The sequence below is a fragment of the Mesoplodon bidens genome (assembly GCF_964165515.1).
Source record: "Mesoplodon bidens genome assembly, chromosome: 5".
NCBI classification, from domain to species: Eukaryota; Metazoa; Chordata; class Mammalia; order Artiodactyla; family Ziphiidae; genus Mesoplodon; species Mesoplodon bidens.
The window spans coordinates 86,907,519-87,031,238 of record NC_138161.1 but is presented as its reverse complement, the minus strand read 5'-3'; the positions used below and the strand labels follow the sequence as shown (position 1 = coordinate 87,031,238).

At 38.8% G+C, this 123,720-nt stretch overlaps 1 protein-coding gene across 2 annotated transcripts; it reads right to left on the bottom strand.

Annotated features, from left to right (window-relative positions):
• Positions 1-21,721: 21,721 nt before the first annotated feature.
• PRKCI (protein kinase C iota) lies at positions 21,722-109,221 on the bottom strand. Of its 2 annotated transcripts, XM_081234549.1 has the most exons (18): positions 108,867-109,221; positions 94,160-94,281; positions 64,776-64,865; positions 62,798-62,848; positions 59,134-59,219; positions 57,730-57,870; positions 55,053-55,107; positions 53,921-53,979; positions 43,973-44,149; positions 41,249-41,346; positions 40,194-40,280; positions 39,251-39,386; positions 33,717-33,804; positions 32,578-32,703; positions 31,342-31,421; positions 29,479-29,568; positions 28,985-29,100; positions 21,722-24,370 (listed from the first exon to the last, which is right to left on the bottom strand). In XM_081234549.1, the coding sequence occupies exons 1-18, from the start codon at positions 108,968-108,970 to the stop codon at positions 24,283-24,285; spliced, it is 1,794 nt and encodes a 597-aa protein (XP_081090675.1). In that variant the 5' UTR covers positions 108,971-109,221; the 3' UTR covers positions 21,722-24,282. The 2 variants fall into 2 exon arrangements, with proteins under 2 accessions (XP_081090675.1, XP_081090676.1); XM_081234550.1 differs by lacking the exons at positions 94,160-94,281; positions 108,867-109,221 and adding an exon at positions 65,523-65,541.
• Positions 109,222-123,720: the final 14,499 nt, after the last annotated feature.

Genomic DNA, 123,720 nt, shown 5'->3' with positions numbered 1-123,720 from the left:
GCCTCACTAGCAGCAGTCAAGCCACCCTAACCTTTTCTTGAAGTAAAAAAACATTCTAGAGATAGGAATATTTCCCAAAATAACATTAAAAATCTTTCATAAGCAGTTTCACAGAAAAAAAAAAAGGAAGAGAACAAGGTTGTGAGACTCAACCATGTTTGTGAGCTGATTACAGAAGCGAAACTTTTCTTTCTTACATGTTTACACACATGAAAAGAGGGAGAATTATATTCTTGGTGTTTAGTAAGTGAAATACTAAGAGACCAAGAGAAATATAATGGTCAAAATTTAGCAAGATAGGTAGCAAAATTAAAATTTTTTATACCATTTGACCCTTGACAGTTACTCTTCTGGAAATTCATCCTAACAACTTTAGTGGACAAATGCAAAAAGATGTATAACAAGGTCGTGTATCAGTGTTGTTAACAATGCAGAAAGACTGGAAAATTCTAATGTGAAATACATCAATCATGATGCATGCAACTCCTCCATCCTCTTATACCAGAACCCACCCTGCTCACAATCCCTTGCTGTGAGCTTAGACTTTTCCTTGAACAAAGGGTGATCACTGAGTGGGTCAGGAGTGGGGATCCGAACCACAGGCTGGCCAACAACCTAGACTTTGACCCAAAAAACCCAGCCCAGAGAAGTTCATATGAATTAATTAGGCCAATTAGACTTTCTCCTTGTACAATTTAACAGAAAAATATAGAATTAGCCAATTGGAATTGACATATACATTTTTCTTTATAAATAAATTATTAACTTATATATTAAAACCTCAGGCAGTAAAATGATTATTTGCAAATATGCCTAATATAAGTATAAAAGTTATTTTCCTAAGAAAAATGTTAACAACTCTATTGTTTTATCCATTAATATCTCGATCATTTACTAGTTAAATTAGTTACAGTAGGTGGTCAACATATTCTTTCAACTGACAGCATGGGAAATGTGTTGATAATAAAGTCTTATATTCATAAAGTTAAATATCTTGAATGTTAAAGCTCACTAGAATTGGCCTCTATGGGATATGAATATTGGCTCCGTTACCAAAATCAGGGACTGGGTTTCTAATGAATAGGTTTTCTTTACACAGATAATATAGATTTTAAAGAAACCACATGGGCTCATTAAAGGTTAATATAAATGTGAAATTACTACCCCAAAGTTCCATTAGCCACTTTGTTGATTTTTAAATAAATCAGCATGTCAAAAAAAGCTCTCTATAATATTTTTCTCATGTGCTTTAGTCACTTTCTCCTGGATGGACAAGTGCCAAGTATTCAGTATGTTTTACACATTTAAAAATAGATAAGACATTGCCTTAGCATAATTGTAAGAAAATGGAGAACAACTTGCCAATAAATGTTACCGAATTATTTAGTTGTAAGCAATCATCCACACTGATGTAGACTCCTAAGGCCCTCCATAAAGTATACACTGCAGAGATCATGGTCGGCCAAAAAGGAAATGAGTCCAGTCTCTCACAGGCCTCTATGTCCTCACTAGCAGCCCCACACCTGTTCAGATATTCAGTTGAGACTTCTACCTAAACTGGAAGATCTTCTGGTTTCTCCTCTCCAAGTTTGGCCCCTTGCTTCCAGAAAATGATGCCTACTATGACACCTGCGCTGTTGATTTTCCACATATCAAAATGTCAGAAATATGCATCTGGTGTTATCAGCTGTATCCAATTTCTTCCCTTCAGGATATAACCTCTCTGCCCTTTAATTCTTACCAAAACACAGTTGTGAGGAATGCTGTTCATCAAAGATTACCGAGTACTGGAAGGCCATCCACTCTTCTTAGGCATGTTATGTTTTCTCCCCCTTAGATTTTTTTTTCCTTGGATCAAATCAACCATCCAAAATGTTCATACTTAAAACAAGGAGAGTTCCCCTCCTTTGTAGGATTTTTCTAAGAGCCACCTGTCATCTGTTGGTTGAGAATGGGTATTCCCTTTATGAGGACCCATGAGAGAAACTTCTGTTTAGCCTCAACTGTTTTGCTTCTATCTCGCAAATACTAAAAATGTTGTTATTAACCATGATACCCCCAGAAGCTCAGAAGCAAATTTCTAGACTGAATCCAGCTACAGTTCTGTGTTCACTCTACACTTAGTTTGATTTTATTTCCCTTTAATTTCTCATTGCTCTCCTTTCATCCATGAGACAAGAAATGAAGGAGGGTGGGAAAGAAGTTGGAGGTGAAACAAAGAGAAACCGGAAGTTCTGGCTAACATGCCATTTGTCACATCCTCTTGCATACAAATGTAAGGTCAATGTCCACCTTATAATTACTAAGGTGATTTTCAGGGCATTTGTACCGAGACAGTCTCAGAGCGAAGAGAGAAAAAAAAAAACAAAAAACTGTTACTATTTCCATTCATCTTGCTCATAGATTTTAATCAGATAATTTGGTTAAGGAACAGTTTTCCATTCCATTTACTTCAAGTCACTTAGAGGTGGAGGATTATAAGGACACCTGTTATTGGACCCAGAGAGCCCTCGGCTCCAAGGGAGCCTGGTACCACCTTCTTTCCTTCATAACTTTGACTTACCCATGGCATCTTTTCACTTGAGCTCTTTCATGTTTCTACATTTAAATTATCAAAAAGAAGACTCTCATGGGCTCAGAATGTCCTTCTAAGCCAGGCTGTACTAGTCAGGTCACACCTGGGAGTGACAGTCCTGGGTCAGGAAACCACCTCTTGCCTAACCTGCTGGAATAGTTGGCTGTGGGCATTAAAGCATGAGTGCCTGCAAGAGCCTTTGGGCAAGGCAGTTTCTTTGAGGGAATGCAGACATTCAGGCCCTGGCAATATCTGGTATACCATGACAGAATTAGATGGGATTAAAGCTCTCTCTCCCTTTAACACCTACTGAAATTCAGGCCACCCTTCAAAGCTTTCAGTCCCCATATATTTTGTGAAGCTTTGCATGTCCATCTCTGCCTTTCCTAATTTCATAGTCATTTACATTTACCACATTATGTCTTATAGTGTAATTTTTTTTTTAGTGTAATTTTATGATCTCAGATTTTCAACTGTAGTGTAAGATCTGGCAGGGCAGGAACTGTGTCTTACTCATGCCTGTATCCACCACAGGGTTTGGTATGGTTCCTTTTCATCGTATTCTCAAGAAGTGTTTGTTCTTGACAGTGCAGCAGTTGCTAGAGTCAGCCTTCCTGCTAACCCACCAAATAAATGAATAATCCTTTCAGCAAGATCCTGAAACACACCAAAAAAATTCCATTTTTTAATAAATAATCTCTACCGCATTCTGATATTTCTCTACTATTTAGGAAGAATCTCAGAATTATTATTATTGTGTGTTTTTTTTTGTTTTTTGGGTTTTTTTGCGGTACTCGGGCCTCTCACTGTCGTGGCCTCTCCCGTTGCGGAGCACAGGCTCCGGACGCGCAGGCTCAGCGGCCATGGCTCACGGGCTCAGCCGCTCCGCGGCACGTGGGATCTTCCCGGACCGGGGCACGAATCCGTGTCCCCTGCATCGGCAGGCGGACTCTCAACCACTGCGCCACCAGGGAAGCCCCAGAATTATTTTTAAATTGAATAAGAATCAATCGATCACAGGGAGAAAAGAAGAAGTCGATTTCCTGCCTCTTTCTTAGGGCCCTTAATCCCCTTCCCTATACTCCCTTTCAGTGCCCCAGGAAAGTCTCCGGTGACCGCAAAGTCTAGATACGCCCTTTGCCTGTGTGTATAACGATGCCCTTTGGAGCCAATCAATGTGGCCACAGCCTGTCAGTCCAACTGGGGCACTTCTGACTCTCCACCAGGATGGATTTCCTGTCTGGCTGACACCCTTGGTGTACAGATTCTTGTCATTAAATCAACACAGACAGGCTCCTCAAGGGACTGCCTTTTTCCTGGTAGCACATTTCCTACCAGTTCTTGCTTTGTCAGTTTGATAAGCATAACACTCTCTAATCCACTGTGAGTAGGCACTAGAGTTCTGTACTGACTGTCACAGAGATGGATAGGGCCAAGAGTTGTACTTCCAAAAAAGTCTACATTCAGCTCAAGTATAGGTTTAGGTCTGCTGCAGGGATCACCAATTTGGCTAAAGGTTATAGCCTGGATCCACGCTCTTTGGCCTCCGATGTTGGTTCATCCTCTCTCTCTCTCTCTCTCTCTCTCTCCCTCCCTCCCTCTAGCATTGCATTTGAATGTCTTCAGTGTGCTCTCCAATTTACCACAGCCCTCACCACTCCTTATTGTTGGGCCCGGCACACATTCTCAGCAATTACTGAGCAATTACAATTACTCAGCAATTACTACCACTCACAGTGGCCAGCTCCCTTGGCTCTTCCTTGAAGACCTAGGCTGACGCCAAGGGCTCACACAGAGCAAGCTCTGTTACAAGCCAGAGAGGGCCTGAGCATCTACACTAGCCTTTCTGACTGTTGTAAAGAGAACCAACCCGATGGGATAAGAGTTTGTGGGACAAGGAAGGCAGGCAATAGGAGACTCTTTACTTTGGTGTGTATCTCTAAACAACAAGAAGTTTTTAAAAAATAATCACAATACCAGAGACATACCTTAAATGATTAACAATGATCCCTTAATATCATCAAATATCCAGTCAGGGTTCACATGTCCCTGGTTGTCTCATAAAGTTTTGCTTGTTTGATTGTTTTTATGGTTGGTAGGTTTGAATCAAGAACCACATACCATGCTTGGTATGGGTTCCTTGAGTCTCTTAATCCACAGGTACTCCTTTTTCCTTGCCATTTATTTGTGGAAGAAACTGTGTCATTTGTCCTATAGGAGTTTCCTGTATTCTGATTTTTGATGATTTTGTTGACTGCCTCCCTATAATGTCAATTTATCATCTTCCCACTCCCTCTGTTTTCTGTTACAGTGGTAGTAAAATCTAGAGACAATCAGATTGTGTGTAATTTGTTGGCAAGAATATTTTATTGGCAGTGCTGTGTACTTCCTGTTTACATCGCATGAGGCACATACTGTCTCCTTTTCTCTCTTTTTTGTAATATTAAGATTGATCAGTGTTTCCAGATGTTGTCAGCCTGATCCATCTATTATAAAGTTCTCCACTGGGGAATTCCCTGCCGGTCCAGTGGTTAGGACTCTGTGCTTCCACTGCAGGGGGCACGGGTTTGATCCCTGATCAGGGAACTAAGATCCTGCATGACGCACAGTGTGGCATAAATAGATAGATAGATAGATAGATAGATAGATAGATAGATAAAGTTCCCCATCAGTTTTCAGAAAATGGTTTCAGTAACCATTGATGATCATTGCCTGGATCCATTATTTCAATAGGGTTTGCACTTATTTACTCTTTCCTCATTTATTAGCTGGAGTTTTTTGTTGTTTTTTTTAAAGAAGAGCTCTCCGTTGTCATCTATTTGTTAACCTGAAGTACAGTTTTTTGGTTTTTTTTTTTTTTCAGGAAAGGCAGGATGTTTGATTCTTTCCTTTTATTTACCAGTTCTCAGAATAATGAGCATCCTCCAAAGATGACCAAGGAGTCTTTTGGGTTTTAATTTCTTGTGTCCTTATGAACTCATGGATTTTAGCACATTTGATGTATCTCAATGCATTACACTTTAGTTTTGCTCAGTGTCCCACTTTTGGCCATAGGAGCTGCTTTGGTTCTGAGAGATAAATGAACCACAGTCATTGAAGCATTTATTTTCCCATATGACTAAGAGCTACTTTCCAGAACTTACAGAATGATGCTATGAGTTATACAATGTGGTTTTTGTAGCCCCAATTAGTGAGTTACTAGAGTTTAAGAGGGCTCTACACTTGACTCTGCAGTATGTCATGCAGATGGTTGGAGTCAGCTCCAGCTGGAGAAGGAGCTTTTCTTCAGTGTGTCACTGGTGCTGCATCAATGCATGGACTTCGTTTTCAGGTGCTGCTGTTTCTGTGAGGCTGCTATGACGTTTACGCTACAAGACGGAGACTGGGAAATGTCACATTCCTACTACTACCTGATAAGCAGCACTCCTGAAAAAAAAAATAACATCTGCATCTTCTTGAACCCTCATTAAAAGTAAAGTAAATGGGGACTTCTCAGGGGGCGCAGTGGTTAAGAATCTGCCTGCCAATGCAGAGGACACGGGTTCGAGGCCCAGTCCAGAAAGATCCCACATGCCGCAGAGCAACTAAGTCCGTGTGCCACAACTACTGAGCCCACGTGCCACAACTACTGAAGCCCGCGTGCCTAGAGCCTGTGCTCTGCAACAAGAGAAGCCACCACAAATGAGAAGCCCACGCAACGAAGTGTAGCCCCTGCTCGCTACAACTAGAGAAAGCCCGTGCACAGCAACGAAGACCCAACGCAGCCAAAAAATTTTTTAAAAAATTTTTAAGTGAAGTAAATGAATAAAGTAAGCATAAACCCACAAGAACAACAACAACAACAACAACAAATTCAAGAAATGAGGGCAAAGGGAAATGTGAGACTGATGGTGAAAGGAAGCCCCAGGATGACAAGCATGTTCCAGTCCAGATTAATGCAGGAAAGTGAGAAATGACAGAAAAATGACACACTTCCTAATGTTTGAACACATCGACAGAGCCTTACTGTGTAGTGAGAAAATTCGAGAATGAATGAGTGGTTCATAGGTTCATAAAAAACCAAATAAAATTTTAAGGTACTCATTAACCTTAGAAAAAAAGGAAAAATTTTTCAAGAAAGGAAATTACAATACATTACCTGGCTCTGCTGTGAATAAAATTGGCACAGTCATAGTAACGTAAATACTCTATTAATAACCAAAATTACAAAATTGTGATATAACTATATTGAGAGGACAGAGGGGAGGCAAAGTGTGTGTGTGTGTGTGTTGTGTGTGTTGTGTGTGTGTGTGTGTGAACTTTCATCTTCTATAGTGAGAAGTTCTTAGGCAATATATAAAACTCAAAAACTTCAGAAATAGTAAGAATACTTATTTAGAATTATGGAGGTAAGCGTGAGAAGAAATAGCTAAAAAAGTTGAAGGTGGCTCTTCCCAGGAAGTGGGAATCTGGAGTGTGGAGGTAGGACAAGGGACTTTTCATTTCATTTCTATTTCACATTTAAAAAAATTTTTTACTGGAGTATAGTTGATTTATAATGTGTTAGTTTCAGGGGTACAGCAAAGTGAATCAGGTATACATATACTCTATTTCACATTTTAAACTATGTAACTATGTACATTTAATAATTATGATATTTTTCATTAAAAACGTGTCACATTTCTATGTATCTTTAATTCAAATAATTCTGCTGCCAGGAAATTAATCTCAGTCATGATTTGGGCTTCTTCCCATCCTTAAGGTCATCCAGGAGTCCCAGATGGTCTCGTGTATTGTAGAATATATGGGGCAGGTCCTCTGGTCTCTAGCACACATAAGGCCTCATGCCTCACCCAAGCCCATAATCTCTTTGGTTCTTGGGCCAAACTTGGGCACAGGAGTCTTTCTCTGCTGCCCTCAAATCTTAGCATCTCCCAACGCTGCTTAGAAAGATCTTGTCACTTTGTGCGGTCCTACATGGAGTGGGACTCCACACCTCCACACCCCTGCTCATAGGACCTGAAAACATAGGCACCGGCTCTTTCTCCACTCCCTTCCTCCCTGGCACTTTCCTTTCCCCCTCTTCTTAGTGAATTTTTAAAACCCAGGATCTGCCCCTCTTTTCCATATGAGAGCGTTTAGAGAAGAAGCTACCAAGCAACACCTAGGGTATGCCTTAGTCCCTCCTCCATAACTTTGATTCAGACAGTTGACATCTTCCAATCTTCTGTAAAGATCTACAAAGAGGGACCTTCTGACTAGATCTCATGGCCTCTCACTTGGCCACCCCCCACTCAACAATTCTGCAGCTGCAACTGAGGGGAGCCTACTGTTTGCATTTTTTTCTTACTCATGTTGTTACATTTATAATATTTTACTTTGGTTGTACTTGTGCAATCTGTGTATTGTTACAATTTTATTGTAATTTTGTTTCTCTCCAATTATAATCACCCATTTCCCCTACTCCCCAAAGGAGTGTGGGAGTCCTTTACCTCATCAAGGGTCCTTTCTAAGGTAGCAATTTCCAAAGGGCCTGTGCACACCCTAGGGGTATACTTGTGATCATCAGAGTGTGAGAAGAAGATATCAAGACTTCTATCCATCTGTTTGCTTTCTGCTTTTGTATGTCTCTAATGTTTATAAAGTATACTTATAAATTAAAAATTTATATATTCGGGGATGCATTTTCAAAATTGTTTTTCACTGATGAAGTACATGATCTAAGATATTTGAGAGTTATGTTCCAAGTCCAAGACAATACTGCCTCATAGAAACGTAATGTGGAGGGACTTCCCTGGCAGTGGAAGCGTGGGTTCCAGCCCTGTAACTGTCTTCCTCAGCCACAATTTTTAAAAGTGAAAAGAGGTAGAGTTAATTTTCATATATTTTATTTAACCCGATATGTCCAAAATATTCTCATTTTAGAACTACCATATGACCCAGCAATCCCACTCCTGGGCATATACCCTGAGAAAACCATAATTCAAAAAGAGTCATGTACCAAAATGTTCACTGCAGCTCTATTTACAATAGCCAGGAGATGGAAACAACCTAAGTGTCCATCATCGGATGAATGGATAAAGAAGATGTGGCACATATATACAATGGAATATTACTCAGACATAAAAAGAAACGAAATTGAGCTATTTGTAATGAGGTGGATGGACCTAGAGTCTGTCATACAGAGTGAAGTAAGTCAGAAAGAGAAAGACAAATACTGTATGCTGACACATATATATGGAATTTAAGGAAAAAAAATGTCATGAAGAACCTAGGGGTAAGACAGGAATAAAGACACAGACCTACCAGAGAATGGACTTGAAGATATGGGGAGGGGGAAGGGTAAGCTGTGACAAAGCGAAAGAGCGGCATGGACGTATATACACTACCAAACGTAAGGTAGATAGCTAGTGGGAAGCAGCCGCATAGCACAGGGAGATCAGCTCGGTGCTTTGTGACCGCCTGGAGGGGTGATAGGGAGGGTGGGAGGGAGACGCAAAAGGGAGGGGATATGGGAACATATGTATATGTATAACTGATTAAATTTGTTATAAAGCAAAAAAAAAACATATAATAAATATTAAAATTATGGATAAAATATTTTACATTCTTTTTCTTTTACTAAGTCTTCAAAATCTGTCTTGTAGTCTACAGTGAGAGCTCATCTCTTGGACTAGCCACATTGCAGGGGCTCGGTAGCACATGTCCACTCACCATTGTGTAATGCTGTTACCTGTTGAGACTGCTTTCATAGAACAGGGGAGGGAAGTCTGCAGTCAGACCCCAGGACAGTCATGATGCCCTCCCACACCTCCTGAAAGAATGAAAAATGCAGATTATACCCCAGGCCATTTTCCTTCCCTCTTAGACTCTCCAACTGTGCGCTGTCAGATTTCTTAGCATGATACTTTCCTGGTTGGGGTTCCTTTATGTGAAGTCAATCTGCAGTAGATTAATTAAATACTGTATCGATTTCCTATTCTCTCGGGTACTTCTAAATGGATTATATTCTTGAAGCCCCTTCTCTGAGCTAGTAGAACAATTCCCTTTGCAAGTGTGATACTTAGAATTTTATCACAGCCCTCCCACCCAGACATCACCCCACCACCACCATCACCTGGCATAAAATCTAAAAGACCGTCATGGCAAGAAAGGGGGAGGGAGTCTTGCTGGTTTCCAGGTCATGCTGATTTAACACTTCATGATTTATGCATCCTGGCTGTCTTTCTTGTAAATTTTCATTTTTGCATCCTGCTAAATACCTTGCAGGGGTGTTGTTCCTCTTAATTAGTCAATGTTTGTAAAGCACGTTACAGATGAAAGCTCTGTGTCAGTGCTAAATATGAACACTCGGGTACCCTTGAGCCGTGCTTTGTCTGTACAGAGGTTTTCAGTGTAGCACAAATCGTGAGAGATCTGCCTTTGGGAAAAGGCTTGGGTACTCTCCCCTGAACTGTAGATTATTAAAATATACATACTTGGGAATTAAGAGTGGCAATAAACATAGAGCATTTTGCATTCGCACGGTTTTCTGATGTAATGGTGTTTTCCCTGCTTAGTCAAAGTGCTATGATGATGGGGAGTGAGAAGAGAACCTTTCCTGTGAATTGTGCTGCCTTAGTGGTAGACCCTTCCCCTTCCTGATATGTAGCAAGTAATGTCTTTTGTTGTTGTTGTTGTTCAGTGAGTTGGCGACTGAAACAATTTAGCAGCATTTCCAGTGTGTCTGAGTAGAAAAAAAGAGTCATTTAAAATTACAGCATATTGGGACTTCCCTGGTGGTGCAGTGGTTAAGCATCTGCCTGCCAATGAAGGGGACACGGGTTCGATCCCTGGTCCGGGAAGATCCCACATGCCACGGAGCAACTAAGCCCATGCACCACAACTACTGAGTCTGCACTCTAGAGCCTGCACCACAACTACTGAGAGTGTGCGCCATAACTACTGAAGCCCACATACTCTAGGGCCCGTGTGCTGCAACTACTGAGCCCGCATGCGGCAACTACTGAAGCCCGTGTACCTAGAGCCTGTGCTCTGCAACAAGAGAAGCCCCTGCTCGCCGCAACTAGAGAAAGCCTGCACACAGCAACGAAGACCCCGCACACAGCAACGAAGACCCAACACAGCGAAAAATACATAAATAAAATAAAATAAAATTACAGCATATTAAATTGTGTTGAGTAATATTTCACTAGTAAAAATTTTTAAATGCCAGTTTCACTTACTTTTTTAACAGATTCACTAAGCCTGAGTTTATCAAATTTCTAAATGTGTAAAGAAACGTGTTAAGCATCTTTATTAAGGTATTAGTTTCAATGGCTCATCTATTAACACAAACAAAAATGTTTTCTTTTAGAAGATTGAGTGGCTTACCATTCTTGATTGTTTTCTAATCCTCAGCTTTTAAGCTAGGTTTATATTTTAGAATAAAAGAACTGGTTGAAATGGAGCAGAGAAAGTTGCAGTCTTCTCTTTTAATAGCATGGGTTTATGAAAAACATGACTTTTTTGGTACCTTTCATTATTTTTCACAAACAAAAAATAAAAATATAAACATGCAGCCTAAAACACACTTTATACTTCCTCTCCAATCCACAAAATGGTTGTTACCAGCAAGTAATTTATAGTAATAAATGATACACGTGCAATGACATGTAATTATATGTAATACAATGAATAAGCAGTAAGAAATAAAAACGTTAATAAATGTTGTTTCCTTGCTATTCTAAGACTATAGCAAATTATCCTTCATCTTGTAATTGCTTTTCAATGTAAGAAACTCCTAGGTTTATTTTTATTAATCAAAATTCCTAAAGGCTCCAACAGGATCCTCAGTGATTGTAAATTTATATAATTCATCTTTTTCCACTCAACTTGTTTTCTATAATTAGTGCAGCTGTCACCAGGGAGTCACGTTCTGGTGGGCAGGTAGCTATGGGTACAGCAGGCAGGCTTCAGTCAAACATTTCCTTTTAAACCATCCATCAGTTTTCTCCCCCATTTCAAATGAGTTGGATTCTATAAAGAAGAATTTGTTTTTGACCTAGCAGACCTCCCTTTTCAAATCTGGACTACCATTCCATAACTTACAACTCCTTCTCCAGGTCCGCTGAGCCAAACAATATAAATGAATCTCTAAAGAATTTCTTGGTCAAGCCAACTTTTAGGCTGCATACATGATATTTCTCTTTATAGCTTCCATATTTTTATCGAGACAGGTCCTCATTTCAAAATGTAGTTATAATGCTGTTTAAAAAATTTCAAATGTAGTTATAATGCTGTTAAAAACACAGCTAGACCACACTATAAGTACAATGACAAAGCACACTTCAGAATGGTATAGTAAATATCTAGCTTTACTTCTTTCTAGTCTTTAAACGACCTTTCTCTTTAGTTTTTTAATATACTCTTCCTCAGTAGAGCTATATGTTCAGCCTTTTCTATGATTCCTTCATTTGTAATACTTATTTTGAGGGCTGAGTAGCAATGTTTTAAATCACCTAACTCTGCACTATAATCCCTTAAAATAATAAATGGATGGAGGAAAAGCTAGTATTAATAGTATTTAGTGAGTACTTAGTATATGCTAAGTGCTGTGGAGTAAACAAAGTATATATGTGCCACAATACTTAGGACATAACAAGAAATTCATTAAATATAAACCAAGGGTTTCCAACTTAGATGGGGAAGGAGGTGACAGATCACCTACATAAAAAACTCCACCATTGCAAAGCTGTTGACATCTGCTAAGTGACAAGTGAAGGATTCTTACTGAGTTTTTTTTATGTCTATACGTCTTCTGAATTGCCTGGGTCACAGGTGATTTCTAGCAAGGGAGCTCCAGGCAGGAGAAGAAGGCACCTAACACAGATGCAGTCTGGAGTTTGGGGGGAGAAAAAGCTGAGTGTCTTCAAGTGTGAAAGGCACAGCTTCCCAAACCAGCAGTCAGCCAGGAGGGGGGTCTGGAGGAGGTAAGGGAAACAAAGAGGAGACCGAATGTGCCAAAGCCAAGGGGAGGCCATAAAGGGCAGTAGCCTGGGATGGGGCATCAGTACGAGAGCCCAGAGCCCCGGTGCTGTTGTCCACTTTAGGAGGAACAGTAGGGGACTTACAGGACATTTGAGCTGAAAGCCAGGGAGTCCAGTGTATAAGGGACCAGGAAACTCCTTGGTGGATCCCAGTAGCAAGGAGAGACTGGGAGCCTGAGGCCACACTTCCTGGGAGCAGGCCCAGGAGGAGAGCAAAGGAAGGAGGTGGAAGTCCAGCTGAGCCAGGGATTGAAGCAGGAAGTCAAAGTGGGACACAGCAGCTGCAGCCACCAGAAACAGGGCTGTGCTGGTGACCCTCTGAGTATCAGTGCAGGACTTCCTACCCCTTCCTTCTCAGTCTGAATCATAGGCTGATGCCCCTCCAAGGGTCAATTCAGGGTCTCTCATCTGATGCAGTTCAGCCTGGAACTCAGCCTCAGCACAGAGAAAACAGCTGGCAGGCCTTCTAAATCTATCCACCTCTTCTTCCTGGGTGCACAGCTGGCTGACATTCCTCAGCCTCCCTTGCTTTAGGAAAGGCCATAGGACTGAGTTCTGGCCAAAGCCATGTGAGCCAACGTGAGGCAAGTCACTTCCAAGCCAGGGCTGTAACACCTCCCACGAATGTGCCTCCTAGATCTTTCCTTCCCTAAGGCACCTAAGACCTGGTGCCCTGAATGTCAATGAGAAACAGCCTCATCTTCCCAGCTCCAGACCCAGAGCATCTTCCCTGGACTGTTAGGAGAGGAAGAAACAAACTTCCATCACCTTATGGGTCTATTTGTTAGAGCAGTGTAGTTTACCCTAAGTAATACTCAGTGAGGCCAGGGATTCCCCAAGGTCCCAAAAGGAGTGTCATAGACAGAATGTCCCAGGGCACCGCCTTTATATGTGTTATGTGTATGACCACCCATACATGCACGGAGGGACTGTTTCCATGGTAATACAAGGTCCACTAGTTTGTTTGTCTGTTCTTTGTTTGGAACATAGAAGATCTTTTCCCATATAGGCAGTGTTAGAAATGGCACTTAGATCCTCACTCCTACCCCTGCCCAACCTACAATATCAAAAGCAGTAGTTCAGTACAGTCCACCATCATTTATAACATCTCTTTGCCTGATGTCAGAGAGTGAAAGAGATAGGAAATTGGGAAGGGGAAGTCAGACATGCTTTCTGTCAAGTCAGCATTAATAGAAGGGAACTTTGTAAGGTTACCCCAGGTTTTAAAAGGAGACAGATAACTCTTCTAAGCCCCAAAGACCCAAGAATCGTGCTGGCAGGGAGAGTTATGAATCTTAAACCTAGACCTGGAGAAGTAGCCATAGGATATTAATCCTCACAATGCAAGATGTCTGATTTTTTTAAAGAAATTTAAAAGTGATCAAATTAAAACCAAATCAACAAACAAACAGAAAACAGAAGCAAGGCAATTGCAGTTCTTCCCTCCCCTTCTCCAACCCGTGTTTCCCCTACCCATCTTAGCAGCAGAGATGGGCGTGGGTTACTCTGTGGTAAAGGAGGTGGATGGGGGAGGGTGGGGAGAGGAAAGGGGATTCCAGGTGGGACATTCTCTGCTATCTTTAGAGGGCACCCTCGTGAGGACTCTCACGGTCTGTGGTTGAGACCCTGTAGTTGTGTGAGCTTCTAGGGATAGGATTCTAAATGAGAGGTGCAGTCTCTCTTTTCATCCTCATCCCCCCCTCATCCCCCAAGAAATCCCATCACAAGGATCCTGGAGTACAGAACTAATTGAATATTCTTCTGGGTCTGTGAACACTGACCTGGACGAGCTTCTGAACTAGATCCTCTGCTCGCCTGGCCCAGGGCAAGCACCTGAGATACATCCAGGGAGATCAATGAAGAGACAAAAGCCACAGCTTTGGGGATTCATTGCGCTAGGAAAAATAACTTCTCTAGGTCATCATTTCTTCTCTCCTGAGAAGAACTGAAGTTCCTCTGTGGCCAAAGAGAAGGGATAATATGTCCTGTTTACCTCTAGAAATCATCTTCAGAGTATGAAACATGCTGCCATTGAGGAGTTTCAATAGGATTATTCACCTGGTTAAGGCAACAAAGGAAATCTATAAACTGAAATTCTCCCTCCAAAATGCCTCATACAAAACAGAAAACTTATTACAAACTAAAATTAGTCTACACCTTTCAGTCTCTACTACAACCTTTCAGGAGTCCCTTTTCCCTTGATTTCCATTTATTACCTGAGTAATTGAGGGCCTTCTCTAAATGCTTCTGTTTACATCAGTGTTAGGGAATACCACAAAAGCCCAGAATGACTCACCTTCCCGACTATAGCAAGAAGTTCTCTAGCCTAGGTCAGCATTTAGTGTGTGGGTGAAGGCCCTTCCCTGGTTCTGTTTTCCAGACTTTATTAAAGCATAAAAATGATCTGTGTGGTCTATAAAAAAATACTGGTTCCTGGGCTTCTCTGGTGGCGCAGTGGTTGAGAGTCCGCCTGCTGATGCAGGGGACACGGGTTCGTGCCCCGGTCTGGGAAGATCCCACATGCCACGGAGCGGCTGGGCCCGTGAGCCATGGCCGCTGAGCCTGCGCGTCTGGAGCCTGTGCTCCACAACGGGAGAGACCACAACAGTGAGAGGCCCGCGTATCGCAAAAACACAAACAAAAACAAAAACACAAACACAAACAAAAAACTGGTTCCTTAGTCCCAACTCTGCTGGATCAGTGAAAGTTTCCCTGCCAACCTCTATTCATGGTGAAACCACAAGCCAGTGGGAGCTCTCTCTTTCCAAAGTACACGGCTAACGTTTGTTCATTCACTCATTTATTTATTCATTTAATAAATGTTTCTGGAGGGTCTATGCGCCAAACATTGTTCTAGGTGCTGGGACTGCAACAGTAAATGAAATTGACGTGGCCCCTGCCCTCATGGAACATACAGATTGGTGGAGGTGACGGATGTTGGTAAAATAAATCAGCAACATACAATTACACATTGTGAGAGATGCTGTCAAGAAAACAAAGTGCAATGAGAGAGAATAGTGGAGGGGGCTAAGTAAGGTGGCCCTAGGTTGTCCTCTCAGGGGAAGAGAAACACATGCCTGAAGGATATAAGGTGCCCACCTGAGAAAGGGCAAAAGGAGAGGAGGCATTGGGACAGCATGTGTTAAGATCCTTAGGTGGAAACAAGTGTGGTAGGAAAAAGACTGATAAGAAAGAAAGGATGGGGTTTCCCTGGTGGCGCAGTGGTTAAGAATCCGCCTGCCAGTGCAGGGGACACGGGTTCGATCCCGGGTCCGGGAAGATCCCACATGCCGTGGAGCAGCTAAGCCCGTGCGCCACAACTACTGAGCCTGCGCTCTAGAGCCCGCGAGCCACAACTACTGAGCCTGCGAGCTGCAACTACTGAAGCCCGCGTGCCTAGAGCCCGTGGTCTGCAACAAGAGAAGCCACCTCAATAAGAAGCCCGCACACCGCAACAAAGAGTAGACCCCGCTAGCCGCAACTAGAGAAAGCCCGTACACAGCAACGAAGACCCAACACAGCAAAAAAAAAAAAAAAAGAAAGAAAGAAAGGATGGGATTTGGAGTTTGATTGGTTGTTGGATCCCTGGTCCATTGAGACACTGGTTGCTACAGATGGCTGGCCTTAGGGTAGAGCAGTGAGCCAGGTACCACATCTTCCTCAAATGAAATGGAATGAGCAGGAGGATGTTGTATGATAAAGGGGCTGAGCCACATAGCACAGACCCTGAAGGAGCAGGGTTTTTACACAAAGGTGGAGGAGTAATAGATGCAGTAGCTTTAAGGGAGCAGAAGAAGGCTGAATCCTGGGAACCATTAGAATGAGCAGCCTCCCCTTGAGAGGGCGGCAGGAAAAGCAACGTTCTCGTTCAGAAGGGGAAGGAGAGTGCAACGAATGGGCTGAGAACCTTGATGTCAATTTATCCAGGAAGGAGGGTCCCAGTGGGCACAGAGAACAGTTAGGAGGGAAAGGAAGAAGGAAGGTTGAGTTTGGGAAGGGCGAGAACAGAGAAGAATGGGGATGAGAGTACAGGGCAGGTTATCTTGCTGGAGTCACATCTTGAAGCATCACCACAAATAACAAGCATATGGGTATAACTAAGTCCAAGATGTCTAAAAGAACAAACCTTTGCAGTCACCTAGTGGATTAGAGGTGTGTGTGTGTGTGTGTGTGTGTGTGTGTTTCAGGGGGTACCCTGGTTTCCCAGAAATCAGCAGCGTCCTGGACGTCTTGATCTGAGGAAGTCGTGGTTGGGTGAGGCCAGCCACAGAGTATTTCACCGGGCAGGCTCACACCAAATGTTGGATGTAGGAGCAGTTTCTGATGGGCTACCACACAGTTCTGAGTGCTTGAAAGAAAGGAGTCCTGGGCCAGTCAAGAAAGTGTACTTCATATATCTGTGAAGTGGGAGGCTCAGAGCATGGAAAGATGGAGTGCAACATCACTGGAAAAGGCTGGCAGGGTTGAGCCAACATGGAGGGTTGCAGAGAAGGGGCCAGACCCACAGAGATGGCCATGAAGGAGTTAGCCAGAGAGTTTGAAGAACAGGGCATTAATTAGCTGTGTGTAATTTCTCAGGAGACAGAATTTGGAGCAAATGTTATATAACTGTCTTGAGAGGCAATAGGCACTGGAATCATACGGACCTTGATTGAGCAAGTTACTTAACCTCCCTAAAACTCCATTTTTTCCCCCACCAGTTGAATGGTAATAATAGAACATATTAATAAGGCTAGTGGATTAAATTCTCTGAATTTAACTTGAGATCACCTGAGGTGCTAGTCTCTGGTCTTGCCTACACGGACTTCAGTTCATTAGCTCCGGGATGGGAGACAGTCATGGGATTGTTAGGATTAAATGAGACGTCTGTGAAATGTTTGGCACATGCCTGGCCCATGTCAGCTATTAAAATCCATAAATACCACTTCTATTTGCATGGACCCAACAGTGAGGAGCAACTTTCTTTGGGAAACTTAACCTCCTTTGGCATCACTGAAAATCAGATAGAAATCAAAATCACGAGGCCTCATCGTAAGTACAATCTTTCACCTCTGTTTTGAGATACAAAAAGGAATTTTTTTTTCTCTTTCCTTTATTTCTATCACTATAGAAATTTGTAAAAATATATTTACCTATTCCCCATTCTTTGGTAAAATGTTTTAAAATCTTTTTTGAAGTATAGTTGTACAATATAAGTTATAGATGTACAGTATAAGTTATAGATGTACAATACAATGATTCACAATTTTTAAAGGTTATAGTCTACTTATAGTTATTATAAAATATTGGCTATATTCCCCACGTTGTACAATATACCCTTGTAGCTTACTTTGTACCTAATAGTTTGTATCTCTTAATCTCCTACCCTGATATTGCCCCTTCCCCCTTCCCTCTTCCCACCGGTAACCACTAGTTTGTTCACGTTATACTGCATGATATCACTTGTATTTGGAATCTAAAAAGTACAACTAGTGAATATAACAAAAAAGAAGCAGGCTCACAAAAAGGAACTCTTATACTTTTAAGAATACTTTGTAAGTGGACAGATTTCATACTTCCTAGTTGCTCTTACTATCAAGTTACAATGTGCAGCTTATAAAATGGTGTCAATAACACAACAAATCTAAAAATTTCTTGATGAAAAATCTGTGAAGGAGAAGGTGTGAGGTTGTTTAGTGCAACTCACAGCACACTGTAGAGTTATTTTGGGCAATGAAGTAAATAACTGCCTGGAACTGAAGCATGCTGGAAATGAATGTTCAACGGAATTAGCAGGAAAATGTCTTTCCTTGGCAAACTGATGCTTTCAACTATTTACTTCCAGTATAAAAGTGTTTAGTGTTTGTGAAATAGCAACATAGTCAAAACTTTCCTGAAATCATGTTTTTAATGGATACTCTGAGGGTCTACAAACATTCATGGGTTAAACCTGTGATGCCATGCAATAATTGATATAGAAAGTTCCACAACTAAAGAATGTGGGCAATTTCTTGCATTTTGTTTTAATTGAATTCTTCTATATTTAAATGACCAAAATCAGCCCTGGTTTTATTTTCAGCTAAAGGTATCCTTCACAGATGGAAGACTGCCCAGACTGCATGAAATATGACATGACTAGACTCTTGCTTGATATATCCCCAGTGCCCAGCACATAGTAGGTCCTAATTTGTTTTGAATTAATATGGAAGGTCTAACACCCTGAAGAGTTAAAGAAGGCAAAGCAGTTCTATGACAATTTGCCAGACTCCCAGATAACTGTAAATTCGAAACACACATGATAAGCACTGATGAAATCCTGGAACCTCTTGGTAACCAGCTTGTAGAGAATATACTGCCTTCTCCAGAGGGCGAAAGTGCTGGTAAGTCTGACCTTCATTACAGCAATAGACTGGCCCCTGGTGGTGATGAAGTGGATGGAATCACCATTCTGAGACAGAACCACATAGGCTGCTATCTCCCATTTCCACGTTTTTCAGACCTCACTACTTGGGGGAGAATGTTAATTTTTATTTTAATCATAGGAAATATTCCCTACCTCAAAGGATAACACACACACCGACTTTTTTTCTTTTAAACCTAAGCCAACTTTTCCGGAATGAATTTATTCCTTGTATCATAAAAAAATTCCTTACAATAAAACTTTTCCAAATCCTGTAGGATCAGCATAGTACTAGACACATTACATAGCCTTCAATAAACGTATATAATAAAAATTTAAACTTAAAGAAGGGAATAATAATGTAGCAAAGTATCCTCATTAACATAGATTCAGATTTCTTCATTAAAATATTGTTTCAAATTGAGTAAACTTTCAAATGATGCACAAGTGCACATACTTTCATGATCTTTAAATTTAAAAATCTAACTTTTAAATAAAAATCAAGAGTGCCTAGAAAAAAATTTTACTTAGAAATTTACCTTAGAAAAAAATTTTACTTGAAAAAAATTTTTCTGGTAAGACCATAAAATGTGAGTTAGAACTAGGTTTCTGTACTTAACTATCTTTACATGATATTTTCCCCTAAATATACTATGAATAACGTAAAAAGTCACTAAGTATAACCACCCACGTTGTAGACAGTTTACAACATGGAAGGTTTAAATCTGGTTACGTGGCACTGCTTCTAGAAAATTTTACTTAGAAATTTACCTTAGAAAAAAATTTTGCTTGAATAAAATTTTCCTGGTAAAAGAGCCCTGCCTCTACCCGCAAAGGGTCCTTTCTTACACAATGAGAATTTGCTTCTGACCTGTTAACTGTCAATAAAAACTTGAGGTAAAGCTCTCTCAAGTCTAGTGAACACATCTGGCATGGAGTTGAACTTTCAGATAGCCTGTAAAAGATCACACGAAACAGCCACTTAGTCCTTAGAAGAACTGTAATTCCATTTTCTTCAGTAAAAATGTTAAAAACAGTAATTGGAGTAAAAATACAGTGTTAATGCCAGTAAGGCACAAATTGCTGCATAAAGGTGAACTGCACTGCCACATTTCAAGCCAAAAATCACTCTCAAATTCTGAGCTGGGTTCCTCTTAATTATAAATTTCAGAGATGAACTTTACAAAATCTAATCTAAGCAGGAGCATCTGATAATTTTCTCTCCCATGTCCATGTAAATTCCAATTCATATTTCTGAGCAGAAAAGCCAAAAACAATCTTATATATTAATCTTATATATAGTATATCTAGTACAGTATATATTGTGTATGTGTGTGTATATAGAAATATCTAAGATTTTATTATGTATATATGAATTCTTCAAGCTTTTTGCAATCTACCATAAATCTAAAAAAAAGTATAGCATGGATCAATTGTATATGAATATCAAGTAAAATTCATACAAGTTTCACTGGTAAACCTGTAACCTAACATGACCACATAATGTATATTTTTCTGCATTTATTTGGCTCTTATCACTGGACTATTTCCTGTGGAGACAATCATCTTTCTGAGTATGTCTGTTCTCTATCTTGAATATCAAGGGCAGAGATTCTCTTTTTATTAGGCTTATTTAGCACCATGAACATTCTGGGACAATAAACTTTGGATACAAACTACTCAGACTATCTGGGTCTTAACTGATTCCTTAAGTCCTAGTGGAGAGGAGGGTAAATCCATGAAGGGAGACCATCATATATACCAAATGACTTGCTGTTGGGTGTTATCCAGAAACCAACCTGTTGGATTTTAAAGATTGGAGATTGACTTTCTCTCTCAGGGAGAAACTGGTTGCCCTATTGAATGCAAAATTTCCCTAAAGCTTCAAACTCCTCTTTGGATTCTGTTTCGGGATTTTATTAACACAAAGAAAACAACCAAATTTATGATCTGGTACAGGGGATATTAGGATAAAATAATAGAGAAGACACAGGAGATCAGTCTTTGGTGGTTTTAATATACAGGCTCTAGCTCTCCAACAAGTCAATTAAGAAAAAAGTAAAAGCACTTAAGATTTCGTTCGCCTTGGAAAGGAAAGGAAAGGCTTAAGTAATGGTAAAGAGGTTTGTAAGTGTGGGATACCAGGCTCATACCTGTTTATATATGGACACTAGCTACAATTAAGAAAGAAGTTCTGGAACTCTAGAATACATCACTGTAGAACATGCTGTTCTGAATCTGTTTAAATTTGGTTCAGTTTTAAAACTAGTTAAAATGCTCTCTCTTCAGCTGATTTTTTACTAATTTGTTTTCCAACATAAGAGATATAGAGGGGTGAGTTTAAAAATATACTGAACAGGGCTTCCCTGGTGGCGCAGTGGTTGAGAATCCGCCTGCCAATGCAGGGGACACGGGTTCGTGCCCCGGTCCAGGAAGATCCCACATGCCGCGGAGCGGCTGGGCCCGTGAGCCATGGCCGCTGAGCCTGCGCGTCCGGAGCCTGTGCTCCGCAACGGGAGAGGCCACAACAGTGAGAGGCCCGCGTACCGCAAAAAAAATAAATAAATAAAAAGACAAAAATATACTGAACAGTATTTTATGAGTAGATGTCTACAATATGGCATCAGAACTACCAATGCTGCTTTAAGTACAGCAAAATTCCAAACTCTAAAATCTTCATTTTTCTTCTTGAACAAATTTTGATATGCCTTTGTTCTTTTACAAAACTCTGGTATGCTACATATTAAACATGTCCCAATCTTGATGAGTATTAAACATTTTATTTAAAGATTTGAAAGTAAAAAAAAAAGGTACACAAATACAGATCACATTATACCAAGGTAGTATTCTACATGACAAAAATCAAAACAAAACAAAATTTTAAAAGTAAATGTACAGGTACTAAACAAGCATAATACCTGATATGCATTTCAGGTTGCATACACATAGAGTGATCTGACCACATACATGCTTATACAAAATAAATTTTTTCTTAGAACACCAAAATTCCAACCATTCTGTCAACTGCCTTAGTCCCCTGGTGAGCAATTTGAAACAACTTCTATGTAATACAAAAAGAATTGGCATGGCACATAAGGACTACAAAAATCAGAATACAAGTTAAAACATATTTGTAATTTAATTCTGTATAAAATATACACAGTAAATCTTATTAGTTTAAAAAAAATATTTTAAAAAAAGGCCACCCTGAATAATGGTTAAAACCTCATCAAAGAAAAATGTTTCATCATTTGTAATATTGATAGAAAACTGATGGATTGTTTTTTAGAAGATATCTAACTTGAAGAAGTCATTTACTCAAAACTTATTTAAAACTGTAGATAAGATAGTACTGTCCACCCCTTCTCAAAATGTTTTATCATGAATACTCTCTCTAATATGTAACTAAGGACAAACTAAAAGAAAAACTCAAAAAAAATGTTTCTCAAAATGAGGTCCAAAGACCCAACAGAATTCTAAGGCAGGCCCAGTAATGTGCATATTAAACACACTTACTACGTGATTATTCCACATTCTAAAACTTGAGAACGAATGCCCTAAGGGAAACAGTACCACTTAAAAGCAAGATGATAAACATATTTCTGATATGTCAAAAATTTCTATAAATTTATGATTTGAAGTGAATATTCCTTTTGTTTTAAAACAAGTTTCAGGTCTTAAGAGAAACATACGTACCTCTTAAATAAACATGTAAATTATATAAACATTTCCTTGGAGGTTTTCATTGCTTTCAGACATAGCTATTCAAAGAAAAGAGAGTACATGGCCAGAAACTTTGGAAAAATTACATTTCAAATGAAATGCAGCATCCCCGTGCCCCCAAAAAAGAGATAATTTATTAAACGCCTACATATTTTAAATCATTCTAAATTTAAGACTAGATAGCTTTCCTAAAAGTTACATTTTACTAAGACTGGACAATTATAAGTAATTTAAATGATCATGGTTATTTTTTAAGTCCCTTTTCATAAAAAAAAATTAAAAATAAACAACAGAAGGATGCTATCATTGGCATCACTTTAAATAATAAATTGTTAAACACTAATATTAATAAAAAATAATCTGAAGAACTCTGCCCCTGAAATGTATTCTACTCTGATTACATGTGTTACCTACTTAACAAAAACTCACTTAAGGAGCTGGAACTGTGATGAGTGTGAGTGTACGTGCATATCCTGAAAATTTATTCATGTTTACTTTATTATTTTTTCTTGAGTTTCATTGAAGACTCCACAAACAGGATCCGAAAGTATGGATAATGTGGTTTGGGGAAGAAACAAGCATGGTTCAGACACTATTTGGAAGATAAATTATTTTCCTGTATACTGAATTATAAGGAAAAAATAGTATACATTCTGTGTCCACTGGATAATGGAATGCTTTTACATTTGGTAGCAAGTGAGTGCTTCCTTATTATTTAAGTCAAATCACAAAAAGCGACTGTGAGATTTACTGTCCAATAAGAAATAAATATTACCATTGCACTTTTCTGTATCTATTTTAAGTTTCTATTTTTTCCTTTTTATATACTGAGAAGTGTTCCATTTAACTGCATCCTGGGTTCTTTGAACTACATTTATTAACACTCCAGTTAAAGTTCCCACTACAGGGACAAGCTCAGACACTAACCCCTTAACATACTAAAGAAATCACTTAAATCAGTTTTTCAAAAACAGCTAATGATTTGGAATCTGATTCTTAATAAAATGTGCCTATTTTCTTCCTCAAGGAGAATCTGTATTCCCTCATTCTAAGCAAGCAACATCTTTTATTACCAATTTATAATTGTTGCCTTAAAAATCAATAATTTAATTTGCTAAGGCAATGATAAAATTGACAGCTGAATTTTTAAACACACAGAACTCAGAAAGTAGTAGGTAATACAAGTTGTATTTTGCGTTACTCTTTCATTCCAAAATTAAACACTTAAATGACTTCATGAGTATGACAAAAATCAGGGGAGGCTTATGATGTAATCCCACCATGTGCCTTAATGCAACAGATACTCTTTTTAGTCAGTACTTCCTTTAAACAAAATAGACAACTTTGTTATTCATCAGTAGGTTGCTGGATTACCAGTGTAACTAAATTTTGACATGATTGTCTGCAAACTAGTTTCATTTTTTTTCCATAGTTAAACTTAGATGTAATAATTGACTCTTACAGCCAACAATAGAATATACTGAGTGCTTTTTTTGCAGGTGAAAAATATAAAATGGTTCTTTGTATCCAGGCTGGTAACAAGTTTATCCATGCACTAAATGGCAACACAAGCAAAATGCATAGTTGAGAAAGGAGGATCAGACACATTCTTCTGCAGACATCAAAAGAGGATTAATGTACTCAAAACCTTCAAATTCAGACTGATCGATCTTCCTCACAATGTCACTGTTGAAAGAAAAATAATTTTCATCATCAAGATTTCTTTGATTTTTTACTTAAATGGAAAAATAAGATTAAAAAATTAAAAATAAGGCTAATTTATATAAGATATGGGGGGAAAATCTACAAGTTTTTAGATTAACCCCAAAACATTTTCTAGAAGAATCAGGAATGTTGAAAATCAAAAAAGACTAATAATCCCACGAGCAAGTTTAGAACCAAAAAGTAGTCCAAAACTGAAGACTGGGAATAAACAAGGTACAAATTATCATAATCCTGGGTAATCTTAACTTTTGACCTGAACGACATTCATAATTTAACATCCATGTCTGTATTAGTATGCAATTTAGTAGTCACCCCAACAGCCAGATGGAAGATGGTGAAGAGAAGGCCCAGAAGAAGTTAACCAAAATGAAAAGACAACAGGAAGAAGAACACTGAAAGACCTGGAGTGAGGAAGGGTCACCACAGGGAGACAGTGGGTCACAGGGAGCAGAGAGGCTGGCATTCTGCTACACTGGGCTCCTAGTTTAATTCACAAGAGTATTTCCATCAAATACTTTACTACTTAAATGTTCGTACTGGGGCTTCCCTGGTGGCGCAGTGGTTGAGAGTCTGCCTGCCAAGGCAGGGGACACGGGTTCTAGCCCTGGTCTGGGAGTATCCCACATGCCGCAGAGCGGCTGGGCCCGTGAGCCACAACTACTGAGCCTGCGCGTCTGGAGCCTGTGCTCCGCAACAAGAGAGGCCGCGATAGTGAGAGGCCCGCGCACCACGATGAACAGTGGCCCCCGCCTGCCGCAACTAGAGAAAGCCCTCGCACAGAAACGAAGACCCAACACAGCAAAAATAAATAAATAAAATGACGGAGGAATTATGTTTAAAAGAAAAAAAAATGTTCGTACCATACTGCAGAGCACCATGTTACACACAGACATAGTCTCTTCCTTCAAGAAGAGAAGATAGGTACTTCACATAACAGAGAGCAGTACCTGCTAAGTTTCCTACACGACAAGCTAAGTTGTACTCTAACCACAGTTCTAAAGAAAAAGGCGACTTCTACTTGGAGAAATCAAGAAAGGCAGCATCATTCCACAAACACTTACTGAATGGAATTATGAAAGATTATGTTAGGTCTGGGGAATGCCAGTAGTTTGTTAGAGTTAGAGCACAGGAACAGAAGGGTGTTAAGTGGCAGAGGACGTTGGAAGAAAGGTAATGGCTAGCTCAAAGACGCCAGTGATGTTTACACTACGTAGGTCCACCTTGATCCATCAAAGGTCTGGTTACATCCGAGGTAGCTCTGAAAGATGGAGAAGATTTCAATAGGTGAAAAGGAAGGAGGAATAGAGAGGAAGTGTTAACAGCATGCTATCAGGGAATGGTGAGTAACTGAGCCTGATGAGAACACAGTGTTTGTGTTAGAGTATAGTGAGAGATATGGCTAGAAAGTCAGGCTGAAGTAGATGGTGGGAGGCCTTAGTTACTAACCAAGGGGACAGACTTTTTCTGCTAGGCAATGTAGCAGTTACTGAAGGTTTCTGATGAAAGGAGTTAAAGAACTGGAGTGGTACTTCCTGAGTGTACCGCATAGGCTGCAAAGTAAAGAAGGAGTCAGTTAGGATGGCATGATATTCTATGTATGATGTGAGAGAGCTGAGCTGGGCTTATGGCAGTGGGAATGGAAACGACACAAGTGATGAAGTAAAGCAAAAAGAGACGAGGACTTGGCTGCTGAAGGTATTATATAGTTTGGTAAGGAAAAGTTAGAGTCAACAACCACTGACTCAGCACTTGAATCCAAATGCAGGACTGCACGGTGGTACAACAAGCAGAAAAGGGTAAATAAAAACAAGGACCCGAGTGAGAACAATTTAGACTTCATATGTCTGAGGTGCATATCTGACAAACTAGAAGAGATGTTTAAACTAGTAGAGGGAAATGCAGCTCAGGAGAGATATCAGGGCAGGGGCTAGGAGCTTTAGAAACCACCGCTCATTTACTCTTCACAGCACCTTGGGAGGTAGGCAATACGAGAAGACACAGGCTCAGAGAAGTTATGCAATTCACACCCAGGGTACCCAGCTGGTAAGAGGTGGCGTCGGGATTCAAATTCCTATCTTTTGGTTAAATCCAGTGCTCTTTCTAATACACAATGCTGCAAGAAATAATGATTTGGGTACACCTCTCCCTCCTCTAGTAGCCAGTAAGCTTTCTGAGAGACTGGCCTATGCCTTGATCATCTTTGAATGTGCAGTACTTAGCATAGTGCCTTTTGCTCAAGAATTGTTTGCCAATTTAGCTGGGAGTCATTTAATAGCTGGTATCCATGCTACGGGGGTGGCTGAAATCTCCAAGGTACAAACTGCATATAGCAAAGAGAAGGCAGTCATGAACAGAACCATGGAGCATCCTAATCTCAAGGGGACAGGGAAAATAAGATGACAAGTGGTTAAAGAGATGACGCAGAAAGAGGGTAGGCAGTGCCAACTAAAGCAGGCCATGAGTGCCAGACGCTTTACTGACATCAGAGGAGATGGGGGCAGATCAAAAAATGCTTTAGGGCTTCCATGGTGGCGCAGTGGTTGAGAATCCGCCTGCCAATGCAGGGACACGGGTTCGGGCCCTGGTCTGGGAAGATACCACATGCCGCAGAACAACTAAGCCTGTGAGTCACAACTACTGAGCCTGCGTGTCTGGACCCTTGTGCTCCACAACAAGAGAGGCCGCGACAGTGAGAGGCCCACACACCGCGATGAAGAGTGGCCCCCGCTTGCCACAACTAGAGAAAGCCCTCGCACAGAAACGAAGACCCAACGCAGCCAAAAATAAATAAATAAATAAATAAAAATTTAAAAAACTAAAAAAATGCTTTAAAATTTAGAAATTAAGAAGTCAATTCAACCTTCAACAGGTGAAAAAGCAGGTTAAATTGTAAGAGGTTAAAGTGTTGGCAGCAAGAAAGTGTAAGATAATCAATGTTGACTACTCCGAAGGAATTTAATAGAGATTGTGCTTATTTATTTTTCTTTTACCATAAGCATCTATTAACTATTTTTGAAAAAGCTCAAAGATGAAAGGAAAATGAGAAAAAAATGTGGTGGTTCAAAGAAGTGGAGGGCTTCCCTGGTGGTGCAGTGGTTGAGAGTCCGCCTGCCGACGCGGGGGACACGGGTTCGTGCCCCAGTCCGGGAAGATCCCACGTGCCGCGGAGCGGCTGGGCCCGTGAGCCATGGCCTCTGAGCCTGCGCGTCCGGAGCCTGTGCTCCGCAACAGGAGAGGCCACAACAGTGAGAGGCCCGCATACCGCAAAAAAAAAAAAAAAAAAAAAAAAAGCAGAAAAGAAGTGGAAAAAATTAGGATATTTGAACATGTTTATAAGTAGAGGGCAAGAAGCTGGTAAAGAGAAGTAAAGGAAAGTAGAGTAGTGGAGATAACTGACAAAAATGAACCCTGGAGGAAAAGGGGAGAGTACCCGTTGCCTTCCAAGAACTGGGAAGAAGCAAAAGTTTGGGAAGAGTTAGAGAGCAATTCTGAGATGCAAGGTGGTCTGGTGACAGCTGGAAAGGGAGTAAGCTCACAGCAGAGAGGTCTCAATCCTGGCAGTCAACTCAAGGCAAGGTTAATCCATTTAGATTGATGAAGGCAGGCGTAGGATTGAAGGCTTCTGAAATGTAGAGATAGTTTAGAACAGCTGCAGTGAGGAACGTGACAAGAACTAAAAAGATGTAAAAGTAAAATGACTGCCAAGCCGAAAGGGCTTTATGAGATGAGAGAATGAATCTGTAATGACAGGTGAAGGGTCAAATATCCCCAAGTTATTCTAAACTTTAAAAGATACAACATAAACACAAAAAGTATGTCAGATCACTGCTGCCTGGACTTGATATGTTGATGTAATCTTTTTAAAAAGTAATTTGGCAATACATATCAAGAGCTTTAAAAATTTCGCACCCTCTGACATAATTCCCTGTCTAGGAATCTATCTTAAGGTAATACTCAGGAACTCAGACAAAGATGGTCATCATCAAAATGGGAAACAGCGCAGTGGAGTGGAAAGAGCACAGGCCTTAGTCAGACTTGGGTTTGAATCCTGGCTCTGCCACCTCATAGCTGCATAACTTTGCTTAACCTCTCTGAGCCTTGGTTTCCTCATCTGTAGAACAAAGATGATGACCACTAGGTTTACAAGGTTGTTGTGAGAATTAGAGATAATACACATAAAGCAAAGAAGAAAATGACAATTACTGTTTTGATAACTGTATAATTCAAACATCCCATAACTGAATGTTAGATAAAATACAGCATAGAGGCTTCCCTGGTGGCACAGTGGTTGAGGGTCTGCCTGCCGATGCAGGGGACACAGGTTCGTGCCCCGGTCTGGGAAGATCCCACATGCCGCGGAGCGGCTGGGCCCGTGAGCCATGGCCACTGAGCCTGCGAGTCCGGAGCCTGTGCTCCGCAACCGGAGAGGCCACAACAGTGAGAGGCCCAGGTACCGCAAAAAAAAAAAAAAAAAAAAAAAACCCCAGCATAATCGGATAATGAAACACTGTGTAGCCATTAAAAATGGGACTTTCAAAGAACTTTAAAAATATTTCAGTCTATAGAATTACTTACTCATCATCTGGAGTGAGTTGGACAGGTTCATTAGTAAACTGAGAATCAAAGTTGTCCAAACCAAATTCCCCAGAAATATTTGGTTTAAAGGGAGGTACCACCTGCTTTTGCTCCATCTAGAAAAGACATAGTGGATGACAGCTCAAGCCTGCATTCTTAGAAATATTCCACCTCTACATTTCTCCTCTGTCCTCAGATATTTCCCAGTCTTATTAAAATGAGTCCCTAGGCATTGTTCTACAATATTCACAATGATGGAAATAATTTGCAAATCTGAACATTGATGCAGGCCTCAATAATATTACAACCTGCTCCATTAAATTAATGTTCTAAACTTTTACTGTTTCAAAAGCTTTTTTAAAAGCACTGAAGAGAGTGGTTTTAAATTATTTAAGCTGTGATATACTAGTTTTTCAATATTCTTTTAAGTTAATAAATTTTGGCCCATGAAAATAATGAAACCTAATATATAAAACAGTCCACAATTTACATACCATATCCCAATCAACATTTCGGAAGAATGGGTGTCCCTGAATATCAGCAAATCCTGTTTGAGGATGACAACCCAATCGTTCCTTTGGGTCCTATGGTGGAAAGAAATGTTTCAAGAACTGGGTGAATATCCTGCTTTAGAATAAATCATCTTTGTGACCTGTGTTTTGTGTCTATTATATGATACCTTTATGTGTGAACTCAGAATGGTCTACCTTTCTTTTCTAGAAAGTGCAACACTAGATACTCAAATGAGTATCTGAAGCTTGTGACAAGTAAGATTTCCTCATGGCTCTCTCTCCAGCTATCCTTGTAATTCAAGTGGAGAGATGTCGCCACACCTTGCTAAAGAAAAATGGGAGGAAAAAGAGCAGCAGAATCAACTAGGCAGCATCCAGCTCTTTCTTTGACATGGGTTAGAGCGATAGTCAAAATATACAACCCCCCAAAATTTACAAGTTTGTTTTTTAGCTCAATTTAAAAGTCCTATGCCCAATTACAACAACCATAATCTGTGTATAGCGCAACGATACAACCATTATCTGAATCACTGGACTGAGAAGGGGCCTGCAACTTATAAAATTATCATGAATGAGAACATGTTCCCATTTTTCTTTGCAGTAAAAGGCATTTTGTTTTGCATACTGACACTTCTCACCTTCACTTTTCACTGTGTTAAAGCTTAGGTTTCCAGTTTAAATCTTTCCTCACATAAAATACTCATTTAAAACAAGCTTGAATTTCTTATTTTACTAAAATTCATCATTATCTTATCTATTTATCTTAGAAAATAAATGCAGGGATTCCCTGGTGGCGCAGTGGTTACGAATCCGCCTGCCAATGCAGGGGACAGTGGTTTAAGCCCTGGTCCAGGAAGATTCCACATGCCGCAGAGCAACTAAGCCCGTGTGCCACAACTACTGAGCCCGCGCTCTAGAGCCCGTGTGCCACAACTACTGAGCCTGCGTGCCACAACTACTGAAGCCTGCACACCTAGAGCCTGTGCTCTGCAACAAGAGAAGCCACTGCAATGAGAAGCCCACACACTGCAACAAAGAGTAGCCCCTGTTCGCTGCAACCAGGGAAAGCCCACACAGCCAAAAATTAAAAAATAAATAAAATTTATTAAAAAAGAGAAGTAGATTGGTGTTAGAGAGAGGGCTCTTTAAATAAATAAACAAATAAATAAATAAATGCACATCAGCCTACTTTCTAACCTACCATTTATTTAAAATAAGATTTTAACGTAAGAATTGGAAAATTGGTTGGTGTGGAAAAAACCTACACATTTGGTGTTAGAAGTGTTATGAGTAAAGATAGTTCAGAATCATAATCTTAGATAGATCCTAAAACTCTTCTAGCCTACCAACTGCAACAAACAACAGAATTTTCAGATGTTCAGATTTTTTAAAGCGCCGATGATAGCATTTCATTTCCTCTGAATATTATCTAATTATAGGGTTGTGATATGAGAATTTGTAGGGAACACTACTGCACTAAGTGCTCAATAAGTTAAGACATTCTACGAATAATTATCTAAAGAAAACTGAAAAACAGAGCTGAAAGTACAATTGAGGCTATCCCCAGAGATGCAATTTTTCCCTGAGTACATGGTATTTTTCACTTACATTAAAAACACCATATGTAATATAAAGCTGGGGATAAATTATATTGGCAAAATGGAAAGAACACCTCATCTCGGGATCTAATTCTGTCAACCTACTCTTTGCTGAAGAGACAAGTTCCAGATCTAACTGAAAAATTACATACTCTGATGTTTTGGAATTTTACGTTGCCTGAACCTCTCCTTACCAGCTTCATTTGTATAGAGATAAATCACTAAAGATTTTATACACAATTTATACCTTGTTGAGGAAGCTCTTCAGGACACTTGCAGCTTTTACAGACAAAGAACGTGGTATGCGAATTTGTTTTTCCAAAATAACTAGAAAGATAAAATTTACGGCATTATATTTAACTTTTACAGGGCTTTAATCTTTATATTTTTATTATGAGGTATTTAAGGCATTCTAGCAGAAAAAAACAAAGACATTACATACACTACCTAAGCGTCTTGTGTACTTTCCCAGTCCCATTCCTCTCCTTCCTTCTCAGAGACAGCCTCTATCTACTCTGAACAGTTTTTATTATTATATGCATATGTTTTATTCTTTGACTACCTTACCTTAGTTTCCTCATCTGTAAAATTGGAATAAAAATAATACTTGATTCATTGGGGTGTTATGAGGTTTAAATGAGTTAGTATCTGTAAAATGTGTGGCACATTACTATATTCAACTTTATTAGACGTTGCCAAATTATTCTCCAAAGCTGTTGTGTCCATTTTCACTCCTGCCACCAGAGTTCCAGTTGCTCCATATCCTCACCAGCACTAGTATTATCAGACTTTAAAGTTTTTGCCAAATGTGTAGGTATAAAATGGCAGCTCATTAATGTTTTAATGTGCACACCCCTAATTAGTAGTGAGGTTGAACGTCTTTCCATATATTCCACAGCCAGCTGTATTTCCTATTACATGAAATATCCATTCATTTCCTGTGATGGCCTTAATTATGAAATGTAGAATTTTATGGCAGTCTTCGCACTTCTTTGGACTGTGTGTTGGTAGGGGAGGGGTCCTTGTGCTTGTCTGCTTGTTTCCGTTCTGTTTAATTCTTTGTATTTCCAATTGTGCGGCTTTTTTCTTCACCTTTTGATCCCTCTTATCTTCTTGGTACTCTGCTTTTTCCCCATATTGCTGTTGGACTTATGCATTCAGCCTCGTGGTCCAGGTGAAAAGACTGTCCTCTCCAGCTACACAATTCTTTCCTCCAATCTCTGTCACATACAATCTGAAGGAAACTCTTTGTTATGTTTTTGAGTATGAGAAGGTAACTGGCAAATGTGAACAGACTAAGAGGTAGGAAGGATAGATGAAAACAACAACAACAACAAAAACAAACTCAAAGCCTCACATGTTAAGGACTATATTGTCCACATTATTCTCCTCTTTCTTACTCAAAGTAATAACTTGAGCCATCCTCATTCATGTTCTAGAATAGATTATTCACAGTGAATCTCTGTAAAACACTGCAAATTACCTTGAAAAAGATAATCCTCTGTGTTTTGATCAGGGTTATCTGAGCTCCCAACAATATCAAATGGAGACCTTCCTGCCATCATCTCAAACATTAGTACTCCAAGAGCCCACCAGTCGACGCTGAAACCTTCAAAAAGAAATTTTAAAGCAACAAATTATCCATTCTGCATTCTAAAAAGTCAGTAATTTGAGATTCATTTTATTACATAATAAAAAAATAAACATAATGAAAAAGTAAACTTGAAATGCATTACAACTATCATGGTAGGCATCGAGGATTATAGGAATATTTCACTTATCAAAAAGGGGAGGTACCTAAAAGATAACTTTAAAAATAAAATATGGAAAATGGAACATAAGTTTTGCTTCCCAAATATGCCTGTAATTTCAGACTCATAGCCTGTATCTAATATTTTGTTTTGAGGATATAATGAAATTGTATTTGAGAATAACCTTCCTTGATCTGAAACGTGATCTTCTGCTAGCTGACTAAAGATCCCTGAAGGACTTTGGAACTGGATTATGAGCAGCTATCATAAATACCCATCCTCCTTTACAACTGCTGGAATCAAAGGGCCAGAATCCAAAGGGTCAAATGTTTTCTTGAGATAAGCATATCCTCTGGTTCTTGAAAAGCAGACAATCTTTCCTCCATCTTTCAGATTCCTGGGGGAAATACTGCAGGAAATCTGAACAATCTTCCAGAGGTTTATGACTCTGGAGTCACATGGCTGATTAAATCCCAACTCTGCCACTTTCTAGCTACATGACCTTGGGCAAGTTATTTAACCTTTCTGTATATCAGTTTCCTTGTTTGTAAAATGTGAATTAACAGTGCTTACCTCATAGGATTATTAAGAGGATCAACTTAGTTAACATATGCAAACTGCTTAGAATAGTGCCTAGTACTCTTAAGTGCTTGCTACTAATAAAATATTATTTAAATTTGCACCCCCAAATACTGCCAAGGTCCCACCGTCTCTGATTTCAGAATTTGGGGGTTTTATGTAGGTTTTAAGAAGATCAAGAAAGTTTATGTTAATAAGCTCAGTATTGAAATACTATAGTGTACTATAATGCAATTGGTACCACATTTAACCACCCTTCTAGCACATAGCCAAAATACCACCAATTTATTACCATAATCTTCTCCTCTTAAAATTTCAGGAGCAATGTAATTAGGAGTACCACAGAAAGTGCTGGTTGTATCTCCTGGCCGTAATCCTTCCTTTTATTAAAAAAAAAAAAGAAAAAAAATAATAAGATGCAAAATCTGTTTTAAATTCACCTCTTTTATTTCATCTATCACATAAGGTCAGCATCTATAGGTAATAATATATTGAGCTTAAATAAAATATCACTAGCACAGTTGCCTTTATTATTAAAATCATGGGTTTTTACTAAATACCTTAAAAAAAACCTGTCCTCACTAGAGGTAGGTAAAGAGTCAGTTCAATTAAGATAAAAATTGCACTTAAAATAATTTATACTCAAGTAAAATTGTAATAGAAAAACTTAAATTACATGAGTAAAAGGAATCATATTGTATGAAGAAAAGAAGCTCTTTAAATCCCACCTCCTAACACAACCACTGCTGGCATTATGATGTTTCCCTTCTGGTCATTTCTCCTAAGGCACACGTTTTTTGGTTTTGTATTTTAATAGCTACAGGATGGAGGAAATTAAGGTAAAACACACTAATATGTATAAATAGAGAAACTACAAAATAACAAATGGAAAAATCACCAAGAAGTTAAAACAAACTTGTATGTAGCTAAAAACACAGCCTCAAAATACAACTAGTAAAAATGGACAAAATTATTAAGAGTATTTCACAATCCCTGCTATTGTCTGAATGTTTACGTGCCCCTAATATTCTTATGCTGAAGCCCTAATGTGATAGCATTGGGAGGGGGGGCCTTTGGGGAGGTAATTAGATCATGAGGTTTGAGCCCCATGATGGGATTCATGTTCTTATAAGAAGAGAAAGAGAGCTAGCCTCTTTCTCTCTCCCCACTATTTGAGGATACAATGGGAAGACAGCCATCTGCAAACCACGAAGAATGCCTTTACTCTTCTGCAAACCAGGAGGGGTGCCTTCAGACACCAAATCTGCCAGCACCTTCATCTTGGACTTCCCAGACTCCAGAACCATGAGAAATAAGTGTTTGTTGCTTAAGCCACCTAATCTGTAGTACCTTGTTATAGCAGCCTGGACTGATAGTACAATCCCCAATCATGACAGGTAATTTTAACACATCTATATAAAAAAATGGAAGGTCATACCAACAAAAAAATTAGTAAGCAGAGAAAGATTTGGACAAAAGCTAGAGTTAAAAATATGTATAGTTTACATACATATAGAATACATATATATCTATGTGTATGTGTGGAGAAACGGAAAAGGAGGGAGAGACTCTTTGAATGCAAAATAGATTACATACCCTTTTTAAAGTACTTTTGGGATACTGACCAAATACTAAGGCATAAAAGAAACCTCAATATATTTCAAAGGACTAATATCATTCAGATCATTCTTGGGCCACAGGCAAATAAGAAAGAGCCAAAACAATCTTGAGAAAGAAAAGAGTTGGAGGAATCAAGCTCTCTGACTTCAGACTATACTACAAAGCTACAGTAATGAAAACAGTGTGGTACTGGCACAAAAAACAGACACATAGGTCAATGGAACAGAAATAGAGAGTCCATAAATAAGCCCATTCACTTGTCATTAATTGGTCTATGACAAAGGAAGCAAAAGTATACAATGGAGAAAAGATAGTCTCTTCAATTAGTGGTGCTGGAAAAACAGGACATCCACATGTAAAAGAATGAAATTAGAATATTTTCGCACACCATATGCAAAAATAAACTCAAAATGGATTGAAGACCTAAATATAAGACCAGAAACCACAAAACTCCTAAAAGAAAACATAGGCAGAATACTCTTTGACATATACTGTACCAATATATATATTTTTTGATCTATCTTCTAAGGCAAAGGAAACAAAAGCCAAAATAAACAAATGGGACCTAATTAAACTTAAAAGTTTTTGCACAGCAAAGGAAACCACTGACAAAATACTACTGGAATACTACTCAGCCACAAAAACGAATGAGATTTTGCCATTAACAACAACATATATAGACTTGGAGGGTTATTATGCTATTGAAATAAGTCAGACAGAGACAGACAAATACTGTATGCTATCACTTATATGTGGAATTCAAAAAATAAAACAAACAAATGAATATAGTAACAACAACAAAAACAGACTCACAGATATAGAGAATAAACTAGTGGCTACCAGTGGGGAGAGGGAGAGGGAGAAGGAAGGCACAAAATAGAGGTAGGAGATTGAGGCACAAACTACTATGTATAAAATAAATAAGCTACAAGGGTATATTGTACAGCACAGGGAATATAGTCCAATTTTATAATAACTATAAATGGACTACAATCTTTAAAAAACGTAAATCACTATGTTGTACATCTGAAACTTACATAATACTATAAATCAATCATACCTCAATTAAAACTAAAAATAATAAAGAGATAGTCTAAATACAAGCTGAATAATATTAAATATACAATTAAGCATCTGCTTTTTTTACTTTATAGCTATGTAATTTCCCACGTAATTACAGACTTCCTATTATTAATAACTACAAATCCAACTCAACATATGTACCTAGAATCTAACCATTTCCCTATTGTTAAATTACATGGCACAAAATTCCAAACAAAAAGGTTGGGGGGGAAGATATACACTAAAAATCAAGCCTTCCTCCCATTCTTGTCCCTGACGCATCCAGTTCCAGCTCCCTAGGGACAACCACTGTCATGAGGTTCTTATGTGTTCCTACAGAGATATTCTGGGCGTGATGTATGTATTTGTCTTCAAATTTTACACTATTATATATAACACTAACACAAACATCTAGAAGAAATACTTAGTAATATATGTTGTGACTCCAAGGATTTTTTAAAGATCTCTAACAGGGATATATATGTTATTTTTGTATACAGGCATACATGGAGATACTGCAGTTTGCTTTCAAACCCCCATTTATGACATCACAATAAATTGAGTCACGTGAATATTTTTGGTTTCCCAGTGCATATAAAAATTATGTTTACACTACACTGTAATCTATTAAGTGTGCAAAAGCATTATGTCTAAAAAACAAAGTGAATACCTTAAATAAAAAATACTTTAAACACAACATTGTAAATCAACTATATTTCAATAAAAGTTAAAAAAAAAACTTTATTGCTAAAAAGTGCTAACAAGGACTTCCCCTGGTGGTCCAGTAGTTAAGAATCTGCCTTCCAACGCAGGGGATGCGGGTTCGATTCCTGGTCGGGGAACTAAGATCCCACATGCTGCAGGGCAACTAAGCCTGCACGCTGCAACTACTGAGCCCGCATGCTCTGGAGCCCATGCGCCACAACTAGAGAGAAGCCTGCGCGCTGCAGCAAAAGATTCTGTGTGCTGCAACTAAGATCCAATGCAGCCAAAAATAAATAAATAATAAATAAATAAATATTTTTTAAAAATGCTAACCATCATCTGACAACACAGGGTTGCCACAAAACATCAACTTGTAGAAAACGCAATTATCTGTGAAGCACAGTAAAACGAGGTATGCCTGTACAAGAAATAGGAATGTGATTTAAGTTGTTTTGTATAATGGGCAATGGCTCGACATACAGTCTTATGGTGAGTGACATGCACTTTCAGGGTAAGACTCAGAGGCAAGGGATGCAGTCTGTTAACTTGTAAAAGAACTATACTAAATCATTCACCTTTTGACTGGATATCTGAACATAGGCCCATCAGCTAAATTATTTACAGCATAACATAGATATTATTATAACACACCTGGCTGATAAAAAATAGTTAAAGGCACATCAATTCACAAAATAGCTGGTTTTTCAGTCAATTAAAAAAATCAATGTTCATAAAATATTCCAAACATAACTCTGAAGATGTTAATTGCAGTTTTCATATGCCTCCAGTCATCACTATTCTCTGCATTCTTTTTAAACTTTTTTAATACATTTTTTAAAGTCTTTATTGAATTTGTTACAATATTGCTTCTGTTTTATGTTTTGGTATTTTGGCCACAAGGCATGTGGGATCTTAGCTCCCCGATCAGGGATCAAACCTACACCCCCTGCATTGGAAAGCGAAGTCTTAACCACTGGAATGCCAGGGAAATCCCCCCCTTTTTTAAAAAAAATATTTATTTATTTAGGCGACGCAGGATCTTCATTGCCGAGTGCGTGATCTTTAGTTGTGGCATGCGGGATCTAGTTCCCTGACCAGGGATCAAACCCGGATGCCCTCCACTGGGAGAGTGGAGTCTTAACCGCTGGACCACCAGGGAAGTCCCTGCATTCTTTATATAAAAGTATCTAGTGAGAAACTAAAGAAATTAAATTAATTAAACTAAAGAAAGTATTTCTGGAGAAATTATGAAAAAAAATTTAAATGATTTAGATTTACCAAAGAATAATTATAAGGAAAAGAAATTTATCCAATATGTGCCCAAGGTCAGACATTAGGTAAGTTTAAATACTGATGTTAAGTCATAAGATAAGAACATTCAAATTTCCAGGGGATTTATTTCCCATAAGGTTTAACATCGGGCGTAAATATGTTAGTTGGAAAAGAGACAAAGTACTGTTGGTTAAGTCTCTGAACACAAGTTCCAATCCTGGTGTCATTTGCTACTAATAACACCAAATAGCTCCTGGAGAAGGAGGCAGAAAAGGAGGTAAGCAAGACAACCAATTTAAAGAACTACTGAATAAAACCTCTCAGATTTATCAAAGATCGTGATTAACTTGATTGAGGACCTCTGGAAAGAATGGGAATATATAACAAACTACTATTATTTTTCATTAAGAGTAACAAAAAGATCAAGTGATTTTTCTCTAATAATATCTTCCAGGCAAAACAGGATGCCCAAATTTCTTTGAATAAAAAGAACCAGGCTCTGGAGGCACTTCCCTCAGGTGAATGGGGAAAGGCAATTAACACATTCACATGCTTGTTGCCAAATTCACTGTCTGAAGATAATTCGGTCCCAGCTATTTTGACAAGGAGAGTAGCCCCCTACACATTTCCTGGAAAAAGATTGGACCCGTAAATGAAACATTGTTACAAAAAGAATAAAACACCAAGAAATAAAGGACATGTCCTGAGAGTAAATAAAATTCTTGTTTTGCTTTACTGAATTTTGTCAGATATTTAAATTTAAATATATAAAAAATGTTAGATTTCCTAAGAAAATCTTGAGTGCATCAGTAAGAGTCACAATTAAATGGCAAAAACTGGAAGGTGATATGCAAGCAGTTGTTTTAAAGTTGTGGGTTTGTAGACAGTTATTACCTCCAAATTTTCTTCAATAGTGTCACAACTTTGAAGACAAAAAATTACAGACAATAAAAAGAACTTGACTCTAATAGCACATATAACACTCACAGAAAATATGGAATTTTGTAAATGGCTAGGAAATCAGTACATTTGTCTTTGTTTAGGATACTTTTTGGAATTCTAGCACAAAGTAGCACTTAGTTCCCCATCATTAAATACAAAGTTATTTGACTGAAACAATTTCCTGAGCTGCTGAGATCTTCTGAACAACTAGAAATTTCCCCTCACCTTACACATGCCATAGTCAGTGAGTTTAATGTGTCCTTCAGAGTCCAGCAACACGTTGTCCAATTTCAAATCTCTATAAATTATCCCCCGTTCATGAAGATAATTTAATGCTAGACTGATTTCTGCGGAGTAAAATCTAAAATAAAACGAAAAATTATTCATTTGATTCAAATTTTTAAATTGTGGTAAGTGCCTACAGAAAGGTATTTAAACCCTACTCATTTTGGCATTACTCTTGTGAAGTGCAAAAGGGTAGAATTACTGCTAATTATGAGTAAAAAACAAAACAAAACATGGCACTCATGGATTAAACTTCTTATCCAAGGCCATGATCCTTCCCCACCTAAGTCCTCCAACAACTTACAATCCTGTATAAGAATATCAAATTAAGGGCACTAAACAAATAAATGATATTTAATACTCTTTTCTTTTATTAATCAACATGTATGGGATCAGAGTGGGGGAAGCCAAAGGCAGAACAATTCAGAAATTATAATTATGGAAGAACAGTCGATTACCTAATAGGTTAAGAGGAATTGTTTTATTACTCTCAAGTATATATGAATAATAATCCTCTAATGAAAAACTGTCAGTGATCACTGCAAACTTGATAAGATTAAGAAGTGTTTATAAATTCATTAATTATCTTAGTGGCTGATACTGAATAGATAAAATATTTGAAAATAATTGAGTTTCATAGACTAAAGGTTTCTGTTTTAACATTGTTTGTACTTCTCAATTGCTTATAATTATATTATATATGTAATATATATCACATTATAATATAATTTAACTTTTAGCTCAGTCTTTACATGACTTATAAAGAATTAGCTCGTATCAAAATAAATGATTTATCTACTGTTTTCAACCACTGGCATATAAAAAGTCCCACAGCTCCTCCCACCAAACTTCAACACAAGCAAACAATAAACAAAAAACTTACCTGGCATGTTCTTCAGGAAGTTTTCTTTGTCGCTGCATATGAAACATTAGATCTCCTCCATTAACATACTCTATGACAAAGAACAATCTAAAAAACAGGAGAGAACACATGAAACCAAGATCCAAAATAAGGTGGTGTAACTTTGCATTTTAAAACTATAGAGACCAGTCACAGCATAGAGAGCATTCTACATGATTCACCCTTAACAAAAATTACAGGAATTTGGTGGAAACAAAGGGTGACTGGAGTAGAAAGCTGTTTAATCACAGAAGATACAAGAAAGTAAATCAGAAAGATAATTTGTAACCTGCTACTTCTGTTCTAAAGTATTGGGTTAGCCAAAAAGTTCATTTGGGTTTTTCCATAAGATCGTAACGAAAAACCTGAATGAACTTTGTGGCCCAGCCAATAGTATCATTTGCAATCCAGAGCTCTCACTCCCACCCCAATTTTAGAATGTGCAATGTGTAAGTCATTTTCAACCGTCACTTAAGGCAAAAGAAGTTAGAATCTATCCCCCTAATTAAACTCTAGGAACATTTAAGTTCTAAAACTAGAATCTTGGTGATATTTAAAAGGTTGGATTTCAACTGCCATAATTATGACCTGGCTTTTTTTTTTTTTTTTTTTTTTTGTGGTACGCAGGCCTCTCACCGTTGTGGCCTCTCCCGTTGCGGAGCACAGGCTCCGGACGCACAGGCTCAGCGGCCATGGCTCACGGGCCCAGCTGCTCCGCGGCATGTGGGATCTTCCCGGACCGGGGCACGAACCCGTGTCCCATGCATCGGCAGGCAGACTCTCAACCACTGCATCACCAGGGAAGCCCTGGCTATTCTTTTTTTTTTTGCCCAAAGCAGGTAATTTCCTAATGCTGATTCAATGTCAAATTGATATCACTGGTTGGAGTATAAGTAGCAGGAAATTACAAGCATAATACTGTTGTGTCTGTCTCCATGTGACTTCCACTTTAGGAATTACTGCAGAAAGGGTTCTTATTGTGTAATATACCAAAATGTGTAAAACCCAGGTATCATTCCATTATCTTTCTATCTTACCTGCTTTCTGTCTGGAAGCAAGAATGCAGCCCAACAAGAAAAGGGTGATTAGATGCCTGCTCAAAAACATGCTTCTCTGTCTGTACCCAGTCAATATCCTATTTTAAAATACAAAAGAAATCTATGTCAAACTGAAATGATATCATCAAAACTATGATAAGTTTGTTCTAGTAATTCTATTACCATAAATGCAATTATTAACTAGGCTAAATATCAAAAGCATTGATAATCATGAAATAGTAATTTATATACAAAGAGAAAATACTACCAGTAAATCTTCTGATATTATGCAACAGTCTAGAAAATTTTACAAAGCTCAAGTACTTGCCCTTGATAATAATATGGTTTGATTTTTTTTTTTTTTTTTTTTTTTTTTTTTTGCTGTACGTGGGCCTCTCACTGTTGTGGCCTCTCCCGTTGCGGAGCACAGGCTCCGGATGCGCAGGCTCAACGGTCATGGCTCACGGGCCCAACCGCTCCGCGGCATGTGGGATCTTCCCAGACCGGGGCACGAACCCGTGTCCCCTGCATCGGCAGGCGGACTCTCAACCACTGCGCCACCAGGGAAGCCCCTGGTTTGATTTTTATTTTTAAAAAATCTAATAATCATCAGATAACTTTATTTATTTATTTATCTGGCTATGTTGGGTCTTCGTTGCTGCACGCAGCCTTTCTCGAGTTGTGGTGAGCAGGGGCTACTCTTTGTTGTGGTGCACGGGCTTCTCATTGTTGTGGCTTCTCTTGTTGCAGAGCACGGGCTCTAGGCATGCAGGCTTCAGGAGTTGTGGCGCATGGGCTCAGTAGCTGTGGCTCAGTAATAGTCCATTGTATATATGTACCACATCTTCTTTATCCATTCATCTGTTGATGGACATTTAGGTTGTTTCCATGTCTTGACTATTGTGAATAGTGCTGCAATGAACATTGGGGTGCATGTGTCTTTTTGAGTTATGGTTTTCTCTGGGTACATGCCCAGTAGTGGGATTGCTGGGTCATATGGTAGTTCTATTTTTAGTTTTTTAAGGAATCTCCATACTGTTCTCCATAGTGGCTATATCAATTTACATTCCCACCAACAATGCAAGAGGACTCCCTTTTCTTCACATCCTCTCCAGCATTTGTTGTTTGTAGATTTTCTGATGATGCCCAGTCTAACTGGTGTGAGGTGATACTTTATTGTAGTTTTGATTTGCATTTCTCTAATAATTAGTGATGGTGAACAGGTTTTCATGTGCCTCTTGGCCATCTGTATGTCTTCTTTGGAGAAATGTCTATTTAGGTCTTCTGCCCATTTTTGGATTGAGTTGCTTGTTTTTTTAATATTGAGCTGCATGAGCTGTATATGTATTTTGGAGATTAATCCGTTGTCCATTGATTCATTTGCAAATATTTTCTCCCATTCTGAGGGTTGTCTTTTCATCTTGTTTATAGTTTCCTTTGCTGTGCAAAAGCTTTTAAGTTTCATTAGGTTCCATTTGTTTATTTTTGTTTTTATTTCCATTACTCTAGGAGATGTGTCAAAAAAGATCTTGCTGTGATTTATGTCAAAGAGTGTTCTCCCTATGTTTTCCTCTCTGAAACAACCATTATTAACCTTAACTTCTACAAACTTACAATTAGTTATATTGAAAATAAATGTGGGGCTTCCCTGGTGGCGCAGTGGTCGAGAGTCTGCCTGCCGTTGCAGGGGATGTGGGTTCATGCCCCGCTCTGGGAGGATCACACATGCCACGGAGCGGCTGGGCCCGTGAGCCATGGCCGCTGAGCCTGCGCGTCCGGAGCCTGTGCTCCGCAACGGGAGATGCCACAACAGTGAGAGGCCCGCGTACCGCAAAAACAAAAACAAACAAACAAAAAGAAAATAAATGTGATACTCAAAACTAATTATTTTATTACATGTAACTGTTATCTATGCTCTTGAGGTTATTTACAACTGTTACATCTGTACATAGTTGTGGCTCGCAGGCTCTAGAGTGCAGGCTCAGTAGTTGTGGTGCATGGGCTTAGTTGCTCCACAGGATATGGGATCTTCTCAGACCAGGGATCGAACCCATGTCCCCTGCACTGCAGGCGAATTCTTAACCACTGCGCCACCAGGGAAGTCCCCATCAGGTAACTTTAAATATACCTTAAATAATCTGTTTGAAGCATGTATTTAGAAAAGTAGGCTGAAATAATAAGGCATAAACATTGAGGTTTTTTGTGGGAAACAGTCAGCCTTGAGAGCAGGCTGCGGACATGCCAGACATGCCACCACTGCTCGAAGGGACTGTGCCTACTTGTTCTCCTCCTTGTTCCATTCCATGGGAGATAAATCACCAGGGCCCAGAGATCAGAAAGAATGTAAAATGAGACAAGCAAAGCTGTCTCTCCCCTGCACATGCAGGTTAGTTTTGATGATTCTGGGTTTATGGGTTTTCTCCCAGGGAAATTAAACTTGAGCCGAGACAGTCTGTAGATAATGTAAACCACCATCTGGCAACCTTCCTTTTTCTAGTCTATATAATCTGCAACTGTAGCGCAATAAAATTTGCCTTGCAACCATCAGTTGTCTTGGTCCTTCTGACCCCATTCGTTGGTGCTACTTCAGTTCCTTACCCCTTCCCTTCTGACCCTGGGCGGTGAAATCCTCTTTCTCCGGCTGGTTCATGGCAGTTTTTTTCTGAAATAGTACACTTAAGCCAACTTAACAGTTTAGAGGTAATAAAACATCATTGTGCTTACCTCATCATCATTGACAAGCTCTTTTTTCACAACTTTCATTGCATAAATACGATCTGTTTTTTTTAATCGCACCAATAGTACTTTGGCATAACTTCCTCTTCCTATTACACGGAGCAAATCAAAATCCTGAAGACCTAAACTGGATGAAGCTTTGCCACTTTCCCTGGTGTTCATTGCCTGTTGAGAACATTTATAGCAAACAGTTATACCTGAAGTATTTTGCATAACACAATATACTTCTAACACCTAGTTATACCTATAAGATTTTAAAATATTTTCTAATTTAAGTTCTTAATTAGTTTCTTATATCATTCTAAATGATATAATCTAACTACTCAAGAGGTAGGATGAATTCATGAGTTGAGGTCAGAGGGGTGGTGTTAGGAAAGGAGAAGGAGTTGAAATCTGAGAAACATTGAAGGATGTCTTAAATCTGATAACTTTTGGGTATGGAGGCAGTGGAGACACATGAATAAAAAAATGACACTAACTTTGGTGACTGGGAGACTGGAGGTGGCACTGATAGAAAAATAAAGTGTGAGCACACGGTAAGATTGACAGAGTTGATGAGATAATGAGCTCAGTTTTTCATACTGAAGTTAGAAGTTACAATGGGACATCAAGATGAAAGAGTCTGCCAGAAGCTTAATGTATGAAATCTGAGTTAAGCTACAGGCAGAAAACAAGCATGAGGCAGTTCAGCTAATGTAAAACATTCTTTTCTACACAATACCAAGACTCCTGTGGAATGACAAAGTCAGCCCTGTAATTCATTCACAAGTGGAAACCTAGGCTTCTGGAAATTTATAAAGAAGACTAAAGATAATCTTTTATTAGATGCCTGCAAAATTCCCAGCATACAACCAACAGATATACCCATGAGAATTAAGTATGAATTTTCTGAAGTGAAGAGTATCAGCGAAGCAAGGAGCAAATTTTCAGAAAGATAAGCTAGTAAGCACAAAACAGGAAAAAAAAAAGTATTATGAAAATTGAAGGAGGATGATTATCCAAAAGAAAATTTAGAAATAATAATCTGACTTGATAACAAGAATAAATAAAAAGGAGAGAAAGAAACCAGATTAGGGCACATTAAGAAAGCAGAAAATGGTAAAAAGATAAAGCAATGTATAGACTTTAAATATGGTTAACTGGAAGCTATAAAAGAGAATCAAATGGAATGAAAGCACAGTTCCTTCACATAAACAATAATAAGGCTGAATGAAATGACAGAAGCCAGAAAACAGTGGAATGTCACCTTTTAAATGGCTTACCCCCCTCTCCCCCTTGCTTATCTACAATCCTACAGCGGGTAAAAATAGCCTTCAAAATGAAAATGAAATAAATACATTTTCAGACAAACAAAAACTAAGGAAATCCGTCACTAGTTGGTTCTCACTCAAGGAAATATTGAGTTCTTCAAGAAGAAGAAAGATGATCTCATATGGAAGGCAGACACACAGGAACAAAAGCAGAACAAAAAGAATAAAATGTGGATAAACCTAAATAAGGATTGACTGTTTAAAAACACTAACACAAACATACAGAATTTTAAAATATGACAAAAATAGCAGTAAAGACAGGAAGGGAGCATGAGTGAATTTAAAGTGTTCTAAGGTCCTTGCATATCCTGGAAAATGGTAAAAAGTATTATTAATAATTTGAATTAAATTTAAATAAGTTAAGGGTATAAGATGCAATCTGTAGAACAACCAGTAATAAAAAAGCAAAAGAATGTGAAACAAGCTAAAAGAGGTGAGAAAAAAAAAATTAACCCAAAAGAAGGCTAGAAAAGTAACATAAATAGATGATACAGAAAACATAGTAAACTGGTAGATTTAAATACAAATAAGTTGTTAGTTTAAATATACTTATATTAAATGTAACAATACATAAATATTAAAACACACTAACTACTACAGCTAAGGACTATCAAACCAGAGGGGGAAGTCCAATTCTATCATGTTAATAAGATATATATGTGTACAGAAAGGTTCAAAGTAAAAGGGTAAGAAACTATATACCACGTAATCACTAACCAAAAAAGAGCTGTAGCTAAAGTAACATGAGACAAAGTAGCTGTAGCCAACTGTGGTAGGCTGACTTCTATGAGGACCCCAGTGATCCCCACCTCCTAGTATTCATGCCCTTGTGTAATCCCCTCGAGTATAGGCTGGACCTAATGACTTGCTTCTGATGAAAAAAAATATGGCAAAAATGAAGGGATGGCACTTCGGAGACTAGGGTACAAAAGACTGTGAGGTCTGCTTTGCTGGCATTCAATCTCTGGATCTTATTGCTTGCTTGCTCTGATGAAGCAAACTACCTTGCTGTGAGCTGCCCTATGGAGAGGCCACATGGCAAGGAACTGAATCCTGCCAACAAGGAGGTGAGTAAGTATGGAAGCAGCTTCTTCCTCAGTTGAGCCTTGAGACGACAGCAGTCTTTGCCAGTACACTGACTGCAGCCTCTAAGGGACTCTGAGACAAGAACCTGGATTCCTGACCCACAGAAATTATGACATAATAAATTTTGTCGTTTTAAGCCACTATATTTTAAGGTAATTTGTTACACAGCAATTACTGAACATAAGGACTTCAGGCAAGGAAGCATTACTACAAATAGAGAGGGGTATTTCTTTATGAAAAAGCATTAATCCAATGTAAGATATTATGATTCTAAATCTACATGTACTCAATAACATAGCCTCAAAATATGTAAAGCAAAAACTAACAAAACGAAAAGGGACAGGTAAATTCTAAATGAAACCTGTTTGTAGAGAAAGAACATGCAGTCAGTGAGGTAACAGAAGACTGAATAACACTGTTACTACTCTTGACTTAATTGATCTGTATAGAATACTGCACCCAACAACTACAGAATATATTATATCCAAAAATACATATGGAACATTCACCAATGCCTGTGTGCTTGGTCTTCAAGCAAGTTTCAAAAAAGTTCAAAAGACTGAAATCACAGAGAATAGAATACATTCTCTGACCTGCAGCAGAATTAAGCTATTCAATACAATAATAAAAAAAATTCCCACGTATTTGAAAATTAATTAGTATAACAATACTTTTAAATAATACATGGATCAAAGAAGAAATCATAATACAGATTAAGATATATTTAAAAGTGAATGACACAGATGGCCAGTAGGCAAATGAAAAGATGCTCAACATCACTAATTATTAGAGAGATGCAAATCAAAACCACAATGAAATACCACCTCACACCAGTCAGAATGGCCATCATTAAAAAGTCTACAAATAGGGCTTCCCTGGTGGCGCAGTGGTTGAGAGTCCGCCTGCCGATGCAGGGGACACGGGTTCATGCCCCGGTCCGGGAAGATCCCACATGCCGCGGAGCGGCTGGGCCCGTGAGCCATGGCCACTGAGCCTGCGCGTCCGGAGCCTGTGCTCTGCAACAGGAGAGGCCACAACAGTGACAGGCCCGCATACCGCAAAAAAAAAAAAAAAAAAAAAAAAGTCTACAAATAACAAATGCTGGAGAGGGTGTGGAGAAAAGGGAACCATCCTACACTGTTGGTGGGAATGTAAGTTGGTACAGCCACTAAGAAAACTATATGGAAGTTCCTCAGAAAACTAAAAATAGAATTACCATATAATCTAGCAATCCCACTCCTAGGAATATACCAAAACTATAATTCAAAAAGACAAAACTGGACAAAACTATAATTCAAAAAGATACATGCATCACTATGTTCATAGCAGCACTGTTCACAATAGCCAAAACATGGAAACAACCTAAATGTCCATCAACAGGTGAATGAATAAAGAAGATGTGGTACATATATACCATGGAATACTACCCAGCCATAAAAAAAAGAGAATGAAATAATGCCATTTGCAGCAACATGGATGCAACTAGAGATTATCATACTAAGTAAGTCAGAAAGAGAAAGACAAATTCCATATGATATCACTTGTATGTGGAATCTAAAATATGGCATAAATGAACCTATCTACAAAACAGAAACAGACTCATAGACATAGAGAACAGATTTGTGGTTGCTGGGGGCAGGAGTGGGGGTGGGGGAGGGATGAACTGGGAATTTGGGATTAGCAGATGCAAACTATTACATTTAGAATGGATAAACAACAAGGTCCTAATGTATAGCACAGGGAACTATATTCAATATCCTGTGATAAACCATAATGGAAAAGAATATTAAAACAAGAATGTATTAAAAAAAAGTGAATGACAAAAAAGCATAAGGAAATAATGAGAAGAGAAATCAATGCAATAGAATAGGATATAAGAATTCAACAAAGAGCCAAAAGTTAGTTTTTTGAAAAGACTAATAAATTGACATCCCCTTGGCAAAACTGCTGAAGAAAAAGGGAACGCACAGTAACTTTTTATCAGGAGTAAAAAAGGATATCATTTCATATTCTCAGCAATTAACAACTTTGTGTCAATAAATTTGAAAATTTAGGTTAGACAAATTCCAAGGAATAACACAAGAGGAAACAGAGAAGCTAAATTGCCCTAGATCTATTCAGAAATAGAACGAAGAATGAAATCCTTCCCACGAAACAAACAAACAAACAAAACAAAACAAACAAACCCTCCAGGCCCAGAGTGCTTTTCTGGTGAATTCTTCCAAAAATGTAAGAAAGAAATAACGTCAATCTTATAAGAATTCTCCTTGGGAATAGGAAAAATTCCAAAATCATTTTATGAGCCCAGTATTATTTTGATACCAAAACTTCACAATCCAATACAAAAAGGGAAAATTACAGGTCAATGATTCTTGTTAATTTTTTCAAAAACCTAAATTAAATATTGGCAAATCAGATCTACCAATATACAAAGAGAATTATACATCATGACACAGGGAGTTTATTCCAGAAACGAAAAACAGGCTTAACATTTGAAATTTACTGAAATTGGGCTTCCCTGGTGGCGCAGTGGTTAAGAATCCACCTGCCAACGCAGGAGATATGGGCTCGAGCCCTGGTCGGGGAAGAACCCACATGCCGCGGAGCAACTAAGCCCGTGTACCACAACTACTGAAGCCCACGCACCTAGAGTCCATGCTCTGCAATAAGAGAAGCCACTGCAATGAGAAGCCTGTGCACAGCAATGAAGAGTAGCCCCTGCCTGCCGCAACCAGAGAAAGCCCACACGCAGCAACGAAGACCCAACACAGCCAAAATAAATAAATAAATAAATTTAATTTAAAAAAAAAAAGAAAGAAATTTACACATGATCAACTCCACAAATGCCATAATATGTTGTTGATGAAGTTCAACATCTTGGGCTTCTCTGGTGGCGCAGTGGTTGAGAGTCTGCCTGCCGATGCAGGGGACACGGGTTCATGCCCCGGTCCGGGAAGATACCACATGCCGTGGACCGGCTGGGCCCGTGAGCCATGGCTGCTGAGCCTGCATGTCCGGAGCCTGTGCTCCGCAATGGGAGAGGCCACAAGAGTGAGAGGCCCGCGTACCGCAAAAAAAAAAAAAAAAAATTCAACATCTTTTCAAGATGAAAACAAAAATCTTAGCAAACTAGGAATAGAGACAAAGTCCCTCATTCTGATAAGGGTATTTACAGAATAAAAACCTATAGCAAACATCAAACTTAATGATAAGATATTGGAAGATTTCCCTCTGAGATGCGGAACAAGACAATAATATCTGATTGTCACTTCTTTTCAACATTATTTTGGCCATTTATAGAGGTCCTTGCTAACTCAATAAGGTAAGAAAACTGAAAAAAATCTATAAGATTGGAAAAGGAAGAAATGAAACTATTATTCATGATAAGATGATCATATATTTAGAAAATCTAAGAGTATCTTTAGATAGCTATTAGAATTAATAAGTGAATTTAGCAAGGTCTCAGGATACAAGGCAATTTAGGAAAAAAACCTTATTTCCATATAACAATATTAAATAGACAATTAAATTTTAAAAGAATACCATTTACCTCCAATACCTCTAGTGGAAGAACTTTGAAAACTATAAAACACTGAGAGAAATGAAAGAAGACCTAAGTCAATGGAAGAACATGTCATGTTCATGGATGAGGACTTAATATTGTAGATATCACTTTTCCTGAAATTGATCAACAGGTTTGGTTTATTTCCTTGATTCTATGGAAACTAGTGAGCTAATTCTAAAATTTACATGGAAACTCAAAAAGCTAGTATGAGTAGCCAAGATAATTCCCAGAACAAAGTAGAACTTTACTAGATATAAAAGACTTATTATAAACCTATAATAATAATGACAGGGCTTCCCTGGTGGCGCAGTGGTTGAGAGTCCGCCTGCCGATGCAGGGGATACGGGTTCGTGCCCCGGTCCGGGAAGATCCCACATGCCGCGGAGCGGCTAGGCCCGTGAGCCATGGCCGCTGAGCCTGCGCGTCCGGAGCCTTTGCTCCGCAACGGGAGAGGCCACAACACTGAGAGGCCCGTGAACGGCAAAAAAAAAAAAATAATAATAATGACAGCATGATATCAGCATAAGAATAAATAAATGATGGAAAATAAAAAAGAATCCAGAAATAGACCATGTAATGGGCATATAATTGATGAAAAGATACCTCTGCAGAATAATGGAGGAAAGTATAGTCTTTTCAATGTCTTCAATAATCTTCGAAAAGACAAAGATTTCTTAAACAGGCCCCAAAATCTCTACCCAAAAAAGAACAGACAGATGTACACAGCCCTCAGAATGGGAGAAAATATTTTCAAATGAAGCAACTGACAAAGGATTAATCTCCAAAATATACAAGCAGTTCATGCAGCTCAATATCAAATAAACAAACAACCCAATCCAAAAATGGGCAGAAGACCTAAACAGACATTTCTCCAAAGAAGATATACAGATTGCCAACAAACACATGAAAGGATGCTCAACATCACTAATAATTAGAGAAATGCAAATCAAAACTACAATGAGGTATCACCTCACACCGGTCAGAATGGCCATCATCAAAAAATCTGCAAACAATAAATGTTGGAGAGGGTGTGGAGAAAAGGGAACCCTCTTGCACTGCTGGTGGGAATGTAAACTGATACAGCCACTATGGAGAACCGTATGGAGGTTCCTTAAAAAACTAAAAATAGAACTACCATATGACCCAGCAATCCCACTACTGGGCATATACCCTGAGAAAACCATAATTCAAAAAGAGTCATGCTCCACAATGTTCACTGCAGCACTCTTTACAATAGCCAGGACATGGAAGCAACCTAAGCGTCCATCAACAGATGAATGGATAAAGAAGATGTGGCACATATATACAATGGAATATTATTCAGCCATAAAAAGAAATGAAATTGAGTTATTTGTAGTGAGGTGGATGGACCTAGAGTCTGTCATACAGAGTAAAGTAAGTCAGAAAGAGAAAAACAAATACCATATGCTAACACATATATATGGAATCTAAAAAAAAAAGTGGTTCTGATGAACCTAGGGGCAGGACAGGAATAAAGACACAGACGTAGACAATGGACTTGAGGACACGGGGAGGAGGAAGGGTAAGCTGGGACGAAGTGAGAGAGTGGCATGGACATATATACACTATCAAACGTAAAATAGATAGCTAGTGGGAAGCAGCTGCATAGCACAGGGAGATCAGCTCGGTGCTTTGTGACCACCTAGAGGGGTGAGATAGGGAGGGTGGGAGGGAGTCGCAAGAGGGAGGGGATATGGGGATATATGTATACATATAGCTGAATCATTTTGTTACACAGCAGAAACTAACACAACATTGTAAAGCAATTATACTCCAATGCAGATGTTAAAAAGAAAAAAATCAAGAACATCTGTTCATCAATGATACCATTAACACAGTGAAAATACAAGCTATTGAGTGGCAGAATCTATTTGCAATATATAACTGATAAAAGCTTAATGCTGAGAATATACCAAAAACTCCCACAAATCGTTACAACAAGGGCAGACCACTCACTTTTTTTAAAGAGATATAAACAGACACTTAACTAAAGATTATATCCAAATGGTCATTAAATATATGAAAAGGTACGCAGCAGGGAAATGCACATAAAAACTACAACATTCAACAGGTTGGCTAAAATTTAAAAGACATACTACACAACGTGTTGATGAGGATGTGGAGCAAATCAAACCCTCACACATTGTTGGTGAAAGTATAAATTGATACAAGTACTTTGGGAAACTGCTTGGCATTATTTACTAATGTACACAAGACTCAGGAATTCCACTCCTAGTTATGTACCTAACAGAAATGCTTAAATATGTGCACCAAACTACATTTACAAGAATGTTCATAGCAGCATATCATAATAATCCCAGTCCAGTGGGGGGAAGTCAACAGAATAGATAAATTGAAACAACAGTGAAAATAAATGATATACTGCTATATAAAACATGGCTGAACCTCACAAACACAATATTGAACAAAAGAAGCCAGAAACAAAACATACTGTGTGACTCCATTTATAAAAAGCTTGGGGAAAAGAGCAGAACTAATCTGTGGTGTTAAGACTGTGGTTACTTGAAGGGAGGAGGGAATGTCAGAGGAGGGAATGGGGAAGGCACAAGATGGGCCCCTGGGATGTGTAGTAGGTCCTATTTATTCATCTGTGTGGTCATTATGTAGTGTCCACTCTGTGAAAATTGACCCAGGTATATACCCATGATTTGTGCACTTTGCTCTATATTATTCTTCTATTTTTAAATGTATTAAAAGTCTTGAAAATAAAACCAAATGAGTCTTTGGTAAACAACCAAACCAATAAATAATATTTAAGGCAATGAGAAATTCCAAAAAGAACAAAAAGCTATAAAATAACATCAAGGATCAAACAAAAGGAAACTTTACCAACTCATGGTGCCAGAAGAACAGAGAATTTGTTCCTTATTATTAAGAATTTCCTCCTTTGGATGACTCATTGTCAACCAATGAACAAAATATGAAAGATGTGGTTACACTTGCAGGACAGATTATGAAGGTTAATAACCTTGGCAGCATAAAAGTAAATATGTAGCTAAAAGAGGAAAGCTGGAAGAAAGAGAAAGGATGGCTAAAGGAGAGTCAAGGTATTGACTAAATTGATGGAATAATAAACTGAGATAGATTAAATAGGTAACCAACAGATGTGCTTCAAAACAGTACAGGAGTGAGGCAAGCTGGTAGACAAAACATGTACGGACAATTGTTTTAACTGGGTAATGGACACAGGAGCTTGGAATAGTATTATTTACTTTTATTGATGTTTGAAATTTTCTGTAATAAAAAGGTTACCCAGAGTAAAACATGATACACCTATCAAACATTGGAAAGAGAAGAGAAAAGCGGGGGGGAGCCGGGGGGCGGGGTATTGTACTAGTTTAAACCTTTCATGGTTAGAAATATATAAAGCTGAAAAATTGAAAAAGAGAGGTATAAACATTGTGGACACAACTAGAAATGCCTAAAAGGGGTTGCCTCTCAGAAGTCAAAGTGGAAGTGGAAGGTGTGAGGCACGATAAATCTTTTTTACTATAAGCTTTTTTCAAGAAATTGGTTATCATTTTAATTAAACTGTTTTAAAAGCTGATAAAATGTTTAATAGTCAGAAAAAAGATGGGCAGTTAAGATGCTTAATGATTTATATTTTAAATAAACAATTTGCCCATAAAATGGAAGAATCTATATTTTAAACAATACTACCAAGTATTCTAAATGCCATTCTTAAATACATTATAATTTTTAGATTATGCTATCTTAAATGAATATAAGTTATCCCACCAGATTATTCCTTAATTTAAATTATTTTAGCAATTTAATTATTGAATTAACTCAGAATAAAACCCTAGAATCACTAAAAATCATCCCTACAAAATTATGATCTAAACTTTAAGCAAGTCAATTTGCCATATTTTTAAACTGTCACATTAAAAAGCTGATGACATAATGTACCATAAGACTAATTAATTATCTTACCTCCTTTTCTTCACCAACTTGGTCCAAACTCTCATGACTTGAAGGATTATATGGAATTACTAAAAAAAAATCCCAAACATTAAAAACAAAAGAGAAAAACATAGTATACATTAACTGAGTTACACTTAAAATTTTCTCGATTTGATTTTTCTTAGTTTTTATTTCTGAATAAGTGTTCATCATTTAAAATTGAGTATCTGTCCTACTAATAACAAATTATACATAAATACCAGTTAAATTCTAATCTTTAATGAGGGTAAAGAGAGGAGGAACCAATCAATAGCCAAGTACTGATTTTAACAAATACTTTTGCTGTTTAAAAAAAATTTCTCTTCTTTACAAATTAATCAATTCCTTCCAAAAGGGTGACTCTATAAACCCTACTTAATTATATTAGTATGACTGAGGCATAGTGATAGAGGGTCTCTAGTTTGGACTCAACTGGACTCCAGGCTTCTATTCCTTAAAGCTACTTGGGTCAAAAAGAAAAAGAAAAAAAAAAAAAAAAAAAAGGCCTACATTTCATACAACCAGCTTCTTCCATGAAGAAGATACTAAATTCTGTCCTTCCAGAAAAACTCCCTTGTTTTCTTTTTCTTGATTCATCCCAGATCAGGCTGCTCTGTCCCATTTAATTGCTCTCCAAATTTCCCAGAGACATATTTAAGGTTTTGTATCTACTAGACATTTGGTTTTTTTTTAGACATTTGAACTCACACGATCTTTTTTGAATTGTCTATACAGCATCTCTGTATCTTTTAACGTCATTTCTTCATCTCATAATAGAGTTTTTAATAAAAACAGGTCACTTGAATATAGTCAATACGGTCTACAAAATCAGTATGTTTTCATTATTGAAAAAAGGTAGGTTTGCTGAATATAAAGGGGTCTCAAAAGAAATTTATCTGAATTAAAGAAAATAACCATTTGTTGTAGTTTACATAGTTGTCTTTTTAAAATGCCAAACATATGTTAACTACTGCGACTGATGTTAACACCACAAAATATGGTTACCTAGCTTTTATTTGGGAAGAATATAAATGTCTTTAAATTTAGGTATAAGATTCACACAAAGAAGTCTTTAAATGACACTTTGTTAATGAGCAATGGTTAGTGCCAGTGTCATTCTTACCTGTCTGTGCATGGTCTGAGTGCATGGATGACTGGTCCATGGGCATCATTGGTTCCTACAAATCATTTCCAAAGATACAGTAACTTAGTGAATTCTTTTGAAACCCCAATACCTCTATAAATCCAGAAACAACATCATTTCGATGAGACACAGCATATTAAAATTTAAATTTGAAACTTAACTTAATAAGTGAGAATTACATTACTATACATAATTTATTTTAAATTTTATATGTGAAACCATACAACATTCCTATGAATGACGTAATGTTATCACATTTTACAGATCACAGAAAAAACACAAAACTAATTTCAGACTATCAATTAGAAATCAAATTAAACTCCTATATACTCTGATTTATTTCTCCTCTATACCACCTATTCTTCCTTTGAGCTCCACACACTCACTTTAACTCTTTGGCACTTTAAGTCTTAGTATAGAGTTACTTAGCTGATGTCCAGAAACAGACTTCAAGATGTCTATAAACTTCTTGAAATTATATGTAAAATTTTATGGGTTTCCCATTTTTCTGAAGATTCTCAAAGGGGTCAGTGACCCAAAAAAGGAAAAGAAATACCTCCAAGAAACTAACTGCCAGTAGCCTCAGGAACAATGCTAATTGAAACCAAAAGCTTACTTATTCATTAATTTTGGACCAAGGTTTAATGAATACCAGCAAGAAAGAATAAACTTGAGAAGCAGCATTAGTTATAAAGTTATACTTTTAAGCCTGCCTTAAAAATAAGCTCATGGGTTTTTCAATGTGTTTAGCACCATCCTAAAATATCAATAGAATCACTAACACTGCCCTCTTTCCGTCTACATTTAGGAACTCACACAAGTCACTCCATTGCCTAAGAATACTCAAGAATATCAACAGTAACCTGGATAAATTATGTTCACAATTTTTGGCCTTCTGCTGTTCCTTAAAACTGGCTTTTTACCTCCCTAACTATAAACCCATTTGTAAACTTACATGAACTGGCTAAATAATTCTACTACCAACAAGCCACCAGTAATAACCTACTTCCACAATGTCCAAAGAAGGTACTACGAATAAACATGGTATAATCATTCTAAAAGATAACTTAGAAAGATGAACCCAGATCTTTTTAAAAACACATATCCTTTAAACCAGTAATTCTACTTCTGAATCCTTAAGGAAATAATAAGATTTATTTACCAGGAAGTTCATTATGATATTCCTCATAGGAAAATTTAGAAAACAACTCAAATGTTCAATCATGGGGAACAGATTAAATAAATTATGGTATAAACACATAAAATACTTTGCTAAAAATGATGAAGATATAGATAGATATAGAAAGATGACCAAAATCTATTGTTCAGTGAGAAAAATGGGTTAGAAAATAGTACAAATATGACCTCACTTTTGTTAAAAAGTATGTAAAAGTACGAGACATAACCAAACATTGTATGCCTTCTGATGGATAAACACACTACCTTCTATGAAATAGTCTCAAAACAACCCACAAAAAAACAAAAACCAGAATCTAATCAAACCTCTACATTCAACTATAATATACAGAAAATAAAGAGGACAGGGGAACATTTTAAATATAACCATGGAGAAGCAAAGAGAAAAATTCTGAATCACTTTAAATGACAACACAGTTTCTTCTATAATTAAATTGTAAGGGAAAAAAGAGAGAGAGATGAAGAATCAGTAAATTTAAAAATATCTAAGACATATCAATCAACTATAAATATGGTCAATCAATTGCAAATATGAACTTCATTTAAATCCTGATTCATCACAATGAAAATTATGAAAACAAAATTATAACATTTATGTGACAACTGAAATTTTGAACATTGCCTGGATGGATATTTGATATAAGGAATTTATTTTTTAGCTACTTTTAAAAAACAGTCCTTATCTTTTAGAGGTACATACAGAAATACATCTGGAATTTGTTTCAAAACAATATAGGATGAGGGCAGGTTAAATGGGTGGGTATAGATGAAACGAGATTGGTCGTGAGGTAGTAACTGTTGGAGCTGGATGACTGGTATATGGAAGTTCATTATACTCTATAGAAAAATTTTAAATGTTTATGCATATAAATTTGCATACTTCTGGAAGAATATACACTAAATGACAATTACCTTTAGATGGTAGATTTCATGGGGGTTTTTGTTTAATTTTTCTTTATTCATTTTTATTCTCTATTTTTTCTATAATGAACTTGTTTTAATTTCATATTTAAAATAGAAAGTGAAAAATAAAAATTTTAAATGCAAAAACTCACCAGTAATCTCACACTTTACATAGCTAACATGAAGACTCTGACTCTTCTCACCTGATCTCTTCTCACCTCATCACCTGATGCTAGAATAATGCAAGCTATAAACTAAAGAGTTTAGCTTAAAGAAGAGAGAAATATCTTTTAAATGGTTCTCCTTACATTTTCCTAATTTAGACCAAATCATTTTGTAGCAGGTCAAACAAAGAAGTTAACCATATCCTACAAACAAATTTGTAATAACAATTCCAAAATTCACATGTTAACTGGACTCCTAAAGTATTCCTACCCACATTCTGTAACAACACTGTTGAGCTGTGTGATTCCTTAACACCCCCCTATTTTAGCCTTCTGTTCTAGCAGTGTTATCAAAAATGCTCTATAAAAAAAATTAGACAACAGTGTCTTACCGGTGGCAAAGAATGCCGCCCACATTCAATTGTTACAAGTTTGTGGCACTTCTTATGAACCAGGAGTTTGCAGTTGATGCACTTATATCCCTGACGTCCAAGCCCCCATATTCGGTCAGTGCAGATGGCACAATGAGCACGCTGGAGAAAGTAATTCAACAGTATTTTATTAACAAAAAAAAGGTCATAATCATTTCCCAACAGTTTGCTCACAAAATAGTGAAAGTAAGTGGCTTTCTTCTCTAACTCAATTCCCTTCATCATACATAACTTTTCCAAAGCTATGATGATCATGGGAAAATAAACAGAAAGGAGAGCTTGTTTTAAAGAGACTGAAATTTGCAACCATGTTGTTTCCTAAGTCCACGAATTTTCAGTCTTCACCTAATTAAGTTCAGAGTAACGACAATAGGAAAAGTGAATTAAACTTGAAAAACACATGGCAGAAAAAGCTGTGCAAGGACTCCCAAGCAAACATAAACCTATCAGTCTGTTCAGAGGTCAAACCGAAGCCCTGCTCTCTTTTTTTTAAATTAATTTTTATTAAGGAGTATAGTTGCTTTACAAAGTTGTGTTAGTTTCTACTGTACAGCAAAATGAATCAGCTATGCATATACATATATCCCCTCTTTTTTGGATTTCCTTCCCATTTAGGTCATCACTGCTCTCTTAAAGAGCAACACCTAAAGTGACTTCTCACTTCAAAGCTTTTTAAATATCAGTGCTACTGGGAACAGGAATTTGGGAACCTCGGGTGGTGGCTTCTATTACATTAATGAATTGAGAACACAGCACGAGTTCTAGAATGGAAATGGATAAGTTATCAACAGTAGTTAAAAACATGGACTTCTGGAGACAGACTGATCTCCAACCTTAGCTTTGCCACTTACTAGCCGTGTCATCTTGGGCAAGTTATCTAACCATCCTGCACCTCAGTTTCTTCATCTATAAAATGGAAATACGTAGTACCTCTCTCACAAGGTTGTTGCAGGGATTAAATGAGTCACTATATGGCAAGCATTCAGAAAAGTGCCTGGTACATACTGAAAGCTAGATAAATGTCTTCTGCAATTATCATTTTCTAAAACAGGGAAAACTAAAAAAAATTTACAACAGTAAATGGTTTGCAAAATAAACCTTGCTTATTTTCTGGCTGTCTTGAATTATATTTAAAAAAATCCAACTTTCTTACAGCTAGGGTAACCATATAACTAATCATCCAAGCTGGAACATTTTTATGAGTCAAGGAGATGCTATTAAAAATTACCTCAAGATAACAGATGTACTAACCCAGGCAAACTGGGAATTTTAGGTCACCCTACTTACTCCTTTAGAAAGGAATAACAGTAGAGAGGAAAAACCCGGATTTCTCAAATTATCAATATTCAGCAGACTAAGGTTTACCCTGTTGAAACGCTTGGCTTGAAAAGTGTGGCCATTTGCACAATAAAGCTTTCTCCAGCGGCGTGCACCTCGGCGGTAGATGGATTCTGAAGAGAGATTAAAAGTTAAAAAAAAGAAAGGAAGAAAAAAAAAGAGCAACTGTGAATATAAAGTCATTTTATAATTGTCTGTGATTTTTTTCATGATATTTCATTGCAGGAAAAAAATATATATTGATAAAAATCTGAAAGTGAAAAAATAAAAGTCATCAAGAGACTAGGCTTTTCTGTTTTTTAATTGTCCCCTAACTTTTAATTTTGAAAAAATTTTAAGCCCACAGAAAAGTTGAAAGAATAGAACAATAAACATCTCCATCCTTCACCTACATTTATCTATTACTATAATTCTGCCACATTTGCTTTCTTCTCTATTTACACATACACTTTTTTTTCTGAATCATTTAAAAATAAATTGCAGACACCATAACACTTCATCGTTAAATACCTAAGTATCCGTTGCCTGAGATTAAGGACACTCCCCCTAATTCTATTTAACCATAATACCATCATTGTGTCTTAGAAAATTAACATGAATTAAATATCACCTAATATACACTTCATCTGCTAATTTCCCTATTTGCTTGAAAAGTGTCTTTCATAGTTTTCTTTTTCTCTCCAGGATCCAATCAAGATTCAGGCACTGAATTTCATTACTATACCTTTTTTGTCTCTTTAATGTATGCTAAAACATTCACTCTATCTTATTTGTTGTTGTTTGCTTTTCATGATGTTGAAAGAGTCTAGGCAGATGTCTTATATCGTGACCTACATTCTGGATTTGTCTGTTTCCTCATTAGACTCAAATCTATTATGGATTTGTAACACACTTCCCAGATAAAAAAAAGGATTCCCAGATAAAAAGTATTAAATACTTTTGGCAAAAATAATACACAGGTGATGTATATTTCTTACTGCATCTCATCAAGAAATATACAAATGTGAGATTGTTGACTCCCACTACATGTTCAGTCACTCTGTTAAAGTGGTTAGTTTTCTTCTTTGTAAAGGTACATTTTTGTAAATACCGTATAAGGGACATTTTGTAACCACAAGAATATTCTCTTCGTAACAACCTTTTATGCAATGGTTTTTATATTTTTTAATAGCTTTAACTATTCTAAATACATTCCCTAAACAAAGAGGTTCCATGAGATCAAACCAAGTCCACCGGTGTAATTTTGGGTAAGTCAATCACTATTACATATATTGTCTATTAGTCATCCCACAGTAATAATAATCACTGTGGAAATTCCATTAGGTTTCTAAACTCATTTTATTTTTTTGGCTGCATCGCGTGGCTTGCGGGATCTTAGTTCCCGACCGGGGATCAAACCCATGCCCCCTGCAGTGGAAGCGCGGAGTCCTAACCACTGGACCACCAGCGAATTCCCTCAAAACTCATTTTAAAGCAAATGTAGCACTGGGTCTACTATTTAAAATTAAGATAGAAAGAAATGGGTGAAATACTCTGAATTAGAAATCCTGAGACAGCATAATACAGAACCTGAAATATATATGCTTTAATTTTTAATTATTTATTCTGTTAGGAGTAACCAAAGTAGAAAGTTTGTTAATATCTTAACCTAAAAGAACATCTTATTTCAGAAACTTTCATGAACCACAACCTGATATATCTTAAATTTAAACATGTTAATGTTGCCTAGGAATTAAAAGAGCCAAGAGATCACTTTAATGGTTATCAATTTTCCTCCATGCTCTAGTTTAGTAATATTAATTATACTGGAGAGGAGTGTATAAAAATCCCCACCAGCAAATTTTAAAGTGGGAAAGTGAGCAAGAAATACAGTGAAAAGGTAGGAAAAGACATTTTATCTGGCAAGTGTGCTACAGACCCATAATAGATTTGCAGATGGGACTCTGCAACCAAGATTTGCTATAATGGCAAGTCTTCCAAAACTCTGGCCTGGACAAAGGAGAGCTGCTTCTCCAACACCTCTGTGAAGGCAGCCCACACTGGCTGTAATCCATCTGCCACTGGAAACCCAATGAAATACTCCTAGCTGAATCCAAACTTAAATTTTTCACTACTGCTTCAGAGGCCTACCTACTCCTTATATTTCCCCACCTTCCTATAAAGTACATAGCCCTCATTCAACACTATATACAAACACCCAGTTCTTTAATTTTTCCTTTTCACCAAGTTGCACGAAGAGTTACAGAATTAAAAGTTTAGAGCTATTTCACTTAATGCAAAGCAAAACATTTACTACTATTCCTTCTAAAGTCATGGATATGTACAGAAACCAAAAATAAAAATGAGTTGCCTAATGTCTACAACCTATAAATTATACCATACATTAAATTCAAATTTGGTATATATATGGTAATATCAAATATATATATACATATACACATATGTATATATATATGAATATATACATATAAACATATTCAAATTCCATCAGACCAAATAGTTGCCTCTTTCAATTCATCTCATTAATGCTAACCACTAGCTTAGATATTCAAAAGAAAGTTTCATAACAATTCTTAAGGATGCATGCTAAAGTATTTAGAGGTAAAGTGTCGTATCAGCTTACTCTCAAAGGGTACACACAAAAAAATAAAAATAAAACAAGTGTTTGTTATGTAAATACACCTATGCATGTGTGTGCACAGATACAGAGATAAAGCAAACATAGAAAATGTTAATAATTGGTGAATCTTGGTAAAGATATATGGGTATCTTTGTTTTCAATGTTTCTGTGTTTTTTCAACTTCTCCATAGGTTTGAAATTTTCCAAAATTAAAAAACAGGAAATGGGGACATCTCTGGTGGCGCAGTGGTTAAGAATCCGTCTGCCAACGCAGGGGACACGGGTTCGATCCCTGGTCCGGGAAGATCCCACATGCCCCGGAGCAACTAAGCCCGTGCACCACAACTACTGAGCCTGTGCTGTAGAGCCCGTGAGCCACAACTACTGAGTCCACGTGCCACAACTACTGAAGCCCATGCACCTAGAGCCCATGTTCTGCAACAAGAGAAGCCACCGCAATGAGAAGCCCATGCACCACAACGAAGAGTAGCCCCTGCTCGCTGCAACTAGAGAAAAGCCTGAGCGCAGCAACAAAGACCCAACGCAGCCAAAAATAAACTAATTAATTAAAAAAAAAAACAGGAAAGGACTTAAAATCAACTTAATTTTCCTTTCAAATGCACAATAGACATTTATGTCAGTAAGTTGTAATTAAAAACTGCCTCATTTGGGGACTTTCCTGGTGGCGCAGTGGTTAAGACTGCATTCCCGATGCAGGGGGCTCAGGTTCAATCCCTGGTCAGGGAACCAGATACCACATGCATGCTGCAACTAAGAGTTTGCAGGCCACAACTAAGTAGCTGGTGAGATGCAACTAAGGAGCCTGCCTGTCGCAACTAAGACCCAGCACAACCAAATAAATAAATATGTTTTCTTTAATTAAAAAAAATAAAAACTGCCTCATTTCGATTTGGGAGAAGTAGAGACTTTAGACAGTTTACTAATATACTCTAAATTAGACTGAAGAATGGAAAAGAAATCAAATGAATTAAAAGTTCTATTTCTGATTTCTCTCGTGCCACTGTATCATAAATAACTCTATTCAAAGGTATGAAGTATACAAACACTCACTATCTTCTCCTGGACAAGGCATTCCAGGACGTTCTGGTACACAAGGGAATACTGAAAAACAACAAACTAAAATTAATACAGCATATTTAAAACATACAAATTACACAGAATTTTAAATTCAAATATCACATAAATTTATCTAAATTTAAACCTGACCCTCTCTTGACACAAGATACTTAACACATGGTCAGTACTATTTTTGGAAGGGACCCATTTTACCAAGGCTATAATAAAAGAAATTCTTACGCAAGTGAACATCCATAAACAATGCATTAGAAGCTCAAATTACTCATTCCAATCCCTATTACATCACGAATTGATTTTTTTTTTTGGTCATTGGAGAAATCATTAACTACTTCCTTAAATCCTCATTGTAGTGACAAATTTGCTAGGATGAAAATTAAAATTACAAAGTGTATACAAATATAAACATAAGCCACTGCAGTTTTTTAAAGATGTATACTAAACTTAGGAATAAATTAACATTAAAAACAGTACCCATGGGCCTCCCTGGTGGCGCAGTGGTTGAGAGTCCGCCTGCCGATGCAGGGGATACGGGTTCGTGCCCCGGTCTGGGAGGATCCCATATGCCGCGGAGCGGCTGGGCCCGTGAGCCATGGCCGCTGGGCCTGCGCATCCGGAGCCTGTGCTCCGCAACGGGAGAGGCCACAACAGTGAGAGGCCCGCATACCGCAAAAAGAAAAAAAAAAAAAAAAAAAAAAAAAAAAAAAAAAAAACAGTACCCAAATCCAAAAATATAAGTTTTGTCTTAGGAGCTATAGATTTATAAAAATGCTAATTTAAAACATTTTTATAAAGAGATAGAATATAATGAAATCATACATTTATAAACATCTAGTCAACTCTTTGTAGTCTGTGATGTACAAAAAAGGACATGGTTTTGAGCACAGAGTATGGGAAACACAGTTCCTGGAATATTTTTAAAAGTTGAAATATAAGCTAAGTTCTGAAAACAGATCTCTGATATAGCATAAAAAGCAATAAAGCTTAAAACAAATAATTTCTTTAAACATTCTCTGTAGTTTTATTCTAGACAGAGATGACCAAAGGAAGACTTCTAACATTCTTCCAGGATCTCAACAAATTAGAGTATGAATCCCATGGGAGCCACTATGTCAAATTCTGAAGGGAGACAAAAATCAAACTATTTTTTAAAAAAAATCACACTGTAAAGGAAAATACAAAGGAATAATAACACGGTATTGAAATAAGTCATTATATTGAGGGGAGATTTATATTTGTTTCAAGTTGTAAAGAGTTCCCTAGGTCTAGTCTCCTAAGGCTCCCAAAAATGTTATATGAAATACTGCCAATGTATTGCAATTATATTAAGCATATTAAGTGGATTCTACATGACCTAAAAAATTTGAGGGGTAGCATGGCAGAATGAAAAGAACACAGATTTGGAAAGAGAATACCTAGATTTACAACCCAGGTTTACAATGTACCAGTTACATGATGGCTGAGTTTAGGTCTCTCCTTCTATACAACTACCCACCTCTCAGGCTTACTGATCTTTAACACACTAATGTCTATGATTACTACATAAATAGTTTCACAGTTAACCCTTAAACAAAAGAAAGGACATTTAAGATATCTTACCTTTGGAAACCGTCATTTGCATACATTACAAAACTGCAAGGGGATGACTTAGGTTCTACTGGGCTCTCAATTCTTAAATTCTATGCTAAAACTTTGCTGTAAAACACTGAGATGATCACAGTTTAATACCCAAGAAGGTATACACAAATAAGAAATTTCCTAAGATTATAAGAAGCTGATCGATTTTGTCTTCTCTAGCATTTGAGATACTACTGAACAAGGACAATTACATAGAAATGAGGGATACAGATTAAGAAAATGACATCAGGACCATGTTTTTAAATGGTTAAGGATACAGGGTTATGTTTTTAAAGAAGTATAGTTCTAGAAGAGTAGGAAATGACTACTCATTTACCATGAATCAAGAGTTCAGAATCCTTGTTTAGCTCATAGAGCCTAAAGGCTTCTTCTAACTCCAACTGAGACGATACTGTACATGGGTCTCCTAAAAAATATAAAAAGGAAAAGTAAAGCTCACTTTTAAAATCCTCTATATATGACCAGTAAACAACTTCTACTACATAAAATCTTGAGGAAGAACAAATTCATACTTACAGAGAAATATTTGACAAGGACTAAACTTGAGATATTTATTCAGACAATTCTATTCTCTGAAGTAGGTAACATAACTTCCACTCCTATTTCTACAAAATATTACATGAGGTTCACAGATACCAAACTTTAAATGTATAAAACCATTTAATTCTTGATGATGTTTACATTCAAAATATAGCAAACAGAATCTACCCTGACCACATTTTAGATTGTCAGTGCAAAAAAAGTTATAACAAAGTTATCCACTGACTATGTGTCTGGGTTTCTTTTTCTTTCTTTCTTTTTTTGATTGTCACTGCAACATGATTAACAGCCAGGGGTAAGTTTTCTGTTACCCGTTTCTTCAAAAGAGGAAGTGAAAATGGTTTCATCGCCACAATATGATCAGAGGAGGTCTCTATTTAATCATTTTGTCAAATTTTTCCTTCACCGGAGAGCCTGCTCAAGAGGCTCAGAGAAAACAAGCATAGCTACTAAAGTACTCTGGACTAAAGAGCAGTCCTACTTGATTGCTTTTAAGTGTAAATGCCTAGTTTAGTAAACTTACACACAGAGAGGACAAGGAAGAAACACCTCCCTTAGTCAACCAGCCAGTGAACTGAGTCATCCCTGGAAATCAATGAGATGGCACGCCCCCCTGTATGGTGGCATTCCTCAATGAAAAAGTCATTTTGAACTTAGTTGGGCCTCAGCTGGGTCCTCAACGCTGCCATTCTTTTGCTCATTCTTGTGGTTACTGGTTACACCAAGAGATGCCATCAACCCTGTCCAAACTTCAGTCGCTCTCAGCAGGGAACTCAGTCTACTACTTCAGAGAGAAAAGTGAGGTCATTTCCTTTCCTGTTGACTCAAAGAAATGAGTGCCTCCGTTCCTTTCTCCAACTTGGCCACTGAGTCCCTCCTTTCGTTTATCTTCTCTGGGCGTTATTCCACTAGTCCTCCCCAGTTCCATCTTCATTTTTTCTTTCTTTCCACTAGCTCTTCTCAGGCAAAGGCATGTTTGAGTCTCCCTCTCAAAAACCTCTCTCCTGCCCAGGGTACCATTCATTCTGTAGCCACAAATCTCAAGAGTAAACTACAGACTGAAACAAGGGGGTGAGCGAGAAGAAACAGAAGAAAAAGGGACAGGGCCTTTGAATTTTGAATTCATACTTTTCTTCTGTATTTTTTAAATCATAGATTTATAATCTTTGAGACTTATTAGAAATAGCTTTTCTTCCTATCAAGAGTGAACCCACCCTGCTTTCTCCATGTTCCTATCTTCCAAGCATTTCTCAAAATTTTGCTATCAGGTTTTAGTCCAAACACTACTAAAACTGCTGTATCTAGCGTCATGGAAGCAGCTGCTGAAATCAATGGCATGTTTTGTCTTTACTCTGGTTGACCTCGCTATACCATCGAACAAAGTTATCCACTGACTATTTACAGAAATTTTGTGTCTGGGTTTCTAAACACCATTCTCCTGGTCTACCAACTCTTTTTTTTAAAGGTCTACCAACTCTTTTTTTTTTCATTTAATTTATTTTTGGCTGCGTTGGGTCTTCAGTTCTGCGCAGGCTTTCTCTAGTTGCGGTGAGCGGGGGCTACTCTTCGTTGTGGTGTGTGGGCTTCTCCTTGCAGTGGCTTCTCTTGTTGCGGAGCACGGGCTCTAGGCACACAGGCTTCAGTAGTCGTGGAGCGCGGGCTCAGTAGTTATGGCACGGGGGCACTAGAGTGTAGGCTCAGTAGTTGTGGAGCACAGGCTTAGTTGCTCTGTGGCATGTGGGATCTCCTGGACCAGGGATCGAACTTGTGTCCCCTGCATTAGCAGGCGGAAGCTTATCCACTGTGCCGCCAGGGAAGTCCCCAACTCTTCTTTTTTTTTTAAATTTATTTATTTATTTATTTTTGGCTGTGTTGGGTCTTCGTTTCTGTGCGAGGGCTTTCTCTAGTTGTGGCAAGCGGGGGCCACTCTTCATCGCGGTGCGCGGGCCTCTCACTGTTGCGGCCTCTCTTGTTGAGGAGCACAGGCTCCAGACGCGCAGGCTCAGTAGTTGTGGCTCACGGGCCTAGTTGCTCCGTGGCATGTGGGATCTTCCCAGACCAGGGCTCGAACCCGTGTCCCCTGCATTAGCAGGCAGATTCTCAACCACTGCGCCACCAGGGTAGCCCCCCAACTCTTCTTTTAACTTTTTATTTTGGAAATTTTCAAACATATTACAAAATCCTGTTTCACCTGTGGACTCACTCACTTATCCTCCTCCACCATGTCATTCTGAGCAAATCCCTATAACACTAGATTAAAATTCCTTAATATAATCATAATACCATTATAAACCTATATAAACTAACAAAAATTCACTATAAAATATCCAAACATAACCATATACAAAAGAATAAAGTTGAACCTTTATCTTATATAATAAATAAAAATTAAATCAAAATGGATCAAAGACCTAAACACAAGAGCTAAAACTACAAAACTCTTGGGGGAAAACACAGGGAGAAAGCTTCACGACACTGGGTTTGGCAACAATTTCTTGGATGTGACACCAAAAGCACAAGAAAAAAAATAATACACTGGTCCACAACAAAATTTAAAACTTTTGTGTGTAAAAGGACACTATCAGCACAGTGAAAAGACAACCTATTGGAGGAAATATTTGCAAATGATACATCTGATAAGGGATTAACACTCAAAATATGTAAAGAACTCCTACAACTCTACAACGACAAAAATAAATAAATGAGCAAAGGATATTTCTCCAAAGAAGATATACAAATAGCCAATAAGCACATGAAAAGAGGTTCAACATCACTAATCATTAGGAAAATGCAAATCAATGAGATACCACTTCAAACCCATAAGGTTTTGTAAAACGCACACAAACACTCACAGACAATAACAAGTGTTGGCAAGGATATGGAGAAACTGGAACCCTTGTGCACTGATGGTGGGAATGTACAATGATGCAGCAACCTCAAAAAATAAAACATATAATTACCATATTATCCAGCAATTCCACTTCTGGGTATACTTCCAAAGAACTAAAAGCAGAGACTCCAACAGATATTTGTACACCCATGTTCATAGCAGCACTATTCACAACAGCCAAAATGTAGAAGCAACCCAAGTGTCCAACAACAGATGAATGGATAAACAAAACATGGTATATACAGTTGGTCTTCCATATCTATAAGTTCTGAATCTGTGGATTCAATCAACCTCAGATCAAAAATATTTGAAAAAAAAATTCCAGAAAGTTCAAAAAAACTAAAACTAGAATTTGCCATGAACTGGCAACTATTTGCATAGCATTTACAATGTATTAGGTATTATAGGTAATCTATAGATGATTTAAAGGATATGGAAGAATGTACGTAGGTTACATGCAAATACTACACCATTTTATTTAAGGGATTTGAGCATAACCAGATTTTGGTATCCCTGGGAGGCTCTAGAACCAATCTCCTGTGGACACCAAGGGATGACTGTACACACAAAAGAAGTATTATTTAGTCTTAAAAAGGAAGTTGTATATAAACAGCTCATACAACTCAATATCAAAAAAACAAATAACCCAATCAAAAAATGGGCAGAAGGGACTTCCCTGGTGGCACAGTATTAAGAATCTGCCTGCCAATGCAGGGGACACAGGTTTGAGCCCTGGTCTGGGAAGATCCCACATGCTGCAGAGCAACTAAGCCTGTGAGCCACAACTACTGAGCCTGCTCTCTAGACCCCACGGGCCACAACTACTGAGCCCATGTGCCACACCTACTGAAGCCCACGCGCATAGAGCTCACACTCCACAACAAGAGAAGCCACCCCAATGAGAAGACCGTGCACCACAGAGAGTAGGCTCCACTCGCTGCAACTAGAGAAAGCCCACATGCAGCAATGAAGACCCAACGCAGCCAAAAATAAATAAATAAATAAATTTATATATTTAAAAAAAGTGGGCAGAAGACCTAAACAGATGTTTCTCCAAAGAAGACATACTGTTGGCCAACAGGCAAATGAAAAGACACTCAGCATTGCTAATTATCAGGGAAGTGCAAATCAAAACTACAATGAGGTATCACCTCACACCAGTCAAAATGGCCATGATCAAAAAGTCTACAAACAATAAATGTTGGAAAGGGTGTGGAGAAAGGGGAGCCCTCCTACACTGTTGGTAGGAATGTAAATTGGTGCAGCCACTATGGAAAACAGTATGGAGGTTCCTCAAAAAACTAAAAATAGAGTCATCATATGATCTAGCAATCCCACTCTTGGGCATATATCTAGAAAAGATGAAAATTCTAATTAAAAAAGATGTATGCACCCTAGTGCTCACTTCAGCACTATTCACAACACCCAAGATATGGAAGCAACCTATGTGTCCATCGACAGAAGAATGGATAAAGAAGATGTGGTATACGTATATACAAAGGAATATTACTCAGCCATAAAAAAGAATGAAATAACGTCATTTGCAGCAACATAGATGGACGTAGAGGTTATCACACTAAGTGAAGTCAGACAGAGAAAGACAAATATATGATATCACTTATTTATGGAATCTAAAAAAATGATACAAATGAACTTATTTACAAAACAGAGATAGACTCACAGACATAGAAAATCTTACGGGGCTTTCCTGGTGGCGCAGTGGTTAAGAATCCACCTGCCAATGCAGGGGACACAGGTTCGACCCCTGGTCCGGGAGGATGCCACATGCCGCAGAGCAACCAAGCCCGTGCGCCACAACTACTGAAGCCCGCATGCCTGGAGCCCATGTTCTGCAACGAGAAGCCACCAAAATGAGAAGCCCCCACACGGCAATGATGAGCTGCCCCCGCTCACCGCCACTAAGGAAAGCGCGGGTGGCAATGAACACACAAGGAAGCCAAAAAAAAAAAAAAAAAATCTTATGGTTACCAAAGGGGAAGGGATGGGTGAGGGATACATTAGGAGTTTGGGATTAACAGATACACACTAGTATGTATAAAATAGAAAAAAAAAAGAGGAAGCAAATTTTGACACATGCTACAACATGAATGAACCTTGAAGACACTATGGTAACTGAAACAAGTCAGTTACTAAAGGACAAATATTGTATGATTCTACTTCAGTAAGGTACCTAGAGTAGTAAAATTCACAGAAACAAGGTAGAATGGTGGTTGCCACTTGCTGGGGGAGAGAGGAGAATGAAGATTTATTGCGTAAAGAGTAACTTTATAGGGTAAAATTAATGGGTAAAGAGTTTCAGTTTGGGAAGATGAGAAAGTTCTGCAGATGGATGGTGGTGATGGTTGGACTGGCTCTATCACTATATTAACTAAGAAAAAGCCACAGAGTGGTGCTGTGCCAGTTCTAGGCTTCCACCTTATAAACATCTGGCATCTTTTGCTCTTTGTGCTTTTGGGAGCCCTAAGTCACCACGTAAGAAGTTCAGCTGCCTCTGAGAGTAGAAGCCCTGAGACTACACAGAGAGAGAAAGAGAACCTACTATGCTAGCATCCCAGGTGAGCCTCCACGTGACTCCAGACCCGGCTGCCATCCAATTGCTACTGCATGAGAGACCTCAAGTGAGACCAGCAGAGCCAATCAACTCACAGAAGTATAAAAAGACTATAAAATAAAAGGGTGGGTTTCTTTAAAACCACTAGGCTTTGAGGTGATTTGTTACATTACAAACACCTTCCTGCCACCTTTCAAGGTGAATCTTGAAATTCTGTGTATCTTACAAGACCTAGGACAAATGCAACCTCTTCTGAAACATTACCCCCTCTTCTGAGGGGGTAATGTTTCACATTTTTAAAAAAATGCTAGATATAATCTACTCATTTTTAATAACAGCTTTATTGAGATACAATTCACACAGCATTCAATTTACCCATTTGAAGTGTACAGTTCAGTGGTCGTTAGTGTATTCACAGAGCTGTGCAACCACCACCATAATCAATTTTAGAACACTTTCATAACCCCTCCTCAAAAAAAACCCTTCCGGGCCTCCCTGGTGGCGCAGTGGTTGAGAGTCCGCCTGCCGATGCAGGGGATACGGGTTCGTGCCCCGGTCTGGGAGGATCCCATATGCCGCGGAGCGGCTGGGCCCGTGAGCCATGGCCGCTGGGCCTGCGCATCCGGAGCCTGTGCTCCGCAACGGGAGAGGCCACAACAGTGAGAGGCCCGCATACCGCAAAAAGAAAAAAAAAAAAAAAAAAAACCCTTCCAATTAGCAGTCACTCCCCATTTCCCCCCAACCTCTCCTTCCACTGTCAGACCTAGGCAACCACTGATTATTTTCAGCCTCTATAGATTTGCCTTATCTGGACATTTCATATAAATGGAATCACACAATATGTGGTCTTTTATGTCTAGATTTTTTTTGCTTCGAGTGTTTTCAAGGTTCATCTAAGTTGTAGCATGTATCAGTACTTCAGTCCTTATTTATTAGTGAATAATATAGTAAATATTCTTGAACTGAAATATTTGCTTGAATAATTTCTCATGATAATTTCCTAGAAATAGAAATGATTGGCTCAAAGTGTGCCCATTTAAAATTCTGACAATTATTTCAAAATTTGGAATGACAGTAACTCCAAAAAGGTTATGACATATACACTCAACCAACAGTGTGTTTTTCCTAACCCTTACAGGTAATGATTAAATTTTAACTATTTTCTAATCTGATAGATGAAAACTGATGTCTTATTTTAAAATCTTTGTTTCTTTAATTATTAGTGGTCCTTGAGCTTTTTTGTCATTTATGAATTAGCTATTTGCACCTTTTTCAGTAGATACTTCATCTATTTCTTTTTGACTTATATTAGAGATAAGCAATCCTTTGTAAATGTTGCAAATATTTTTTCTCAGTTGTTATTACTTCTATATCTGTGATTATGATGTTTTTCAATATAAAGAATTAGGAAAAGTCTTCCGTCTTTACATTTCCTTTTTCAGAATTTTCCCAGTTATTCTTTTTTAAAATTTTATTTATTTATTTATTTATTTTTGGCTGCATTGGGTCTTCGTTGCTGTGCAGGCTTTCTCTAGTTGCGGCGAGCGGGGGCTACTCTTCGTTGTGGTGTGCGGGCTTCTCATTGCGGTGGCTTCTCTTGTTGCAGAGCACGGGCTCTAGGCGTGCAGGCTTCAGTAGTTGTGGTACGCAGGCTCAGTAGTTGTGGGTTGCAGGCTGTACAGCACAGGCTCAGTAGTTGTGGCAGATGGCTTAGTTGCTCTGCGACATGTGGGATCTTCCCGGACCAGGGACTGAACCCGAGTCCCCTGCATTCGTAGGCGGACTCTTTAACCACTGCACCACCAGGGAAGTCCTCACATTTACTCTTGAGCATTTATTTTTCCAGATGAAATTGCCAGTTTTTAAAAAATCCTATTAGAATTTTTTGGGGGAACTGTGCTCTTTACAGATTGATCTATAGGGAGTTTACTTTTTATATGTTCCTTCTCCCTAACCCATTATTCAGGTTTTATTTATCGCACCCAATTGTTTTTTTGTTTTTTTAACATCTTTATTGGATTATAATTGCTTTACAACATTGTGTTAGTTTCTGCTGTACAACAAAGTGAATCAGCTATATGTACACTTATGGGTTTTTTTTTAAGTTTTCTTTATATGGTTTCTATGCATTTCTTTAAAGTTTCTTCCTAGATTCAAAAAAAATTTATGTTATTACATGGATGAAATCTTTTCTTCCAATATACTTTCTGACTGAGTATTACATTTATAAAGGAAAGCTATTTGTTCTCTCATATACTAACTTTATATTTGCCTTAGTGTTGTTGATATCTTAAGAGACTAGTTGAAAAATAGGTCAATATGATTCAACCAGATTGCAGAGCCCATGCATCCTGGATCTCATGCGCCACAACTAGAGAGAGAAAACCTGCATGCCACAACTAGAGAAGCCCACACACCACAATGAAGAGCCTGTGCACTGCAAGGGAAGATCCAGCATGCCGCAACTAAGACCTGACGCAGCCAAAAATAAATAATAAATAAATCTTCAAGAAAAAAAAAGTCTGCATACCACAACTAAAGATCCCTCATGCCACAACTAAGACCCGGCACAGCCTAAATAAATAAATAAATAAATAAATAAATAAAACAGAAAAACAAAAAAGGAACTTCAGAAATAAACACAAAACAGAAGATGGCGGAAGAGTAAGACGCGGAGATCACCTTCCTCCCCACGGATACACCAGAAATACAGCTACACGTGGAACAACTCCTACAGAACACCTACTGAACGCTGGCAGAAGACCCCAGACCTCCCAAAAGGCAAGAAACTCCCCACATACCTGGGTAGGGCAAAGCGGAGAGATTCCCGCACAGAGGAGCGGTGCCGAGCGGCACTCACCAGCCCGAGAGGCTTGTCTGCTCGCCCACCAGGGCGGGCGGCGCTGGAAGCTGAGGCTCGGGCTTCGGTCAGAGCGCAGGGAGAGGACTGGGGCTGGCGGCGAGAACTCAGCCTGAAGGGGGCTAATGTGCCACAGCTAGCCAGCAGGGAGTCCAGGAAAACTCTGGAGCTGCCGAAGAGGCAAGAGACTTTTTCTTTCCTCTTGGTTTCCTGGTGCGCGAGGAGAGGGGATTAAGAGCGCTGCTTAAAGGGGCTCCACAGACGGGCGCGAGTCACGACTGAAAGCGCGGAGCCCAGTGACGGGTGTGGGTCGCTGGGGCTGCTGCTGCCGCCGCCAAGAAGCCTGTGTGCGAGCGCAGGTCACTGTCCACACCGCCCTTCCGGGAGCCTGTGCAGCCCGCCACTGCCGGGGTCCCGGGATCCAGGGGCGGCTTCCCTGGGAGAACGCACGGCGCGCCTCGGGCTGGTGCAACGTCACGCCGAACTCTACCGCTGCAGGCTCGCCCCGCACTCCGTGCCCCTCGCTCCCGCCCGGCCTGAGTGAGCCAGAGTCCCTGAAGAGGCTGCTCCTTTAACCCTGTCCTGTCTGAGCGAAGAACAGACGCCCTCCGGCGACCTACACGCAGAGGCGGGGCCAAATCCAAAGCTGAGACCCAGGAGCTGTGAGAACAAAGAAGAGAAAGGGAAACCTCTCCCAGCAGCCTCAGAAGCAGCGGATTAAAGCTCCACAATCAACTTGATGTACCCTGCATCTGTGGAATACATGAATAGACAACACATAATCCCAAATTGAGGAGCCCGGAGTCAGTGCTGTGCCTCTGAGGTGGGAGAGCCAACTTCAGGACACTGGTCCACAAGAGACCTCCCAGCTCCACATAATATCAAATGGCGAAAATCTTCCAGAGATCTCCATCTCAACACCAGCACCCAGCTTCACTCAACGACCAGCAAGCTACAGTGCTGGACACCCTAAGCCAAACAACTAGCAAGACAGGAACACAACGCCACCCATTAGCAGAGAGGCGGCCTAAAATCATAAAAAGTCCGCAGACACCCCAAAACACACCACCAGACGTGGACCTGCCCACCAGAAAGACAAGATCCAGCCTCATCCACCAGAACACAGGCACTAGTCCCCTCCACCAGGAAGCCTACACAACCCACTAAACCAACCTTAGCCACTGGGGACAGACACCAAAAACAACGGGAACTACGAACCTGCAGCCTGCAAAAAAGGAGACCCCAAACACAGTAACAGAAGCAAAATGAGAAGGCAGAAAAACACACAGCAGGAGAAGGAGCAAGATAAAAACCCACCAGACCTAACAAATGAAGAGGTAATAGGCAGTCTACCTGAAAAAGAATTCAGAATAATGATGGTAAAGATGATCCAAGATTCTATTTCCCAGATCCAAAATCTTGGAAATAGAATAGACAAAATGCAAGAAACAGTTAACAAGGACCTAGAAGAACTAAAGATGAATCAAGCATCGATTAAAAACACAATAAATGAAATAAAAAATACTCTAGATGGGATCAATAGCAGAATAACTGAGGCAGAAGAACGGATAAGTGAGGTGGAAGATAAAATAGTGGAAATAACTGCTGCAGAGCAAAATAAAGAAAAAAGAATGAAAAGAACAGAGGACAGTCTCAGAGACCTCTGGGACAACATTAAACGCACCAACATTCGAATTATAGGGGTTCCAGAAGAAGAAGAGAAAAAGAAAGGGACTGAGAAAATATTTGAAGAGATTATAGTTGAAAACTTCCCTAATATGGGAAAGGAAATAGTTAATCAAGTCCAGGAGGCACAGAGAGTCCCATACAGAATAAATCCAAGGAGAAATACGCCAAGACACATATTAATCAAACTGTCAAAAATTAAACACAAAGAAATCATATTAAAAGCAGCAAGGCAAAAACAACAAATAACACACAAGGGAATCCCCATCAGGATAACAGCTGATCTCTCAGCAGAAACTCTACAAGCCAGAAGGGAGTGGCAGGACATAATTAAAGTGATGAAAGAGAAAAACCTGCAACCAAGATTACTCTACCCAGCAAGGATCTCATTCAGATTTGATGGAGAAATTAAAACCTTTACAGACAAGCAAAAGCTGAGAGAATTCAGCACCACCAAACCAGCTTTACAACAAATGCTAAAGGAACTTCTCTAGGCAAGAAACACAACGAAGGAAAAGACCTACAATAACGAACCCAAAACAATTAAGAAAATGGGAATAGGAACATACATATCGATAATTACCTTAAATGTAAATGGACTAAATGCTCCCACCAAAAGACACAGATTGGCTGAATGGATACAAAAACAAGACCCATATATATGCTGTCTACAAGAGACCCACTTCAGACCTAGAGACACATATAGACTGAAAGTAAGGGGATGGAAAAAGATATTCCATGCAAATGGAAACCAAAAGAAAGCTGGAGTAGCAATTCTCATATCAGACAAAATAGACTTTAAAATAAAGACTACTAGAAGAGACAAAGAAGGACACTACATAATGATCAAGGGATCGATCCAAGAAGAAGATATAACAATTGTAAATATTTATGCACCAAACATAGGAGCACCTCAATACATAAGGCAAATACTAACAGCCATAAAAGGAGAAATCGACAGTAACACAATCATAGTAGGGGACTTTAACACCCCACTTTCACCAATGGACAGATCTTCCAAAATGAAAATAAATAAGGAAACACAAGCTTTAAATGATACATTAAACAAGATGGACTTAATTGATATTTATAGGACATTCCATCCAAAAACAACAGAATACACATTTTTCTCAAGTGCTCATGGAACATTCTCCAGGATAGATCATATCTTGGGTCACAAATCAAGCCTTGGTAAATTTAAGAAAATTTAAATTGTATCAAGTATCTTTTCCAACCACAATGCTATGAGACTAGATATCAATTACAGGAAAAGAGCTGTAAAAAATACAAACACATGGAGGCTAAACAATACACTACTTAATAACGAAGTGATCACTGAAGAAATCAAAGAGGAAATCAAAAAATACCTAGAAACAAATGACCATGGAGACACGATGACCCAAAACCTATGGGATGCAGCAAAAGCACTTCTAAGAGGGAAGTTTATAGCAATACAATCCTACCTTAAGAAACAGGAAACATCTCGAATAAACAACCTAACCTTGCACCTAAAGCAATTAGAGAAAGAAGAACAAAAACATCCCAAAGTTAGCAGAAGGAAAGAAATCATAAAAATCAGATCAGAAATAAATGGAAAAGAAATGAAGGAAACGATAGCAAAGATCAATAAAACTAAAAGCTGGTTCTTTGAGAAGATAAACAAAATTGATAAACCATTAGCCAGACTCATCAAGAAAAGAAGGGAGAAGACTCAAATCAATAGAATTAGAAATGAAAAAGGAGAAGTAACAACTGATACTGCAGAAATACAAAAGATCATGAGAGATTACTATAAGCAACTCTATGCCCATAAAATGGACAACCTGGAAGAGATGGACAAATTCTTAGAAATGCACAACCTGCCGAGACTGAATCAGGAAGAAATAGAAAATATGAATAGACCAATCACAAGCACTGAAATTGAAACTGTGATTAAAAATCTTCCATCAAACAAAAGCCCAGGACCAGATGGCTTCACAGGCGAATTCTATCAAACATTTAGAGAAGAGCTAACTCCCATCCTTCTCAAACTCTTCCAAACAATATCAGAGGAAGGAACACTCCCAAACTCATTCTACGAGGCCACCATCACCTTGATACCAAAACCAGGCAAGGATGTCACAAAGAAAGAAAACTACAGGCCAATATCACCGATGAACATAGATGCAAAAATCCTCAACAGGGCTTCCCTGGTGGCGCAGTGGTTGAGAGTCTGCCTGCGGATGCAGGGGACACGGGTTCGAGCCCTGGTCTGGGAAGATCCCACATGCCGCGGAGCGGCTGGGCCCGTGAGCCACAACTACTGAGCCTGCGCGTCCGGAGCCTGTGCTCTGCAACAAGAGAGGCCGCGACAGTGAGAGGCCCGCGCATCGTGATGAAGAGTGGCCCCCACTTGCCACAACTAGAGAAAGCCCTCACACGGAAACAAAGACCCAACACAGCCAAAAATAAATAAATAAATTTATAAAAAAAAAAAAAAAATCCTCAACAAAATACTAGCAAACAGAATCCAACAGCACATTAAAAGGATCATACACCATGATCAAGTGGGGTTTATTCCAGGAATGCAAGGATTCTTCAATATACGCAAATCAATCAATGTGATACACCATATTAACAAGTTGAAGGAGAAAAACCATATGATCATCTCAATAGATGCAGAGAAAGCTTTCGACAAAATTCAACATCCATTTATGATAAAAACCCTGCAGAAAGTAGGCATAGAGGGAACTTTCCTCAACATAATAAAGGCCATATATGACAAACCCACAGCCAAAATTGTCCTCAATGGTGAAAAACTGAAACCATTTCCACTAAGATCAGGAACAAGACAAGGCTGCCCACTCTCACCACTCTTATTCAACATAGTTTTGGAAGTTTTAGCCACAGCAATCAGAGAAGAAAAGGAAATAAAAGGAATCCAAATTGGAAAAGAAGAAGTAAAGCTGTCACTGTTTGCAGATGACATGATACTATACATAGAGAATCCTAAGGATGCTACCGAAAAACTACTAGAGCTAATCAATGAATTTGGTAAAGTAGCAGGATACAAAATTAATGTACAGAAATCTCTGGCATTCCTATACACTAATGATGAAAAATCTAAAAGTGAAATCAAGAAAACACTCCCATTTACCATTGCAACAAAAAGAATAAAATATCTAGGAATAAACCTACCTAAGGAGACAAAAGACCTGTATGCAGAAAATTATAAGACACTGATGAAAGAAATTAAAGATGATACAAATAGATGGAGAGATATACCATGCTCCTGGATTGGAAGAATCAATATTGTGAAAATGACTCTACTACCCAAAGCAATCTACAGATTCAATGCAATCCCTATCAAACTACCACTGGCATTTTTCACAGAACTAGAACAAAAAATTTCACAATTTGTATGGAAAAACAAAAGACCCCGAATAGCCAATGCAATCTTGAGAACGAAAAATGGAGCTGGAGGAATCAGGCTCCCTGACTTCAGACTATACTACAAAGCTACAGTAATCAAGACAGTGTGGTACTGGCATAAAAACAGAAAGATAGATCAGTGGATCAGGATAGAAAGCCCAGAGATAAACCCACGCACATATGGCCAACTTATCTTTGATAAAGGAGGCAGGAATGTACAGTGGAGAAAGGACAGCCTCTTCGATGGGTGGTGCTGGGAAAACTGGACAGGGACATGTAAAAGTTTGAGATTAGATCATTCCCTAACACCATACACAGAAATAAGCTCAAAATGGATTAAAGACTTAAATGTAAGGCCAGAAACTATCAGACTCTTAGAGGAAAACATAGGTAGAACATTCTATGACATAAATCACAGCAAGATCCTTTTGGGCCCACCTCCTAGAGAAATGGAAATAAAAACAAAGATAAACAAGTGGGACCTAATGAGGCTTCAAGGCTTTTGCACAGCAAAGGAAACCATAAACAAGACCAAAAGACAACCCTCAGAATGGGAGAAAATATTTGCAAATGAAGCAACTGACAAAGGATTAATCTCCAAAATTTATAGACAGCTTGTGCAGCTCAATGGCAAAAAAACAAACAACCCAATCCAAAAATGGGCAGAAGACTTAAATGGGCATTTCTCCAAAGAAGATATACAGACTGCCAACAAACACATGGGAGAATGCTCAACATCATTAATCATTAGGGAAGTGCAAATCGGAACTACAGTGAGATGTCATCTCACACCAGTCGGAATGGCCATCATCAAGAAATCTAGAAACAGTAGGTGCTGGGGAGGGTGTGGAGAAAAGGGAACACTCTTGCACTGCTGGTGGGAATGTGAATTGGTGCGGCCACTGTGGAGAACAGTATGGAGGTTCCTTAAAAAACTAAAAATAGAACTGCCATATGACCCAGCGATCCCACTGCTGGGCATATACCCTGAGAAAACCATAATTCCAAAAGAGACATGTACCAAAATGTTCATTGCAGCTCTATTCACAATAGCCCGGAGCTGGAAACAACCTAAGTGTCCATCATTGGATGAATGGATAAAGAAGATGTGGCACATATATACAATGGAATATTACTCAGCCATAAAAAGAAACGAAACTGAGCTATTTGTAATGAGGTGGATAGACCTAGAGTCTGTCATACAGAGTGAAGTAAGTCAGAAAGAGAAAGACAAATACCGTATGCTAACACATATATACGGAATTAAAAAAAAAAAAAAAAGTCATGAAGAACCTAGGGGCAAAACGGGAATAAAGGCACAGACCTACTTGAGAATGGACTTGAGGATATGGGGAGGGGGAAGGGTAAGCTGTGACAAAGCGAAATAGAGGCATGGACATATATACACTACCAAACGTAAGGTAGATAGATAGTGGGAAGCAGCCGCAGAGCACAGGGAGATCAGCTCGGTGCTTTGTGACCGCCTGGAGGGGTGGGATGGGGAGGGTGGGAGGGAGGGAGATGCATGAGGGAAGGGATGTGGGAACAGATGTATATGTATGACTGATTCACTTTGTTATAAAGCAGAAACTAATTAAAAAAATAAAAAAATAAAAAAATAAAAAAAACAAAACAACACAAAGGAAACATTCAAAATACATACAAAATGAACAACTAAATTAAGAAAGGATCACTGAAAAGATTACAAGTCTCTATGAAAAATAAACACAATTCTGCATCAGGATGATAGGATTATGGATGCAGTTTTTGAAGTTTTATTTATAACTTTAAAAATTGACTTAATATTAAATTCTTAACTGACATATACAAGATATCAAAGGTCTAGAAAAGCCTTTAAGGAGTCGTGTGTTGGAGAATAATGTTGTATTCTCAACTCATATCAACCTAATTAGATGGTTACATGCTCCTGCAGCAAAGGAAAAAACATCCAGACATTACAAGCTGTATATCATCTAGATAAATGTCATATAAAATAAATTACGTTCTTAGGAAATGTCTGAGTCAGGAGCATGTAACCATTAAAAAGGAGCATCAAAAAACCTCCCAAAGATCCAGGGCTTCCCTGGTGGCACAGTGGTTGAGAGTCCGCCTGCCGATGCAGGGGACACGGGTTCGTGTCCCGGTCCGGGAAGATCCCACGTGCCGCGGAGCGGCTGGGTCTGTGAGCCATGGCCGCTGAGCCTGCACGTCCGGAGCCTGTGCTCCACAACGGGAGAGGCCACAACAGTGAGAGGCCCGCGTACTGCAAAAAAATAAATAAATAAATAAAAAATCTCCCAAAGAGGTGTCCTGCAGTATTTTACATACAGCTTCTCTCCCAGGCTCCAGATCCCATCACAATTTTCTCCTATGTTAAAACAAGGGCTATATTACCTACATTGCAAAGATAATGGCAAAACTAAAGATCATATTATTTAAAGTGACTCATAGTATGCTTGGTTCATTATAGGTGTGGCTTTTAATATTGCACTTTGATTAAAAGCCATGAATGGAATTAACCAGTGTTAAAAGTATTGTAATAACCATATTTAAAAAAATCAAATTTTCTCTTTTGCTAGATATTGTCTTTATGCCAGGCCAGCCTCTGCTTGCTGTTGGTTGAAACCTAAGTTAGGTCAAATATCTGCTTTCAGTATGTACCTAGAGATTGATGCTTTTGAAAAACCACAAGGAAGTGTGAAAGTAAAGTTAATCACTGACATTGCATATACTCAAATCTGTTCTGTTTTTATTGGACTGAATGTCTTTGGTTCAGGTATTACCTTTTCAGGCCAACTGCTTAATGCCTGATAAAGCAGGACACATAACTCAGAAGCAGAACATTCCATGTAGAGTCATCATGAAACAAAAATGAGACAGAAAGCTATGTTTCAAAGCCCACTCAATTACTAAAGTCCAAATTCATATCCTAAAAAAGGCATACACCCAGAGTGAGATCTGCTCAGTTCAACGAATTTAAAGGTAATGAAATCTGTATATTAACCAGCAGGTCTGCTCTTTTTTCAATGCATTTACATTTTCTTTTCACCTATAAAAACAAAGAAATTAGAGCGGTGGACCTCAAAGCATTTGGTAAATATGCAAGATCCAATTATTTATGAGATAACTTCACAAGGTGATGAACATGACACACATATATAACACTAGTTATATTAGGTACTTTAGCATATGGCTGAATTCAGTGCCCCACATTTGGAAGAATCAACACAGCCTGAAACCAAAGTTGGCAACGTTTAATATTTGCCTGATATAGCACCTTCCTGATAGATGATAGATAGATGATAGCTCTTCCTGATCTTTGAGCCTGTCACAGATTTATAGATTCACTCTCTGCTCCCACCAAGACCTTCTTACTGCCACCCTGCCTCTGAATACTGGGTTCAAGACACTGTATGCCACTTCTGAAAGTCACAGCATTACCTAAAGGGTTGCATTGCTTAAAATGCAGATTTGCAAAAATTTTCCAAGAATAATATGGTATTTAGGTGGTCATCCTTTCAATATTAGGCCCCATAACAGATAGTAATAGATTTCTGGCTTCTTGCTTCCTTTTTCTGGGAGGTGGAAATCAGTGGTTGCAGAAGCATGTGCTATCCTATTAAGCTGTTCATCCTCAACTTCCACTTTTGGAGAAGATAAACTAACAGGAACTGGATTTAACCCTCCTCCTAAAACAACAGAAAAACTAGACGAAATAAATGAAAAAAAATGGTTCAAGATATTGGAAATCAAGCAATGAAGGATCAACTGTTTCCAAGTAACTTAAATGGTTATTTAAGTTACTATTTTTGAGCATCCCAGAACAAAGCTCAAAAATATCTATACAAATACAAATATATTCAACTTCCAATAAGGCAAAAGTCATAATGTCCAGAATCCAATAAACTATAGGCAGGCACGTGAAGAAGCAGGAAAATATGACCCATAACAGGAGAAAGATCAATCAATTGAAATTGACCCCAGACTGACACCAATATAAGAACTTGTAAACATGGACATTAAAAGAGTTATAATTATATCCAATATGTGCAGAAGCTATGGGTATTGAGCATGTTAAGTAAACATGGAAGATATTTTAAAAGACCCAGATTTAATGTCTAGAAATAATGCTACAATTTCTGAAGTGAAAAATGCTCTAGAGGGAATTCATGGCAGATTAGACATTGCAGGAGAAAAGATTAGTGAACTTGAAAACATAGCTATAAAACTATACAAAATGAAATGCAGAGGAAAAGACTGAAAAAGGAAAAAAAATAAAAGAACAGAGAGTTAGTGAGCTTTATGACAAGTTTGAGAAGCCTAATATACATGTAACTGGAATCCCTGAGAGAGGAATCTGGTGACAGAAAACAATATTTGAAGAGATAATGGCCAAAATTTTTCCAAATTTGATGAAAACTATAGACCCATGGATCCAAGTAGACCAACAAATCTCAAGACAAAAAACATGAAGAAAACTGAACTAAGGTCCATCATTATCAAATTGCTTTATCCAGTGATAAAGAGAAAAATCTTAAAAGCAACCAAAGAGACACATTACACATGAGAAACAAAGGTAAAGATGACAGCAGATCCTGCATCAGAAACAATGCAGTACAAAACAGTGTGCCGAATGAAAAAGAATTATCAACCTGTAATTATTTACCTAGCAGAATTATCTTTCAAAAACAAAGATGACCTCAGGAATTCCCTGGCAGTCCAGCGGTTAGGACTCCACGCTCTCACTGCCCTGGGCCTGATTTTAATCCCTGGTTGGGGAAGTAAGATCCCACAAGCCGTGCAGTGTGGCCAAAAAAAACCAAAACAAAAAACAAAAAACAAATCAAAAAAAAAAAAAAAAGCAAAAACAAAGGTGACCTAGAGGCAAATTCATAGACAATTCATAGAGACAGAAAGGCAAATTCATAGAGAGAGAAAGTGTAAGTGAGGTTACCAGGAGCTGGAAGAGTGGGAATGGAGCTGGAGGAGCTGGAGGAGGGGAGTTATAGTTTGATGGGTATAGAGTTTTTGTTTGAGATGATAAAAAGTTCTGGAAATGGGTAGTGAGGATGGTTACATGACATTCTGAATGTGCTTAAATGTCACTGAATTGTACACTTTAAAAAGGTTAGGGCTTCCCGGTGGCGCAGTGGTTGAGAGTCCGCCTGCCGATGCAGGGGACACGGGTTTGTGCCCCGGTCCGGGAGGATCCCACATGCCGCGGAGCGGCTGGGCCCGTGAGCCATAGCCGCTGAGCCTGCGTGTCCGGAGCCTGTGCTCTGCAACGGGAGAGGCCACAACAGTGAGAGGCCTGTGTACGGCAAAAAAAAAAAAAAAAAAAAGGTTAAAATGGGGACTTCCCTGGTGGCGCACTGGATAACATTCTGTGCTCCCAATGCAAGGGGCCTGGGTTCGATCCCTTGTTGCGGAACAAGATCCTGCATGCATGCCACAACTAAGAGTTCCCATGTTGCAACTAAGAAGCCCACGTGCCACAACTAAGGAGCCCGCAAGCCATAACTAAGGAGTCCATGAGCCACAACTATGGAGCCTGCCTGCCGCAACTAAGACCGCACACAGCAAATAAATAAATAAATATTTATTTTAAAAAAAGGTTAAAATGGTAAAATTTTGTGTTATGTATGGTTTATGACAATTTTTAAAAGAATTTTAAAAAAGGAATATACTAGTACTCCATCTACATGAATAAACCTCAAGATATAAGGCCCAGTAAAAAGAAAAAAAAAAGGGAAGTCTCAAAATATGTGCTGAATAATGCCACTGATATAAATTTAAAAGCACATAAAGGGAATTCCCTAGCGGTCCAGTGGTTAGGACTCAGTGCTTTCACTGCAGTGGGCCCGGGGTTCAATCCCTGGTCAGGGAACTAAAATCCCTCAACCCACATAGCATGGCAAAAAAACTAAAATAAAATAAATAAAAGCACTATACTTTGTCATGTTTACATATAAAAAGTGACAGATTAGTGGTTGCTTAGGGGTGGAGGGATAGGAGTGCAAAGACAGTTTACACTATAAACTTATTCTATGGTAGTAGTTGGCTCTTTCAGAGGGAAGGAAGACAATGCAATTGGAGATGGGGTTGCCAACAAGAAGGACAGAACTTCGCAGAGACCAGAGCATGTTTGACAGCATGTCTGAGAGCCCTGGTGCCCTGCTGGACTCCTATGGTCTCTCTTGCTTCACCTCTCAACACATCCCCACCTCACCACTGCAAGGGGTTTCTCCCAGGTGGGCCCCAGTCTGATCCTTTTGCCTTTCAGGCATCACCACAGCCTGGTATATAAATGGTAGCAGCCAGAATTTACTAGGCAGAATGTCTGGGGCATGGAGCTGGGGCAGAGGCCAGAGCTAGAAGTGCTTGGGGACTTCTTAAAGTTAGCGATCTTTGGGCTTCCCTGGTGGCGCAGTGGTTGAGGGTCCACCTTCCGATGCAGGGGACACGGGTTCATGCCCCGGTCTGGGAAGATCCCACATGCTGCGGAGTGGCTGGGCCCGTGAGCCATGGCCGTTGAGCCTGTGCGTCCGGAGCCTGTGCTCCGCAACAGGAGAGGCCACAACAGTGAGAGGCCCACATATGGCAAAAAAAAGATAAAAGAAAAAAAAAAAGTTAGCGATCTTCTCGCGGGGTCCTCTACCCCCTGGGAGTACAGGAAGACTTTCCAGGGACTACCAGGCATAGACAGTTTTTTAAAGGTATCCATTTCCTCAACTTCCATATAAACTCCTTTCTAAAAACCATCTGCCTGAGAACATGCCTAGAGTGCAGTACCCCATCTCATCTCCTCAAATTTTTCTTTTCCTGTTTCACTAAAAAAGAAAAGCATATATACCTACCATACGATCCAGCCATTCCATCTCTAAGTATTTACCCAAGAGAAAAGGAAATATATATTCATACAAAGACTTGTATGTGATTGCCATAGCACCTTTATTTATAATAGCCCCAAACTAGAAACACACTCAATGTCCATCAACAGATGAACAGATAAACAAATTGTGGTATATCCACATGATGGAATACCACTCAGCAAAAAAAAAAAAAAAAAGAACTACTGATACACACAAAACATGTATCAATAATTATGCTGAGTGAAAGAAGCCAGACCAAAAATGCAAACTAATCTATAGGGACAGAAAGCAGATGAGTAGTTGCCTGGAATAGAGGAGCAGGAGTGAGGAACTGCAAAGCAGACGGAAACATTAAGGGGTAATAGATATGTTCTCTACCTTGCTTGTGGTGATGGTTTCCTGGGTGTCAAACTTCATCAAACAGTATACTTACAATATGTACAGTTTATTGTATGTTAATTATACCTCAATAAAGCTATTTTTAGAGGAGAAGTAAAGATACAGAAAAGCTAAAAGAATTCATTACCAGCAAACCTCCACTACAGAAATGTTAAAGGAAGTTCTCCAAGCAGAAGGAAAATACCAGTTACAAAACAAGATCTGCTCAGAGGTACTCGGATTTTCTTTCTTATTGATGTTGATTTTCATTTTTGAATTTTCAGGTTTGGAGCCACGATACTGCTATCTAAATAACTGAAGTTACACTGAATATACATTCAGTCAAAAAGTTTTCACTCACTGTTTTTCTGACACGATTACCGTTATCAGTGCATAGTGCTGGGGATTAAAAAAAAGTATGAAGAATGATTTACTATTTTAGTTCTTAACATACCAGCTAAAATTACACCAGACTGAAGATGTTTGGAAAACATCACATCAGAGAAATATGTTTCTTGCCATCCTAAGTATGGTTTTGTTGCATCTTGGCACTCTATTTTTCCCCCCATGATCAAATCAGATTTATAATGCAAGTTAGGAAGTTAAATTTAAACTGGGTATTCAGGCCCTGAATAAATTAGAATTTATAGAATTAGAAATTTAGAAAATACTCAATATTAGATGTAATATTTTTAAAGCACATCCTTAAGGAAAAGCAGTCACACTTATATAGGGAACTAAAAACTCACATTTATCATGCCCTGCCCCACACTCTCACTGCATATGAGAACCAGGATATGATTGTTACAAAATACTACTCATTCTAAAATGTTTAGTTAGATTAAGCAAACCAGTTTTTTCACATGCACATCAAAACAAATCAGTAAAACTAGTTTTGAACACAAAGAAGAAGAATGATTGTCATAAATCTGTGTAAAGAAATGAAGTATGATCTTTATTTGCTCTGATATAAAATCCCACAATTAAATGTTTAGCTCCTAGAACAATGTTTCTCATAAACCAGAGAAATCAAATTATAGTCCTGTCTTCCACTGATCCTAGAGAAAATTTCTTCTCCATATAAGCATGCCCCAATGCCTACACGGCTAAAAATAAAGATGAAAAATTACAACTGAAAAATAATTGCAAGGAGCTCAAAAATAATTACCACTGGCTCTGTAAGCCTAAAATTAAGAAAAGACTGGTATCAGAATTCACCAGTGTAAAAAGGATCACATGGGAATCAACAGACCTTAATGAAAAGTTTAACCTTTACTTGAATGAGGCAAAGGCTACAGTTTTATAGTTTCCCCAGAAAATCAGGACACTTAATAGCTATTTAGAGAGAAAGAAATATGAGTTACACTATAAAAGGATAAGCCTGTTTCATCAGAGAATTAATTTAATTTACTATGTGAATCTGTTAATTAAAATACACTATTAGGTTAAGAAAAAACAGAATAAACTGCAACTCCTAATGCTTAAATCTCCAATAACTGACATAAAAGTAACTGTGGAAAGGCTTGCTACCACCCTTTGTAAAATTCACAAATATTTTTTGAGCATGCTACTATTGAGTACTGCTCTAGGCACTGGAACTCCATGGAAAAGACAGGATCTCTGCTGTCCTGGAGCTTACATTCTACCATACAAATAAGATACAAAGTGAATAGGGGTTAAGAGGCTTCTTGGAGGACATGACATTTGAATTAAGACCTGAATGACAAGAAAGAGACAGCCAGGAGACAGTCTGGGAACAGAACTCTCCAGGCAAAGACAATACAAAGTATAAATGTACTATAAAATTTTAAATGGACTGTCTCTAAACCAATTTCTTTTAATAAAACACATTATCTAAGGAATTCCACAGTGGTCCAGTAGTTAGGACTCCACACTTTCACTGCTGAGGGCCCGGGTTCAATCCCTGGTCAGGGGACTAAGATCCCACAAGCTGCGCAGTGTGGCCAAAATAAATAAATTAAATAAATAAACTTCTAAAAAAAAGAAGCATTATCTAGTGATTCCTATGTGTACTACAGTTTGAAAACCACTGAATGAAAAAACCCTAAGTGGAAAATAAATGACATGAAATGATCACGACAGGATTAACATAAAAATAACACTGGCTCGGATAAGAACCAGTTTATTGATGCTAACTATATTCTTTCTTCCTTCTCTTTTTTTTCTGGCCTCGCTGTGTGGCTTGCAGGATTCCAGTTCCCCTACCAGGGACTGCAACTGGGCCACCGCAGTGAAAGTACCGAGTCCTAACCACTAGACCACCAGGGAACTCCCTATGCTAACTATATTCTATGCACTGTGCTAAATCATATAGTCTCATTTTCAGGCTGAAAACATGCTGTGAAATATCCACACCATTTATAATTAACAATATTTAAACAAACTTTTAGATAGAGAAGGTCAAAAAGTAGATGAATAGATGAGAAAACTCAGCTTACTCCTAAATAGTACAAAATTTAAAATACAAATCTAGCTAGCTAGATTTTCAAAAAATCTGAGGCTGGTGAAGGCAGGAGTGAAGGGATGCTCTCATTCAATGTAGTTGTGCCATGAATTGTTTTAACTTTCTTAGAGAGCAAACTGTCACTATCTACCAAAACCTACAATGTGCATATTCTGCACATTTGCTACAGAGAGAGTCCCACACAACAGCACAAAATTACATATAAAAATGTTCACTATATACTACTTATAATAGCCAAAAACTGGAAACAATCCAAATGTCTGTCAATAAAAGATTAAATAAATCATGAAATATCTACAATATGGAATATTATGCAGTGTTTAAAAAAAGGTAATGATGCAAATTGATGCACACTGAAATGAAAAAACAGCCAATACATAATATAAAAGGAAAGTACTGCTTAATGGTTCATACACATTTTTTGTGTGTGTGAAATAAAGTGTGCTTATAAGTGATGTATAGAAACAAGAAATATTTGTATATGCATAGAATATATCTAGAAGGATATATACTAAGCTGTGGTTTCCTCCCTTAGGACTAGGATTGGTGAGGGAAGAGAGAAGATAAAGGGCAAACAGAAGACTTCTTTTTAAATTTCATGATCATCTCTTTTTTTTCCCAAACAGTAAACAGGGATTACTTTAGAGAAACTTTTAAAAAATGGCCTTAAAAAATGAAAATGGGCTTCAGTTTACCCATAGCTTGAAGCTGGAATAATATCTTTTCAGGGCTCTTCATATCATGGAACATAGAAATGGCCAGCCCCAAATATTGAGCTAAATATTAAAATGACATTCCTTAAAATGAAATTCCACTGGTACTACAATTAATAGAAAACCATTATACAAAACTAGTATATTTAGGCATCTTTCAACTACACTTCAATGACATTCCATCATGTAAAATAAAGTCTAATGTGGTCTTCAAAGCCTTCTGGGATCTAGTCCTATGCTTCTCAAACTTTAATACTCATGCAACTCACCTGTAGATCCTGTTAAAATGTAGATTCTGATTCAGTAGTCTGTGATGGGGCCAGAGAGCCCCCTTTTCTATTAAGTACCACAGACTACACTTTGAGTAGCAAGGATCTAGCCCAAGTTCCTTACCACTCCCCATCCTTAACTTTTTTTTTTTTAGCAGTACGCGGGCCTCTCACTGTTGTGGCCTCTCCCGTTGCGGAGCAAAGGCTCCGGACGCGCAGGCTCAGCGGCCATGGCTCACGGGCCTAGCCACTCCACGGCATGTGGGATCTTCCTGGACCGGGGCATGAACCCGTGTCCCCTGCATCGGCAGGTGGACTCTCAACCACTGCGCCACCAAGGAAGCCCCCCATCCTTAACTTTTAAAATTAATTAATTAAAAAAAATAGAAACTAGTTTTATCTTAAGAACCTGTCCCTCAAAAGTCATTTTTAAAAAAAGTGAATTAACATCAAATCGCAATTTTTAACAAGCCCTTTTGGGGCAGCAGTAATATCCCTTATGAATAATCAGCATCTCATCCGAATAGTAATTGATTAATATTTTAATTATTTTTTGGGAAAAGTTGTCTCTTAAAAAGCAGCATGAGCGTAACTAGGCTCCCACAGCTTCTGGTTAACAGGTTAAATACAAAAACCCTATACCACCTCCAAAGTTTCCACCACAACCCACAAAGCTGCCAGATCTACTTCCACAACCTCTTTGAGATCTGCAGATTGCATTTCTTGTTTAAAAAGGGCCTTTTTCACTTCACAATTATGCCCGTTAATAGGGTGGTATTTCTTTTTTTTTTTTTTTTTTTTTTTTGCGTTACACGGGCCTCTCACTGTTGTGGCCTCTCCCGTTGCGGAGCACAGGCTCCGGACGCGCAGGCTCAGCGGCCATGGCTCACGGGCCCAGCCGCTCCGCGGCATGTGGGATCCTCCCAGACCGGGGCACGAACCCGCGTCCCCTGCATCGGCAGGCGGACTCTCAACCACTGCGCCACCAGGGAGGCCCAATAGGGTGGTATTTCTGAACAACAATTTTATCAACTGTATCATGATCATCAAAAGCTACAAAAGCAAATAAATCCTCTTTTCTCCACTCTGCCTGTCTTCCATGGTTGAAAGACCAACTTCTATGGTTTCAATCCTGCCATACTTTTCAAAGTAGTCTTTCATATTCTTCTGTATCTTCTTTAATACCACCAACAAAAAGTTTCTTCACTTTCAGAAGGGCAGCAGGCTTTACAGAATCCTCTCTAGAAACAGCTCTCTTTGGTTCCACCGAACACCCATCAACCTTGGTGGTCCTGCACTCACTGGTGCATCCATCTCTTCAACACTAGAGTAAGTCACAAAACTAGAGGTCCTGGGACGTTTTGTTTGGTGGTCTCTCATCACTGCACAATCTGTAAGTGTGCCCCATTTCTCAAAATGTTCTCTAAACTATAATCTGTAGTTTCAAAGCTCAGACCTCCAATAAACAGTTTTCTCAACAGTGTTGGTTCCTTTGGATCATGGCCCCCCTCCTGGTGGCAGCAGGCTGGGAGTGACCTGGTGGTGGTTTTACCTCCATTTTGAGACCAGACTCACCTCTTCCAACTCCAGTTCAATATGGGACCGCCAGAAGGAGGCCTCCCCATACTTTCAATTTAGTGAATTACTGCTCTTCCCCACACACCATGTTCTTCATACCTCTGTGCCTTTTTATATATTATTCTTTCTTTCTGGTTCTCCCCTCACCTACTCCACTTCAAAAACTTTTACTCTGTTATACGTTTAGTTCAATCTTTGCAAATATTTCAGCCATATGTGGATGCTCTTTCTTTTGTATTCTGAGGCCCCTATGCATTTAGGTTCAACTGTCACATTTGTTTTCCACATGTCCATCTCCCTGTGGAGTTTGAGGATAGAAAGTATCTATCCTCAACACACACATATTCAATAAATGTTTTCTGAATCAAGTTTTTGCCACCACCTTTGAAATAACGGTTGTCACAATCATTTTTACACTTTTTCTAAAACATTTTCTTTAAAGAATATTTTCTGTAAAGTACTGTCAAATTATTGAAAGTAATCTCTTAAAATATAAGGCAACATATACTCAAAATTAAACTAAAATGTAACACTATTTAATGAGATGTTTACCTTATTGCTGGAAAAAAGCCACATTAATTTCACTATATTTAAGGGTAAAAAGGGCAAAACAAAGTTGTACTCTTTGATACTCAAATACTTGAAAGGAAATACTTGAAGGAAAATAAGAATGGCATCAAATTTCTAATATACCTTTCCCTCCTTAAGTTAATTAGGACTTTTATTACGTTTTAAAAACAGGGCTTCCCTGGTGGCACAGTGGTAGAGAATCTGCCTGCCAATGCAGTGGGCACAGGTTCGAGCCCTAGTCTGGGAAGATCCCACATGCCATGGAACAACCGAGCCCACGTGCCACAACTACTGAAGCCCGCGTGCCTAGAGCCTGTGTCCGCAACGAGAGAAGCCACTGCAATGAGAAGCCTGCACACCACAACAAAGGGTAGCCCCCGCTCACCACAACTAGAGAAAGCCTGCATGCAGCAACGAAGACCCAATGCAGCCAAAAATTAATTAATTAATTAATTTTAAAAAAAGACAAAATGGTTCCTTAAATCAAAAGCTTTTGACAAAATTCAACACCCATTTATGATAAAAGCCCTCCAGAAAGTGGGCAAAGAGTGAACCGACCTCAAAATAATAAAGGCCATATATGACAAACCCACATCATTCACAATAGTGAAAAACTGAAAGCGTTTCCTCTAAGATCAGGAATAAGACAAGGATATCCACTCTTGCCACTATTATTCAACATAGTTTTGGAAGTCCTAGACATGGCAATCAGAGAAGAAAAAGAAATAAAAGGAATCCAAACTGGAAAAGAAGTAAAACTGTCACTGCTTGCAGATGACATGATACTATACATAGATAATCCTAAAGATGCCACCAGAAAACTACTAGAGCTAATCAATGAATATGGTAGAGTTGCAGGATACAAAATTAATGCACTGAAATCACTTGCATTCCTATACACTAACAATGAAAGATCAGAAAGAGAAATTAAGGAAACAATCCCATTCACCATTGCAACAAAAAGAATAAAATACCTAGGAATAAACCTACCTAAGGAGGTAAAAGACTTGTACTCAGAAACCTATAAGACACTGATGAAAGAAATCAAAGATGACACAAACAGATGGAGAGATATACCATGTTCTTGGATTGGAAGAATCAACATTGTGAAAATGACTATACTACCCAAAGCAATCTACAGATTCAATGCAATCCCTAGTGGCATTTTTTACAGAACTAGAACAAAAAAATCTTAAAATTTGTATGGAGACACAAAAGACCTTGAATACCCAGCGTAATCTTGACGGAAAAAAACAGAGCTGGAGGAATCAGACTCCCTGACTTCAGACTATACTACAAAGGTACAGTAATCAAGACAATATGGTACTGGCACAAAAACAGAAATATAGATCAATGGAACAGGATAGAAAACCCAGAAATAAACCCATGCACTTATGGTCAACTAATCTACGACAAAGAAGGCAAGGATATGCAATGGAGAAAAGACAGCCTCTTCAGTAAGAGGTGTTGGGAACACTGGGCAGCTACATGTAAAAGAATGAAATTAGAACACTCCCTAACAGCATACACTAAAATGAACTCAAATAGATTATTAAAGACCTAAATGTAAGACCGGACACTATAAAACTCTTAGAGGAAAACATAGGAAGAACACTCTTTGACATAAATCACAGCAAGATCTTTTTTGACCCACCTCCTAGAGTAATGGAAATAAAAACAAAAATAAACAAATGGGACCTAGTGAAACTTAAAAGCTTTGCACAGCAAAGGAAACTATAAACAAGACGAAAAGACAACCCTCAGAATGGGAGAAAATATTTGCAAATGAATCAATGGACAACGGATTAATCTCCAAAATATATATACAGCTCATGCAGCTCAATATGAAAAAAAACAAGCAACCCAATCCAAAAATGGGCAGAAGACCTAAATAGACATTTCTCCAAATAAGACATACAGGTGGCCAAGAGGCCCATGAAAAGCTGCTCAACATCACTAATTATTAGAGAAATGCAAATCAAAGCTACAATGAGGTATCACCTCACACCAGTTAGAATGGGCATCATCAGAAAATCTACAAACAACAAATGCTGGAGAGGATGTGGAGAAAAGGAAATCCTCTTGCCCTGTTGGTGGGAATGTAAATTGATACAGCCACTATGGAGAACAGTGTGGAGGGTCCTTAAAAAACTAAAAATAGAATTACCATATGACCCAGCAATCCCACTACAGGGCATATACCCTGAGAAAACCATAATTCAAAGAGTCATGTACCACAATGGTCACTGCAGCTCTATTTACAATAGCCAGGACATGGAAGCAACCTAAATGCCCATCGACAGACGAATGGATAAAGAAGATGTGGTACATATATACAATGGAATATTACTCAGCCATAAAACGGAATGAAATTGGGTCATTTGTAGAGACGTGAATGGACCTAGAGACTGTCATACAGAGTGAAGTAAGTCAGAAAGAGAAAAACAAATATCGTATATTAACGCGTATATGTGGAATCTAGATAAATGGTACAGATGAACTGGTTTGCAGGGCAGAAATAGAGACACAGATGTATAGAACAAACGTATGGACACCAAGGGGGAAAGCGGGTGTGGGGGGGGATGAAATGGGGGACTGGGATTGACATATAAACACTAACATGTATAAAATAGATAACTAATAAAAAAATATCAAATAGAAGGAGAGCAAAAAGAAAAGTACACAGTCTGCTTCCCTTAAGCGCTACTGATATACTTTGCATTTAAGTTGCTTATGTGCAGTCTTGAGCAATAGATTCTAAAAGCTACAAAATTTTGATTGATTGAAATTAAATATAGTTTTATTGTTAAAAAAAATTACAAAATGGTATCTTAAATCAAATGCTCACACAGGCAGCCGTCTCTTTATTCACTCACCTTCTTCATCTATCCATTTCATGGTGAAAAGCTGTTCGGTGTCGAAAGAACACATGTCTCGAACCTCACTACAAAGGCCCTCAAAGGAGATTGAAGGTTCAAAATGTGTTATCATGATATCCCTGAAAAAGAAAAGGAGTTTTAAGTTAGACAATGACTAAGACTAATAATGCTCTACATATTACTGAATGCCTGACCATTTGATGGACTTCAGTTATTTTGTGTGTGCACCAGCCTGTGTCGCTTCCAGTAAACTATCTCTGTAAAAAATAAAATACCAATATTGAATAATGCTTAAAGATAAAAATAGTGATTTTGTGAGAAACCTTAATTCAATCTCCCCTCCTCATTCAGGAAGCCTACCCTAACTGCTCTAACAGATAGTAGTTCCACTTTTGCTTTAATGTTAGTTATCAGAAGCTCACTCTTTTGTGAGGCATTCCACTCCACAAACAGCTCTATTACTGACAAACTCTGCATTATACTTAACTGAAATCTCTTTCAATCTCTAGTCCTAGATCTCCCCTCCCCCAAAAGTCCACCTTCATCCAAGAGATGGCCCTTCAACAATTTGACAAAGGTCTGTCATGTCCTCTTCCTCAGCCCTGACTTCCACGGATTAATCACCCAGATTAACAACTCATTTGCCAAAATTCGTTTTAAAATAGGATTCATATTTTAAGGTAGACACCAAAAAAGATGAAGAAATTGACATAAACGTGTTTATTTTTATATTACTGTTGGATAAGTCACAGTACTTAAATAAAGCCACCTAGCAGCTATTCACAACGAGACTTAAAAACATAACAAAATGTTTTAGAACAGAAGCCTGGGTTTTCCTCCAGGGAGCCATAAGAAGGCTCCCAGTGATCTAATCTCCATGTCGTAGCCAGTCACAGTCATCCTTTCAAAGGTAAGTCAAACAGACCGAATGACTCTTAATTTAACACACATATAGTGACCTCTGTCATAAGGGTTTTACAAAATTAATGTAGTTCATGTCTTTCCTTTGTTTTAAACTCTCCAAATGGCTTTCCCCAAAGTAAATGGAAATCCAAAGTCTCTAGCAGGGTCTACAAGGCCCTGTGTGAATGGCCCTAGCTGCCCCTCTGACCTACCTCTTCTATCACTGGACAGATAAACCAATGTTTATAGTCTACCATCTACCCCAGCTAGAATGTAAACTTGATTAAAGTAGGAATTTTGTTCATTATATTCCTAGTGGCCAACGCGGTGTCTAGCACAGAATGGGTATTCAATAAATATTTGTTGAAGAAAGGAAGGAAATGACACTGTGTTAGGGACTGTGCAAGCACACGTGTAGCTGGAACGTAGAACAGAGTAAGAAATAAGGTATTAAAAATTTTAGACATGTGCAAAAAAGTTAAAACTGCAGTCTTTAGGGGCTTTAAGCAGAAAGCCACACATAGAAACTGAATGGCCTTTTCTGGATAATCATTCTCTTTCTAAGCATCTCATGGTTTTCTACCCCTGCCTCTTGGAACCCTCTTGCGTTAGCTTTCGTAACAGTCTGCTTCCCTGGCTCCCTTTCTACTATTCTGAACACTTATTAAGTCTCCTCTATCTCCAATCACAAGACATTCTTCACAAACGCTCTCATATTCATTGTCTCTCTCTTTCTGAAACCTAATTCACATTCAATGTTTTAACTATTATCTCTATGTAAGGGTCTCCTAAATCTGTAATTCCAACTCTCTCTGTGGTATTTAAGACTCTTGATAAGCTTGTTCCAATTTCTATTCTCAATGTGATCGCACCATTCCCGACACAAACTCTTTATTACGGACACCTGTTTACTCAAACCACCACACATAAGACCTTGATGATCCAAGTTTTAATCCTGACCTGTCCTCAGTTTAAGGAGGGAGGTGGGGATCTTTCTTTAACATCAACCTTCTTTCTTCAACATCAACTTTTTTCTTCAATATCAACTTCCATTAAAACTTTTTCAACCACATAAGCCTGATGGTCTATACTTCTAAACCTGTCCAACATGTATCTTATGTTCCAATTTTTGTTATTCAACTAATTATATACACACATCCTTAGCTAGATTATAAACAGCTGGAAGATAAAAATTCTTGCTTTTTAATATATTCACATAACTATTTACATAATAGGGACTCAGATATTTCTGAACTGAATGTAGAAGTAGTATTTTCCAGGAGAAACCCAACTTCTAAAAAGTGCACTCTTGACAAGGAAATATCACTGTTTATGTTTCCTTAGCCTATAAACATGTACAGAATATTTAGCATGTTTCAGGTGTTTGAACAAACATCTTATATGATCTTCATAATAACTGTCAAACTAGACCTACTAATCCTGTTTTACAGATTTAAAAAGCTTAGCACAGGGGAATATTTGCCAGAGTCTCACAGTTAGGAAACAGAATGCGAATTCAAATCCACATCTCCTAATGACGCTCGTGGTGGATGCTGTGATCTGACCTGCCTGCTCTCCACCCCACCTCCAGAATCCCCCATTAGCAATGGAGCATTTGCCATCCCAGCTACCGGGAGTGCTACCAGTAGACATCCCCAGTCTTCAGCCTCCTTCAGAGATGTGACTGCTCGCCTATAGTCAAATTCCCTTCCTGGTCAGCCCACAACCAACAGCCAATTCAATATGGGGGTATAAAGGTCCCAGCCGTGACTCAGGAAAGCTCTGAAGTGTCAACTCATCTTCAGAACTCCCTGGAGGGTCAACTAAGACTTCTGTAGGGACTTCAGGGCATCTTGACTTTTTCCTACCTAAGCTTGCTTCTCCCCTTCTCTTCCATAGCTGTCAACCCCAAAAGCACTCCTGAAAAACCACCTGCATGCTAATCTGCAACACCACCTCCCACAGCAGCATCCACCCAACGCACAGCTATCATTAGATGTTATTTTGTGACAAAAGCATAATGTATAGTCAGTCAATTTCACTTTTAAGAGTTTGGCTAGGGACTTCCCTGGTGGTGCAGTGGATAAGAATCCACCTACCAATGCAGGGGACACGGGTTCGATCCTTGGTCTGGGAAGATCCTACGTGCCACGGAGCAACTGAGCCCATGCGCCACAACTACTGAGCCTGTGAGCCACAACTACTGAAGCCCGCTAGCCACAACTACTGAAGCCCACGTGCCTAGAACCCAGGCTCCGCAACAAGAGAAGCCACCACAACAAAGGGTAGCCCCTGCTCGCCACAACTAGAGAAAGCCTGTGCACAGCAACGAAGGCCCAATGCAGCCAAAAAATAATAATTAATTAATTAATTAAAAAAAAAAAAGAGTTTGGCTAATAAAAACTGTCACCCTTGTTTCCGAGATTAAATGAGTCTACTTTAGTGTATGAAGCTAGTTAATTTTTTTTTATTCTTCAGAGAAAATACGTTGCCAGCATATATAAATTATACATATTTTACAGTCTGTCTCCCCCAACTAAACATAAAATCCATGAGAGCAGGCATTTTGTTTTGCTCACTGCTGCATCACCAATATCTGAAGCAGCGTCTGGAGGAATGACATATACGAGGCAGCCATAGTATAATGGTTAAGACCATGAGAGCTAAAGCCAGTGTGCTTGGGTTTGAATCCCAGTTCTATCACTTACCAGCTGTATAACCTTAGGTGAGTTATTTAACTTCTCTGTTGGTTCAATTTCCTCATCTATAAAATGAGAATAATATTATCTCCTATGATATTTTAAGGATTTAATGGATTACGTGAATTCATGTTTAAAATACTTATAATAGTACCTAGCATATAGCATACTCTAAATGTGTTCAATAAATTTTAAAACATTATGTATTCATATAACACTTTAAATAGAAGCAGACCCTTATTAGATAAAAATAATCCAACCTTCTAAAAACTACACAGAAAAACAAAACAAAACAAAAACAGATGCTTCTGGTTTAATATGGTGGAGAGAACAAACATCTATAAGCTTTCATCCTAAGGGCCCAATGAAATGACAGAAAACTGAAATGACAAGTTTATCAAAGTCTTAGAACACGAAAAAGGCAGCAGCAGCAGACCAAAAAGTATGAGAAAATCCTAGATGATTGAAAACAGATGGGATAATTTATGGAAAAAATATACCAGCCCCCAAAACTAAAGTTAACAGGAACCCTTAAAAGAAGTTTTATTGACACAAGATTACTTTTCCTTCTCTAAGCATCTAAGCACACTTCTTGGCTTTTCAAGTGCATCACACTTCCATAAGAATTCATTATGAATGCTTTTTAAAATTACTTTAAAAAATAGGAGTTAAAGAACAGAATAATGTTATAAACCTTTACAATATAAAAATTACCAAGAAAAATCAAGATGTAGAGAAAGCAAAAGGAAGTGTAAATCCAAAAATGTCTCTTTCTTAGTGGAGAGTCAATATATTTAAAACTAATAATTAAATGTAAAAGCAGGGAACAAGAAAAAAACAAATAACTTGAAACTTAAAAATAGTCAAAGGACTTGAACAGACACTTCTCCAAAGAGGATATACAAATGGCCAACAAGCTTAGGAAAAAGATGTTCAGGGAGACGCAAGAGGGAAGAGATATGGGGATATATGTATATGTATATGTATAACTGATTCACTTTGTTGTAAAGCAGAAACTAACACACCACTGTAAAGCAATTATACTCCAATAAAGATGTTAACACAACATTGTAAATGAACTATATGCCAATAAAAAAAAAACATAATGAAATGTCACCTTACATCCATTAGGATGGCTACTATGAAAAAAACAGAACAAGTATAATCAAAGATGTGGAGAAATTAGCACCTTGTGCTCTGTTGGTGGGAATGTAAAATGGTGCAGCAGCTATAGAAAACAGTATGGATGCTCCTCAAAAAATTAAAAATAGTATTTCCATATGATCCAGCAATTCCACTTCTGGGTACATATATCCAAAAGAACTGAAAGCAGGGAATCCAAAAGATATTTGTACATCCACATTCATAGCAGCATTATTGACAATAGCCAAAAGGTGGAGGCAACCCAAGTGTCCACTGACAGATGAATACATAAACTAAATGTGATATATAAATACAAAGAAATATTACTCAGCATTAAAAAGAAAGGAAATTCTGACACATGCTACAATATGAATGAAGCTTGAAGAATGTTATGTTAAATGAAATAAGCCAGCCACAAAAAGACAAATACTGTATGACTCCATTTATATGAAGTATCTAGAGTAGTCAACTTCATAGAAACAGAAAATAGAATAGTAGTTGCCAGGGGTTGGGGGTTGGAGGAGAATGGGAGAGTTGTTAGTATGTAGTTTCAGTTTTGCAAAATGAAAAAGTTCTGGAGATTGGTCACATAATAATGTGAATATAGTTAACACTGCTCAACTGTACACTTAAAAATGGTTATGGGCTTCCCTGGTGGCGCAGTGGTTGAGAGTACGCCTGTCGATGCAGGGGACACAGGTTTGTGCCCCGGTCCGGGAAGATCCCACATGCCGCGGAGCGGCTGGGCCCGTGAGCCATGGCTGTTGAGCCTGCGCGTCCAGAGCCTGTGCTCTGCAATGGGAGAGGCCACAACAGTGAGCGGCCCGCGTACCTCAAAAAAAAAAAAAAATGGTTAAGATGGTCAATTAAAATTTTTTTTACCACAATTATAAATAAAAAAGAAAAGCGGGAGGAGGTATATTATTTAAGTTATAAATGTAACCACAAGAAGAACTAAAAATAGTCAGGAGAGGAGGCAATGAAGAAGTGCTAAATTCCTCATCTTCCACACTGATTAACAGATGTAATAAAAGAAAGCAGAATTTTAATAGTAGTGAACTCTAGGTTGTGGAACAGGGGATTAAGGAGAGACTAGAGATGGAAAGAAGATGTACTTTATATTGGGTTGGCCAAAAAGTTCGTTTGAGTTTTTAAGATGTTAGGGAAAGGGCTTCCCTAGTGGCGCACTGGTTGAGAATCTGCCTGCCAATGCAGGGGACACGGGTTCGAGCCCTGGTCTGGGAAGATCCCACATGCCGTGGAGCAACTAGGCCCATGAGCCACAACTACTGAGCCTGCGTGTCTGGAGCTTGTGCTCCACAACAAGAGAGGCCGCGATAGTGAGAGGCCCGCGCACTGCAATGAAGAGTGGCCCCCGCTCACCGTAACTAGAGAAAGCCCTCGCACAGAAACGAAGACCCAACACAGCCAAAAATAAATAAATAAATAAAATTAAAAAAAAAAAAAAAAAGATGTTAGGGAAAAACCTGAACGAACTTTTTGGCCAAACCAATACTTAGACCTTTCTGAATGGCATGGAATATTATTAATTTTTCTACCATGTAAAGGTATGATTTTATGATAATTATAAATAAGATATAAAACAAATTTTAAATGACTGATATAAATAAATAAAATTGTTTTAATTTTTTTTTAAAGATTTTTTTTGATGTGGATCATTTTTAAAGTCTTTGTTGAATTTGTTACAATATTGCTTCTGGTTTCTTTTTTTTTAAATTTATTTTTGGCCGTGTTGGGTCTTCGATGCTGGGGGAAGGCTATCACTAGTTGCAGCAAGTGGGGGCTACTCTTCGTTGTGGTGTGTGGGCTTCTCATTGAGGTGGCTTCTCTTGTTGCGGACCACGGGCTCTAGGCATGCGGGCTTCAGTAGTTGTGGCACACGGGCTCAGTAGTTGTGGCTCATGGGCTCTAGAGCGCAGGCTCAGTAGTTGTGGCGCACAGGCTTAGTTGCTCCGCAGCATGTGGGATCTTCCTGGACCAGAGCTCGAACCCGTGTCCCCTGCATTGGCAGGCGGATTCTTAACCACTGCACCACCAGGGAAGTCCTTGCTTCTGTTTTATGTTTTGGTTTTTTGGCCGCGAGGAATGGGGGATCTTAGCTCCCTGACCAGGGATCAAACCCACACCCCCTGCAATGGAAGGCAAAGTCTTAACCACTGGACCACCAGGGAAGTCCCTGTTTTAATTATTTTTAAAATTTATATTTTAAAATAATAAGAAAATAGTTCCTTCTTCTAGTGACATTAAAAGGGAACCTGCTGGGGCTTCCCTGGTGGCGCAGTGGTTGAGAATCTGCCTGCCAATGCAGGGGACACGGGTTCGAGCCCTGGTCTGGGAGGATCCCACATGCCGCAGAGCAACTGGGCCTGTGAGCCACAACTACTGAGCCTGCACGTCTGGAGCCTGTGCTCCGCAACAAGAGAGGCCGCGACAGTGAGAGGCCTGCGCACCGCGATGAAGAGTGGCCCCTGCTTGCCACAACTAGAGAAAGCCCTCGCACAGAAACGAAGACCCAGCACAGCCAAAAATAACTAAATAAATAAATAATTTTTTTAAAAAAGGGAACCTGCTTACCTTAAAGCAATTTTTCTTTCAAAATATCCTCAAGGTTACTAGTATGAGGGGGTAAGGATTGAGAGAGTATATTTTAGAATTAAATCAGAAGAGAAGAAAAGGCTCCCACTGAATTTCCCTGGCAAAGAACAAGCGTGACATTATCTTTTCTGAATGCAAGGAGAAAAAATTAGTATGATCAGATGTCATCAAAATAAGACTTCCTTATTACGGTCCACACGTAGTTAAAATTAACACATACGTAAGCACATCTGCAAACAATAGGGAATTTTCAGAAACCTTATTTTTCAAGAGCTGTAAAATATTTATCAGAAAATAAAAATATTTTTAAAACATCTGTGTAATCCTTTAAATATCATAAGTACATACATCCTAAAGGGACTCAATGATGGAGTCATGATTTATCAACTGCCACTCCTTAAGTTCCAGGAACTAAAACATTTAAGGGAGTTTCTTATAAATAACTCTCCAAGTAATTGGAAAGCACCATGTTCATATACCCCCCACAATCACCAAATCCTTATTATAGTACCAAAGCTAAAAATAAGCTGCAAAATAAAGATATTACTTCTAAAGGTACAAAACAAATCATGCATGGAAGATTCTTTTTTTTCCTGGTTTTAACTTCAGTGTTGGCATAAATTAGCTTACCACTGGTCTTCAACAGAATACAGTCTGCTTCACCACAAAGATGCCCAAAATGGCAAATTTAGATATAGTTTTAGCTGAATTTTTTTTAAAAAAGGAAAAAAAAAAGCATTTTTAACTTTGCTTCAGCAGTCAAACAGTTTTAAGCATTCATTATGTTCCTATGTTCTAAAATATAGAATCTAAAGTTTTTCCTTAGGACTAATTGCTTTTAAAAATAAACCTGAAAAAGAACCATATTCAGTTCTTCTGCTTTCTCAACATAAGCTTCTCTCCTAAATTAAATATAGTACAATCAGAAAAAAAAAAGTTTTGGAGGCAGGATTATCCATGGATGGTAAAACCACTGGGTCAAAGGCTTTAGGGAAATATTCATACAATCTCAAAGTATCCCTCCTCAAATTAATTGTTAATTATAAGAAAACCATAATGAAACTTCCATTTTTAAAAATCAAGAGATAGAAAACGGACTTGAAAAGAATAACTGAAATATGAATTTGACAATAAAGGAAAAAAGTAATCTTAAAAAGCCCCATCAATACAGTAAAAGGGTAAAGGGAAATTTCTCTGAAGGGTAAGACTCAGCTTTGTATTATGCTTTACTAAGCCTCGAAGTTATCATCCATAAAATGGAGATAATGATATCTGCCTCTCAATATTGTTAAAAAAAAGTCAGCATTTTTTGCCAATTGTATTTGCAAAAATTTTAAAGACCAATAACATGCAATGGGAGCATAAGGAAAATGCTTCATTTATACACTTGCTGGGAATGTCAATGGATACGTTTTTGGAAGATAATATCAAGTTTTAAAGCAGGCATATCTTTGACCATGCTTGCAAGAATACATATTAACTATAAGGATGTTCCTTCAACATGATTTGACAAAGGGATTTAATGAAAGTTCATCAATCAGAAAAAAAGATTAAATGAATTATGGTATAACAATACTATGGAACACTATGTACCAATTATAATGAAAGAGGTGGATTGCTCTATCTGTATGTATCTACCTATTTATCTGTCTATCATGACATGGAAAAACGACCATGAATGAAAAAACTCAAAGTTAAAGAAACATGTATAGAAATATGAACCCATTTATTGGAACAATAAAAGGGTGTGTCTGTGTGTATACACACACCTACACTTACAGATACATTGATATGATGTAGAATATCCCCAACTGTTAACAATGGCTATCCCTACGAAGAGGGGGCGAGAGGCTACTTTATATATCTCTGTATTTGTAAAATTTAGCTTTAGTGCCTTGTCTTTGTGATCTGTATTTGGCCATTGGAGGCATTTTTGTTCCTATCATCATTCTCAGCCATGCTCCTACATAGGTTAGCTGTCATGCAGAGTGCTGGGGACACAGAGCAGGCACACAAAAAACAGTTGGTCAGTTAATTCTAGACATTTCCGCCTGGATGCTCCCAAAGCACCCTGAGTTCAAAATTTGAGTACTTGCTCCAGGTAATTAATTACCCTCTCTAATAAATCTCTTTCTTTTTTATTCCCTAGTCTCTCCAAATGAGAAATCCATGCCTGACTCAGACCCTCTCTCTTCTCCACAGGCAATCATTCTCTAATTCATATTGACTCTACCCCCTAAAATCACCATTGAATCCATATGCTCTTTTCCAGCTCCTCAGAATCTCTCACTTGGACTACTTCCAAAGCCTCCAGATTAGTCTCATCCATTGCTAATTCGTCTACTATACTGGTTCCAAGAATAACCTTTCTAAACTAAAAATCTAAATTGTGCATCCCTCTTACTTAAAACCTTCACCAATGAGAAAAAGTCTGAAGCCCAAAGTATGATATTTGAGAGTCTTCATGACCTAGTGCTTGTGAACCTTCTTATTAGCTCACTTCTCATCGGTGCCCACTTCACACTTTATGTCCTAATGAGGAATGACTATGGGACTTAACGACTAAACTGATCTTAATTCTCCAAACGTATCATGCAGCTGTGCAATGCCTGGAATGACCTCCCACCCAACATCATAATCCACCAGGCAAACCTACTTATCCTTTAAAAGCATCAAACAACATTTCATCCTCTTGGAGGGCTTCCCTCACCCCAAACTTCTCCCCAATAGCCATCCTAGCACGTACTTTACACACACACACACACACAGACACGCACACACACATCCCTTTATTAACTTTTTAAAGTCTTTCCTCCCACAAGTCTCTTGGTTCCTCAAGGACAGAGCCTTGTATTATCGACTCTACATCCTCTGTGCCCACCCCAGTACCATGTGCCTGGCTTATAGTAGTTGTTCAACAATATTTATTAAACTGAGTTTAAACACATTTTGGTAAAATGTGAAATCCTAAACAAGACTGGAATGTTTAAAATCGTGTTTTAATAAGGCTCATTTCAACCATAAAAGAAACAAACACTCAAGTTACTTTAATAAGAGGTTTGGGAGCTGTATTAGAAAGCTACCCAGGAAATTTTTTTCTGTAGAGAGCTGCTTTTTTCTCCTCTGTTTCCTCAGCCCTTCAGTTTGCATATGGGTGATCCTGGCCTCACCAGCCTCTCCCAAAGCTCTTCAGCTACAGTCCTCACTGCTAACAAGCAATTTATCTCCACATTATCTAATCCAAATTTCTGAGAGGGTTGTTTTGGTTTTGGCACCAGGCCACCATGTCCCTTCTTTCTCTCTGGTGAAGCTACGGATCTGCTGCCTTATGGTTAGGTGACATGTCAGAAGCTCCATGACCAATGACTCACATTCCCCCAACTTTCAACTTAATATATCATTTTTATTTCCTTAGAACCATTGCTAAAGTATATCACTAAAATTATTTTGCAATACTTTTAAAAACAAGTCTTGCCAAGACTTGTTCACAGTGAGAAAAATCCTGCATACTTCACTGAACCAGCTATACTTTCCAAATATGCAAGGAGTTCATCGTTTTTATTTGTAGATGTTCACAGAAAGAATCCTCTGGATTCATAACTGCTCAACAGCACTGGTTTAAAAAGCTTTTTTACAAGCTTTTTACAAAATTTCTCTTACATTTATAACGTAAAGAAATGAGTAATCCAGACATTTCCTTGTTAAATTTTACCCTGTAATATCAAGTAACTTTATAGAAGGATAGCACACACAATGGCAATCTACCACTAACCCACAAAACCTGTTTCTCCTCCTCCAAACTAACACCACAAGGTAATGATTGAAGGAAGGCAGGCCACTCGTTGACAAGCTCCTGTGGTGAGGAAAGAGGAGTACAGGCCAAGAGACTGGCACTCTTAGGTGGCCTCCAGTAAAATCAGATTCTCAGTGCTAATAATCTCCTGAATAAAAATTAGAAAAAGGCTAATTAAATATCTGCTATATCTAGGGAGACATCCCAGTTGCACTAAGAACAAATTAAACAGCATGAGAACACTAAACACATCATTGAAAGGAGACGGCAATTCCTTCACTAAAATATTCTGGCTATTCTGGGATTTCAATATTCACTGGAAAGAAATATTGTTAGCAGGAGATGGGGGAAAATTGATAATGGCTGTCAGATGATCTGAAGGAAAAGAAACTTTTTCAAATGCAGATTGTCCTTACATTTCTTGATGGTAAGGGAAGAATTTTCTACTTTAAAATCAGGCAGGTGTTCTACTTAGCCAATCTGTTTATTAACTATCCTCACTGGTGACTCATTTTAGTTTCATTTGTAGTAATGGGCAGCTGACTATGTAATATAACCATCAGTTTAGACTATTGTTAATAAACATATAATCTTAACAGATGTAATTTCAGAGGACAGAAATTGGTACAATTTAGAGTGCTGATGTTGTCTTTAAATGAGGCTTGGAATGAAGGCACTATTAGAAAGTTTTCGTTGAATAGAAGCACTAAAGGGCAAGGGGTTGATTCATTACTTAGCAAAATTCATAGGTTTTTAAAAACAAGCAAAGAAAATGTTAACTTGAATGTCTTGGAGACGTTTTAGTCAAGCAGTAAAAGGGTTATAAGTCCTTATGCTCTTTTATTTATTTATTTTTAATTTATTTATTTTTTAAAGGGAACTTTTTTTTTTTTTTTTGCGGTACGCGGGCCTCTCACTGCTGTGGCCTCTCCCACTGCGGAGCACAGGCTCCGAACACGCAGGCCCAGCGGCCATGGCTCACGGGCCCAGCCGCTCCGCGGCATGTGGGATCTTCCCGGACCGGGGCACGAACCCATGTCCCCTGCATCGGCAGGCGGACTCTCAACCACTGCGCCACCAGGGAAGCCCTAAAGGGAACTTTTAATTTATTTAATTTATTTATGTTTGGCTGCATTGGGTCTTCGTTGCTGCGCACGGGCTTTCTCTAGTTGCCACGAGCAGGGGCTACTCTTCGTTGTGGTGCGTGGGCTTCTCATTGTAGTGGCTTCTCTTGCTGTGGAGCACAGGCTCTAGGCGTGCGGGCTTCAGTAGTTGTGGCATGCAGGCTCAGTAGTTGTGGCACACAGGCTCAGCAGTTGTGGCTCGCAGGCTCTAGAGCGCAGAGTCAGTAGTTGTGGTGCACGGGCTTAGTTGCTCCGCGGCATGTGGGATCTTCCCGGACCAGGGCTGGAACCCGTGTCCCCTGCATTGGCAGGCGGATTCTTAACCACTGCGCCACCAGGGAAGCCGTCCTTATCCTCTTTAAAAAAAAAAAATAATTGGAGCAATAAACCAAGAAAATATTATATGATACCTACATTCTAAAGACTTTGATTTCTTTCCAAAGGAGAAGCTTACAATGATTTTAATTTACTAACTAGGCCTATTTACAGTTGTCAAACCAATAAAAATAGGAAAAAAGGAAGAAGCACTAGTTTCTTCGTGTTTCATAGTTGGAATCATTGGAAACTACCTAAATTTAATAAGTCAAAAATTTATATTATTTAAAGTCAGAAAGGTAAACCGGAGAACTAAAAATTATACTGTAACAATCAAAACTTGAGAGGCATCAGGGAGTGAGGAAGCAAAATGTAGTGTGCATCCAATTCCGCATCTTTCAGAGGAAGGAATCAATAGATACCATGTAAAGTTGATAAATCACCAAACGGAAGTATAAGTTTTAAAGTAATAAAGGCAACCTCCAGAAGAACAAGAAATAAACTATCAATAGTAATTACCTCTGAAGGTTGGGAGGATTGAATGGGGAACACTTTTTATTTTATACTTCTGAACAATTTGCACTTTCCTACCATGTGCGTATATTTATTTTTAATCTAGTTTTTTAAACTGTCAATAATCAGACACTATTTAAAAAAAAGAAACTGTACTATATTTCATTCTCTGCACCTAACAACTCACAGACCGTCAACTATAAAGTGGAACATATTCTAAAGTGAAATATCTCATCTGTCAAATCAAAGGTAAGGTAAAGGAAGCAAAGCTTTTTTTCTCCACAGTGCAAAGTGCATAGCTATTGTTTGAAAACCAAGACTTCCCTGATCAATTTAAGCAAAAACACTGTTACTGTCCAAAATAACTCCTCTAAACTACTCCTGAATACAGTCAAGCTAATGAACAGAGAGAGGTCAGAGGCTTCATTGCAGCAAACAAACTAGGAAGTCCTTACATCAAATCAGTAAGACATTTAGGGGCTTATATCTTCTTTGAAATGAAAACAAGAGAGGCATTTTGAAAGTTCACTATCTTCACTGATCCTCTAAGGAATGTAAAAGTATGTACTGCACTTTCAAACCTCCTAGTGCTTGAGTTTTTTAAAGCAATTTACTTCTGCTTGAACAAGCAGTAAGACAGGCCACGGGGTTGGGTGTTCTGTTAACCCTTAGTTTCAAACCTTTATGCTCACACTAACAGTTCAACTTTCTAATGCTCCCAAATATACTTATCTCAAAGAAACTTCAAACCACAGTCATACTACGGAATATGATTTAATACACTGATTTTAGGACTGGATTATTTCTGGTAACCACAATAATTATAACTTAGGTAATAATATGAGTAAAGATCACAGATTTTAAAACTGTGCCTGTGCTCATCCTCTTCTCTTCTTGCAATATCTCACCCTATCGGACAGTCCTTGAAGCAACACTGACAAAGAAGCGTTCACAAATTTTAATTTACACATATACAACCTAATCTTGGCGAGACATAAGTACCTAACGCATATCCCTGAAAACGTATCAACTTTACTCAAATAATAACTCCTATGTCTAATATACTGGCAGCCTGATCACAGTCCAGATACACGTCACGAACTCTTATATGTGCTAAAGACAAACCTGACTTAGAGAACCAGAGGCTTTAGGCCTGCTGGTAATCAAAAGGGTCAACAAACAAGCAATCCTGTCTTTTACCCATGGTAAACTTAGCTAACTAAGGCATCACTCAGAATCAACTCTCAACCCCCAATACATCCAGACTTAAAGACGTAAAGCTCTTGTAAATCTCTTGGTAGGCGAGTCTCTCGGACCCACCAGGTGGACCTACTTACTCCAAGGGTCCTCCCTCGGACCCTGCTCAGGACCCTCGGCCGCGCGATTCCAGGGCGCCCTGCGCCACACCTTGGGGGTGCCGCAATCCAGTGCCCCGTGCTCCTCCCCCTACCACTCGGTCACCCATCCCGAGTCCCCCGACTTGCCCGCCCAGCCCATCCCTTCCACATCTCCAGCCCCACACCCGCCCCCCCTCCAGGCCAAGTCCAGCTGGCCTCTCCCCTTCCCTCTCACCCCCACCCCCCACCCCACACACTCACCCGCGGTAGTAGGCTTTCACCCGGACCTGGTGAGAATGGTCCCCGCTGCCGCCGCCGCCTGCGATCGGGTGAGACATGGTACTGCTGTCTCTCTGGGTCGGCATCTCCTTCCTCCCCCGCCTCAACGCTGGAGGCCGAGGGTGCGAGGGGCGCACCGGGCGCCGTAGGGGACTCCGAGGCCCGAGTTTCTCCCGGAGCCGCGGCTGCCCGCTCGCCTACCTGTCCTCCACGCCCGCGGCGCGGGCCCAGAGGTCGCCTCGCCGGGGCAGCCGGAACTGCACGGCTCCCCCCACCGCCAGCGGCCGACACTGCCTCTGCTGCCGCCGGGGCCCAGCACGCCTCCCACCTCCGCCCCTCCCACCTCACTCGCTCCAAAGGCCCACATTCCGAGGGAGGGCGGGTGCAACCATCGATCCAACTCAAGATGCCCGGCTGAACCATTCTTACGGGGGCAAGGAAAAAGGGAGAGAGGAGGGGGGATGCTGAACATCACAAAAAACTTGCCGGCAGGGGCCTTTTGTGGGCTGTAACTGAGAGAATGTGAAGACTGAGGTAACTGTAGTTCTGTAAAAAGCCCCTCCCTACAAGGAAAATGGTGGGGGACAAATTCTGCGGCATCTCACCCCAGTTTCCTGTCTTGGTCGCGTCCGCGGTCAGACGGCTAGGGACTCGGAGTAGATTTGCCGGGCGGGTTTCTGGGACTTGGAGTCCCCATGGGATTCTGGGACTTGAGGTTCTTTACGTGTAGAGCGTCCCGCCTTCTTGCTGACCGTGTCTCCAGCTTGTGCCACGGGAGCTGTCGGCGTGGAAGTCCTGAATCCACCGTGGGCACCTGAGGACCCTGGAAATGATTGGGGTTCGTCACAATCTAGACTTTGTTCTCTGGTGAATTCTTCCAATTGCATAAATCATCTCAATCATACAGTACCTTTTCTGGATAGAAGAATTTGGTTACTGCCCAGTATAGCCTCTTTTATGAAAAGAATTAAGTATAATATATGTAACAAATGTAATAATGAATGTAATAAAGGAAGAAACTCAACTGGAAGGTATGATGGTAGATTGACTTTTCTTCCTTCGCCGCCCCCCCCCCATATCTTGGCCCTTGTGGATTGCCACTGCATGGAACAGGTGGACAATGAATATTTAGCCAATCAGTCAACCCATCCAACTATCCATGCATCAGCATTTTTTAACATCGTTAAAACATTGTTAATATCGACCGTTTTCCATAGTGGCTGTGCCGATTTACATTCCCATCCTAATTTCATTTTTTATTATTCATTGCTAGTGTATAGAAATACAATTGATTTTGTATATATCTTGAATCCTACAAGCTTGCTGAACTCATTAGTTCTAATAGTGTCTCGGTGGATTCCTTAGAATTTCCTATGTGCAAGATTATGCCATTTTAGAGTACAGATTGATTTACATCTTCCTTTCCAATCTGGATGTCTTTTATTTTTCTTGCCTGATTGCATTAGATAGAACTTATAGTATTATGTTGAATAGAGAGAAGTATGTTAACATTCTTGTATTGTTCTCAGTCTTATGTGGATAGTTTTCAGTCTTTCACCGTTAAATGTGATTATTGCTTTAGTTTTTTTGTAGATGCCCTTTATTGGGTTGAGGAAGTTCCATTCTATTCCTAGTTTGTTGCCTATTTTTATTATGAAGGGTGTTGGGTTTTGTTTAGTGCCTTTTCTGTGTCTATCGAGATTATCATGTTGTTTTGTGCTTTATTCTCTTGGTGTGATATGTTACATTAACTTTTAGATGTAAGCCAGTCTTGCATTCCTGGGAAAAATCCCTCTTGGTTATGACATATAATCGTTTTTATACGTTGCTAAATTCGGTTTGTTAATATTTTGTTGAGGAATTTTGAATCTACACTCATAAGCATAGTTTCCTTTAGTTCTTTAGACATGTTTGTAACAGCTGCTTTGAAGTCTTTGTGTGCTAAGTCCAACATATGGGTCCTCTCAAAGACAGTTTCTGTGTGTATGGGTCCCATTGCCTGTTTCTTTGTATGTCTCATAAGTTTTTTTGTTGCAAACTGTACATTTCCATGGTAGCAACTCTGAAGACCTATCCAGATTGGCTCTAGGTCTGGTTGTGGTTGTCGTTGTTTGCTTGTTTATTTGTGAGTTGGCCAGACTTGGTCAATAGACTCTTGTTTCCTCCGCAGTGTGCAGCCTCTAATGTCTCTCCTCAGAAGGTGCAACTTTGGCATGCACACCGTCACCCTGACTCCTTGTCCCTCCCCTGGGGGATGACAGTGGTTTTAGTCAGGTTCTCTTTGACTGTCTCTTTTCCTCATCTCCCTATCAAGCTTTTGGCTGGTTTGCCTTTATGGATATGGCTCCCAGCTGTTAGCCTCCACTAATTGGCAACTGATTGCTCCAGTGTTTTTGACAGTGCCCTGGGGCATAAAATTGTTCTACAGTCTGATCCAATGGTCCTTTTTTATTTATAATTTTCACCAGTTATGGTGGTTTCATTGGGGAGAGTATACAGGGAGCTCCTCATGTTTCCATTCTGGAAGTGCTCTGACATTAATTTTTAAAGTCAGTGTGATGCAATTAAAATAGATACAGGGGCTTCCCTGGTGGCGCAGTGGTTAAGAATCCGCCTGCCAATGCAGGGGACATGGGTTCGAGCCCTGGTTGGGGAAGATCCCACATGCCGCAGAGCAACTAAGCCCGTGCGCCACAACTACTGAGCCTGCACTCTAGAGCCCGCGAGCCACAGCTGCTGAGCCCGCGTGCCACAACTACTGAAGCCCACGCGCCTACAGCCCGTGCTCTGCAACAAGAGAAACCACTGCAATGAGAAGCCCGCACACCGCAATGAAGAGTAGTCCCCACTTGCTGCAACTAGAGAAAAGCGTGCGTGCAGCAACAGACCCAACACAGCAAAAAACAAAATAAATAAAATTAAAAATTAAAATAAATAAAATAGATACAAGACAGACAGTTAAGCATATAGGATAATCAGGGCACAGAAATTATGTCATTTTTAGTAACAAAATATGAGAAACTATTGAGCCATCTCTTTAGTTTAAAGAAACAGGACGCTCTAAAAGGGTTTAAAAGAAACCTGGCATCACATTAATCGTATCTTTAGGAAAATCTGGCTTCCTTTCTGTAGATTGAGCTGCCTAACAAGAAAATGTCTACTCAGAATAGGTAGGCCTTTATATTCAATATTAACTAGCCTCACCAGTGTGTCCTGCTGTACATAGATCAAATATGAAAATTTGTTTTTCATGTTCTTTATGCCATCTAATAAATCCTGCTGCTGGATCTTTGATGCCTGTTTCTCAACTGAGAATCACATGATACAAAATGGGAAGTCAATGATAAACATTGTGAAAAAGCCTCCCACGGCCCATTTTCTTTCTGTTGTACTTAAAATGGTGCTTACTAGTACCTTCAACTTTGGGTAAGCCTGCCTCCCTTCACCTAGCATTCTTCTGTGGTTTCATTAAGCATTTGATCATGTCACTAAAAAGAGAGAAAAGTGTTTCAACTGCAAGTCCTGATCATTTGGAGGGACTCTGTGACCTGTAGAGATAAATACTGGGCTCTGAGCTAAATTATACTTGCTTTTGGATCACTGTGATGACTTGAATAGCAAAAAAATTAATTAATGCTCAATCCACCAGCTTAAGGGATTTAAAATATTTTTGGCCAACATTCTCTCATTTCGTCATTATCAGAGTGCCTGTCCCAATGTGGAGCAAAGAAATAAGCTGCTTGGTGAATGGAATGAGATAATAAATAGTAGACACATGTCCTGTGTAATCATGTGCTAATAGTATTACATTAATTGTTTTACTTAACCTTCAAGAGCAAAAGTTGTGACCCAAACTCCTGATTGGAGTCCTGACAGCTGTTAGTAAGAGTTTAGTTTTTATTCTGTTAATTACCCTTACTGAGCTAGCATAGATAGCAAACAATACCCCCATGACTCCCTTTCCCCCTTCTTTCTCCTGTGCCTTCTCACTGCCCCATTGACACCGCCAGCTTTATCTGGGTACTCCCTTCACTGCAGCCACATACACTCATTTCCATTGCAGTTCCCCAATCTCACTCCCACAGTACATATAATGATGTACAGCAGTTTGAGCCTTAATTTATTTTGCCTTTGAAATAAAATGTCTTTGTTTTAATGAACTATCAGTGGAGAGTTCCATTAAGCCAAAGAGACAGCAAAATAAATAAATAAAATAATATAAAACATTTACTTAATGAAAGTCACTGAATAGCCAAAGATGTCTGAGAAACCTCAACATAATTAACTCCTATGGGGTTAGTTGGTGCAGGCATTATGCTCTCCCCTTCTTTTCAAGAAAGTTACAATCCAGATAGGATGTCAAGACATACCAATAAAGAGAAAAAATGCAAAATGGGAAACTGTGTGCCAGTAAGTGACAAAGAATAATTGCAACAGCTCCCGAGTGCTACCTCATCTTCTTTAGGAACCAGAAGAACCCACCTGTGTCTGGCTTAACTGAAAGGCACAAAGTTGACTAGTAAAATGTCAGGTTGAAAAAGCCTCCATCAAAACACACAAACTTCTTTTCAAAGTATCATTTGTTTAATGATGTTGGCGCACCAAGTATGCTGTCCCTAACAGCAGTCAACCATTAAATGTAAGCTACCCTCCAATTTGAAGAGGCAAACCTGTTCTTGAGGATGGCGTATCCAATTGAAAATGTAAACCTTATCTAATAACTTCTCCCCACTCCAGCAGCTCACCCACCCCAGCATTGGCCTCCTTCAGTACCCTAGTTCTCGGGGACTTCCCTGGTGTCCAGTGTGTGAGACTCCACGCTCCCGATGCAGGGGGCGCGGTTTCGATCCCTTGTGGGGGAACTACATCCCGCATGCATGCCGCAACTTAGAGTTCACATGCTGCAACTCGGAAGCCCACATGCCGTGCTTCTTAGCCCGCAACTAAGACCCAGCGCAGCCAAGATAAATAAATAAATATTAAAAGAAAATAATAACCTAGTTCTCTCTCACAGCCTCTGGAGTACACTCCTCTCCCACACAAGGTTGTCAACCCGTCTTCACCCCTCCCACAGAGGACTAGCCCATTTTCTCTACCACCTCCACCTACTTCCTACTGGACTCAAATCTTTTCATATTGAATTTCTGCTGACCTCGAATTAAACCACATCCCATTTTGGGCCACAGAGAAAGCAAGGGGGGAAAGCAGAGCTTATAGTCTGTAATGATTTTTTGGCTGCTTAATCCCATGTACAATGTCAAGGGGAACAGCACTCCAGAGATAAAGCTGCCTGTTTGTTCACCTGTACGTGCTTATCACCCTGTGATTTAGGCATGAGATATTCTACTGAATTGGTATGGCTTCCCATTCTGGAAACTAACAAATTATAAATCAGCCTATAATTAAATTAATAAGGACTCCAGACACTGAGACTTTTAAAGCAAAGCATTATTAGGTGCCTCAAGAGCAGGAATCTTACCTTCTAAGTTCTTTTTGGCACTTATAAAATTGTTGGTATTCGACAAATATTAAATTATTTAATTTAATATTGAAATAATTTTCTGTTGGTTTATGTCCACTTAAATACTAAAATTAATCTTACTGTCATAGGAAGGAAGCTGACAACACCAAATAAGCAGAACAAGTCTTCATTTTCTGTTTGCTTTGTTAAAGCTGTGACCTGAAAAGTTAGTTCAACTTGCTGAGCAATCTGTTTGCTCAAGTCAAACACAACTCCTAAGAAAGTGACTCTCCTTTTCCCTAAGGTGGACTCTTCCAACTAGAATCACGGGAATGGTTGAATTTACTAACTGGAAGTTACTTTGTATCGTCCAGGTCAGTCTTTTCAAACTTTGATAACCATACAGATTAGGCAGGGATTTTGTTAAAATGCGTATTCTGATTTAAAAGGTCTGATGCTGCTGGTCCCCCAATGACAGTTTGAAGAACAAAAAATCTACACCTCATTTTACAAATGAAGTCCAAAGAACTGAAATGACAGTGACTTTATCATTGTTCCAATGTTTTCCATTATTTAGCCTAATTTTAAAATACCATGAATTTGAAACAAGGACTGAGTGATTTCTGGCAGATGAGGAAAAAAGATTAATTTCACAAAATTCTTAGTTTTGATTTGTTTTTTGTTTGTTTTCCACGATCTAACCACCACATGCTAAAATGCTGTGGAGATTCATTGTTAGTAGAGAATCACTTTAATCCACACATAATCTGTTCTTATCATAATCCATTAACAGGCTCACTGTGTTCCCATAGGTACATGGCAGTGTACTGAGTATCATGTCATGATATACTCACTCTTCCATTTAGCCACCTTTTCTATTTTACCTTAGTTAAACAGTTCCAAAGATTCTGGTTATGTTCTGCAGGGCACTGTTCAATATGAGGCTAGATTATTCCATCTCCTTCTTCCACCTCATAACTAGAAAGCAAGCTTCAGATAAGAAGAGAAACAGGATGTCTTTTCTCTACTTTTTTTTTGGGCCATGCCACAAGCCATGCAGGACCTTAGTTCCACCAACCAAGGATCGAACCCGTGCCCCCTGCAGTGGAAGCATGGGATCTTAACCACTGGACCACCAGGGAAGTCCCTGTTTCTCTACTTTCTGACTCAGTAATTTAAAAACTACAACTCAGAGTTTCCCTGAGAGTTAGTTTAATTTACTGGGTTCTGGGGGGAATTCTGCCAATCTCTTTTATCCTTTTCATAGAATTTTAAAACCTTTAATAGTAATATTAAGAAATATTTAAATATGTACATGTACTAATTATTAGTTCTCTGGTGTCTCCACTCCTCTAGGAAAGCAAGTAGAGGGTCACTAGTAATTGTCCAAAGGAGAGAAGGTGCTTCTCCCTTTGAGCCTGTCACCCTGAGCCTCTAGGGAAAAACAGAATGAAACTTAAGCCTAATAGCTTCTTATTTTAAAAATGAATTCAATTAAAACACAAATAATGTAAAGAAATATCTGTTGCATGTCCACTAGGTACAAAGCCCTATATTTCATACAATAAATGTAAAATGCAACTTTTGCCCCTGAGTCTAGTTGGGGCAGTCTACTTAGGAAGTTCACACATAAACCGGTGATAAATAATTCAAGATTACATAAAAATCCAAAGCACTAGGGCAGTACAAAACAAATTGCTAATTTTGTGGAAGAGCAAGTAAGAGCTATAGAAGTTCAGAGAAAGGAGTGATTATGTCCAGCTAGGGTGGAGAAAAAAAATTTTTAATCTCTGATAGCAGTTATCTCAGAAGATAAGAGTGATATGAAACAGAAACAGCTGTCTTTCATCTGGAGAGGACTTTCTCAAGGCCTACTAACTGAAAAAATGCTTTATGGAGGCCTAACTGAAAAAAAATCCTTTGTTAAGTTGTAAAGTCATAATGTAATTTCAAAGAGACCTGGGATCTCTGGCAAATTAACATGAGATAGGCCACAGGCTGCTATTTAGCTTTGTCAGGTCTGCTTTTCCTTACTGGAATTGCGACCTCCAAGACCCATTCCAGTGTAGGATTGTAAGATTCTCGGACCCCTTGGAAACTTTTGGTTTGAAAACTTTACGAGACTGTGAGTTCATGTATAAAACTTCCCCAACATCTAGCAAAGTCTATGGTGCTTGGTATGTGTAGGTTGACACTAGGATTCTCAAATCAGCTTTTCATTTATTGAACACGTTTTTTGAGGGTTTACTACATCATAGTCCTATGCTAGACATGCAGGTAGTAATATAAAAACCCTTGCCCTCAAGGAGCTCACACTAGCAGACATGTGTCAATGTAAAGGGCCAAGACAATTCAGTGGGGGAAAAAAATAGGTCTTTTTGGGGGGGGGTAATTTGTTTTAACAAATGATGCTGGAACAATTGAATATCCATATACAGAAGAATGAAGTTGGACTCCTACCTCAACCATTTACAAAAATTAGCTCAAGATGGATCAAAGATTTAAGTATAAGAGCTAAAATTATAAAACTCTTAGAAAAAAACACAGCAGGAAATCTTTGTGACCTTAGATTAGACAATGGATTCTTAGATTGCCAACAAAAGCACAAATAACAAAAGAAAAAGATAAATTGAACTTCATCAAAATTTAAAATGTTGGTATTTCAAAGGACACAATCAAGAAAGAGAAAAGTCTTCCCATAGAATGGGAGAAAACATTTGCAAATCATATGTCTGATAAGGGACTAGTATTCATATATACAAGTAACTCTTACAACTACAAAAGACAAATAACTTAATTTCTCTTTGTGGGCAAAGAATTTGAATAGACATTTCTCCAAAGAAGACATACAAATGGCCATAAAAGCATGAAAAATATTCATTATTAGTCATTAGGGAAATGCAACTCAATCACTTCATACCTACTAGGTTGACTATAATCAAAAGACGGATGATAACAAGTGTTGGCAAGGGTGTGCAGAAATTGGAACCCTCATACATTGCAGGTGGGAATGTGAAGAAGTGCAGCTACTTTGGAAAACAGTTTGACAGTTTCTCAAGATGTTAAATATTGAGTTACCATATGACTCAGCAATTCCTTTCCTAGTTATATAACCAAGAGAATTAAAAACATATGTCTGCACAAAAAGCAGTACACAAATGTTCATGTAAGCATTATTCACAGTAACTAAAAAGTGAAATCAAACCAAATGTCCATTAATTGAAGAATGGATAAACAAAATGTGGTATATCCCTAAAATGAAATAGTATTCATCTGAAAAAAGGAATGAAGTCCCGAAACACATGACAATGTGGATAAACCTTGAAAACATTAAGCTAAGCAAAAGAAGCCAGACACAAAAGGCTACATATTGTATAATTCCATTCATATTAAATGTCCATAATAGACAAATCTATAGAGACAGAAAGCAGATTAGTGGTTGCCAGAGGTTTCAGGAAAGGGGGAATGGGGAGTGATTGCTTAAAGGTCTTGGAGTTTCTTCTGGGGTGATGAAAATATTCTGGAATTAGATAATAGTGATGGTTACATGACATTGTGAATATACACTGAGTTATATGCTTTAAACAGATGAATTTTATGTGAATTATATCTCAATTAAAAGTAAATACATGGGGCTTCCCTGGTGGCGCAGTGGTTGAGAGTCCCCCTGCCAATGCAGGGGACACGGGTTTGTGCCCCGGTCCGGGAAGATCCCACATGCAGCGGAGCGGCTAGGCCTGTGAGCTGTGGCCGCTGAGCCTGCGTGTCCGGAGCCTGTGCTCCGCAACGGGAGAGGCCACAACAGTGAGAGGCCCGCGTACCGCAAAAAAAAAAAAAAAAAAAAAAAAAAAGTAAATACATGGTAAGTATTATTAGAGGAGTATAAACAGAGTACTATGAGAGCGCTAACTCCATCTGGGTGAGGCTGTGAAGCCCAAAGGATGAAAAGGTTGAGCGGAACCTGAAGAATAATGCCAGATGACAATAGTGGGTGGAGAGGGTCAGCATATGCAAGAGGCCAGAGCATGTATTTTGCAGGTGGACTTTGGTTCCAAAGCTAATCCTGCCACTTACTAGCAGTATGACCTTGGACAGGTTACTTAATCCCACTAAAATAAGCACCCTCATCAGCAAAATGGAGGATAATGATACCTGCTTCATGGGTTTGCTGTGCAAATTAGACAGGATACTGTACGTAGAGTACTCAGTAAGGACAGTTGGCCCTCCCTATCCTCGGGCTCCGCATCCACAGATTCAACCAACTGTAGATCGAAAATATTAAAAAAAAAATTTTTCAGAAAGTTTCAAAAAGCAAATTTGAATTTGCCATGCTCTGGCAACTATTTCATAGCATTTACACTGTATTTACAAATATTTACATAGCATTTACATTGCATTAGGTATTATAAGTAATCTGGAGATGATTTAAAGTATACAGAAGAATGCGCATAGGTTATATGGAAATACTACGCCATTTTTTAGAAAAGAAGTGAGAACCCATGGATTTTGGTATCCGAGGGCGTCCTGGAACCAATTCACGGTGGATACCGAGCGACAACTGTATTTAAAGAGTGTAGCCTTCTCTTTCTCCTCTCAGCCTCCCCTTATTGCTATTTTAGGTGAGTTAAAGTTGGGTGTAAAGGCAGGGCAGTGAAAAGGCCTAGTTTTTGTCTGCCTGATGAGAAATTTAATGAGGCTTAAGTATAAAGGCAATTGGAAGCAGAGGAAGAAGGTGTTTTAGAGTCAGAAAATAAAGACTCTATAAGCCACAGAAGGAGCTTTGGATTTAGTCCTAAATCACCTGTAATTTTAGGGAGAAGAGGAATGTAAAAACATTGGTTCTTTAGATGAGAGCAGAGGGAAGAATGGCCCAGAAGAGACAAAAATTCTAGGACCTTGGGCTTCCCTGGTGGCGCAGTGGTTGAGAGTCCGCCTGCCGATGCAGGGGACACGGGTTCGTGCCCCGGTTCGGGAAGATCCCACATGCCGCAGAGCAGCTGGGCCCGTGAGCCATGGCTGCTGAGCCTGCGCGTCTGGAGCCTGTGCTCTGCAACGGGAGAGGCCACAACAGTGAGAGGCCCACGTACCGCAAAAAAAAAAAAAAAAAAAAAAAATTCTAGGACCTCAGGAGAGGACACAGATTCTTAACTTCATTAAGTAAAACCAATGCCTACATCTTAGAAGCACTTGATGAGGCTTATTTGCTGGTAATGAATTGCTAATGATTATTTGATGACAGCTTTTCTAATGTTTCTTAAATTGCTTAATCCAGCAAACATTTTGATAAAACAAAACCTTAGATGATTCCAGCAAAAGAAGGTGCTTGCTTATTGTGGGGAGCAGTGCAGCTCCAGTCTGAGCACTATGTGGCAAAATTGAAAGCCTTGGTTCTAATTTTGACTCAAGCAGGTTATGTAACTTGCTGTGTATTTATTTCCCTTTCAGAGAGTAAATGACGACAACTTTAACCTAACTGACTTCAAAATATTATGAAAATAAATAAACGTTTCAAAGCTCTTTGAAGTCCATGGATGGAAAGTACCCTTTAATCCAAAATTGCACTATGTAACTAGACAGTGAATTATTATTCTTTTCCTGAATAAATTTTTAGTGTTCCCCCTCCAGCCTTGCCCTTGAACATTTCTACAATTACAACAACAAAAAACCTCCTAAATTCTTATTCTGAGAAAAAGTCCCTGCAGTATATTGCAGTAAAACTTTAAACATGTACATGGTGCATTGTAGTTACAAAACATTTTGACAAATACAATCACATTTCTGGTAAATATTACTGTTATCCCTGCTTTAGTTATGATGAACTTGGTGTTCAGAGAGGTTAATTGGATTGGCTAAGAGCACTCAGCTGGAAATGGGAAGGATCAGTGCTTAAACTCAGGTTCTTAACTCCAAATTTCAGGCCCCGCCCATCTTCCTGCATTAAATGAGACAAAGATTTATATACACAGATGTGGTTTATATCTTTCATCTGAAAAATTTAACTGGGGAATGAGCATTCATGATACCTAAATTAGGTTGGAAATGTATTAATCATGCTTTTTATTTTGTATATTTTATGATGCTTTGATATCTTGGTGGTCTTACTGACAGAGGAGAGGCTGCCCCTCCCAGGGCTTTTATCTCTAAAAATTATCCTAGAGATAGCAAATGGCTTCCTCTGTGAATGTGCCTTTCATATGCAAACCAACCAATCCAAAGCCCATATCCCCAACTTCCTCCTTTATTTAATTCTCATACACCAAGCCAGTATTTCCCCTGTTCTAAATCACCCCTCCCCACCCAGGGCCAGGTACTGGACAACTAGAGACCACCGCTATAGACCAGAGCGTGCTGAAAGTATTCAAACTATCCAATCCCAAATTTACTTAAACTTTCATATGCTGCCTCATCCATTCCTTTCTGCAGAAACTACAATAAAGGCTCTGGGCCATGCTTTCTCTTTCATTCCTTCTGCCTCCAGACTGACCCTGGTGCTTCTCCATGTGGCCCTGCATGGTGTGGCATGCTCCCTTTTTTGGGGAACTGTAAATAATAAACTCTTATTTCAAAAGCAGTTGTCCTTGTGTCTGTCACCTTACCATACCTGATTAAAACATATCCCAGGTGTGAATCAAGATAAGTACAGTTGAACAACGTAGGAAGTTAGGGGCACTAACTTCTGTGCTGTCAAAAATTTGTGTATAACTTTACAGTTGACCTTCTGTATCCACAGTTCCACAACCACAGATTCAACCAATCACATATCTTGTAAGTACTGTAGTATGCATTTACTGAAAAAAAATCCATGTAAAAAAATCCATGTAAAAGTGGACCTGCACAGTTCAAGCTCATGATGTTCAAAGGTCAACTGTACAGTATTGTTTCTTAACTAAGAATAAGTAAAGAACTGAAGAAAAAAAGAAAGCAATGCTCTATCCATCATGGACAGGAAGTGAAAGAACAAATACCCTTTTTTCAGTGTGTTACTTACACACTTATTTATTTCAACACATTTATTTAGAGCTTACTATGGTGCCTGGCACTGTGCAAGGCACTGAATATACAGTCATGAAGAAAACAGGTTTATTCCCTGTCCTTGTGAGATTCACAGTTTAGAGAGAAAAATAGGCAAGAAAATAAGTGAACAAATGCACAATTACAAACTGTGGTACCTGCTCCAAGGGGAATAAATATTGTGCAGTGATAGAGAATAATGGTGGGGAGAACTCTATAAATTGATCTGGAAAAACCTTTCTAAAGAAATGACGTTTATGCAGAGAATTAAAGGGAAACAAGGAACTAGATTTGCAAAGTATGGGAGAGAATATTCCAGGATTGTATGGAAGGTCATGAGGTAAGCAAAGTGACATCTTTGAGGAACTGGAAGAAAACCACATACACTGACATGGAAGGATATACTATTAAGTGAAAATGGTTGCAAAAGAGTGTATATAGTCCAATACCATTTTTTTTTTTTTTTTTTTTTTTGCGGTACACGGGCCTCTCACTGTTGTGGCCTCTCCCGTTGCTGAGCACAGGCTCCGGACGCACAGGCCCAGTGGCCATGGCTCACGGGCCCAGCCACTCCGTGGCATGTGGGATCCTCCTGGACCGGAGCACGAACCCGTGTCCCCTGCATTGGCAGGCGGACTCTCAACCGCTGCACCACCAGGGAAGCCCCCAATACCATTTTTGATAAAGAGATACATATACTTATATGTATGTTAGTACATAGAAAATCAAAAAATATATAAAATAAGCTGTTAATGATTATTTTTGGACGTGGATTGTAGTGGACTTTCACTTCCTATTCTGCATTATTTAGATTTTTGGACAATTTTGTATTCAGGATTTGCTAGAGGTAAATATTAAAATTAAGTTCTATATCATTGTGTGCTCTGTTACATAACTTTTCCCCAACTTCGCTAACTTTTCATTCCTGTTCACTAGCTTTGCTTGTTCCCTATAATGTTTTTTGTTCTGCCTCCTGTTGTCTCTGGCATTTTATGTAATTAAGAGAGACTTATCTACCATAAATAGAACATTACAATTAAGATTTAATATGAAACTGATATGACACTGTTTACTTTAATACATTAGGAGCACACAGGCAAAAATCTATTCTCAGATACCGACACTAAATATTTTAAAATACAGCATATGCATGTTAAAAAATGTATCTGCTAACTAACTTTTAAAAGTAAGGGGGACTTCCCTGGTGGTCCAGTGGTAAAGAATCTGCCTTACAATGCAGGGGACGCGGGTTTGATCCCTGGTCAGGGAACTAAGATCCCACATGTCTCAGGGCAACTAAGCCCCCGTGCCACAACTACTGAGCCCACATAACTCAACTAGAGAGCCCGCCGTGCCACAAACTACAGAGCCCACGTGCTCTGGAACCCTCATGCCACAGCTACAGAGCCCATGCACCCTGGAGCCCACGTACCACAACTAGAGAATAGAAAAACCCATACACCACAACTAGAGAGAAGCCCATGCACCACAGCGAAGATCCCGTGTGCCACAACTAAGACCCAAAGCAGCCAAAAATAAATAAGTAAATAATTAATTACTTAATAAATCTTAAAAAGGAAAAAGTAAGGATGGCCTCATAAAAATTGTGTAACTTTTGGAAATACAATAGGAGGATTATTTTCCTTTACTTTAAGCATAATAATTTGTGGCAAAATTTTAAAATAATTACATCTATGCTTAGTGAGCGTTTATTATGCTCTACTGTTTAGATACATTATTTCATCTTTTTTCAACTTGTACAATAAGTGTGGTAAATACTGTCCCCATTTTTCAGATTAGCAAACTGGGAATTAGAGCAGTTAAGTCAACTTCATTTATTCAATGCATAATTATTGAACACTTAATGTTTAAAGAACTAGGAATGTAGAAGTAAACAAAATGTGTAGTTTATAACCTGGAGGTTGATGGGAGTAGTAAATAAATAAACAAATATGTACATAACATAATATATGGAGCATTGAAGTGTCATGAAGAAAAGTAAAGTGAGATAAGGGAAGGAAAGCGACGAGAAGGCCACGTTGGGTTAGGTGGTGGGGAGTGAGCTCTGAGGAGATATTTGAGCAGAGTCCTGGATGAAGTGAGGAAGTGAGACCTGTGTAAAAGGCTTTCCCAACTGGGAAGTAGCAAGTGTGAGAAGGAAAAGCAAGGAGACCAGAGAGGCTGGAGCAGAGTGAACAAGAGAAAACTCTCTGCTGAGTGTGATGGGCACTGGATGATTTGAGCAGGACAGTGATGTGATCTGATTTACAGCTGTAAAGCTTACTTAGACTGCTCTGCGGAGAGTAAATTACAGAGGAGCAAGAATAAAAGCCGGGTGACCTGTCAGGAGCCTCTGGCAGTGGT

Coding starts and splice junctions, on each gene's coding strand:
- PRKCI (XM_081234549.1), bottom strand. CDS start 108,970: ATGCCGACCCAGAGAGACAGCAGTACCATGTCTCACCCGATCGCAGGC. Junction 94,282..108,866: donor GTGAAAGCCTACTACCGCGG/GTGAGTGTGTGG, acceptor TTTCTTTTTCAG/GGATATCATGATAACACATT. Junction 53,980..55,052: donor CTCAGACCATGCACAGACAG/GTAAGAATGACA, acceptor ATTTTTTTTTAG/TAATTCCATATAATCCTTCA.